The 144179-nt window shown below is 41.9% G+C and overlaps 3 long non-coding RNA genes across 5 annotated transcripts; 2 read left to right on the top strand and 1 right to left on the bottom strand.

Moving 5' to 3' along the window:
- The first annotated feature begins 28955 nt into the window (after positions 1 to 28955).
- On the top strand, positions 28956 to 40348 carry LOC128311069 (uncharacterized). Its single transcript, XR_008288991.1, has 4 exons — positions 28956 to 29535; positions 32011 to 32030; positions 36354 to 37059; positions 38280 to 40348. It is a non-coding gene; the product is annotated as an uncharacterized LOC128311069 (long non-coding RNA).
- Positions 40349 to 53726: 13378 nt separating this feature from the next.
- LOC113595704 (uncharacterized) lies at positions 53727 to 101916 on the top strand. 2 transcript variants are annotated; one of them, XR_008288988.1, is made up of 4 exons: positions 53727 to 58494; positions 66736 to 66892; positions 99486 to 99558; positions 101072 to 101916. It is a non-coding gene; the product is annotated as an uncharacterized LOC113595704 (long non-coding RNA). The 2 variants fall into 2 exon arrangements; XR_008288989.1 differs by lacking the exons at positions 99486 to 99558; positions 101072 to 101916 and adding an exon at positions 82529 to 83389 and having other exon boundaries at positions 53731 to 58494.
- On the bottom strand, positions 81328 to 94263 carry LOC106973710 (uncharacterized). Of its 2 annotated transcripts, XR_008288986.1 has the most exons (9): positions 93968 to 94255; positions 91668 to 91724; positions 90721 to 90781; positions 90211 to 90613; positions 89026 to 89108; positions 87445 to 87598; positions 86794 to 86876; positions 85114 to 85281; positions 81328 to 83704 (listed from the first exon to the last, which is right to left on the bottom strand). It is a non-coding gene; the product is annotated as an uncharacterized LOC106973710 (long non-coding RNA). The 2 variants fall into 2 exon arrangements; XR_008288987.1 differs by lacking the exon at positions 89026 to 89108 and having other exon boundaries at positions 83568 to 83704; positions 85114 to 86876; positions 93968 to 94263.
- Positions 101917 to 144179: the final 42263 nt, after the last annotated feature.

The raw sequence follows: 144179 nt of genomic DNA, 5'->3' as shown, positions 1-144179 counted from the left end.
TGGTTCAGATACCAACAATGTTGTCTGTTGGAATTGTCTTTTGCAAACCTGATATCCTTTCAGTTTTTGGTATGATTAATTTACTAAAAAGAAAAAAATGTTTCCCTCTTTCTGAACCATAATCCCATTTGTATTTAGAGTTATTAAAAATAGTATTTGTAAAAATGGTTCATAAAATGGAAGTCAACATAAATTTGCTTGTGAAGTTATCAAATGGAAAACTGTTCCCAAAGCAGTTATTTTACATTTTATAGGAAAACTAATCTTTTATGTCCTTACTGCATTTATGTTATATCCTCTTCACTTTTGTTTCATGCTATTTGTGTGTGTGTGTGTGTGTGTGTGTGTGTGTGTGTGTGTGTGTGACTAAGTGAAATGTGCAATATTTGGTCATTTAAAAAGTTTCACTAGTTTAGGCAAGGTCAGCCAGAAAGAAATGCAATACATCATGTCCAAAGTAATCATGCAGATTTTCCATCATGAGAAATATTTGGTTTATCTCAAATGAATTTTCTTTCCTCTTTTCTTTTCTTTTTAACAAGCCAAGTCATAGGAGAATATTTTCTTTCTGCTAACATTGAGGCAGGGCAAGAGCAGATTTGTGTCAGAGCACATTGTCCGTATTTATGAGAAACTAGGAAAATTAAGAAAGCCACTTAGTTACAAAGCTTAGTGGGGACTCATGACTGACTCAGAGTTTTCAAAAAATATTCTGTTGGGAAGTCTTTTATTTACTGGGTTAGTTTTTTTTTTTATTATTTTTACTTAATTTATTTTTTAAATTTACATCCAAGTTAGTTAGCATAATGTGCAACAATGATCTCAGGAGTAGATTCCTTAATGCCCCTTACCCATTTAGCACATCACCCCTCCCACAATCCCTCCAGTAACCCTCTGTTTGTTTTACACATGTAAGAGTTTCTTATGTTTTTCCCCCTCCCTGTTTTTATGTTATTTTTGCTTCCCTTCCCTTATGTTCATCTGTTTTGTATCTTAAAGTCCTCAGAAGAGTGAAGTCCTATGATATTTGTCTTTCTCTGACTAATTTCACTTAGCATAATACCCTCTAGTTCCATCTACGTAATTTCAAATGGCAAGATTTTATTCTTTTTGATTGCTGAGTAATACTCCATTGTGTATGTATATATACATACATATATATACATACATATATATGTACATATATATACATACATATATGTACATATATACATACATATATGTACATATATACATACATATATACATATACTTATATATACAATGTATATATGTATGTACATATACATATATATACACACACAATGTATATATGCATGTATATATATATATATGTATATATGTATGTATATGTACGTATGTATGTATATATACCACATCTTCTTTGTCCATTCACCCATCGATGGACATTTGGGCTTTTTCCATACTTTAGCTATTGTTGATAGTGCTACTATAAACTTTGGGGTTCACGTGTCCCTTCAAAATAGCATATCTGTATCCTGTGGATAAATACCTAGTAGTACAACTGCTGGGTTGTAGGGTAAGCCTCTTTTTCATTTTTTGAGGAACCTACCTACTGTTTTCCAGAGTGGCTGCACCAGTTTGTATTCCCACCAGCACTGCAAGAGTTCCTCTTTCTCCACCTCCTCGCCAACATCTGTTGTTGCCTGAGTTGTTAATGTTAGTCATTCTCACAGTGGTGAGGGGGTATCTCATTATGGTTTTGATTTGTATTTCCCTGATGATGAGTGATGTTGAGCATTTTTTTCATTTGCCTGTTGGCCATCTGGATGTCTTCCTTGGAGAAGGGTTTGCTTATGTCTTTGTCCATTTATTCACCGGATTACTTGTTTTTGGGTGTTGAGTTGGATAAGTTCTTTAGATTTTGGATAGTAATCCTTTATCTGATATGCTGTTTGCAAATATATTCTCCCATTCTGTTGGTTGTCTTTTAGTTTTGCTGATTGTTTCCTTCACTGTGCAGAAGCTTTTTATTTTGATGAGGACCTAATAGTTCATTTTTGCTTTTGTTTCCCTTGCTTCTGGAGATGTGTTGAGTAAGAAGTTGTGGAGGCCAACATTAAAGAGGTTTTTGCCTGCTTTCTCCTCAAGGATTTTGATGGCTTCCTATCTTACATTTATGTGTTTCATCCATTTTAGTTTATTTTCGTGTGAGAAAGTGTTACAGGCTCATTCTTCTGCATATCACTGTCCAGTTTTCCCAGCACACTTGCTGAGGAGACTGTTTTATTCCATTGGATATTCTTTCCTGCTTTGTCAAAGATTAGTTGGCCATACGTCTGTGGGTCCATTTCTGTTTTTGTATTCTCTTCCATTGATCTGAGTGTGTGTTCTTGTGCCAGTACCATACTGTCTTGGTGATTACAGCTTTGTAATACAGTTTGAAGTCCTGTATTGTGATGCCTCCTACTTTGGTTTTCTTTTTCAAGATTGCTTTGGATATTTGGGGTCTTTTCTGATTCCATACAAATTGTAGGATTGTTTGTTGTAGCTCTGTGAAGAATGCTGGTGTTATTTGGTAGGTATTGCACTCAATATGTAGATTGCTTTGGGTACTGTTGACATTTTAACAATATTTGTTCTTCCCATCCAGGAGCATGGAATATTTTTCTTTTTCTTTTTTTTTTTTTTGTTTGTCATCTTCAATTTCTTTCATAAGTTTTCTATAGGTTTCAGTATATAGATTTTTCACCTCTTTGGTTAGATTTATTCCTAGGTATTTTATGGTTTTTGGTGAATTTGTAAATGGGATCGATTCCGTGATTTCTCTTTCTGTTGCTTCATTGTTGGTGTATAAGAATGCAACTGATTTCTGTGCATTGATTTTATATCCTGCCACTTTGTTGAATTCATGGATCATTTCTAGCAGTTTTTTGGTGGAATCTTTTGGGTTTCCACATAGAGTTTCATGCCCTCTACGAAGAGAGAAAGTTTGACCTTCTCCTGGCTGATTTGGATGACTTTTATTTCTTTGTGTTGTCTGATTGCTGAGGCTAAGACTTCCAATATTATGTTGAATGACAGTGGCGAGAGTGGACATCCTTGTCTTGTGCCTGACCTTAGGAGGAAATCTCTCAGTTTTTCCCCATTGAGGACGATGTTAGCATCAGGTCTTTCATATATGGCTTTTTTGATCTTGAGGTATGATCCTTCTATCCCCACTTTCTTGAGGGTATTTATCAAGAAAGGACGATGTATTTTGTCAAATGCTTTCTCTGCATCTATTGAGAGGATCATGTGGTGCTTGTCCTTTCTGTTATTGATGTGATGAATCACATTGTTTTTTTGTGTGGATATGGAACCAGACTTGCATTCCAGGTATAAATCCTACTTGGTCGTGGTGAATAAAGTTTAAATGTATTGTTGGATCTGGTTGGCTAATATCCTGTGGAAGATTTTTGCGTCCATGTTCATCATGAAAATTGGTCTATACTTCTCCTTTTTAGTGGGATCTTTGGTTTTGGAATCAAGGTAATGCTGGCTTCATAGGAAGGGTTTGGAAGCTTCCCTTCTATTTCTATTTTGGGGACAACTTCAAGAGAATAGGTGTTAACTCTTCCTCAAATGTTTGGTAGAATTCCCGTAGAAAGCCATCTGGCCCTGGGCTCTTATTTTGGGGGAGATTTTTGATTACTAATTCAATTTCTTTACTGGTTATGGGTCTGTACAAATTTTCTATTTCTTCCCCTTTCAGTTTTGGTAGTTTATATAGTTCTAGCAATTTGTCCATTTCTCCCAGATTGCCCATTTTATTGGCATATATTTGCTGATAATATTCTCTTATTATTGTTTGTATTTCTGCTGTGTTGGTTGTGATCTCTCCCCTTTCATTCTTGATTTTATTTATTTGGGTCCTTTCCTTTTTCTTTTGATCCAACTGGCTAGTGGTTTATCAATTGTCTTAATTATTTCAAAGAACCAGCTTCTGGTTTCATCAATCTGTTCCACTGTTTTTTTTTGTTTTATGTTTTGTTTTTTGTTTTTTGTTTATGTTGTTTGTTTGTTTTTGTTTTCAGTTTTGTTAGCATTGTTTTTTGCTCTAATCTTTACCATTTCTTGTCTTCTGCTGGTTTTGGTTTTTATTTGTTGTTCTTTTTCCAGCTCTTTAAGGTATAAGTTTAGGTTGTGTATCTGAAACCTTTCTTCCCTCTTTAAGAAGGTCTGCATTGCTATAAACTTCCTCCTATGACTACCTTTGCTGCATCCCAGAGGTTTGGGGCTGTGGTGTTATCATTTTCATTGGCTTCCATGTACTTTTTAATTTCCTCTTTAACTTCTTGGTTTGCCCATTCATTCTTTTATTTTATTTTTTAATTTTTACAATTTATATCCAAATTAGCATATAGTGCAACAATGATTTCAGGAGTAGACTCCTTAGTGCCCGTTACCCGTTTAGCCCATCCCCCTCCCACAACCCCTCCAGTAATCCTCTGTTCTCCTTATTTATTTATTTATTTATTTATTTATTTATTTATTTATTTTTAATATATGAAATTTATTGTCAAATTGGTTTCCATACAACACCCAGTGCTCATCCCAAAAGATACCCTCTTCAATGCCCATCACCTACCCTTCCCTCCCTCCCACCCCTCCCCCGCCATCAACCCTCAGTTTTTTCTCAGTTTTTAAGAGTCTCTTATGCTTTGGCTCTCTTCCACTCTAACCTCATTTTTTTTCCCTTCCCCTCCCCCATGGGTTTCTGTTAAGTTTCTCAAGATCCACATAAGAGTGAAAACATATGGTATCTGTCTTTCTCTGTATGGCTTATTTCACTTAGCATCACACTCTCCAGTTCCATCCACGTTGCTACAAAAGGCCATATTTCATTCTTTCTCATTGCCACGTAGTACTCCATTGTGTATATAAACCACAATTTCTTTATCCATTCATCAGTTGATGGACATTTAGGCTTTTTCCACAATTTGGCTATTGTTGAGAGTGCTGCTATAAACATTGGGGTACAAATGACCCTATGCATCAGTACTCCTGTATCCCTTGGGTAAATTCCTAGCAGTGCTACTGCTGAGTCTTAGGGTAGGTCTATTTTTAATTTTTCGAGAAACCTCCACACTGTTTTCCAGAGTGGCCACACCAGTTTGCATTCCCACCAACAGTGCAAGAGGGTTCCCATTTCTCCACATCCTCTCCAGCATCTATAGTCTCCTGATTTGTTCATTTTGGCCACTCTGACTGGCATGAGGTGATATCTGGGTGTGGTTTTGATTTGTATTTCCCTGATGAGGAGCGATGTTGAGCATCTTTTCATGTGCCTGTTGGCCATCTGGATGTCTTCTTTAGAGAAGTGTCTATTCATGTTTTCTGCCCATTTCTTCACTGGATTATTTGTTTTTTGGGTGTGGAGTTTGGTGAGCTCTTTATAGATTTTGGATACTAGCCCTTTGTCCGATATGCCATTTGCAAATATCTTTTCCCATTCCGTTGGTTGCCTTTTAGTCTTGTTGATTGTTTCCTTTGCTGTGCAGAAGCTTTTTATCTTCATGAGGTCCCAATAGTTCATTTTTGCTTTTAATTCCCTTGTCTTTGGGGATGTGTCAAGTAATAAATTGCTGCGACTGAGGTCAGAGAGGTCTTTTCCTGCTTTCTCCTCTAGGGTTTTGATGGTTTCATGCCTCACATTCAGGTCCTTTATCCATTTTGAGTTTATTTTTGTGAATGGTGTGAGAAAGTGGTCTAGTTTCAACCTTCTGCATGTTGCTGTCCAGTTCTCCCAGCACCGTTTGTTAAAGAGACTGTCTTTTTTCCATTGGATATTCTTTCCTGCTTTGTCAAAGATGAGTTGGCCATACTTTTGTGGGTCTAGTTCTGGGGTTTCTATTCTATTCCATTGGTCTATGTGTCGTTTTTGTGCCAATACCATGCTGTCTTGATGATTACAGCTTTGTAGTAGAGGCTAAAGTCTGGGATTGTGATACCTCCTGCTTTGGTCTTCTTCTTCAAAATTACTTTGGCTATTCGGGGCCTTTTGTGGTTCCATATGAATTTTAGGATTGCTTGTTCTAGCTTCGAGAAGAATGCTGATGCAATTTTGATTGGGATTGCATTGAATGTGTAGATAGCTTTGGGTAGTATTGACATTTTGACAATATTTATTCTTCCAACCCATGAGCATGGAATGTTTTTCCATTTCTTTATGTCTTCTTCAATTTCCTTCATAAGCTTTCTATAGTTTTCAGCATACAGATCTTGTACATCTTTGGTTAGATTTTTTCCTAGGTATTTTATGCTTCTTGGTGCAATTGTGAATGGGATCAGTTTCTTTATTTGTGTTTCTGTTGCTTCATTGTTAGTGTATAAGAATGCAACTGATTTCTGTACATTGATTTTGTATCCTGCAACTTTGCTGAATTCATGTGTCAATTCCAGCAGACTTTTGGTGGAGTCTATCGGGTTCTCCATGTATATTATCATGTCATCTGCAAAAAGTGAAAGATTGACTTCATCTTTGCCAATTTTGATGCCTTTGATTTCCTTTTGTTGTCTGATTGCTGATGCTAGCACTTCCAACACTATGTTAAACAACAGCGGTGAAAGTGGACATCCCTGTCGTGTTCCTGATCTCAGGGGGAAAGCTCCCAGTTTTTCCCCATTGAGGATGATATTAGCTGTGGGCTTTTCGTAAATGGCTTTTATGATGTTTAAGTATGTTCCTTCTATCCCGACTTTCTCGAGGGTTTTATTAAGAAAGGATGCTGAATTTTGTCAAATGCTTTTTCTGCAACGATTGACAGGATCATATGGTTCTTTTCTTTTATTAGTGTGATGTATCACGTTGATTGATTTGCGAATGTTGAACCAGCCCTGCATCCCAGGAATGAATCCCACTTGATCATGATGAATCATTCTTTTTATAAGCTGTTGAATTCAATTTGCTAGTATCTTATTGAGAATTTTTCATCCATATTCATCAGGGATGTTGGCCTATAGTTCTCTTTTTTTACTGGGTCTCTGTCTGGTTTAGGAATCCAAATAATACTGCCTTCATAGAATGAGTCTGGAAGTTTTCCTTCCCTTTCTATTTTTTGGAATAGCTTGAGAAGGATAGGTATTATCTCTGCTTTAAATGTCTGGTAGAATTCCCCAGGGAAGCCATCCGGTCCTGGACTCTTATTTGTTGGGAGATTTTTGAAAACTGATTCAATTTCTTCGCTGGTTATGGGTCTGTTCAAGCTTTCTATTTGTTCCTGTTTGAGTTTTGGAAGTGTGTGGGTGCTTAGGAATTTGTCCATTTCTTCCAGGTTGTCCAGTTTGTTGGCATATAATTTTTCATAGTATTCCCTGATAATTGCTTGTATTTCTGAGGGATTGGTTGTAATAATTCCATTTTCATTCAGGATTTCATCTATTTGGGTCATTTCCCTTTTCTTTTTGAGAAGCCTGGCTAGAGGTTTATCAATTTTGTTTATTTTTTCAAAAAACCAACTCTTGGTTTCATTGCTCTGCTCTACAGTTTGTTTTAGATTCTATATTGTTTATTTATGCTCTGATCTTTATTGTTTCTCTTCTTCTGCTGGGTTTAGGGTGTCTTTGCTGCTCTACTTCTATTTCCTTTAGGTGTGCTGTTAGATTTTGTATTTGGGATTTTTCTTGTTTCTGGAGATAGGCCTGGGTTGCAATGTATTTTCCTCTCAGGACTGCCTTCGCTGCATTCCAAAGCGTTTGGATTGTTGTATTTTCATTTTTGTTTGTTTCCATATATTTTTAAATTTCTTCTCTAATTGCCTGGTTGACCCATTCATTCTTTAGCAGGGTGTTCTTTAACCTCCATGCTTTTGGAGGTTTTTCAGACTTTTTCCTGTGATTGATTTCAAGCTTCATCGCATTGTGGTCCGAAAGTATGCATGGTATGACCTCAATTTTTGTATACTTATGAAGGGCTGTTTTGTGACCCAGTATGTGATCTATCTTGGAGAATGTTCCATGTGCAGTCGAGAAGAAAGTATATTCTGTTGCTTTGGAATGCAGAGTCCTAAATATATCTGCCAAGTCCATCTGATCCAATGTATCATTCAGGGCCCTTGTTTCTTTATTGACCATGTGTCTAGATGATCTATCCATTGTTGTAAGTGGGGTATTAAAGTCCCCTGCAATTACCACATTCTTGTCAATAAGGTTGCTTATGTTTGTGAGTAATTGTTTTATATATTTGGGTGCTCCCATATTTGGCGCATAGACATTTATAATTGTTAGTTCTTCTTGATGGATAGACCCTGTAATTATTATATAATGCCCTTCTTTATCTCTTGTTATAGCCTTTAATTTAAAGTCTAGTTTGTCTGATATAAGTATGGCTACTCCAGCTCTCTTTTGACTTCCAGTAGCATGATAAATAGTTCTCCATCCCCTCACTTTCAATCTGAAAGTGTCTTCAGGTCTAAAATGAGTCTCTTGTAGACAGCAAATAGATGGGTCTTGTTTTTTTTATCCATTCTGATACCCTATGTCTGTTGGTTGGTGCATTTAGTCCATTTACGTTCAGTGTTATTATAGAAAGATATGGGTTTAGAGTCATTGTGATGTCTGTAGGTTTCATGCTTGTAGCGATGTCTCTGGTACTTTGTCTCACAGGATCCCCTTAGGATCTCTTGTAGGGCTGGTTTAGTGGTGATGAATTCCTTCAGTTTTTGTTTGTTTGGGAAGACCTTTATCTCTCCTTCTATTCTAAATTGTTCTCCATATTTATGAGTCTCTTCTGTTTTGTCCCCCTCCCTGTTTTTATATTATTTTTGTTTCTCTTCCCTTATGTTTATCTGTTTTGTCTCTTAAACTCCTCCTATGAGTGAAGTCATATGATTTTTGCCTTGCACTGACTGACTAATTTCACTTAGTGTAATACCCTCCAGTTCCATCCACGTAGTTGCAAATGGCAAGATTTCATTCTTTTTGATTGCCAAGTAATACTCCATTGTGTATGTGTGTGTATGTATACACACACACACACACACACACACACACACACACACACCACATCTTCTGTATCCATTCATCCATCGATGGTCATTTGGGCCCTTTCCATACCTTGGCTATTGTTGATAGTGCTGCTATAAACATGGGGGTGAATGTGTCCCTTTGAAACAGCACACCTGTATGAATGCCTAGTAGTGCAATTGCTGGGTCGTAGGGTAGTTCTCTTTGCAGTTTTTTGAGGAATCTTCACACTGTTTTCCAGAGTGGCTACACCAGCTTGCTTTCCACCATTCATCTTTAGTAGGATGTTCTTTAGTCTCCAAGTATTTGTTATCTTTCCAAATTTCTTTTTGTGGTTGATTTCAAGTTTCTTAGCGTTGTGGTCTGAAAATATGCAGGGTATGATCTCGATCATTGTGTACTTGGTGAAGGCTGATCTGTGTTCCAGTATGTGATCTATTCTGCAGAATGTTCCATGTGCCCTGGAGAAGAATGTATATTCTGCTGCTTTAGGATGAAATGTTCTGAATATATCTGTTAAGTCCATCTGGTCCAGTTTCTCACTCAAAGCCATTGTTTGTTTGTTGATTTTCTGTTTAGATGATCCTTACATTGCTATAAGTGGGGTGTTGGAGTCCCATACTATTATGGTATTATTATCAATGCATTTCTTTATATTCATGATTAGTTCATTTATATATTTGGGTGCTTTCACATTTGGAGCATAGATGTTTACAATTGTTAAGTCTTCTTGGTGGATAGACCCCCTCAATTATGATACAACACCCTTCTTCATCTCGTTACAGTCTTTATTTTAAAGTCTAGATTGTCTGATATGAGTAAGGCTACTCTGGCTTTCTTTGGCGACCGTTAGCATGATAGATGGTTCTCCATCCCCTTACTTTCAATCTGAATGTGTCTTTAGGTCTAATGTGGGTCTCTTGTAAATAGCATATAGATGGATCTTGTTTTTTTCCCATTCTGTTACCTGTGTCTTTTGATTGGAGCATTTAGTCCATTGACATGTAGAGCGAGTACTCAAAGATGTGAGCTTATTGCTATTATGTATCTTGTAGAGTTGGAGTTGTGGTGGTGTTTTCTTGTGCTTTCCAGTCTTTGGTGCTCTTGATCTTTTTTTTCTTTTTTTCATTTTTTCACCCCTCAGAGAGTCTTCCTGAAATTTCTTGAGGGCTTGTTCAGTGGTCACGAACTCCTTTAAGTTTTGTTTGTCTAGGAAACTTTTAATCTCTCCTTTTATTTTGAATGACATCCTTGCTGGATGAGGAATTCTTGGCTGCATGGTTTCTGATTTGGCACATTGAATATATCTTGCCATTCCTTTCTGGCCTGCCAAGTTTCTGTGGATAGGTCCGCTGCAAACCTGGTCTGTCTTTCCTTGTAGGTTAAGGACTTTTTTCCCTTGCTGCTTTCATGATTCTTTCCTTGCCTGAGTATTTTGTGAATTTGACCATGATATGCCTTTTGATGGTCGGTTTTTGTTGAATCTTATGGGAGTCCTCTGTGCTTCCTGGACTTTGATGTCTGTGCCTTTTCCCAGGTAGGGAAAATTATCTGCTATGATTTGCTGATGTAACCCTTCTACCCCTTTTTCTCTCTCTTCATCTTCTGGGAGCCCTATGATTCTGGTGTTGTTCCTTTTTAATGAGTCACTGATTTCTCTAATTCTTAAATCGTGCTTTTTTGCCTTAGTGTCTGTCTTTTTCTCTGCTTCAGTATTCTTCTTAAGTTTGTCCTCTCTATCGCTGATTTCCTGCTCTGCCTTATCCACCCTTGCCGCCATGGCATTCATTCGAGAATGCATCTCAGTTATACCATTTTTTATTTCATCCTGACTAGCTTTTACTTCTTTTTCTCCACAGAGAGGGATTCTAATCTATTTTCAGCCCCAGCTAGTATTCTTATTATCAGGATTCTAAATTCTGGGTCAGACGTCTTGCTTGTTCCAGTGTTGATTACGTCTCTGGCTGTCGTTTGTTCCTGCTGTTTCTTTTGGGGTGAATTCCTGTTTTGTCATTTTGAAGGAAGAAAAGGAATCAATGAGGTAATAAATTAAAATTAAAAAATTAAAAACAACATACACACACATACACACACACACATCAAATAAATGATGCTAGATCCTAGGTGTGTTTTGGTCTGGCTATTGAAAGGAGCTTGATAGATTAGATTAAAAATGGGGGGGGGGGGAGGAAAACATTTGAAAATTTGAGAAAATGAATACAATGAAATAGAATGAAATGAGGGATGTAAAACTGATTTGAAAAAAAGTACAAAAAATAAAATATATAGCAGAAAACATACAGAAAAAATATTTTTAATAAAAATTGATAATAAAAATAAAATTTTCTTTTTCTGTATTCAAGAAAAATAAAAGAAATTTAAAAAAAGAAAATTGAATAGATGGACCAGAGAACAGACTGAAATACGATTGAAATTACATTGCTTTTCCCTAGAAGTCAAACTATGAAGCACTTTGTAGTCCATAAACTAAGCAGGCGGAGAGATTTGTGGTGTTCCTGAACAGTGAGTTTGGCCCAGTCAGGTGTGGCTTAGTGTAACAGCTCTGTTCTCCACTAGATGGTGCTGCTTAGATTACTCTGGTGGAATGCTGTAGTGCTTGTTGGTGTGTATGCACATGCACCGGAATGGTGAAAATGGCGTCACTCAGCTACCTAGTCTCTAGTATCAGAACCCTGTTCTCTCCCCAGCCAGCAATCCCACACCCATCCTTTGTCTCTGGTTTCTGTCTACTCCCCGCCTTAACACTGGCCTTGACCAAGCCTTCAAGTTTCCAGGCACCACCTCCCTCTTGAGTTTTGCCTCAGATGCTGCTGTGTTTCCCAACCCCTCACTTCTGAGAGACTGTGGCTTTGACCTGCTCAGATCCTCTGGGGAAGGGTTTCACTGATCAATGCCTGGGTTCCAGCCTCACCCAGGACCATGCTACTGCCAATGCCAAGAACTGCGGCTGGGTGCCAGCCTGCTCCAGAAAAAGTTTACTCAATCCTGTAGCAGTGGCATTTCAGGGATTATGGCAAATCACAGCACACACCTGGCACCAGACTTCACCCTCAATGGCCTTGTTCCAGCACCAGCAAATGTAGTTGTTCACTGGGGTCTGCTGGTACCAGTTGGCTATACATCCTCTACCAAATGTCCTTCCAGCAGTGGAACCCCTTCTCTTTGGGTGGCCAGAGGACCTCCCGGACCCCACTCTGCTCCTGGGGATTTGCCCTTCCCACCAGAACACTGCGAGGTATTGAGCTGTGGAGTTTCAGACTCTGCACTCCCCCTGTTTATAGAGTCTTAATGGAATTTAAGCCTCTCCTTTCTCCCTTTATATTTCAGTCCCTGCGACTGTTTCCACCTTTCCACTTTCTCTCTGGCTGCTTTGAAGGGGCTGCTTTTCCTGTACTCTCCCCCCATCTCTGTCCTCTCTCCACAAGAAAAACAGCTCCCAGCCCTCTGTGGCTTCTCTCTCCTCCGTTCACCTATATGCGCTCGTGTACCTGCTGAGTTCTATTGCTTAGGTTATACAGATCATTGTGTTAATCTTCAAAGAAGTTTTCTAGGTGTGCAGGATGGTTCAGTGTTGAGGTGGCTGTATTTCATGGATGCGAGACACAAAAAATACTTCCATGCTGTTCCACCATCTTGGCACCTCCCCTACTGGGTTAGGTTTATAGAGCAAAATATATATATTTTTTGGTCGTAAGAATGAGTTTTTAGATACCACAGAGCCCATATCTCCACTAAAAACTTTTAGCCCATCATGTTCTTAATGACCAGAATTTTCTCTCTGGCAAGCCCAATTAAATTATGCCATTGCCCTGCTTGACAAGCAGGATTAGCTTCCCTTTATCTTGTAGGTTGGAGGATAAAATCCTTAATAGGGCTTTTATACTGTTCAACAAACCTTCCAACTCTTCACTCTCGCCTCCTCTGTACCCATCTTTTCCAGCTGCTTGGTCTCATTGAAATTCCTAACTGCTAATGTTAAACAGGTAGTGGTGACACCCTGCTTTCCTACTGCGTTTCTCTGGTCCACTCACCTACATGACTGCTCCATAGCCTTCATTCCCTCATCCAATCTCTAATACATCAATCTTTTTTAAAAATTTTTTAATGTGTATTGATTATTTCTGAAAGAAAGAGAGCAAGCAGAAGAGGGGCAGAAGAGGGTCAAAGAGAGAGGAAGACACAGGATTTGAAGCAGACTCCAGGCTCTGGGCTGTCAGCTCAGAGCCCGACACAGGGCTCGAAACTCTGGACCATGAGATCATGACCTGAGCCAAAGTCGGTTGCTTAACCAACTGAGCCACCCAGGTGTCCCTCTAATATATCAGTCTTGATCATTCGTCTCAGCTGATTCCTTTGTTCTCTATTCCACTGAAAAAGCAGAATTAGGTTGTAGGTATATCTTGCTGCTCCTAGAGAGGAATTGTCCATGCTCCTGGCCGAGGCCAGCCCCTCCAGCCTTACACTAGGTCCCATTAGATTCACGACCTTCAATTCTTTCCCCCTTCCTTAGGATGTTGGCAACTCTCACCTCCTTCGCATGGTCTAATTTTCCCCTCTTGACTGCATCATCCCCCAAGGCACATAAACATGTTATTGCTTTTCCCCTAGGAAAAATATTCCTCTCCTGATCCCATTGGTCATTTTTAGATGCCATTCCATGTTTCTGTTCCCCTTTCTCTGCCAAAACCAGAGATAGATTCATTTTTTCCAGTTTCTCTCATCCGTGACCTCTAGAAGCTAGTCAAATTAGGCTTCTTTTTTTCAACGTCACCAAAGACCTCCATATTGCTAAGTCCCTTGGGCAATACTAGACTTCTTTCTTTATTCTTAGTCTTCATGTTACTTGACCTATCAATAATATTTAGATCAATGCAGATGTTCACTGTTAGGGACTGAATGTTTATGTCCTACCTTAAATTTATATGTTAAGACTCTACTCCCCAATATGATGGTATTAGGAGGTGGGACGTTTGGGAAGTAATTAGGATTAGATGCGGTCATGAGAATGATGTCCTTAGAGATGGGATTAGTGCCCTTGTAATGAGTCATGAGAGAGCCTGCCTCCTTTCTCTGCTTCTGCCACATGAGGATACCCCAGAAGAGAGCTCTCACCAGAACCTGACCAAGATGCTCCTTGATCTTGGACTTCTAAATTCCAGAACTTTGAGAAATAAATTTGTATTGTTTATAAGCCACCCATGTGTGGTATTCTTTTATATTAATCAGAACTAAGACACTCTCCTTGAATCAGCTTCATCACTTAGCTTGCAATATACCACGTCAATCAAGTCTCTTCTTCCTCAGTGTTTTCTTTGCTGTTTCCTGTTGTCTCCCCAAACGCTAAATGTTGGAGGCTCCCCCTCTCAATCCTTACATCTCTTCTTTTCGCTGTTATCACTCTCCTAACCACCTTTCCCCTGATGATCCTCAAATTTAAATCACCAGCCCAGACCTCCCCGTGAACTCCCATCTCCTATTTCTCCACTTGATGCCCTTGCTTGTATGTCTAACAAACGTCTCAAACACATTATATTGGAAACAAAAATCATGATCCTCTTATAACCTTCTCATTCCACAGGCCTCTTCCCATAGTAAATATAAATTCTGGGGCACCTGGGTGGCTCAGTTGGTTAGGCGTCTGACTTCAGCTCAGGTCATGATCTCGTGGTCCATGAATTCAAGCCCCACATCGGTCACAGTGCTGACAGCTCAGAGCCTGGAACCTGCTTTGGAGTCTGTGTCTCCATCTCTCTGCATCTCCCCCACTCGCACTCTGTCTCTCTTTCTCTCTCTCTCTCAAAATAAATAAGGATTACAAAATTTTTTAAAAAATATATAACTTCTACTTTTCCAGGTGTTGGGTTTTAATATCTTGGAGTTTTTTTTTTTGACTCCCCACTTTGTTTTATACCCTACCCTCATATCCGGTCTGTCAGCAGGTACTGTTTGCCATACCTTTAAAATATATCTAAATCAGACTCCTTTTCATCCTCTGTGAAATTACCACCCTGGACCAAGCTACCATCATTCTTCATCTAGAGCATTGCAGCTGCCTTCTCATTGTTTCCTGCTTTATCCCTCTTTGACTCATAATTTTATTATTATTATTTTTTTAACAGAGAAGCCAAAAGGTCCTTTAAAAACTGAAGTATGACTATGTGACTCTCCCACTCACAATTCTGCATTGTCTTCCAGCTCTCTCAGAGTAAAACCTGAAGTCATTACCCTGTGGCTTACGAGATCTTATATTATCTGCCCCCATCCTTGCTAGTCTTTGACCTTAGATGCTTGACCCGAATTTTTCTTGCTTTATTGAGATATAATTGACAAATTACATTATGTGTGTTCAAGATGTACAATGTGATGATTTGGTACACATATATATTGTGAAATATATATTACCACAGTAAGGTTGGTCAACACATTCAACACCTCACATTGTTACCTGTTTGTGTATGTGGGGTTGGGGGTGGTAAAAATACTTACTCTATTAGCAACTCTAAAATACAGAGTACAGTATTGTTAACCGTTGTCTCCGTGCTGCACAATCCCCAGAACTTACTCATCTTATACTTGAAGGTTTGTGCACTTTGACCAACATCTTTCCATCCCTAGCCCTTGGCAATCACCAATTTGCTCTTGGTCTCTATGAGTGAATATGACTTTTTTAGATTCATAAATAAGTGGTATTATACAAGACTTGTCTTCCTCTGTCTGACTTATTTCACTTAGTATAATGCTCTCAAGGTCCATCCATGTTGTCACATATAGGAGGATTTCCTTTGTTATGGCTGAAGAATATTTCATTATATGTATGATATTCATATTACATATCATATATCCATATTATATATGATATATATCATATATGATATGTCATATCATATGATATATATAAAACACACATACACACACATATAGATGTATATAAAACAGACACACACACACACATCACACCTTCTTTATCCATTCATGTCTTGGCTATTTTGAGTAATGCTGCAGTGAACATGTAGGGGTGATATCTCTTTGAGGTACTGATTTTGTTTCCCAAGAGAATAAGCAGATTTGGTTGTACATCCAGAGTTGGTTTGCTGGATCATATGGTAGTTCTATTTTTTAAAGTTTGTTTGTTTGTTTGTTTATGCCATCTCTACACCTAGTGTGGGACTCAAACTCATGACCCTGAGGTCAAGAGTTGGATGCTCCACTGACCAAGTCAGCCAAGTGCCCTGGTAGTTCTTTTTTCAATATTTGGAGGATCCTCCATACTGTTTGCAATAGTGGGCATACTAATTTATATTCTTGCCAGCAGTGCACAAGGGTTCCCTTTTCTGTACATTCTCACCAACACTTGTTATTGCTTGTCTTTTATTATAATAAGAATCCTAACAGGTGTGAGGCAATATCTCATTATGATTTTGATTTGCACTTTCCTGATGTTAGGTGTGATGTGGAGCACCTTTCATATACCTGTAGGCCCTTGTGTGTCTTTGGGAACATCTTTGGGAAAACGTCTGTTTAAGTTCTTTGCCCATTTTTAATTTGGATTATTTGTGGGTTCTGCTACTGAGTGATAGGCGTTCTTTATATATTTTGGATATTAACTCCCAATTGGACATATGATTTGCAAATATTTCCTCTCATTCTGTAGGTTCACATTTGATTTTATTGACAATTTCCTTTGCTGTGAGATGCTTCTTAGTTTCATGTAGTGCCACTTGTTTATTTAATTTTTATTGCTTGTGCTTTTGGTGTCACATCCAAAAAATGTTGTCAAGACCAATATTAAGGGGCTTTTCCTGTTGGTTTTCTTCTAGGAGTTTTACAGTTTCATGTACAACATTTAAGTACTTTGAGTTAATTTTTGTGACTAGTATCAACGTGAGTTCGATTTCATCCTTCTGCATGTAGCTAGTCAGTATTTCCAGCACCATTTTGTAAGGTTTAAATTATAGTGTAGGGCTAACGTGTAGCTTGAGAGATAACAGCTTTGTGTTGACACTGTAGCTTGAAAAATAACAGCTTTGTTCTGACACTGAAGGTTAAGAGATAACAGCCTTGCTTTACTCTTGTAAATTACGCTTCATACCCTTGTAAATCAGGCTTCACCAATTAAGGAAACAAAAGTTCAAAGAAAAGAGCATCAGAGGCAGGATCAAGGAGATCCACTGGTTGCAACTTAATGGCAGAAAGTCTAAAATAATCACCTCATCTGGGAACTGTTTCTAACTCATCTGGGAACTGTTTCTCTGTTCTGTTCCCAGGTGATGACAAAACGATGTGATCAGCTATAAAAACTCTGTACCCCGGCTGTTCGAGGCCACACTCTGATCAAGAGTGTTGGTCCCCATCAGTCGGCCTTGCCTCTCATTGCAATAAACTTTGTTGTGACTGTCACTGGTGCCCATAGCATTCTGTTTCAGGAGTTGTGTGGATGCAACAATTTATGGGAGAGACTGTCCTTTACCCATTGTATATTCTTGCCTTCTTTGTTATAAATTAATTGACCACATATGCATGGGTTTATTTTGGGGCTCTTTATTCTGTTGGCCTATGTGTCTTTTTTTATGCCAGTACCATAATGTTTTGATTGCTCTAACTTTGTGACACAATTTCAATCAGGAAGCATGATGCCTCTAGCTTTATATACTTCCTCAAATTGATTTGGCTATTTGGAATCTTTTGTGGTTCCATACTGCTACAGAACAAGGCTGGAATGCTGGAGGAAAAACCAAGCGGCACTCGGAGATCTTTGTGGATCAGAGATTTATTTAACACCAGCGGGCTCAAAGGAGACTGTTTCTCCAAAAATCTGAGGGCCGAATGCAAGTGGGGAGGGTAATTTATAGTCATCACCTTCCACATCTGTGGAGGCTTGCCCATGAGCAGCAAACAAAGGAAGAAGAACACAGAGGAGGGGTCTCCAAGCCAGAGACCAGAGTCTGTTTTAGCCCCATCAGCCATCTTTGGCATCCTTTATTCACTTCTGCAACAATACAAATTTTAGAGCTGTTTTTTTCTACTTATGTGAAAATACCATTGGAACCTTGAATAGAGATTGCATTGATCTACAGATGGCTTTAGGTACTATGGACATTTCAATGATATTAATTCTTCTGATTCATGAACATAGGATATCTTTTCATTTGTTTCTGTCTTCATTAATTTTTCATCAAAGTTTTATAAGCTTCCGTGTACAGCCCACTGTCTCCAGAAATGTGGGTGCTACTGGGTCCTATAGAATATGTAGATCCTTCAAATGCCTCCGCTCTTATTTGTGTTGTGGCCCCTGTGGCCTATAGAGGAAGTGGGGGAAATTTCCTCTGATGCCTAATATACAGACAGGTATAGTTGGGGAAACCCACACAAAGGAACTCAAGTTGCTATGAACCCAATACTGACACCATCTAGATGGAAACAGGAACAAGCTAAGCAGTCCATGGGCTGAACTCAGAAGGGTTTCACTGGTGATCACTGATGAGCTCTAGTAATTAACCCTTTGCACTGACAGGTAGACTGTTCTAAAGAGATTAACCTAGAATTCAGACACTGGGAAGCCAAAGGGCAGATTATCATAACTAAGCCCTGTGGTATCAGGATATGGTATCAGGACATTTGGGCTCACCTGCAAGAGCCTGATGTGATCCTCACTGTTTTCCAAGTCCTGACTCATAAAGCACTGGTTGGTAGAAAGGGAAAATGGAATATTAAAGCAGCAGATTAAATTATTAACGGGGGAAACCACCTTGGCCCGGTGTACTAATGTGCTGTCACAGGCTTTAATGCATTTGAATGATCAAACATTATGGTCCGTGGCTCCATATGCCAGACTGGGGACCCCTGCTGAGCCACCCAATGCTATAAAGGTATAGAAGTCTAGGGAGATAGTTATGGCCCCCACTCTCACTGTGGACTAATATGCTATGCTGCTGAGAACACCAAAATGTGTTATCTACTGGAATTTGCCATGGGGTGTCCCATAAGATAGGTGAGTTACTTTGTACCCCCGGGTGAGGGGGATCTACTCAATCTCTACTGGGATCCTGTTGTTCTGCTGAAAAGTGAGACCTGTGGAAATTCACTATACTCGTAATGGAGCATACCCCAGCGAAAGAGGGGAGAACATGAGGGTCCTGGTCTGGCATATCCTGCCCCAGTCTATCTCCTCATGCCTGACAGTGCTCCTTCCCCCTGCCAACATGTATGGCATGCGCAACCAGGTTAAGTTCCTCAAGCTGCTGGTGTCCCTCTCCTTCAAAGCCATAATGCACTGACACCCGCTGGCAATCAGGAGGCTGATCCCTAGCCTGGGTATAAGCCCTAGCAACTGACTCTGCAGTACCTACAGCAGATTAAGCCCAGCTACTGTAGAGCCTTGGAGTGGATGGAATGGCATATTGCCAGGATTTGCCCTTAAAATACAGTGATTTGGTAATGTAGTAAGAGCATGTACTATGTTTCTTTCTTTCTTTCTTTCTTTCTTTCTTTCTTTCTTTCTTTCTTTCTTTCTTCCTTCCTTCCTTCCTTCCTTCCTTCCTTCCTTCCTTCCTTCCTTCCTTCCTTTTATCTTTTTCTTTCTTCTTCCTTCCTTCCTTTCTTCTTCCTTCCTTCCTTCCTACCTTCCTTCCTTCCTTTTATCTTTCTTCTTCCTTCCTTCCTTTCTTTTTTCTCTTTCTTTCTTTCTTTCTTTCTTTCTTTCTTTCTTTCTTTCTTTCTTTCTTTCTTTCTTTCTTTCTTTCTTTCTTTCTTTCTTTCTTTCTTTCTTTCTTTCTTTCTTTCTTTCTTTCCTGGTGGAGCCTTTGTGGTTTCTTTATATAATAAGATCATGTTATTTGCAAATGGGTGATTTTACTTCTTCCTTCCTGATTTGGAAGCTTTTTATTTCTTTTTCTTGCCTGATTGCTGTGGTAGGACTTCTAATACTATGTTGAATAAAAGTGGTGAGAGTGGACACCCTTGTCTTGCTCCTGATCTTATAGCAAAAGCTTTCAGCTTTGACTACTGAATGTGATATTCGCTGTGGGCTTGTCATAAATGGCCTTTATTATGTTGAAGTAAATTCCTTTTATACCAAATTTATTGAGAGTTTTGAATTTTAAGTTCTTTTGCATGTAAGTCCTCCAAGTCCCTGGGTAAGTGCTCAAATGTGGCCTGAGTAAGAAAACGCTGACATCGGCAGCCAAGGTGACCTTGTGTTTTGCTTTTATTCTGTGAATGAACTGGCACTAAATGCTGTCCCTCCATAATTCTTCCTAACCCCATTGGAGAAGACTCTGGGGCCAGATTCTCCTTCCTGGTTCCAAGGTCCCTGGGTGACTCCTTATGCCCGTACAAAAACTAGGACAAAGAGGTCAGGGGGGACACTCCTGTGGCCCAGGTGTCCGTCTCTGCCTGGCTTGCCCATGCCCTGATGGAGGATAAAGCCAGGGCTAGAGCTATTGAGGTGGATGGGGAAGCTGGAAAGAACCGAAGGAAGCCCAGATTGGTGATTCCACTTATTTGCAAGATCATGGCTCACTGCTCCATCCACTATCCCATGGATCTGCTGCCTCTTCTTCCCCTGGATGCTGCTACTGCTTCCAGGCCCCAGCCTGCACCAGCACAGGTGAGCAAGGGTTCTGCCCTTTGGGGACTCATGAGTCCTGCAGGACTCCTCCAGCTCTTTCCAGGGGTTCCAAGTCCTGCATTCCTTCCATAGTGCCTAGGAGCTCCATTCCTCAGCCCTTCATAGGGGCCCCACTCATGCACCCCTCTCAGGGCCCAGGAATCCCTCAGCCTTGCCAGGGGCCCAGAGCCTCCCCACCCCCGTACACATTCCAACCTCCTCCTGCCATCTGCAGCTCTCCCAGCTGCTGGCCTGTGATCCTGAGATGACCCTTCACTCCGTCCATCCTTGGGGACTGAGATGAAATCACGAGAGGGGATATGGGAGGATGAGAGCAAAATGGGTAGAGGGAGCTGAGCCTGAGGTTGGGGGAAGCACATATTGTCTCTTGCTCATCCACCCCAGGAGTCACTCTTGAAGGGTCCCCTCTGCAGCTGCTCATTTCTGAGGTGCACAGAAGGACACATGCACAGAGAAAGGAACAGACACCATAAGCACAGAGACACACAGGCATGGAACCTCACACTGCTCCTCTGGGGACTCAGGTATGGGGCTTGTGGACAGACTCACACACAGACCCACACTGCAGACATAGACACCCTGAGAGGAACTCTCTCTCTCTCTCTCTCTCTCTCTCTCTCTCTCTCTCTCTCTCACACACACACACACACACACACAAACACACACACACACAGTTGTGGATCAGAAACACCCAAAGTGAGAGCAAATTCACACATGCAACCAATACCCACACAGACACATAACACAGATACACACAGATACTCCCACAGGGACACATGTACCCAAAAGATACAGGTAGTACAGTCACAGATACAGAGATTTGCACAGTGGATATATGCTCATTCAGAGACACAGACACAGATACACATGCATACAGACAAACAACAGAGAAAAATGATGAGGGAGCATAAGGCAAGCTGCCAGGCCTTAAACCCCTGCCTCCACGCCCAGGTGGGATATGTGTGCTATCCCCTGGGCACTCCTGGCTGCCCAAGAACAAAGGAAAAGGGAAAAACAAATGGTTAACTGATGGAGATCATAGTCCTGCAGGGCCTGTCTCCAACTATTTACAAATATCTTAGTAAATCACGAGAAAAAAGGCAATCTTATTAGTAGACTAACCTCCAGAAATCTATGGACTTGGTTTCCTAGAACCCAAACATCATCCCTCTGTAGTGATGTAGGAAACAAAGGCAGAAGGAAATTGCAGAGAGAATGAAATTTCCTTATACCCTGCAGCCCATTGACAGATACTTGAGGCCTGCAGACTGAAACATTTCTCCAGGAACTCCCTTTGCCTTGATGCTAATGCTTTGGTAGAGGGCAAACAACCGTAGTTGGACAATAGATAGGCCTCCAGTATCCTGGGAGTCTTCTTCAGCATATGAAAGTCTTGTTGGAAACTTCCCTGGACTTGACCTCGCCCCAGCTCCATATATAACTAGTCTCTCCTCATGGTGCCTGGCCAGCTCTTTGGCCAAGAGTCCTGTCCCAGAGCTTTAATGAAATCACCTTTTTGCACCAAAGATGACTTCAAGAATTCTTTCTTGGTCATCAGCTCCAGATACTACGAACCCCACTGTCACCCAAAACCTCGTCAGAAAACATGAAAACAACCAAATAACAGGAAATTCATGTCCATAGTCAATATACCCACAGACACAGAACTCAGACTCACAGGTGCATAATGTAGATTTCTCTCTCTCTCTCTCTCTCTCTCTCTCTCTCTCTCTCTCTCTCTCTCCCCCCAGGACAGTTCTGGCACTCCAGTATAGGCCATTACAAGAAGAAGAGGTGCACAGACCCTGGCATGACCCGTCCCATCTAAGTTGTCATGGAAGGGGGTGTTTTCCTGGTTCCAACTCTGGGCTGGGCATCTGCCCCATGTCAGTGCTTTATGGAGGGTGGTGCCCAGGCCTGGATTCCAGAGAGTGGCCAGGGTAGGGTGGCCACAGGGACAGGGGCACAGGGTAGAGACAGGGTACACTTAGAGTGGGGGTGTTGCATGGGGCCAGGTCAAGTGAGGGAGACAGGTGAGCCTCTACAGAATCCTTGGGTGTGTCAAAGTGGGCTGTGCCCTCTCCCACAGCAATAATAGCACTAATGGCATCATCAGGACTCATATATGATAGCATTATCATCGCCACAGAGATGAATGACCATCAGCCTGAGGTGTAGGAGCCGGGCTGTGACCTTGCCCTCTGGTTTGGCCTCAGCTTCTGTACAGGCTGACCTGGAGCAAAGCTGGGCTATGGGTCCAAGCATCTTTTTGGCCCCTGCTCCCTCTGGAGTCTCCAGGCCTCAGCTTCCTACTCTCCCAACATCCCCTCCCAGACCCAAGTCAGCAGTGAGCCTTTTCTCAGCCTGGGTCCAGCCTTCCCCTTGAGCGCTCTGAGCCTGGTTCCCCATCTGTGCAAAGGGTTAGAGATGGTACTGCCACTGGGTCCTGAGCGGTGATGTCTGCAAAGGCAAAGGCTTGGCACAAGCCTGAAACTGGAGGGAACTGTGGTTTTCACCTTTGTTGCCATTAACAGCTGTGCTACTTTTAAGGCACCAGACTGGGAAGACACATGCCCCAGGGAGGTGATGACACTGATATCAACTAGTGCTCAGCACGTGGCTTCCTCTTGTCCTCATCACAGTTCTGGACACAGACATGGACACTCCCAATCCAGCCCAGGCTCACACAGCTGGTAAGCAGCATAGTGGATCTCCAACTCTAGGCTCCTGGCCTGCCCCCAGGGGCCACAAAAGGCTTCCCAGATGGGAGGCTGACATTGGCTTTGGGGACACCTCCATGAATGATTTCACTTGTTCAAGGCCGCCAAAACTCTGTTCAATGCCTCTTCTTTCCCTGGTCCCTGCTCCAGTTATAATCAGGGTGACCCCGGCCACCCTTCATGGAATTTCCTAGGCCCCCTTATAGTCAGGGCCTCTCTCCCATTCACTTTTGGGCCAGTCGGACTCCACCCCCTCTGTAGCTGGCATCTCCTTGTATAACCAGGACAGCCCAAAACTGATGCTCTTTAGGCAGGTAGCAGGATCTAAAGGGAATGTAACACTATTGGTTTTTCACTCCTGTTTTGTTTTTGTTTTTGTTTTTGTTTTTGTTTTCATTGTTTCTTTACACTTAGCTTGGAGACCTTGCTTTGCTATTTTAGCAGTGCCAGAGTGGTTCCTGTTACAACTAATTTACATAAAAATAAAAGTGAAGGGATTTAGAAAAATGATTTTCAGATGGGTAATCATTGAGTCAATCATGTAGAGAAACTGTTTAGGAAGCTCAGCTCAGGACAGAGCCCAGGAGAGATGATCACAGTAGGTTTGTCTAGGCCCCTGGGTCCCTGGACCCTGCCCACCTGCTTGGCCCTCCCCGCCCAGCACACCTGGCCTGCCAACAATCTGGGTGTTGTCCCGGGTCCCCCAGGAGAGACGCGGATGAACTATTTCTCTTAAAATTCTGTCATTCCTGGAGATCGCAGGAGATCCCTATTGAGTCAGCTGGATTTCTTCTCTGACGACCCCCCCCCCCCGTAAGTTCATAATGTACAACCCATGCCAATAGGTAGGAGGGTCACACAGATAAGTGACAGATCTACCACTGTTTGTGGTGTTAAAATATCTAGGTGAATTAGAGATGATTTGGGGACCAGACAATCTTCTCCCACCAATATTCCAGGATATTCCAGGCCAGGAGACAGTTTGGATTACAATTTTATCATGCTCCTATAATTGAGGTCAAATATAGCTCTGTTTCTTTGGGATTTCTTGACTCATATTCTACTTCTAGAGGAACGTCTCAATTTCTAAACATATGGGAATTTCTAGTTACCTATTTATTAGTGATTTCTAGCACATTCTATTACCAAAACATGCTTTGTGTGATTTCCTTCCTCTCAAATCATTTCATTCCTTTGAAATTTCCCTGATGGTCATAATAAATAGGGTGAATGTTTGTAACTGTATCCCCTGTGCCTAAAGTGAATGTGTCCTCTACAGTGTTATGTACATGTGGACACATGTATAGATATAGCTGTGGGATTCAGATGGTTTGCTATCCTGGTCTCTGTCTTATGGATGTTCTATCTGCTTTGACTTACTGAGAGAGGGTTAAACCTTCCTGTTTGCTTGTGTATTTGATTGTTCATGCAGTTCTGTCCCCCTTTGCTTGCTTTGTTGTTCAGCTATTGCCCATGGGATATTGGAGTTCAGAAAGGAAGGAGAGAGCACTCAGAAGAGGTGACAGGGAGCTGGGTTTCCTTCAGGAAGCCAGAAGGTCGGCCAAGTTTCCAGAGAGGAACTGTTGTTGGGATGGCACGTGGTGGTGCACCAGGTGGAAAGCAGGTTTTTAAAAATGAGGTCACATGAGGTGTCTGTATTGCTCTACCAGGGCTGAGGGCAGCTGGTTGGTCGACAAAGAGTATAAAGGTTCCGGGTTGCTAAGGCAACACCCAGACAGGTGAGGGCTTGGAAGAAGAAGGATCTTCCTCTCCTCTACCTGCTCCTGAGAGTCCACTTAGCCTGCTGTTTGTGTCCTGCTCACCTAGTCATTTACTGACCTGCTAACCTACTAACCTGTCTGAACCCTCCTCCCTCCCCTCTTGTAGTTGATCTGATCCTGGTACTGTCTCTGACCCCCTTCTTCTCCTGACACTCCCCGTCCCTAAACCCACCCCATTTTTATACTCCTCCCGCATCCCCAGTTACCACTCTCCCCCCTTTTCTACCCCTTCCCACTTCTCCCTTGCCCACCTACACCCCATCCCCCATGTCCACTTCCTGCCTGGAACCCTAGAGTCCCCGTAAAGGACCGGGACAGGAAGGTGCAGAGGCTGTTTTTCTGGCTCCTTGTGCTTTGGTGTCCCAGTTACCCAAACACAAATGTGAGTAAAAATGTGGATTCTTCCTTCCTATTGGGTTCTTTCACACTGTGGTTAAACAACAGATTTTCTATGGGGATTTTGATGGGAACTTCAGAAGAACTTCATTTCTTCCTGAAGACTGAGGACTTCTCCTCGGGTTTCTCCACCAGCCTGAAGTGGTTGTGGCCACAGCTGTCCACATCAAGTTGTGGGTCCTGTCTGTGCTGCTTGGTCCAAAAAGAGAAGTGTTGAGAGGATGTAAACCCGAACACAGTAGGTTTATAGTGTCAAGAAGGAAGGATTTGTGAAGATACTAAAAGCGATTGAGCTGATTGACTGAAATAGGTGTTTCTATGATGTGTGAATTATTTCATTAAAGTTGTTTTTTAAAATGTCAAAGACTCTTCTTTAATAGGAACTATGGGTATGGGACTGGCTCCTGGAAGCCCTGTTAAGACCCTGCTTCAACTTTGTAAGCTTAGGGTCCATCTTATATGTAGGTCATTTTCCTATCAGCACATTGTTCATATTTGTGAAGTTTGGTAGCCCTGGGAACAGTGATAACTGGATTGGTGTTAGTACTAGAGTGTTAAACACTGAAATGTCTTTGGGCTCTGTACTTTGTGGTTTGTTGACTTTTAGCAACTTCTGAGTCATCCCTTTGCCTCTGGTCTTGGAAGCTTCCCCCAGGGACTCTGTGTCCAACTGTGTCATTGGGAGCCTCATAAGCCCAGCAGAAACTAAGTGACTGCATCTTGCTTGGACACTTATGATAGGAAAATCACTTGGAGCAACATGATCAGGAAGTGAATAAATTGCTGTCCTTTCTTTAGCTAAGTATGTGCAGAGTGTTGATATACTCAAAACAAGAAGGGTTTTGAATGTCCTTAGGATTGTCCAAATAAAATGAAATACCTGGTTCCCAGTGTGACTAATCAAAATTCGTACCCCTAGGAGAGTGAGAGAGGCAGACAGACAGGGACACCATAGAGATAAGTAGACTTCTTTAGATTGGTATGTACCAGATCCTTAGAGCGGGACCTGAAAAGTCCCAGTAGTCAGGAATAACCCTAGCACTGAGGCAGAATCATTCCACACGAATGCCTCCAATCTAAATAGGATCAATTCTATTTCTTTTGAGACTGTGAAGGAGGAAAATTCTTGGTCGTCCTTATTAGAATCCCACCCCTCCCGTACCTAGGCTGCCTCTCACAGATTGGTTCAGCCCTCTCTCCCTACCTCATCTCTGAATTCTTCCACCAACTAACTTGTCTTGCATTTCCCACCTCCACCTACTCATGGCCATTGACTGTGAGAGCCTAGTGTTATTGGCCCCATTGGATCTAATCTAGTACAGTGTCAACTACCGATATCAGCAGCCAGAGAGCTGCCAGATGCACCAAGAGTGCCCACAGCTGAAGATGTTTTACCTTCGTGACAAGATGGCCTGTGTCTTTGGTGCATTTGAGCCCCATGACCAACCATTGTGCTGACAGCTACTGCTTTCTTTCAGACAGTGGCTAGACAAAGACAGTGTATATTTCCCACTGTTACACATTTTTGTGACCTCATCTCTGAGAGCTGAAGATAAAAATGTTATAGATTTCAGAGGCTACTTTCTAGACATGTTCATTTGCACAAAATTAAGCTTGGCATGTGAATTGGTATGAATTGCATTGTGAGTGTTTTGCTCCTAAAGTGCTTCTAAGTCCAGTTTTTGTAGAACGATATGTGTTCTGGTTTTTTTGGTGACCATATCCTGGAGTTTTGTATTCTTTTATTTACTTTTTTAACAAATTTTTTAATGTTAATTTATTTTGGAGAGAAAGAGACAGAGCATGAGCAGGGGAGTGGCAGAGAGAGAAGGAGATACACAATATGAAGCAGGCTCCAGGCTCTGAGCTGTCAACACACTGCTCGATGTGGGGCTCGAACTCATGGACTGGAGATCATGGCCTGAGCCAAAGTCAGTTGCTTAACCAACTGAGCCACCCAGGTGCCCCTGTATTCTTTTAGAGATCAATATTCAGAGTTGCTATTGATTGATTTTGGCACAATACCATGAAATAGAAACATGAATTCCTTTCACGGGCTATTTGGTGATGTGTGTTCCGGTAACTTAAAATCCCACAGATATTATCAAAATATACAAGATCACCTGATCATGCAAATCTTTTCGTACCTCAGAAATCTGACATTTTGAGCTGTGATTCAGAATCAAAGTGAACATTGAAAGAAAACATCAAAAAGTGAACCATAATGTGTAATTCCTCTTCTTGGAAAAACAATCCCATATTATTATAATAGCAGTTGCCCGTCTCTCTCAGATATATCCGTATCTGTAAACATCTTTCTCTAGAACAATCTCATTTGTATCTCTAGTACATTTTGTGTTTTTACTTTCTTCTATTCTTCCATGAATTTTGGGCATAGTTTGGAGATATTCCAAAGGATTTTATCCAGCTACTTCGTGAATGTACAATAGAAGTCATTGATTTCTTATCTACTATAAATTTGCATTTTCTTAATTTTTCTATTTTACATTGGCTTACAGATTCTTACTATTAAAACACGGTTGCAATATGTTTGTCAGCAAAATAAAACTTCTCAGTGTTGCCTATTACATCTTTCCTATAGCTTCAGTGTCGTATGCTTTGTATAGAATAACAACACATTTTTAAAGAATACAATTCGTTGATATTTGACATATGTAAGCAGCAATGAAACCATGACTACAGTAAGATAGCAAACACAGTCATCACCCCCGTAAGTTTGTTCCTGCTCCTTTGTAAGCCATCTGTCCTCTCGCTCTTCCATGAGGAGACATTTGAGAGGTGTGCTTATTATCCTCCCGGAGGCTGGTAGAGGGTTTATAAGGACGATTCTTTATGATAGATATATTGTAAACGTCTTTAAGATTCCTCACCATCTCCAATATTATTTCAGCCTGTCCATATTTTGCCTGACCATTTCCCTCTTGGCTCTGATGTGTTTGAAATTCTCTGGAAGCATGACATTATTACTGCCTCCATGGGAACTTGTGCTTGTCTATTTTACCTCCGGTGAACTGTTTTTGCTGTGAGTATACTAAAGTACTTTATACATAGACTTGTAACCATAAGTAAGCAGAAAATTTTATAATAGCTGGACCTTTTATATGCACTCAATATTACAAATTTCCCTCTAATACGTTCAATTTTCATTATCATTTAGACTCAATACGTTAAAATTTCTGTAGAAATGTCTTCTTTGACTTATATGCACTTTTTAAAAATGTTTTATTTATTTTTGAGACAGAGAGAGACAGAGCATGAATGGGGGAGGGTCAGAGAGAGGGAGACACAGAATCTGAAACAGGCTCCAGGCTCTGAGCTGTCAGCACAGAGCCCGACGTGGGGCTCGAACTCACGGACCGCGAGATCATGACCTGAGCCAAAGTCGGCCGCTTAACTGACTGAGCCATCCAGGCGCCCCGACCTATGTGCACTTTTTAAAAATTCAACTATAATTAACATTCAGTGTAATATCAGTTTCAGGTGTTCCATATGGTTCAGTGATTTCATGCATTTCTCATGCTCATCACAAGTGTACTCTTGATCTATTTCACCTCTTTCAGCCATCCCCCACCCAACTCCCCTCGAATCAGTGTGTTTTTAAAGAGAAGGTTGTTGTTTAATCTCATTTTTTTTTGTCATTGTCCAACTAAGAACTTTTTGTTTTTGACGTCTAGTTTGAGTCATTTGTGGTCTGAGAACATACTTCCTATGATTTCCTTTACTTTGTTCAGATCTCTCTGTGACGTCCCAAATACCTGCTGTAATTTTATAATGTCTTCAGGGAATGACTCTGGTCAAGGAAGCACTTTTTGCACTTTCTGGAAACGTTTGTTTTCATTTCTATTGTTGCTTGTGTGATTTCTCTAGCCATGTCCCACTTCTTTTCTGATTTGAAAATCTTCGTTGTTGGTGATGTGGGAAAAATCATAGGACCTGATTTGATAGAATTGTTTGTCAGTTCAGGAAATAGCCAACTGCAGGAGACATTTCTCCAGTGTTTCTGGTGAGTCAGAGGCATCTTTTAGTCCAAAGATTTTACCTTTAGTTTTGTTTTGTCTGAAACTCTGAAACAATTTGTGGTTCTGGACTTTATTATGGCTATTGGACTTGGCAAAAAAGAATTGCAAGTAAATGGTGCATTGGTTATTAATTGAAAATAAGTCTGCCATTTCCATTATTGAAGATGAGTAGTTTGGTATCTGTTTAATAGAATGGAAACAGAGCTTTTGGTCAAAAATAAGATGTCTACCTTAATTCTCTTCTGTAGAAATGGTTGTTGAAATATCAGCAAGTAGAAAGGAAATTCTTTCTATAGGTTATTCTACTTCTAAGTTTGTAGTATGCTAGGCCATGGCTACACTTTTCTAGAGTGTCTCCTGATGCAGAGGAAATAAAAACAAAATGAAAGTATTGGGGCTACATCAAAATAAATCGCTCCTGCTCAGTGATGGAAACAATCAACAAAACTGAAAAGCAACTTACTAAATGGGAGAAGATATTTGCAAATGACATAGCTGATAAAGGGTTAGTGCCCAAAATATACGAAAAAAAGGATACAACTCAACAGCCAAAAAACAAAGAATACAACTTACAAATGGGCCGAAGTCACAAACAGACATTTCCGCGAAGAAGACATTCAAATGGCCAACAGACACATGAAAAGATGCTCAACATCATTCATGGTCAGGGAAATGCAAATCAAAACTACCGTGTGATATCACCTTACACCTGTCAGAACGGCTAAAATCAATAAGACAAGAAAAAAACTAGTGTTGGCGAGGATGTGGAGAAAAAGGAACACTCATGCACTTTTGCTGGGGATGCAAATTGCTGCTGCCATTTTGAAAAACAGTATGGAATTTCCTCAGATAATTGACAATAGAACTAATTTGTGATGCAGTAATTGGACTACTGGGTATTTACCCAAAGAACACAAAAGAAAAAAAAAAACTATTTCTGAAGGATATAAGTACCCCTGTGCGGGATAAGCTTAGGAATCCCTTGGGCTTAGACCAATGGGTTAACAAGGCACAAAGAAATACAGAGTCAATATAATACTCACACCCGAGTTTGGGTAAACCAGATTGGCACTCCAAGAATAGGGGGGTGCAAAGACACCCTGAGAATAGGGAGGAACAAAGGTGCCAGGAATAGGGAGGTGCAAAAGTACCCCAAAATAGGGAGGGGGTGCTGAGCCCCCAAAATATATAGAGAGAGGCAAAGGACTGAAATAGAAATGGCGCAAAAGTGGCCAATACACAGAAATAACAAGATTAGATATTCAGGGTAAAAGCACCCCAAATTTAGTACTATAGCAGAAAGCTGCTTTCCTAGGAGAATAGGGCCAGGATAGGTACATTGGTGAATTGGACTTTGGACCACTGCGAAGCAGGCAAAGCAGCCCGGAGTGGAGATGGTTAACAAAAGAAAAGGTGGCTTATTAACCCTGAGGTTATTCTCCCTATCTCTCTCATACCCTAGGCTGGCAAAGATAAACAGGCACAGCACCTCCTGTCTGCTGTTAACAACCATCTACCCATCTTCCCGGTGTCTGGGTTTTGTTTTATGTTGACCCAAACCCCAAACACTGTATATCTTCAAAATCCCCTTTTCCCCCCCTCACATCCACAAGATAATGTTCCTAGTTTCTGTGTCTCTTCACGTTTGCAAGCCTTCTGATCTGAATAAATATGGGGCAAGGACCCTTATTCGGGGCTCTTGTCTTTTTCCTGGACATTAGCCATCTCTGGTTTGAATCCTGCATCTGCTCTTTTGCTGGCCAAAAGAGAACTTTAGACTTAGAGTCTACGACACAGCCCTGTATTTACTGCAGCATTATTTACAATAGCCAAATTGTGGAAGCAGCTCAAGTGTCCATCCATAGATAAGTGGATGAAGAAGAGGTGATCTATACATTAACACACACACACACACACACACACACACACACACACACACACAAATATTACTCAGCCAAAAAAGGAATGAAATCTTGCCATGTTCAACAACACGGATTGATAGAGAGGATATAATGCTAAGTGAAAGATAAATACCATATGATTTCACTTATATGTGGAATTTAAGAAACAGAACAAATGAGCAAGGGGGGAAAAAGAGAGACGAACCAAGAAACAGATTCCTAACTTTAGAGAGCAAAGTGATGGTTACCAGAAGGGAGGTGGATGGGGGGATGGGAGAAATAGGTGATGGGGATTAAAGAGTAAGTACACTTACCAGGATGAGCCCTGAGTGATGTACAGCATTGTTGAATCCCGATATGTGCACCCAAATCAAATATAACATTGTATGTTAACTATACTAGAATTGCAACACTTACAAAAATAATTTATTTTGCTGAACCACCCTTTATTATAATACCACATTGGATTATGATTTTGACATTGTTGTCACGAGCTATACTTTTATTAAAAAAGTATTGTTTCTACATCAAATTTAATTTTCTTTATCCCTCTTCTAGGTAGAGTCGAGTATATGAAGGTAACATTTCAAGCTTCTATTTTCCTTGTAATCTACTGTTTTTAAATCTCTTTTTAAAAGATTCGAAAGCCTGACGTGGAGCTCGATCTCACAAAGCATGAGATCATGACCTGAGCCACAATCAAGAGTTGGATGCTCAACCGACCGAACCACCCAGGTGCCCTTTAATCTTTTCTTAATACAGCTGTTCACTGTGGTTTCTCATTCAGCTAGAAGTAAAGGCATTGACTTATCAGGTCTAGTTAGCCCCTCAACTCTTTACAGTGACTTTTCCTTGTTTGCATCCTAAGTGACAACACAGATTGAGTTGCCACGAACTGAGACAGGTGACCAAGTAGAGGAAAAAATCAGACAATTAGAGAGAAGCGGATGAGTTTAACTCTTGTCAGAAATGTTTAAGAATCGAGTGGCAGGAGTATTTTGGCATGACCGGCCTACTGGGGGAAATGTACAAATTAAGGCTCCATCTGAGCCTGTAACGAAGCTCAAGGCTTAGAGAAGGGGTCAGATATTGCCAGGCCACGTGTGTGTCCCTAGAGTGGTTTAGACATGTGTTATGAGTCTTCGGTGGAGAGAGCCTCTAATGCCAGTGGAGAGTGAGTGGAAGTGAACGAGATGCAAAATTGGGCTAATGGATTGTGTATGGGCTTCACAGACTGGGCTGATTAAGTGACCCGGCATATAGTGGGTCCTCAAATGCTGGTGTTGCTATGGGGAATACAACACTGCTGGTATAGAGAAAGGTGGCCTCAGGGCAGCAGAGCTCTCACATTGTACAAATAGCAGGTAAGCTTGCAGTTTGGGACCGAACAATAGAATTCAATGCCTGTCAAAAGATTCTGGAGTACTGGGCCCTGTTCTAGGTGCTTTCCATGTGCTATCCACGTGTAAGGTGAGTGTTTCCTGCATGCATGGTGTTTACCAGTAATGCAGGTGGTAAGATTTGCATCTTGGGCTTTCACCCTCTTGTGATTTGGGGAGTTGAGGAATTATCCAGGGTTCTAGCTACTAAGTAGTAAAGCTGAGATTTTACCCAAGTGTGTTTGATTCCAAGGCCACATGCACCTGAGCATCCCACCCTGGTTCCCATGGATGGGACCCTGTGGAGCAGCAGAAAGACATTGGAGGCCTCTGAGTGCCAAACAAGTGACATTTAGAATAATTTCTCTCTCAGTATTTGTTTAAATGTTTATTTACTTATTTTGAGAGACAGTGTGTGTGCACGAGTGGTGGAGAGGCAGAGAGAGAAGGAAAGAGAGAATCACAAGCAGCCTCCATGCTTTCAGTATAGAGCTTCACATGGGGCTCATTCCCACCAACTGTGAGACCATGACCTGATCCAAAATCAACTGATCAGGAGCCCAGGAGCCCGACTCTCTTGTTATAGTTTTTGTTGTTGTTATTGTTGTTGTTGTTGTTGTTGTTATTGTTATGTATGTATGTATGTATGTATCCGTTTATTTAAAAGATTTATTTATTTTTGAGAGGGAATGTGGGTGCAAGTGAGGAGGGGGCAGCGGGAGAGGAGGACAGAAGATCCAAAGCAGGCTATGTGTTGACAGCAGTGAGCCTGATATGGGCTGGAACTGGTGAGCAGTAAGATGATGACCAGTACTGAAGTTGGATCTCAACTGACTGAGCCACCCAGGAGTCCCTTTCTTTATTTTTAAAGTGTGAGTGAAAGTGGGGGGAAACCTGGAAGAAATTAGGTAGGTTATTTTTTCTTTTTGACTTTTGTTTTTAAAGTAATTGCACTGATTTGTTTATTTGATCATGAAAGAGAATATAAGTATGTAGGATACTTGATTTTTCTCCATTTCTCCTCTGATGATGTCAAAGAAATTTGAACTGTTCATATATTCTAAGAATAATCTTGCTTAATGATGGCATATTATTAAGGACACCTGGGTGGCTCAGTCGGTTGTGTATCTGACTTTCAATTTTGGCTCAGGAAATGATTGCAGGGTCATGGGATTGAGCCCTCCCTTGGACTCTGCACTGAGTCTGGAATATGCTTAAGATTCTCTCTCTCCCTACCCTTCACCTACTCATGTGTTCTCTCTCTCTGAAAGAAAAAGAAAGAGAAGAGAAGAGAAGAGAAGAGAGAGGAGAGAGAGGAGAGAAAGAGAGAAAGAAAAATAAAATGCCACTAACTAAAACTTGCTTTCTTCAGGGACCACAGTAATGCCAAAATGTTATATGTGACCAAAGTGCCAGGTCATGTGCCTTTCTGTTGAACAATGGGTAATTTGATCTTACTGGTTTTGGTACTAATCTTAAGAGATGGCTTTTTATCTTTTTGGTTAATTGAGACCAAATTTCTGAGAAGATTAAGTACTACATGAAGGAAAATGCAAAACGTACAGAAAAAAAAAAATCCATTTGTGAACAGCAGGTATAACCACCCCCCGCCCTTTTTTTATTCATTTTCATGATTTCATCTGGAATTGTGTTCACTTATGGTTCACTGATGTTACCATCTCCTCTTTTATCCTGATGTCCCATTTCATTCCATTCTCTACCAGGCTAAATTCAAAGCAATGATCACATATGTAAAATACCACATCCTTTATTTCTGTAATGACTTACCCAGAAGAGATAGGTTTTTATGTCAGCATAATTAATATTTTTGAATTCTGAATCCTTTATTACATATTCGTGTAGATCAATGGAGCAAAGAAATGTGCTCAAGAAACCGTGTGGCAAAATAATCTTCCCTCTTATGAAGCACATAGATATAAAAATCCCTTCTTTGTCCTGGGGCACCTGGGTGGCTCAGTTGGTTAAACATCCAACTCTTGGTTTCAGCTCGGGTCATGATCTCATGGTTCATGAGTTTGAGCCCTGTATCAGGCTCCATGCTGATGGTGGGGAGCCTGCTTGGGATTCTCTCCCTCTGTCTCTGTCTGCCCTTCCCCTGCTTGCTCGCTCTGTCTCTCTCTCAAAATATAAATTTAAAAAAGTATTAAAATCCCTTCTTTGTCCTTTAAAAATGGATGGAACTGGAGGGTATTATGCTAAGTGAAATTAGTCAGAAAAAGACAAAAATCATACGACTTCACTCAGATGAGGACTTTAAGAGACAAAAACAGATGAACATAAGGGAAGGGAAACAAAAATAATATAAAAACAGGGAGGGGGACAAAACAAAAAGGACTCATAAATATGGAGAACAAACTGAGGGTTGCTGGAGGGGTTGTGGGAGGGGGGATGGGCTAAATGGGTAAGGGGCATTAAAGAATTTACTCCTGAAATCATTGCTTCACTATATACTAATTTGGATGTAAATCTTAAAAAATAAAAAAAATAAAGTTAAATTATAAAAAATAAAAATAAAAATGGAAGTAGAAGTAAGGAGTAAGTATTCCTGATGACTATGTGTTTTGTTGAAGAATAACCGTGAGACACTTGAGCGCACTAATGAATTTTTTAATGACATCATTCCAAGTGCTCATGCTTCATTGCAATCTGAGAGAAATCAGAATGTCAAGAATCAGGGCTTCCTGAGTTACCATAGTTTGATGTTTGAGCCCTTTTGGTCATTGGGTCAATTGAGCCCCTTAACCTTCCGTGCTGTTCACTGCTGTTTCAAGCAGTAACACCACAGTACCTCTTTTAGGTAGGAGTGAAGCAGAATTTGTTTTCATAACCCTGGCGTAATTTTTATATCATTCAGTGCTGCCAGGAGAGAGCACTAGAGGCCTCTCGCCATGTTGAACAGTTGTGTTCCTCTTAATTCAGAGAATTTTGAAAGTGAATCTTGTGACAATATTTCTCTTCTGTAAAGAAAAGTCATTCATTGGAGCTGTATGGCTTGAAAGATTTTACACTTTCTTCGCTTTTCCATTGTCATCCAGTCACAGTTCCATTGTCTCAAAACCAAGATAGTTGCTCTGAAACACTGACACCTTCCACCATTCTCTTCATCCTTTATTTCTTATGTGTCTGGCTTTTCTCTTTGGCCCAAATTGGACCGACTGTTTTTAATGATACAGGGACTGACTGTGGGGTATGTTCTATTGACAATGCTTCTTTGTGAAACATTGTCCAGTGTTTGTTTGGAAAGCCTAGTACACGTTTTGTTTCTATCTTACTTGCAAATCAGGGAAAGGAAAAATCTACAAAGAACTTGAAAGGTGCTATTTTAGTAAACACTTCAGAAGTTTCAGAAGTAAATTCCCTCTATTTCGTGCAGGATTTCCATTGTACACTTTAGCTTTGAAGAAAAACAAATCTTCATGTCTTAGAATATTTGATTTATATGTTATCTACTGAGTGATCTTCTTCTTGGGAAGAAGTCACGAGAGAGAATGTTTTGCTCAGGTTCACCTCTCCCTTAACGAAGTTGATACCAGCGAAGTGAAATTGAAGTCTGAAAAGCTGCCTCTGCAGAAAGAAAATACTCAACTTAAGATCCAAAAGAATAAGGTAACAAAATTTACTATCAAATGTTATATAAATCAGAGAACTGAACATCATTACTTTCTTTTTAAGTTTCTCTTCTTTAACTGGGGTAAAATACATGCATTAGAAAGTTTCCCATCATAAACATTTAAGTGTACATGTTAGTATTGGGAAGTACATTCTCTATACTGTACATTCTTCTATAGTCATTCCACCTTTCTCAAATCTGTCTTAAAGTCAGGAGATACTACTGCACGCATCAAGGATTCGATGCAGGGAGTCTTGACGTCTAATAATGTAACCTGGAATAGGTGTTGCTTTGGGGTGAGGGGGGGTAGAAAACTGCACTTGATAGAATGAGTTTGCTCTGGGAAGGTAAAAAGTGGCTCCCTGCCTTGGGAATCTTGTCCCTTCTCCTCTCCCCCCTCATGGCCACACTCGTGGGAACAGGTGTGCACACTCAGGTAAACTGTTTTATGCCTGACAGGCAGCGAAAGGGAACTGGGGACAACTGTGATGCACTTAGGAGTGTGAAAGGGGCGAAGAACGCCAAATGGGACACGCTGAAGAAGAATGTAGACATTCGTGATGGAATGTGTGGACAAAGACAGAAGCTCACAGAAGAGTAAGACTTTCAGGAGTTGTTACAAACACTGTTGTAGAACAAATGTGTCAGATAGTGGGGATAATTTGCTTTCTTTGAGCACATTTAACACCAACCATACTTTTACCCTAGTAATCAGTAAAGAATTGTGTTTCTCTCTTCTGCCTTGATTTCTGTGATCTGCATCTTCCTTCACTTTGTGGAAACCTCGGGTTTCATTTTCATTGTCCTTTACATTTCAGTCCCATTGTGGCGACATGACTGCCATATGTGTATATATTTGGTTAAACTCTAGACATTGGGTAGGAAATATTGGGAGGAGAATTCAGGTGTACTGTGATGGTATCTTGCTGTAGATGATATGGGAGTTTATATCTGGTAGGAGATCAGGGGTGCCAGCATTACTGAAACCTGTGAACTCAGTTTTCCTTCCTTTCCCTTCCCTTCCCTTCCCTTCCCTTCCCTTCCCTTCCCTTCCCTTCCCTTCCCTTCCCTTCCCTCCCCTCCCCTCCCCTCCCCTCCCCTTCCCTCCCCTTCCCTTCCCTTTCCTTCCCTTCCTATCCCTTCCCTGCATTCCTTTTCCAGGAGACAATATTCTGAAGGTGGGCAATTCACATCATTTTCTTTTCGTCAGTGTATTTTACATTCTTCTCAACTGGTGTCTTTGAGGCAGGTGGCAGGAGTTCCCTCGTGAACTGTAGAAATATCCAGGAGGTCATTTTACAGTGTTTAATGACATGTGACCAAGAAAGATGCCTCTATGGCAATGTCATGGCCCGAGCCTTGATTGAAAGTTCAGGGCTCTTGGGAGAAATCAGTCAAGTCAGAAACCCCTGTGCCATCCTTATGTGTTTAGTTGTGATGAGTTGGCCAGGCTTAGTTTTGTACACTGAAAAGAAATACACTTATGCTGTCCCAATCACAAGAGCCTGAGACTGGGAGGGCACTTAGTGCATCTCATGTGGGCTTTTTATATTTATGTGATGTGTTGATGAGTAGGAATAGAGAGCTGTGAAGAGAAGCTCAGAGTTGCCAAAGACTTTCCAGCACGCTGGAGTTTGAGTTTGTTTAGTCCCTTAATAGGGGGCGTCAATGCTTCCCCCTGGTTGTGTTTGTGGATCTGTGCATTTACGGGGAAGGGGAGAGGGGACATTTGAGTCCTGCCTTCAGATTTCAGGGAGGGAAGAAAAGCAGAATTTCACATGGGCTACCAGGTAATGTATGTTTCTTTCCACTCGTAGGGAGCTGGGACTGAAAGAATGGGAGCAGGTGGAAGGGGAGAAGCAGCTGTCAGTTACAGAGGGGAAAGTGAAATTAGCTGCAGAAGAGCTATGGAACTGCAAGTGAGTGCAGCTCCTACCAGCAGCTCATGCGACAGCCATTGAATTAGTTTGAAACTTTGTATAGTGTTTAGACCCAAATAGCACACAAATATACACAAACATTCAGGAGACATTCACTTCAAGAGAGATGTGACCTTTTCCAGATGTTAAGTTAAAAATATTAACCTGAGCAAGTTAAGTAACTAAAGATTTCCTGATCCCCAGCTGGCCAGACTATGTGGAAATGTGGTTCCTGAACATGTTTCTGGAGGTGCTGGAAATGATTACAAACCTCAGGAAGCAGTTTGGTCGAGGACAAATCACATCGACAAGCATGACCATCCCATTTTAGAGACCCACTTGTTGTAACCATGAGAAATATGATAAGGATACAAGGAAAAGAAGATTTGAACTTTACAATGAAAGATCTTCATTGCAGAATTAGGGAGCTGTCACCACAGGTAAGGAGACCGTGTCAACGTGGAGCCCCACAGGCATTAAATAATAAATCCAAGATGATGTAGCGATGGCTTTGAGCTTTCTGTACTCTCCTCCTCATGTGAAATGTGTTTTATATGATTGGGTCGTGTGTATGAGAATTCAGTTCTTATAATGGGAACCTGGGCCAATTAACATCATCCTCAACAGGGTGCTTCATCTGATGAAGCCATTGCATGCCCAGGAGAAGAGTAGAAGAAACACAAGAACAGCTGCAGCAGTCAGAGCTCACCTTCGGACACCAGGTAGCCTGCACTCTGCCTAGTAGTTCCTGAGTGCTTCAGCACCTAACGCAGATGATCATAACGGGACACTGAATCTCTCCACATGGGTTTTATTGATGTGCTGACTCTTTCAGATTGCTCTTTGTGAGAAGGCACTTCAGGACAACTGGGTAAGAATGTTTTACTCTCCTCCTCTTGTGCACACCCTGCCACAGCTGAACGTGGATGTGTTTCTCTCTTGAGCTCAGGGCTCATGATGTGGAGAGGGCAGTGGCGGAGCAGAGCAGGGGGGTCGCCTACTTGAAATGCAGGTACAGGGTTTTGACAGGCGCTGTGAGGTTTTTAAAAAGGCTAAACCGTTTGGTGTCCAATGGAGGCCTGGGTGTGGTAACTCTTAGTGAAACTGATTCATCTCGATCTTCAAGACTGGAAGTCATCCAAAGACAGAGGCTTCCCGAGGAATTCAGGAGGCACAAACCAATGGCAAGAGCACCTGACAGGGAGATCCTTCCATGGAGAGGTACGGAGCACATTGTGAAATGCAGTAGCTTAACTTCTGCGGCAACATCCACAAAATCGGCTTCTTGTTCCAGTGGGAGTAATTGCTTGGTCTCATACAAACAGTCCCAGGTGGTTACTAGAGGGCACAGGTTGTCCCACAGTGGTCACAAGCCACTGTTTCCCTCAGATGCCCGCAGCCAGCAGCGCTCTTTGGGTCTGTCCCTTGTGAGTGGTGGAGCTCACGCCTCTCCACTGACTGTGAGCCTCCCTGCAACCTCCCGGTTACACTTAACTGGAGAGTGGGTGCTAGAACGATCGTGGGTCAGCGCCCCTTCCACCTTGAGACAATGTTGAAGGCTGTTTCTTTTGTTTCACATGAATAACGTGAACAACAGCATGAACTGGAGGCTGTATGTCCTGATGAGCTTTCTTGATTTGGCTTTTGGATAAATGCCCCAGAGAAAATATGCTTTGTATAAAGAAACAGACATTTCTTCCTCTGTTTAGAGGTCCCTTTATTCTTTAATTTTTTTTTGTATTGTGAACTATAGTACTCCAGTAGTAAAGTAAATCCTTGTGAAATTTCACTCCTCCAATGTTATTTTATTAGTGTAACTCTGAAACTTTGCAGGTCATTCCACATAGAATTAACTTTTCCCTTCCTCATTACTATAGTATTAGTCTCTGCAAGGCAATTTCTTTTCGTGAATACTTACATAATCCCTTGTCAGATACATAAGGCAGATGATATATACAGTAAACCACTTGAAAAATCTCACCCATGTCTTGTAGTGTGCTATTCATGTTGATATGACAGTGTGCTATTCATGTTGATATTTACTGACATTATCCTAACTAAGCCATTCATATTTTAATTTTTAATCTGTGATAAATTGTCATTTCCCATGATGTGTATTAGGAAACCCTTCTTTTAGTGTTGATTTCCAACGAATTGAGCCCTGACCTGTCCACGGTTGGTTGATTATAAAATATCCAAACAAAGCCTTCTGGTGCCTTCCTCCAGGCTCCCCTGAGTCCCAAGGGGTCATCACCTGTGCCATGTGGAAAACCCTCTGTTTCTGGTAAGGGACCTGATTGTAGGAAGCAGTGCAAGATGGTGGAGGAAGGCACGGAGGGTTTTTTTGTTTTGTTTTGTTTTGTTTTGTTTTGTTTTTGTTTTTTTCCACCCAGTCTATGCAAGTCTGAATAAACCTCCATCCCTTCTTTGGCCTCTATCGAATGCAGAACCTGGTGCAGCTTCTGTGAGGAACAAGAATTCTGTCCCTACTATGGACACAGAGAAGGTCAAGGGAAATAATGTGACCATTTTCAGTTGTCGCTCTCTCTCTGGAATCTTTTGTCTCTTTAGACAGCATTCTCTCCTGGTCTTGTCTCCAGGTTGTGTGTTCTGAGATATATCTATGGTGTTATTTACTTTACAAACAGTAAAAGTCTTTCCCAAGAGCCTATGGGCCTCTCTGTTCTTAGCTTGTTTGTCATCTTTGGTGGTGCCTCCAGCAGCCATAAGTGTTTAGAGGCTGAGGACCACAGGGAAGTCACTGTGTGTTTGTGGAAATAACATGAGGAGGATGACATCTCACTCCACACTTATGTCTCCTGGCCTGGCTCACTTTTTCCAGACCTCCTTTCATGGGAATATTCCTGAAAACGGAAACAGTATTATTGTTGTTATTTTACTCCTTTTCTGTACAGAGTTAGTCATTAACCTGTTTAAAACATTGGTTGTGATCCTCACTAAGTGAAAAACACGAAAAGTCCTACTTTCTGAGATGTGCTTAACAATTTTGAATGCTCTTATTCAAAGGTTATTTTTTCCCCAAGTTTCATAATTCATCAGTTTTCCCATCTCTGGGAAATGTGCTTTTGCAGAGTCACTGCAGCTGTTCACATAGTAAAAATATTATAAATTCTCAGGGAAGACATATTTGCAGTAGAACAATGCAATGTTTGCAGTGAGGAAACCCTGCATTAATCCAGATGTTGTGGATGTTTCCCACCTACCAGCTACCTCACAGTAGTACCAATCCAGGTGGGAGCTGAGGTAGACTTGTAATAGTTTTTGGGGTGAGACTTATGATGTCCCGTATTCCTCCCAGTGTTTTCTTTTTCTTTTTCTTTTTCTTTTCTTTTCTTTTCTTTTTTTTTTCTTTTCTTTTTGCAATGGTTGTTTATTTTTTGAGCAGGAGAGAGAGAGAGAAAGAGAACACGAGAGAGAGAGAGAGAGAGAGAGAGAGAGAGAGAGAGAGAGAGAGAGAGAGAATCCAAAGCAGTCTCCAGGCTCTGAGCTGTCAGCTCAGAACCTGATGAGAGGCTCAAACTCACAACCTATGAGATCACGACCTGAGCCAAAGTCAGACACTTATTCGACTGAGCCACCCAGATGACTCTCCTCCCACTGTTTTCTTAGTGATGGATGGGCAGGGCAGAGGTCGAAGACATGATACCCTATCCTCCCTCACCATCGAGGCGGGGTTGGTTGTAAGCATCTGGCTCTTTCCAGGTCCTCAAAGCCCATGCATTCTTCCCCTGAGCCCCTGATGCCTGCAGGGCCCTCCTTCCTCCCAGGTTGTGGAGGCAACCAGCCCTCCAGCAACTTTGGGGTCATGGCTGGGCAACCAAGGGGTCAAGGTCTGGCTGTCCAGATGCTTCCCAGGAGTGGCTTGGAACAGCAATGCTGCAGTACAGGTCAGCATGAACAGCTTCTGTAAACAGGATTCTCATACACTGCGATCAGGGCCTGGGCTAAAACATGACAGGAGAGAGGGGGACACAGGACATGTGGTGCCATGCCTCATGGACAGGGCTGCATAGAGCAGAAGGACGAGACCCTGGGGAAAGGCAGAGAAAGAGACAGGCAGGGAGAGAGACACTGAGTCAGTGATGGGGGAATTGGGCACGTCTGAGAGAGTGAGAGGAAGAAACGGGGAGACAGAAGTAGAGAGAAGCAGAGACAAAGAGGAGGCAAGGAAGAAAGGATGGAGCTGGTCACAGTGTGTGGAGGGGGCGACGGGCCACGCAGGAGGGGCTCTGTGACGATGCTCTTAGTGTTGGAGGCAGAAAGGGTAGGAACTCTGGGCATGACAGTTCCCTGAGTACAAGTCTCCAACCTCCCTGGGGCAACCTCTGTACAGGCCATTGCCCCTGGGAAGATGGGTCCCCCTCATTTTGCCTGGCATGTTGGGGCCCAGTCTCAGGATCGGTCATGGAGAGAAACGGCTTGAGGCGGAGTGTGCAGCTCGTTAGAAGATAAAGTCCAGAGTGTGCCCCCATGGGGAGGTGATCATCTGTCTCCCCCACCACCCCCAGTCGCTGCTCCATTCCCCCGTGCTTGATCACGACCTTCCTTATGTTCCAAAATGAGGCATCAGGCATTGGGCTGCCCCCAGAGCCTGCAGCCTGGAACTTGCAAAGATGGATTATTGATCTCAATGAAAAGTATTTGAGAATAAGGTCCGTTTTCTCCTTCTGGAACTGTGATGGAACCAGGCTGGAATGCTGGCGGAAAAACCAAGTGGCACTTGGAGATCTTGGTGGGTTGGAGATTTATTTCACACCGGCAGGCTCAGAAGAGAACATTTCTCCAAAGATCTGAGCCCCGAATGCGAGCGGGAAGGGTAATTTATCATTATCAGCCTCCATATTTGTGTGTGTGTATGTGTGTGTGTGTGTGGGGAGGGTGGTATTCACGTGTGCAGCAAACAAGGAAGAAGACCCTGGAGGAGGGGTCTCTAAGCTAGAGACCAGAGTTTGTTTTAGTCCAATCAGCCATCTTTGTTGTACTTTATTCACTTCTCTAACATTCCCCACTTTGATGCCTTAAAAAAAAAAAAAACAAAACTTTTAGCAGGCATCACTTTTCAGTTTTACAGGTTTGTACTCTCAGAAGGCTAAGATACGTGCAGTAGTTTGGTAAGCAACAGTGTTTTCAATAAAACGTACCATGACATTCAGTATATAGGGGCTGATGGATACAAGTAAAATTATGGAGAGGAAGGCCCCGCCAGGGCAGGAAGCCAGGATGCCCAATCTGTGAGATCCCATCCTTTCCACTGATTGATATTCTCCTGTTGTCTATGTTGAATTCTTTCCTTGAGTTCCTTAAACATGGTTGTAACTATTCCTGACAGGTTTACAAAATAGCGACCTTCCTCCCCCATAAAGATGCAAGTCCCTCCTTTTTCTGAAGTGAGGAGGTTGAGGGCTTGCCTAGTTTGGAGGGTCACTGTCGCCAGAGAGTTTATTTGGCTTTGTAAGGTTACCAGAGAACCTGCCACCTGTTCCATGTCTTCATTTAGCTCTTGAGATAGTCTAGGGTATAGTCCTATGGATGAACCTATGCCCCCTATTCCAGTTCCTATTCCCATCCCAATTCCTTCGCCTATCAGAACAGGTAGCAGGATTGCCAGTTTAGCCTGGGACTTGGGGCTAAAGGCTGTTAGGAGCTGATCTTCAGTGTACACGGATATCTCTGGGGTTAGGAAGACAGAATAACATATCTGAGTCCAGTTGGCCTCTAAGCATCAGTAGGCCGAATTAGAACATAGATAGAACACCCCAGGGATTGAACACAGGGTTGTATTCCTCTTTAAGGTTATATTTCTTCCGTATAGAGAGGTACCATTCATACCTTCAGGGACCGTACAGGTTAGATTGTCAGCATTTGTGAGATGGATCCCAGTGGCCAGGGGTCCAATTAAGACAGAGGTGTTGGTTTTCAGATTTTCAGGAGCTTCCCAGGTCAAAGGGAGAGGAGTGGCTAAGTAAGCCTTCTGGCTGAGGGACAAGCACATCCATCAGGTTTGGGTGTGATTATTTTATGGAGGACTTCTAGAGTAGTGTTAGTCCAACGCTGGAGTGGGGAATTGGTAAGCATCTGATTGAGGGCTGAACGGCTCAAACCCTCGTAGGCTGCCAGAGGAGTGGTCGCCTTTATGGCTTATGTTACCCTGTCCTGAGTATCCTTTATAGCCTTTTGAAGGGCCCTGTCTTGCATCCCTTCCCTCTCTGAGATCCCTTATTGAGGAAGATAAGTGTAGCAAGCTTGCTTCCCTCTCTGGAGGCCCTTGTTGTGACATGGGCTCCTGACATTTTGGGTTATCTCTACGGTCCAATCCTTAGCCCTTGGGGCACTGGGTCACAGACAGACAGTGGGTGTTTTTCCCTTGTAGCAATCTTTGTGGAGGGAGGTAATGGCACTGAACGCCCTTGACCCACTTATTGTCATATAACAATCCTCGGGGCAAAGTGGGTAAGCAGCAGTTGTTAGGGTGAGAGGGGTTATCATAATATACAGGCAACACTTAATAATCCTCCCATCCTGAGGAGGTATGTGAGATCCAGCATGCATCTTTTGTCCCATGTCCAGCTTGTTGGTGCAGTCTCGATCAGCCCAACAGTAAGAAGATCAGGACTATGACACCAGTGAGGGGCAAAAGCTGGTAGAGTTGCATCCAAACCCCTGGGCTTAGTCTAAATATTGATTCCTCAAGTTTCTGCCATGCACAGGCCAGCCAGCTTCCGGGGTGTGGCTGGAGCAGGGCTGGAGGTCTCAGGGGCCAGTGTCTTTTTGAGGGTCAGTTTAAGCGGGTTGACTGGATCTGCATCATTTCGCCAGGTTGAGGGCTCCTCTGAGTTGGCCTTCTTAGCTCTGGAGTGATGGACCCATGGGGTGATACCTGAAACTGAATCCTCTATTTGGTTGTATGTCTGTAAAGTCCACCTCCAAGTCTTCAAAAGGGGCGGGTTTCTGGTAACTGTCAGATCAGGTTTAGGGAAGATATGGTTTGCATATTTAGAGATCCATCCCGTTTTCCAGTTGTTTGAATAATCATATACCCATGGGGTTATTATTATCCCCATAGTATAACAAGCACAAAAGATTGCCTATGTATGAAATACTGTGACAATTTTCTGAAGTTAATATCAAGTTGTCTAGTTTAGGCAAACAACAAACATTTAAAGTCAATCATAACTAGAACTTAACATCCATAATGGTGCATTGTTGAAACATAGTTTTCACTCTTACCCCCTCCCCCCCTTCCAGTGATAGCCAAATTGAGACCAATACATTTGTAGAAAAAAATCCAGTCTTAACAAATCTGCCTAATTATTTACATAAGCTCAGCAAGAATAGTGACTGATCATGAGGATATTTTAAAGTTTGCAACGTTGGAACATTTTATAAGGAATCTCTGGGTTGAACTTTTAGTAGCCTCTCCAGGCCAGAGGCCAAGCCAAATACTTGTCATCAGACAGGCCTGCAATACCTGTAGAATTGGGTGAATCCCTGTTCATGAGGTACCCAAGATATCCTGAGGTTCCTGCACCTGCCAGGAATTGACCTTCTTTACTTACCTGGTGAGGCTTCTGGGAACTCTGTAAGCAAGGCACCAGGCCAACATTTCCAAGGGGCTTTATGGCTCCATGTTGTATAAAGCCAACCCTAATTCCTTAAAGCTGTCTGGTCATATCTGAGTCTATGAATGTCATCCTCAAATATGGCATTCCAGTCAAAGCCTTGGTAAAATAACCAGTATTTCCAAATGGTGACCTGTTATGAGATGAACAGATTCTTATTGAACTTATGCAAACAATTGTAATTGCCATGAAAGAAAGAATACTCACTGAGAGTTTTGAATCTCAGGGGAATTATGTAGAGAGAAAAGATAAATGCTTCACTTTACAAATGCATACTTTATGATATTTTTGTATATCATAGATATCTTAAGAGAAAGTTTCCTTAATCTGGAAGAGGAAACATTAGGGAACCAGCAATATTTTCAACAAGAATCACAAAACTAAAATCTTCCTCAGTTCATTTAATCCCATGTTCCTAATTCTAGTTCAATTTGAATACAGCTTTTTACTTCTGGAAATTTTTACCCATTTTAGTATTAATCTTAAAGATGTTGAATACCTGTATTTATCCCCAAAGTCCTTTTTATAAATCTCCTTGAAGAAGAAACACGTTTTGTGAGAGAATAAGAACTATTATAAATGGCAAAATCTCAGAAATAGACATCGTTAAAGATCTGATGAGAGTTCATTGCGATGCAATTGACAAAGAAATTCGGTTATTTCTGTGACACACAACATCTCAAATTATCAGAATATTAAGTGATCACCTTATATCAAAACATTAAAATTTTAGGAATTGCATATACGCGGGCAGTTACAGCACTTACCCCTGCAATACAATCTATAAGGTTTACCATCGTATGACAGAGCTTTTCCAAGTAACTTAACATCCCAAATAAAAGGGCCTAATTGGTCAAGAAGACTTCATTTACCATTTAAATCCTGAGAGATTTGTTAAAACCCCAGCAGTCATAAGTGCATCCTAAATAGGATTACAGATCATTACAAATCTTACAATTTTATATATTCAACCAAAGTGGCAATAAAATATCCCAAAGGTGAATGTACAGCATTATATACTTGTTATCAAAACCTAGCTCCTTTAACATTCAGAAGTTTTAACTAACTAATCAAAGACCTGATACAGATGAGACCTAAAACGTTGATTTTCCCAGAGGATAAACCTTTGTTTGCATTGTCTTATCAAGAGCAGATCAACAGTTCAAGAAAACTTTGTCATTTGAGCAGAGAGAAAAGCAGGATTTCATACTAGTGTACTTTTAAAATTCCATTCATCTCAACCTTCTATAACATTCTTTTGCTTCTAAATTTTGTCCCAAAGCCATTTCTTTCCAAATAACCAGTCTCATTTAGGACAAAATTACTTTCTTCTACCCTCAACGAAACTGTATTTCCATTCCTTATATCTTTCTTATATATCTCCTATTTTCCTACATACAGAGTTGCTTTCTTTATTTTCATCAGTCTTAAGTACATTTAGCAGAATTTTAACTCTTAGGAAACTTTAGTCTCCAAGTGAGGACTTAGTAACCAAGTGAGAGATGTTTATATCAGAATTTTGTTAGATGGTAAGTTCATGAACAAATTAAGTACAAAGCATGTTTTCCAATAGGTCCGAATAGCCTTAATTTCTCAGCAATAGGAAGTTAAAAACACAAACCTATGTTCAATAATCAAAGCTTTAGCATTGGAAAGTTTCAGGTTACCAAGGACCTTGAAAGTTATCTTAACAATTACCCATGAAAACTTTGAGACAGACAAAATTAACTATCATTAACAAATTGCAACAGAGATAACATGAGCTTATTTGACCTTTGCCAATAACTTTAAAGACAGGTCCAATAAACTTAAATTAGTTTAAACATCGAATATGTTTCACCTGCATCCACCTAAAACCAATCGATTTTTCCCCATTGTCAATTTTCACTTGGGGCACCAGTGGAGGTATCTGAAATGGGTGGTCCAAGGAGGGTGCACTTTGTTCCTTGACTTGGAGGGTGGGAGGAGGAACCAATGGTGCCTGAGACACCGAGGATGGTATAGGGTCACACCCAAGTTGGTGCAGAAACATGAGGGGGAGGGGGAGGTAGAAGCAGCAACTGCTTGGGAATATTCCTTAAAGTCCCTGTCCCGAGGTAGGCTCCAATTATAGCTGTTAACCTGGGAAATGAGGGAGGATCTCTCACATCTATTAAGCAGAGGAACAGGGAGAGAGAGAGTCAGTGTCCCCTTTTAGTCTGGTTCTATCTCAGCTAGACCGATAAGTTCCCCTTCTCGAGGTTCCTCCTGATATTCGTTGGGTTTTGGGACTTTCCCTGGTTGGGACACTTATTCTTTCTAATGTCCTTTCCCCTTGCAGTAGGTTCATTGGCCCCTTGCTAAGGAGGTTCTGGGCCTCCCCCCTTGCTGCTGGACATATTTATGGCCTTCTCAGTCCCCTGCTGTGATCCCCTTGAGAGCATCTTGATATCAGCGGATGTAGACCGGCATCTGGAGAATGCCTGCGCCTGGCCAAGGGCACAATCTGGCTGCGGGGCCTTGTGGGGGAGGGTTCTCTGGCCTGGAAGGGGAGAAGATATGGGTGGCTGCTGAGGCAGCCCCCTGGCTGTGGTGGCCACAGCAGTGGCAGCAGTGGCAGCAGCGAGTCTGCTGGGGGAGGAGTTTCAAGCTCAGGGGAGGGGGAAGGGAACATAAAGAGCCATGAAGAGGGGGACATTAGGGGAGCGGTCTGTTGCCTCTTTGGCTCCCTGGGTGAGTCTCTGGATAACGCAGCTAAAACCTTTGCCTGGCTCTCCTTGCTCCATCCTGACCCCACAATGCTCCCATGAGGCAGAGTCACAAATACAGAGGGACAGGGGCGCCCCTTCCAATGAGGAGACCAGCCAGATGCCTGCCTGGATATGTCCTGAAGGAACCCAGGTGATGCTCAGCCCCACAAGTCCCAGCCCCGCGACACACGATCAGAAACCATTCTGATATCACCACAGACTGAGTGCCATGCATCATGGAATTGCAGACAGGCCCCCTCAGCCTCCATGGGCCCCTGGGGACCTCAAGGGTGCCTGTCTGTGGAGCCACAGAATCGAACTCGGCAGGCAAGCTAGACCAAATTGTACACTCACATTCACATACACACCAGAGGTTATTATATTCCCTACCATAGAATCCCCACCTGTGAGACTTCCGAAGTCTCGGGGAGTGATAAAATGCCCCTTCCACTCTTGCGAGTGGGCCTGACTAGATTGGGCCCCAGCCTTACCTGTTCCGACATTGGGTCCAGGTCCTCACCTGCCATGTCTCCTTGAGTCCGGCAGGAACGGCAGAGTGGGGCCAGCCCTAGGGGACAGAGAAGGAGACTGCTGAAATTCAGGCAGGGTGCGCACTCTCCCTTGTGATCCCTCATTCCGTCAGTGCCTCACTGTTCTCCCAAACCGGTGGCAACAATGGGCCAGCACAGTTGGGTTTCCTGGTCAGGGAACCAAATTTGTTACGGAACCAGGCTGGAACGCTGGCGGAAAAACCAAGAGTCACTCAGAGATCTTGGTGGATTGGAGATTTATTTAACACTGGCAGGCTCAGAGGAGACCGCGTTCTCCAAAGATCTGAGTCCCGAATGCGAGCAGGAAGGGTAATTTATAGTTATCAGCCTCCATATATTTGTGTGTGTGTGTGTGGGGGGGGGGGTGGTTGTGGAATGTGCAGCAAACAAAGGAAGGAGAACCCGGAGGAGGGGTCTCTAAGCTAGAGACCAGAGTTTGTTTTAGTCCAATCAGCCATCTTTAGTGTACTTTCTCCACTTCTCCAACAGAGCTAGTTATGTGCAAGATGATAGTGCATTGCTATTCTTACATCTACTGCTGATCTCTGGATTCTGGATTGTAAGTGAGCAGTTTAAAACACCACCGCCTTCTCTTACATGAAAAGAGAAACCTATGTCTTCACCCAGCCTTCCTCTGATAGTGAAGACATGGCAATTATTATTTGAAGGCACAATTATCTACCTCTGAGTCTGATGGAAATTATTTCACCCATCTTCATCCCTAAAGCACTTTTCATTGAAAATATTACCCATATAGAGGCAGGAAATTCATAACAGATGTGTAGCTCCCTCTAGGTATGCATTCTGACCTTGTCACATTTGTGTCATCAAACACATTACTGACAACGTGAAAAATAAGCTCTCAACATCAAGATGGTGACATTAGAGAATATGGTATAAAAGGAATTCCATATGTTCTCAATTAGAAATAATTTTTAATGGTGAAGGAGAAACTTAAAGTATTGTCAAATTTTATTGACATATAGTGGACACACCATGTTGTATTAGTTTCAGGCATATATCACAGTGATTCCGTGTGTATACATTATGCTCTCCATATACCTAGACAAGTGTAGCTATCATGCGAAAGCATGCAACACTTTCCTACAGGATTGACTATATTCCATAGTCTGTACCTTGTATCCCAATGACGTATTCATTCCGTAGCTGGAAGCCTGTATCTCTTTCTCAGGGGTGTCAATTTTTTATTCAACCCAAGTATTTTTGTGGAAACACCACTGCCTGTGGTTCATTCAGCATGTGTCAATTTGCAGTCTGTATTTCTGGGAATGCTGCTTAAAGCATTACAAGTTATATCGTTATATCAATAAATTCAGTTTCATTCATCATTCAGTAAAAAGGAGAAGGAAAAGACTTCTTTGTGTCCCAGGCCCTGTCACTAAGACCCTTCCCAATCTGGAGGACAGACTTAACTGGACCAGGCTTAACAGGCACCCTCAGTACCTCCAGCTGAGCGGCCATGGCCTTGAGCATTGCAGGAATTCCCAAGGCAGCCCCCAGAGGGCGTGCACACACCACGCCCAGGGAGAGGCTGGTCCTCTGCAGGTGCAGTGATGGTCTGAGAAGGCACCCATTAGGCTTTTCTGATCCAGGGTGCTTCAGAGCTGGAAAGGCTTCCTTGCTTCTGAGGACCTAGTGTCTCTGAGTATGGGCAAAGAGCCAGAGCTGGGTTTCCAGCAGGCTCCGCCCCAGGGCCTGGGGGAGACTCTGGAGACTTCACAGCCACATGATGTCTCTGCAGTGGTGGGGCTAAGTACTGAGGTGGGGTGCTGGGCAGCATCCAGGAAGCGCTGGATGGTCAGTGAGCGGCACAGTCCCTTGCATTTCTGGGATGTTCTGTGGTTTGTTTCTCATTTCCCCTGCCGGTATGTGAACAAGATGTATTTCACTCAAGATCTGTGGATTCACGGGATCCCGCGATGCCACATCAGAGAGGCTGGGGTTGGTTTGTTCCATGTTCAGGCTTGTTTTTGAGGACAAACCCTGTCACAAATTTGGAGGAACAGGAGCCGCATTCAGTCGGGAAGTGAAGACACCAAATGTTGACTCTCGGGACCTTCTAGAAGAATCAGCTGGGACCCACTCTCCGAGTCCTGCCAGAACCAGAGCCAGAGGTAAAAACACAATGTGCCCTCCACATCATACATGCTTTTATTAATTTTCAGTGGTATTTTTTTCCCAAAAATGTTGTAGTCGTTGAAAACAACTGAAAACCTGACAGGTACCTTGTGTCAGGCACTTCCCGTTATTTGAATGTTCAATATTATTCCTGCAACAGAATTTGTTACAGCTATCCTTTCTTGTCTTTGTTGGAAGAAATCTCATCAGTAATATCTTAAAAACATACTCGTTACCTTATCTCCTTTTCAGTTGAGAATTGGTATGTTTTCTAATTTCTCATGGACTCATGAAAAACTGGAATACTTTTAAATTGATTGCAGTTTTTACTAAAAGCTGATTCATGGCATCCCTCTGAGACTGCTGCTTGTCAAAGAACTTACCAAGACCACTTCTCAGTGTGGGCAAGATTGTCCTAAGCAAACACTGTGAATCAATTTTAGAAGAAAAAGCCTGATGATACTTTGTCTTTATGAAAATTGATGCTTAGATCCCCTGTCTGATACACTTCCGCTTTTTTCTATTTTTCTTTTTTTGTCCATTTTCTCATTCAGAGATTCGTAGACCTGCTTCAGTTTTACATTCACCACCCACTTTATGCTGGTGGACTATTTTTTGAATATGTTGTTGGATTCTGTTTGCTAAATCTTGGTTGAGGACATTTGCATCTGTGTGCATGAACGATATGGACCTGTAGTTTTGTTTTTTCATGGTGTCTTTATCTGGTTTTGGTATCAGGGTAATGCTGGTCTCATAGAATTAATTTGGGTATTTTCCTTCCTGTTCCGTTTTCTGGAACAGTTTGACAAATATAGGCACCAACTTTTCATCAGATGTTTGATAGAATGTGCTTGTGAAGTCGTCCGGTCCTGGACTGTTGTCTGTTAGGTGATTTTTGATTACTGAGTCTGTCTCCTTGCTAGTAAACCATCTGTTCAAATCATTCTGCTTCAGTTTTGGTAGGTTACATGTTTCTAGGAATTGATCCATATAATCCAGTTTGTCCAACTTGTTGGCATATAGTTTCTCATAATATTTTGTTACAATGGTTTGTATTTCTGTGGTGTTGGTTGTTCTACTCTGTCATTGTTGTTTATATGCGTCATTTGTGTTTTGTGATTAGTCTGGCTAGGGCTTATCAATTTTATTGTTCTTTTCATGGAAGCAGCTCCTAATTTCATTTCCTTGTTCTACTGTAGTTTCAATTTCTATATCGTTTATTTCTCTTCTGCTTTTAATTATTTTCTTCATTCTGCTGTTTGGGGGTTTTGTTTGTTGTCCTTTGTCTGGCTTTTATAGCTATAAGGTTATGGAGTTTACTTCAGGGTTTTTTTTTTTTTTCTTTCCTGAGGCAGACCTGTATTGCTATACGCTTCCCTGTTAGCACCAGTTTTCCTGCTTTACAAAAGTTTGGATTGTTGTGTTTTCATTTTCAATTGTTTCCATGTCGTTTTGGATTTCTTCTTTGATTTCTTGGTTGACCCATTGATTGTTTAGGAGCATGTTATTTAACTTCCATGTTTTTGTGCCTTTTCCAGATTGTTTTCTTGTTGTAGACTTCTACTTTCATAGCATTGTGGTCTGAAAAGACACATGGTATGATGTCGATCGGTTTGATTTTGTTTTGGCTTGTTTTATGACCTAATATTTTATCAAGTGTGGGGAAAGTTCCATGTGCACCTGAAAAGAAAAGAATGTTTATTGTGCTATTTTAGGATGGAATGTCCTAAATATATCAGTTTTAGGATGGGATGTCCTGATCTGCTCTGTCATTCAAAATCACTACTTCCTTGTTGATTTCCTGATGGAATGCTCTCTCCACTGATGTCATTGGGGTGTTAAAATGCCCTACTATGATTGTATGACTATGAATTCTTTACTTTAGTTTTTGACTGTTTTGTGTATTTGGATGCTCTCAGGTTGAGCACATATATGTTTACAATTGTTCTATCTTTTTGTTGGATTGTACCTTTATTATTATAGTGTCTTTCTTTGTCTCTTGTTACAGTTTTATTTTTAAATCTATTTTGTCTGATATAGGTATGGCCACTGCAGTTTTCTTTTGATACTTTAGTTCTATAATTAGTCTCCTGTAGGTAGAAGATAGATGGGTCCTATATTTTTATTCATTCTATCACCCAGTGCCTTTTACTATGAAGAGGGAGAGCACAGGCATGGGATGGTGGGGTGAGGGGAATGGGGGAGAGAGAGAGAGAGAGAGAGAGAGAGAGAGAGAAAGGAGATGAGAATATATCTTAAGCAAGTTCCATGCTCAGTGCAGAGCCCAATTGGGGCTCAATCCCATGATCCTGGGATCATGGCCTGAGCCAAAATCAAGAGTCGAAATCTCAAGCGATTGAGCCATCCAGATGCCCCTGTCTGTCACCCAGTGCCTTTGACTTGAGCATTTATTCTGTTTCCATTCAAAGTAATTGATAGACATGTACTTGTCCTTTTATTACTTGATGTTTCTGAATCTTTCTGATCCTTTCTTCTCTTTCTCTTTTTTATGGTTTTCTGGGTTTCTTTAGTAGCACAGTTGAAATTGCTTGTCTTTATATTCTGCATATGTATTAGTGGTGTTTGATTTGTGGTTATTATTAGGTTTGTACCTAGCCACTTCTGCATATAGAAGTCTATATTAAGCTGATAGTTGTTTAAGTTTGAACCAGTTCTTTACTCCTCTCCTCCCCGTGTTGTAGATATGTAGTGTTCATATGTCAAAACCTTTCATATTGTGAATACTTTGACTGGTGTTTTACAGATATACTCATTTTTATTGCTTTTGCGTTTCACCCTTTAATACTGTCAATTTAGGTATTTCTTTTCCACTTAAAGAGTCCCCTTTAACATTTCTTGCAGGGGTGGTTTGTTGGTTGTGAACTCGCTTAGTATTTATTTGGGAACCTCTTGATCTCTCCTTCTATCTGAATGATAGTGTGCTGGATAGACTCTCTTTGGCTGCAGATGTTTTACATTCAGCACCTTCACCATACCATGCTGCTTACTTACGGTTTCAAAGTTTCTTCTGAAAAACATCCAGTGATAATCTTATGGGGTATCCCTTGTAGGTAACTGTCATCTTTTGTTTTCCTGCTGTTAAAATTTTTCTTTATCATGACATTTTGTGTTTTAATTACTATATGACTTGGTGTGGATCTGCTTCTGTTGAATATATTGGGGGTTCTTTGTGCGTCCTGCTTCTGGATCTATTTCCTTCCCCGCATTAGGGAAGTTTTCATCTATTTTGTCTTCAAATAAAATTTCTGGTTCTATTTCTCAAGTTCTGAGAATGACAGATAGGACAGGAAAGACCTGTTGAAGGTTCTCTGATGAGTCACTGGATTTGCATGCGTGGAGGATAGATTTGGGACTCAAATGAACAAACTACTTTTAACTTCAAAGAACTAGAAAAAAACAACAGTCTACGTCCAATGTTCTCAGAAGGGAGACAGTAATACATATGGGAGTGGAAACCAATGAAATTGAGACCATGAAATCAATAGAAAATATGAAGAGGACCAACAGTGGGTTTTCTGAAGAGTGAAACAAAATTGACAAGACTGTACATAGACTATGCTAAGACAGAGAGAGGACCCAAATCAAAAGAATTGTAAATGAAAGAGAAGACATTACATCTGATACCACAGAAACATAAAGGAGACAAAGAGGCGACTATGGCCAAATTAGAGGCCAGCAAACCGACTACCTAGAAGAAATGAATAGGCTCTTAGAAACACGCAACCTACCAAGACTGTATCAGGAAGAAATAGAAGGTTTGCACAGACCCATTAAAGGAAGACTGTACCAGTACAAGAAGATAACCAATGCAAGTAAATTGAATCAGTAATTGAAATTCTCTCAGGGGAAAAAAGCCCAGGACCAGGTGGATTCACTGGTGAATTTGACCAAACGTTTGTAGAAGAAACTAACAGCAGTTCTCTCACTGATTCAAAAGGAATGAACACCACCAAACTCATTTCATGAGACTGGAATTACCCTGGTAGGAAGCCAGAAAAGGATACTACCTGAACAGAAAACTATAGGCCAGTATCCCCGTGATGAATATAGATGAAAAATTCCCAATAATGTACAGGCAAACCAAATTCAGCATCACATGAAAAGGATCATTGACCGTGATGAAGGGTTTTTTCCCTGTAAAGGAAGGATGTTTCAGAAATGCAAATCAATAAATGTGTCCCCTCACATAATTGAATGAAATAAAAATGAACCAGAAACAAGACTCTTAACTATAAATAGCAAATGGAGGGTTACTAGAAGGGAGGTGGGCAGGGGGATGGGTTAAATGGGTGATGGGCTAAGGAGGGCGCTAGTAGTGAGGAACACTGGGTGTTGTATGTAAGTGATGGATGACTACATTCTATTCCTGAAACTAATATTACACTGTATGTTAACCAACTGGCATTTAAATAGAAACTTGAAAAAATAAATACTAAAGAAATACATAAATAAATTTAAACTAAACTAAATAAATACATTTCAAAAATTAAACAGAAAACTCATGGGACGATGTCAATAGACACAGAAAAATGTTCTGAGAAAATTTGGTATCCATTTGTGCTAAAAAAAAAAAACTCTTAAAAAATTCAGTGTAGAAGGAACATATCTCAACATAAGAAAGGCCATGTATGTGAAGCCCACAGCTAACATCATGCTCAATAATGAAATTGTGAAAGATTTTCCTCTAAGATCAGGCACAAGACAAGGATGCCATAGGTATGTGAAAGGGGTTGGGTGATGCAGGCTTCTGGTTATGGAATGAATAAATCACAGATAGAAGATATAGTATAGGGAGCATAGAGAATGGTACCGGAATAGTGATGCATGGTGACAGATGATAGCTACACCTGGGTTAGCAGAATGTATACACTTGTCCAATCACTATGTTGTTCATCTGAAACTAATGTAACATAGTGTGTCAGCTATTCCCAAATAAAATGATTGTTTTAAATAAGGTAAAGGAATGAAATAAAAAGTTTAATGTAAAAGAATCTGTTAATATCTAATCAAGAAATGCAGTAAAGTTGCAAAATAGAAAGTCACCATATCAAATACTGTAGCATTCCTATACACTAACCAAATAATCTAAAAAGAAGTAGAGAAAAAACCCCATTTACAACAGCATCAAAAACAATAAAATATATAGGAATAAATTTAGCCAAGGAAGCGAAAGATCTTTCTACAGAAAACTATAAAACCTGTGTGGAGAAATGGATGATATTCAGTTTGGGTGAAAGAAATGGGAGAACACACAAGTCAGTAAAAAGCCATCCCATGTCCATCTTTTGGAGGAATTAATATGGATACAATGTCCATACTACCCAAAGCCATCTAGAGATTCAGTGCAATCTCTATCAAAACTCCAATGCAATTTTTATGCAATTAGAAAAACATATCCTAAAATGGATTTGGAACCACAAAAAGACCCCAAGTAGCCAATGCAAGAAAGAACAAAACAGGAGGCATCACACTTCTTGACTTCAAGCTGCATTCTAACACAAAGAAATCAGTTATGTCACTGGCATAAGCACACACACAAGACAATGGAACAGAAATTGAGAGCCCAAACTAAACCCATGCATGCACAGTCAACTACTATTTGACAAGGGAGTCAAGAATACACAGTGGAGAAGAGTAGTCTCTTGAATAACTGGTGCTGGGAAAATTGGATATTCACATATATGAGAATAAAGCTTAGCACCTTATGTTACACCACTCCAAGAATTAACTTGAAATGGATTCAAGATGTAAATGAATGATACGAAAACAAAATTCTTTCTCATCATTTCACCTCTTATTATGCCAAGACAGAGCTGTTGAGGTGGTGAAGGGCTGGGTAGAGAGTCGTCCTGGAAATAGAAGCCTGTGTGTGTGGAACAGACTTTCTTTAGTATTCTGGAATTATCCCTCTGATCCTTTAAGACTAGCCACTTCCTTCCCTACATTTGCAGACACGGCTAGTACCATGCATGCTGCCAGCAATGCACTGCTTTGTCTCCTCAAACTCCTAGAAACTCTAGGTGGCACCCAGTAGGAAGGGTGGAGTTTTGTGGCACTGATGCTGCCCTGTTGAAACCAGGGGAAGGGGAAGGAGACAGGTACCATTCCGGCTTCATTGGTGTTCAGCTATGTTAGTGTTGGTGTTGGTGTTGGATTTTTCACCTTTTACCCTAACACATCTCAAAACTTTAATTTCTGTCCTGCAGGTCAACGTGTCTTCCAGAACATTTCCTCCTTTCCCAGAAGTGCCCTCCATGTCACACCCCATGGGCTGCCCTTTATCACCATCCGTGGGCTTTGGGCTACCCCCACCTTCTCCAACCTGGTGGCCTCTGGGACCTCACCCTCCACCTCCACCATCTGGAAAGATGATCTGAACAGTATGAGTTGACTTATAAAACACGTTTTGTCTTTTTACTTGTTGAGTGTTTGGAGAAGATGCAGTGATGGCACCACAGGGCTTTCGGGTCAGCCTGAGTGAGGACGTTGCAATGTTCTTCAAGTTTCTCAGGGCATGCATGAAATGGGCAGTCATTTCCACATAGTGAGCTGGGCAACACGTGTCTCTGATAGAGAAGGAAAGAGGCCTTATACAGGCTGACAGACATAGTACTCCCTAGGATGTAGCTTGTACAGAGACCATGTGCTGGGCTCTCTGAGGGATGAGACACACCCCTGACTTTATTTCTAGCTAGTTGACACCTGAGCTGTTCACAGATGCTTGATTAGTTATAAAAACACCTGAACCAGGGCCCTGTAAACCTTCCTCAAGGGACAGGATCAGATCTCCCTCTTGTCCTCAAGGGTCATCCGAGGCACCAGAAAAACCCTCTGCCCCTGGTAAGGGACTTGAGAGTGTGAAAGAGTTGAATATAATGAAACATGTGGCGGACGGTTTGTTTTTCTTCCACACAGTCTATGAAAGTCAGAATCAGCCTCCATCCACCTCCAGCCTTTATGAGACCCAGGACGTGGTGCAGCTCCCATGGGGAATATCAGTTGTGTCTCTACCAAGGATGCAGAGAAAGACAAGGTAAATTCTGTTGCCCGTTTCAGTTGCAATGCTTTCTGGAAACTTTTATCTGGCCTTGCCTGGTTTTCTATGTCCTCTGGTGTCTTTACTGTTTGATTTGTGTCCTCACAAGCCTCCAGGCTTCTCCAGTTTAAGATCATCATGTTAGCTGGCGCCTCTGGAAGCCACAAGTGAGTGGAGGCTGAGGACCACGTGGGTCTCATTTTTGTGTTTGTGGAAATAACTTGAGGAGGATGACACTTCCCTGCACCCTCAAGTCTTCTGGAGTGTCTGACTCCTTCCACACCTTCTTTACATGGAATTATCTTATTATTTTCATTTTTTCCTATTTCAGTGTAGGCGATGAACTTGTTCCGAATGTCTGCGATGAGCCTCGTGACTGGAAAAGATGAAAACTCTTTCCAACTTTATATTGTGTGCTTTGTGCAGTGCTGAGTGTTCTTAGGTAAATTTCAGAATTCATTATTGATCTTTCTGTGTTGGTAAATTTGCGATAGAGAATTTTTCCAGTTGTTCTCTAGGTGGAAATACTCTGAATTTTCAGAAGCGGCACGTGTACTCGAAAATGTATGTGGAACTGCAGTCGTGAAGAGAGAGAATCAGTGATTACCTGCAGGGCCAGTACCTCACAGAGTTCTTCAGTTGTGTTTATATGTGCAGGTTCTCTTGTGTCCCGGGAGCAGTTGTAACTGGCACTTTGTCTCATGATACCTTATGGGAGTTTTACACCTGAAATCTAGACATGTTTCTGTTCATTCTTTTATGTGGAATTTCTACCTCCCTTTTACAATGAGACAAAATAGCTCTGCAACTCATATTGTATTTAAAAGCTGAATTACCTGTGAATTAAGATAAACATACCTGAGACCAATGAATGTGCACAGGTAACATGTTTCTCAGAAAACACATTTCCAGGCCCCCTGCAGGACTCCAGGAACCCCCATCTCCTCAGAGGTCTCTGTGGCCTTGCACAGAAGTTGTCTTTGTCAGGGAGGGAAGCAGAGTGAGGACAGGCATGGGATGGCAGGTTGAGCTTTGACCCTGGGGTGGCCCTGAATCTCTGTGTGGTGCTGGGGTTTTCTTTCATTCCTTCATGTTCTGTCTGTTCTCAATGTGCAAGTAAAAAGTCTTCAGATCTGGTGGAAGAGGACACCAGAGGGGTCTTGGACATAGATGCCTGCCTCTCTGGAATGCGTTCATTTATTAGACTGGCATTAGTGTCATCAGTCTTCTAGAATAGGACTCCTTGGCTTTCTTCATTTGTAAACATGGGCAGTGATGTGTGGCGACAGTAGTTTCTCCTTGTGGCATCTGGTACCTTCAGGTCATAGGTGGGACCTCGTGGGAGGGTAGAGTTTTCTGGCACTGATGCTCCATTCTACTAGAACCCATGAATGAACAAGGGGCCAGGTGCCGACACCTGCTTCATTGTGTTTCAGCTCCTGTGGGTGTTCTGCTTCTCTGTCATACCAACATACCTGTCACTTCTGTTCTGTAGGTCCCTATGGATGCAAGAGGACCTCCTCCTTTACCAGGTCCACCCTACAGGCCTTTCCCCACAGATCCCCTTTATCACTGTTCATGGGCTCTATGTACCACCTCCAGCTACTTGGTGTCCTCAGGGACAGGACCCACCACCTCCACCTCTACTATTTGTGAGATGACCTGAACAGTATGAGTTGATATGTTCAGCATGTTCAGCTTCTGTGTTGTTGAGTCTCTGAGAAGACGTAGAGATGGCTGCACAGGCTTTGCAATGAAGGGTGCTGCTGGCTGAGGACACTGTTAAGATTCTTCAGCTTTCTCAAGACATACATATGTTGGGGTGTGTCATTTTCCCTTACTGAGCTGGGCTGCAGGTGTCTCTTGTGGAAAAGGAAAGAGTCTCTTCATAGAAAAGCAGGCGTATCAGTTCTGTAGACGTGCCTTGTACAGAGTCCATGTTCCTGGCCCTGTGAGAGATGAGGCACACCCCCCTCAGGGGCTTCAAGTGTCCTAATGCAGAGAGAGTAACATGCATCAAATGGCACGGAGCTTCTGATCTACAATAGTGGAAGCTCCAGTAATGGCTCCTCAAGTACAAGAGACGGAGACATGAATCCCATGGGAATGAATTGGAGGCTGTGCATGAGAAGGGAGAGCTGAGATGGTGCAGAGGGGAGGGTGTTGGACTCAGTGACATGGAGTTGGAGGCCATTTCTGGCAGGGCCCACAACCTGGGCAGGGAGAGTGAGCGCAGCATGAAGTCCACAGAGAGTTGCTGCCTGGGTTCAAGGACAGTTCATGTAGGTATCATCTCTGAAATGTCATTGTGGCCAAAGTGTGGCCAAATTAGTTCATTATCTAAATAAAGACTGTTGTTTCCCTTGGTTTTCTGAAGGTTCTGGATCTGTGTGAAAGAATGCCCTGGAGATTTGTAGTTTAACTTGGCTCTTATGGGATGCTTGTCTGCCTAAGTTTGTGTGCCTCTGTGAGACTAAATGCGATGAAAGGTTGTAGATCAGCTTCCTTGGCCTTCAGCCTGATTCAGACTCTTAGCGGGGAATTCAGGGTTGGCCAGGAAACGCCCCTGCTGGACTCTTGTCACCGCACCCCTGCACCTGTTGTCACCACCCTGCCTGAGGGTTTGCATCTCTGAAACTTCCCTCACAATTTCCTGAGGCGTTGCCTGTGTTCCTGCTATCTCAGCCCTAATGCCAGCTCTCAGTGGGGCCATCTCAGAGCCTCAGCTTTGTAATCTGAGAAGCAGGGGCAATGCTGATCTCTGAGGTCAGTGCGATGAAGAGGTGGTTAAACACACAAGAAATTTGTAAAATGTATGGGATGAGTGGGCATTCACCCTTCTCAGGGTGGAAATGAATGTATCTGCACACAGAAGATCATCAACAGATGTTCATTCAATTTCCTGAAACTGAGGGTATAATGCCTGAGGCTGGGAGATTGGCAATTCCAGTTTCAAAAGATATAACGAGTGTGGAGTTTGGTGAGCTCTTTATAGATTTTGGATACTAGCCCTTTGTCCGATATGTCAGTTGCAAATATCTTTTCCCATTCCGTTGGTTGCCTTTTAGTTTTGTTGGTTGTTTCCTTTGCTGTGCAGAAGCTTTTTATCTTCATAAGGTCCCAGTAATTCATTTTTGCTTTTAATTCCCTTGCCTTTGGGGATGTGTCGAGTAAGAGATTGCTACAGCTGAGGTCAGAGAGGTCTTTTCCTGCTTTCTCCTCTAGGGTTTTGATGGTTTCCTATCTCACATTCAGGTCCTTTATTCATTTTGAATTTATTTTTGTGAATGGTGTGAGAAAGTGGTCTAGTTTCAACCTTCTGCATGTTGCTGTCCAGTTCTCCCAGCACCATTTGTTAAAGAGACTGTCTTTTTTCCATTGGATGAAAAACAAATAACCCAGTGAAGAAATGGGCAGAAAACATGAATAGACACTTCTCTAAAGAAGACATCCGGATGGCCAGCAGGCACATGAGAAGATGTTCAACGTCGCTCCTTATCAGGGAAATACAAATCAAAACCACACTCAGATATCACCTCACGCCAGTCAGAGTGGCCAAAATGAACAAATCAGGAGACTATAGATGCTGGCGAGGATGTGGAGAAACGGGAACCCTCTTGCACTGTTGGTGGGAATGCAAATTGGTGCAGCCGCTCTGGAAAGCAGTGTGGAGGTTCCTCAGAAAATTAAAAATAGACCTACCCTATCACCCAGCAATAGCACTGCTAGGAATTTACCCAAGGGATACAGGAGTACTGATGCATAGGGGCACTTGTACCCCAATGTTGATAGCAGCACTCTCAACAATAGCCAAATTGTGGAAAAAGCCTAAATGTCCATCAACTGATGAATGGATAAAGAAATTGTGGTTTATATACACAATGGAGTACTACGTGGCAATGAGAAAGAATGAAATATGGCCTTTTGTAGCAACGTGGATGGAACTGGAGAGTGTGATGCTAGGTGAAATAAGCCATACAGAGAAAGACAGATACCATATGTTTTCACTCTTATGTGGATCTTGAGAAACTTAACAGAAACCCATGGGGGAGGGGAAGGGAAAAAAAAAAGGGAGGTTAGAGTGGGAGAGAGCCAAAGCATAAGAGTCTGTTAGAAACTGAGAACAAACTGAGGGTTGATGGGGGGGTGGGAGGGAGGGGAGGGTGGGTGATGGGTATTGAGGAGGGCACCTTTTGGGATGAGCACTGGGTGTTGTATGGAAACCAATTTGACAATAAATTTCATATATTGAAAAAAAAAAAGATACAACGAAGACCCCTGTGTGTTTTCTATTAAAATTCAGGTCCTTCTTTACAAAGAAGGAAAAGATAAGTAGGAGAATGTGTACACTCAGGGATCTACCTCTAAGATCTGAAGATAATCGTCTTCCATTACAGGTATACACACAAATGCAGCCACACAAATATGTGCTCATCCAAGGCCACAGATGTATTGTAGAAGACCGAATGCATAGAGGAGAGCAGAAGATCCCTTTGCAATAACTCAAAATCACTTTGACATAGAGGGAAATCAGCTTGAAATTTGAAGAGGACACTGAACCATTACAAACCAGCTGTGGTTATTATATATTTAGGGATGGTGTCTAATCTGCCCCTTGGTCTGAATGCTTTCCCTGCCCACCCCGTCCCCTCCACTTTGTCCTTCCTAATGTCCCCGAATACACTTGTCACAGTTGTGTTTCTGTGTCAGCGTCTGCTTCCAGGAAAGTTGACACTCATTCCCCATCAAGTGTACACTTTGGGTTCCTGTATACGCAGTTAACCAACAGGTAGAATGTATAGTGTTGGTGGAAGAAGACAGATCATTCTTTGGGGTTGTATCGCCTGGAAGGGACCTATAGTTCCATCTGAGGAGTTGGATACATCCTTTAGGGAGCTCTGGTGGTGGTTGTTAATTCTGTACATAGATACTCATGAGCACACGGCGCACGTGCTAGTTGATGGGGTTTGTGCTGATGAGCAGGGCAGGTCTCCAGGAAAGGGTCTATTCTGATGGTGAGGAATGGATTCAGGAGACCAGTAAGGAGGCCCTGCATTAATTCAGCTCTTGTGCCCTTGTGCACCTTACTGGCTGCCCCTAGTAGCACCAATCCAGGTGGCCTCCAAGGGGGCAAACGGCACAATTTTTGTGGCGAGTCACATGATGTCCCATAAAGCTCCCCCTGTTGCCATATTGAGCCATGAAGAAGGCAGAGGTCCATGGTCTGAGATAGGTTCCTTTGACACCACCCAGGAGAGTTGGGTGTAAGCATATGGCTCCTTCTACATTGGCCAATCCAGTCCACTTTGCCCCAGGGACCCTGAACCCTGTGAGCCCCTTTTTCCTCCCAGCTTAGGGAAGCAGCCAGCCCTCCAGCAGCTTTTGGGTCATGGCTGGGCCACCAAGGGTAAATGTCTGGCTGTCCACATGCTGCCAGCATTGCTATAGCAAATGTCAATATGGGCGGCTGCTATACGGGGGATTCTCCTCCATTGTGATCAGGGTCTGGGACAAAACATGACAGGAAAGAGGGAGAGACAGGAGTGCCCTGTGCTCCTGGACAGGGATGCATGCACAGAGCAAATAGCCTGAAGCCTGGGGAGACGTGGAGAAAGAGACAGGTAAGGAGAGAGACACTGGATGAGTGATAGGGGAATTGGGCAAGTAGAGAGTGAAAGGAAGAAACACAGAGATGTGGCTAGAGGGAAACAGAGACAAAGAGGAAGTACAAGGAGGAAAGTAGAGACCTGGTCCAGGTATGTGGACGGGGTGAGATGGGTCAGGGGAGAGGGGATGTATGAAGTGGCTCTGAGTGCGGGGGCAGAGAGGGCTGGTATCATGGGCATCAGAGTTCCGTGACTCCAAGGCTCCAACATCCCTGGGGCCAAGCTTTGCAGAGGCCATTGCATTTGAAAAGATGTGTATCCTCATTTCTCCTGGGATTGTGGGACTCAGCCTCATGTTCTGTCATGGAGAGGGATGGCTTGAGGGAGAGTGTGCTGCTCTTTAGCAGGTAGACGCCAGAGCCTGCCCTATGGGGAGGTGGTCCAGAGCCATCTCCCTCACTTCCCCAGGCCCTGTTGGATTTCTCCCCTCCCCCCACCAGCTGGCCTTCCTCATGTTCTGAACCCAGGCATCAGTCATTGTGTTGCCCCCAGGTCCTGCAGTCTGGACCTGGCAGAGGTGGACTGCTGATACTGATAAAAGAAATATTTGACAATAAGGTCCATATTCTCCCTCTGGAACTAGCTGTGTGCATCAAAATAGTGGGTTGCTATCCTCCGGTCCACAACCAATCTGAGGATTCCAGAAGGTAGGTGAACCCTTTAAAACACCATAGTCTTCTCTTACATCAAATTCAAAGACATTTTCTTGTCCCAGCTTTCTTTTAATTCTGAAGAGATGGCAATTAGTAATTGAAGGCATAATGGTCCTATAGGAAATTGACCTATATGACTGATGGACATTATTTCATCCATCTGTATCCCTAAAGCACATTTCATTGGAAATATTAGCCAAGGATACATACCGTGAATTCATAACAGATGTGTAGCTACCTGTAAGTTGCATTCTGACCTTGTCACATATGTGTCATCAAAGATATTACTAGTGACTTTTCAGATAAGCTCTCAACATCAAGATGGTGATGTTAGAGAATCTGGTATAAATGGAATTTCACAGATTCTAAATTAGGAATGATTTTTCATTTTTAATGTTTCTTTTTTTCTTTTTTTGAGAGAGCCCGAGTTGGGGTGGGGGAAGAGAGCAGGAGACACCGAATCTGAGGCAGGCTCCAGGCTCTGAGCTGTCAGGACAGAGCCTGACGTGGAGCTCAAACTCAGGGACTGCAAGATCATGACCTGAGTGGAAGTAGGACGCTTAACCGACTAAGCCACCCAAGCGCCCCAGAAATGATAGTTTATTGGCAAAGGAGGAGAAATTAAAGATAGTGTAAAGGATGTCTATTTTTATTTATTTATTTATTTTTTAAATTTTTTTCAACGTTTTTTATTTATTTTTGGGACAGAGAGAGACAGAGCATGAACGGGGGAGGGGCAGAGAGAGAGGGAGACACAGAATCGGAAACAGGCTCCAGGCTCCGAGCCATCAGCCCAGAGCCTGACGCGGGGCTCGAACTCACGGACCGCGAGATCGTGACCTGGCTGAAGTCGGACGCTTAACCGACTGCGCCACCCAGGCGCCCCAAGGATGTCTATTTTTAATTGAAATATTGTTCACACATTTGTTGTATTAGTTTTAGGCATACATTGTAGTCATTCCATATGTCTATAAATTATGTTGTACTTAAGCACAAGTGTAGCTATCATGTGAAAGCATGCAACAGTATTATTACAGGATTGACTCCATTCCATTGGCTGTCCCTTGTATCCCTAGGACTCATTCATTCCATAGCTGGACGTCGGTATCTCTCTCTCAAAGGTGTCAACTCTTTATCTAACCTGGGTATTTTGGTGGTAAACACAATTACCTCTTATTCAGCATGTGTAAGTTGGCGGTCTATTTTTCTGTGAACATTGCTTAAAGCATGACAAATGATGTCATTACGTTAATAAATTCGGTTTCATTCTCCACTCACAAGAAAGGAGAAGGAAAAGATTTCTTTGTGTCTCAGGCCCTGTCACTAAGACCCTTCCCAATGTGGAGAACAGGCTTAGTTGCCCAGAGCACCTTCCATCTCTCAGCTGAGCGACCAGGGCCTTCATCATTGCAGGAATTCCCATGGTGGCCAGTAGAGAGAGCTCGAGCCCCACAGACCCGGAGGGGCGGGTTCCTCTGCCTAGGCAGTGATGGCCAGCAGAGGGCGCACCATCGGCTTTTCTGACCCAGGGCACCTGAGAGCAGGAAGGGCTTCTGTTGCTCCCAGAGGACTCAGGGCCTCTGCTGCTGCCTCAGGACAGAGAGCAGAGCTGCGTTTCCAGCGGGCTCTGCCGCCCGCCCCAGGGGAGACCTTGGGAGCTTTGCAGCAACTTGGCATCTCCTGAGTCGCCAGAGAGAAGCTGCCATGTTGTACTGAGTGCTGAGGAGGGGGCACTGGGTGGCTTCCCTGGGCTAGCTGGTTGCTGAGCAGCACAGGCCCTTGCATTTTCTGGGCTGTTCCCGTGTTTCATCCCTCCCCTTCCCGGACAGTATTTGAACAAGACATATTTTACTAAAGGACTCATGGGTTGCTGGGTCCCACGACATCACCTCATAGATGCAGTCGATGGTTTGTTCCAGATTCAGGCTTGTTTCCAGGAAGAAACCCTGACAGAAATTCAGAAGAACGGGAGCTGCATTCAGTTAGGATGTGGATATATGAAATGCTTGTCTCAGGACCTTCTAGAAGAATGAGCTGGGACCCACGTTCCAAGTCCTGCTGGAACCAGAGACTGAGGTAAGGGCACAAACTGTCTCCCACATCATACATGCTTTTTTAAAAAATTTCATGGTTATTTTTCCAAACTAGTGAAGTGATTGAAAACTACAGAAAACCTGGTAGGTAAGTCTCATTAACCTTATGTTATCTTTTAATTTAAACTCCAGTGAGTGAAGACACAGTGTAGTATTAGTTTCAGGTGTACATTATAGAGCAACACTTCCACACGTCACCCGGTGCTCATCCCAGGTGCACTTCTTAATCCCCAGCAGCTGTTTCACCCATTCCCCCACCTCGCTGTGGAAGCCCTCAGTTTGTTTCCTAGTTAACAGTCTGCTTGTTTGTCACTGTCTCCTTTCTCCCTCCCCTCCCCCCTCCCCCCACCTTGTTTTGTTTTATTTCCATGGGTTAGTGAAATCACCTGGTATTTGTCTTTCTCTGACAGGCTTATTTCACCCAGCATAACATTCTCTCGCTCCATCCACCTCGTGACAAATGACAAGATTTCATGTTTTTAGGGCTAAATAATATTACATTCCATATACTACATCTCAATTTATTCATCAGCTGATGGATGCTTGGGCAGTTTCCATAATTTGACTGTTGTAGAAAATGCTGCTGTAAACATCAGGGTGCATGTATCCCTTTGAAGAATTATTTTTGTATTCTTTGGGTAAATACCTCATAGTGAAATTGCTGGATGGTAAGGTAGTTCTATTTCCAGGTTGTTTTTTTTTTTGTTTTGTTTTGTTTTGTTTTGTTGACGGATCTCCATGATGTTTCCCAGAGTGGCGGCACCAGTTTGCATTCCTACCAACAGTGCAAGAGGGTTCCTTTTTCTCCACATCCTTGGCAACACCTGCTGTTTCATCCTTCATTGACTTTAGTCATTCTGACAGATGTGATGTGGTATCTCATTGTACTTTTGAATTGTATTTCCCTGAAGACCAGTATTGTTGAGCATCTTTTCATGTGTCTCTTGGCTATGTGTATGTCTTCCCTGGGAAAATGTCCATTCATGTCTTCTGCCCATTTTTAATCCGATTGCTCATTTTTTGGGTGCTGTATAACTTTATATATTTTGGACACGAACTCTTTATCAGATGTCGTTTGCAAATATCATTCTGTAGGTGTTCTGGTTTTGTTGATTATTTCCTTGGTGACGGAAGCTTTTTATTTTTACGAAGTCCCATTATTTTTGCTTGTGTTTCCCTTACCTCAGGAGATGTATCTACAAAGATGTTTGTACAGCCAATGTCAAATAAGATACTGCCTGTGTTATCCTCTGGGATTTTTATGGTTTCAGGTTTCCCACATAGATCTTTATCCATGTTGGGTTTATTTTTGTGTATGTTGTAAGAAAGTGGTCCGTTTTTGTTTTTGTTTTGTTTTGCAGGTTTCTGTCTAGTTTTTCCAAAATCATATGTTGAGGAGAATTTTTTAAAGTTCATGTATTTATTTTTGAGAGAGAGAGAGAGAGAGAGAGAATGCAGAAGAGGGGCAGAGAGAAATGGAGAGAGAGAATCCCACGCATGCTCTGCACTGCCCTGAGATCATGGCCTGAGCTGAATCCACAATCACACGCTTTGGTGACTGAGCCACCCATGTGTCCCAAGACTATCTTTTTTTTTCCCATTGGATATTCTTTCCTGCTTTGTTGAGAATTAATTGACCATAGAGGTATGAGTTCATTTCTGGGTTTCCATTCTATTGATCTATGCGTATGTGTTTGTTGTTGTTGTTATTGGTGTTTGTTGTTGTTGTTGTTTTGCCAGTGCCATACTGTTCTGATCAGTACAGCTTTGTAATATACTCTAAAGTCTGGAATTGTGATGTCTCCAGCTTTGCTTTTCTTCTTCAAGTTTGTTTTGACTGTTTGGGGTCTTTTGTGTGTTTCTATACAAATTTTGAGATTATTTGTTCTAGTTCTGTGACAAATGTTTTTGTTAGTGTGATAGGGATTTCATTACATGTGTAGATTGTTTTGAGGAGTGTAGACATTTTAACAGCATTTTGTTCTTCCCATCCGTGAACATGAAATGTATTTCCATTTCTTTGTGTCCTCTTCCATTTCTTTCATCAGTGTTTCATAGCCTTTAGAGTACAGGTCTTTCACCTCTTTGGTTAGGTTTATTCCTGGTATCTTGGGGGTATTTGTGCAGCTGTCAATGGGATTGATCCCTTACTTTCTCTCTCTGTTAATTCATGACTCATCTATAGAAATGCAATAGATTTATGTACATTGATTTCTGTATATTGTGACTTGTCGAATTCATATATCAATTCTAGCAATTTTTACGGGAGTCTTTCATGTTTTTTATAGAGCACATCATGTCAGTTCCAAATAGCGAAAGTTTTACTTCTTCCTTGCTGATTTGGATGCCTCTTATTTCTTCTTGTTGTCTGATTGCTGTAGCTAGGACTTCCCGTACTATGTGGAATAACAGTGGTGAGAGGGGTCATCCCTGTCTCGTCCCTGACCTTGGAGGAAAAACTTTCAATTTTTCCCCATTGAGGATGAGATTAGCTGTGGGTTTTTCATAGATGACCTTTATTATGTGCAGGTAGATTGAGTCTCAATGTACTTTGCTGAGGGTTTTTATCATGAATGGATATGACATTTTGTCAAATGCTTTTCCTGCATCTGCGGAAAGCATCATATTGTTCTTATCCTTTCTTCTATTACTGTGGTGCATCATGTTGATTGATCTGTGAACGTGGAACCACCCTTGCAGCCCAGGAATATATCCCACTTGATTATGGTAAATGATTCTATTAATGTATTGTTGACTTTAATTTGAAGGTATTTTAATGAGAATTTCTGCATGCATACTCATCGGGCTATTGGTCTGCAGTTTTATTTAAAAATTTTTTTAACATATTTTTAAATGTTTATTTATTTACTTAGAGTACATAAAAGTGAGGGAGGGGCAGAGAGACAGGGAGAGAGAGAATCCTGGCCATGCTCCACACTGTCATGGCAGGGTCCAACGTGGGACTCGAACCCACGCACTGCATGATAATGACCTAATCCGAAATTAAGAGTTGGACAGTAAACTGGCTGAGCCACGCAGGCGCCACTGCAGTTTTCAGTTTTAGTGGAGTCTTTCTCTCGTTCTGGTATCAGGGTAATGATGGCCTCATAAGATGAATTTGTAAGTTTTCCTTCTTTTTTTATTTTTTTAATAATTCGAGAAAAAATAGATATTACCTCTTCCTTAAATGTTTGGTAGAATTCATCAGTGAAGCCATCTGGCCCTGAACTCTTGTGTTGGGGGGAGAGGTTTTTTGGCTACTGTTTTGATTTCTTTCTGTTTTCAGATTTTATGTATCTTCCTTTTTCAGTTTTGGTAGTTTGTGTGTTTCTAGGAATTTGTCCATTTTTCTCAGAGTGTCCAATTTTTTGCATATAGTTTTTCATAATATTATCTTCTAACTGTATTTTTGTGGTGTTGACTGTTATTTCTCCTTTCTTATTTGTGATTTTATTTATTTGAGTCCTTTTTCTCTTCTTTGTGAAAAGTCCGGCTAGGAGGTTTTCAAGTTGATTACTGTTTTCAAAGAACCAGCCCCTGGTTTCATTGATTTGGTTTAGTGTCTTTTTTGGTTTCTATATCCCTTATTTCTGCCTTAATGTCTATTATTTCCTTCCTTCTGCTGTTCTTTTTCTCATTCCTTTAGTTGTAAGTTAGGATTGTTTGAGATTTTTCTTGCTCTTTAAGGTAGGCTTGTATTGCTATATACTTCCATCGTAGACTGCTTTTGCTGCATTCCAAAGGTTTTTGCCAGTGTGTTTTCATTTTCATTTGGTTCAGTGTATTTTCTCATTGATTTCCTGTTTGACCCATTCATTTAGTAGCATGTTATTTAACCTCCCTTTATTTGTGGACTTTCCCTTTTTCTTCCTTCCTTCCTTCCTTCCTTCCTTCCTTCCTTCCTTCCTTCCTTCCTTCCTTCCCTTCGTGCTTGACTTCCAGTTTCCTTGTTTTGTGGTCAGAAAAGATGCTTGGTCTGATCTCTTTGGGTACCTGTTGAGGTCTGATTTGTGACCTAGAATGTGATCAATTCTGGAGAATGACCCATGTGCACTTGAAAATAATGTGTACTCTGCCATTTTAGTATGGAGTGTTCTGAATATATCTGTTAAACCCGTCTGGTCCAGTGTGTCATTCAAAGTCATTGTTTCCTTGTTGATTTTCTGTTTACGGGTTCTGTCCATTGATGTGAGTGATGTGTTAAAGTCCTCTACTATCGTTATATTATTATCAGTTCTAGCAGACTTTTGGTGGAGTCTATCGGATTTGTCCATGTATAATATCATTTCATCTGCAAAAAGTGAAAGCTTAACTTCATCTTTGCCAATTTTGATGCCTTTGATTTCCTTTTGTTGTCTGGTTACTGATGCTAGAACTTCCAACACTGTGTTAAACAACAGCGGTGAGAGTGGACATCCGTGTCGTGTTCCTGATCTCAGGGAGAAAGCTCTCAGTTTTTCCCCGCTGAGGATGATATTAGCTGTGGGCTTTTCATAAATGGCTTTTATGAATGAACAAATCAGGAGACTATAGATGCTGGCGAGGATGTGGAGAAACGGGAACCCTCTTGCACTGTTGGTGGGAATGCAAACTGGTGCAGCCACTCTGGAAAAACGGTGTGGAGGTTCCTCAAAAAATTAAAAATAGACCTACCCTATGACCCAGCAGTAGCACTGTTAGGAATTTACCCAAGGCATACAGGAGTACTGATGCATAGGGACACTTGTACCCCAATGTTTATAGCAGCACTCTCAACAATAGCCAAATTGTGGAAAAAGCCTAAATGTCCATCAACTGTTGAATGGATAAAGAAATTGTGGTTTATATACACAATGGAGTACTACGTGGCAATGAGAAAGAATGAAATATGGCCCTTTGTAGCAACGTGGATGGAACTGGAGAGTGTGATGCTAAGTGAAATAAGCCATACAGAGAAAGACAGATACCATATGTTTTCACTCTTATGTGGATCTTGAGAAACTTAACAGAAACCCATGGGGGAGGGGAAGGAAAAAAAAATGAGGTTAGAGTGGGAGAGAGCCAAAGCATGAGACTCTTAAAAACTGAGAACAAACTGAGGGTTGATGGGGGGTGGGAGGGAGGGGAGGCTAGGTGATGGGCATTGAAGAGGGCATCTTTTGGGATGAGCACTGGGTGTTGTATGGAAACCAATTTGACAATAAATTTCATATATTAAATAAAATAAATTAAAAAAATAAAATGTGTAAAAAAAAAATAAATGGCTTTTATGATGTTTAAGTGTGTTCCTTCTATCCCGACTTTCTTGAGGGTTTTTATTAAGAAACGATGCTGAATTTTGTCAAATGCTTTTTCTGCATCGATTGACAGGATCATATGGTCCTTATCTTTTCTTTTATTAATGTGGTGTATCACATTGATTGATTTGCAAATGTTGAAACAGCCCTGCAGCCCAGGAATGAATCCCACTTGATCATGGTGTATAATTCTTTGTATATGCTGTTGAATTCAATTTGCTAGTATCTTATTGAGAATTTTTGCATCCATATTCATCAGGGATATTGACCTGTAGTTCTCTTTTTTTTTACTGGGTCTCTGTCTGGTTTAGGAATCAAAGTAATGCTGGCTTCATAGAATGAGTCTGGAAGTTTTCCTTCCCTTTCTATTTTTTGGAGTAGCTTGAGAAGGATAGGTATTATCTCTGCCTTAAATGTCTGATAGAATTCCCCTGGGAAGCCATCCGGTCCTGGACTCTCATTTGTTGGGAGGTTTTTGAAAACTGATTCAATTTCTTCACTGGTTATGGGTCTGTTCAAGTTTTCTATTTCTTCCTGTTTGAGTTTTGGAAGCGTGTGGGTGCTTAGGAATTTGTCCATTTCTTCCAGGTTGTCCAGTTTGTTGGCATATAATTTTTCATAGTATTCCCTGATAGTTGCTTGTGTTTCTGAGGGATTGGTTGTAATAATTCCATTTTCATTCATGATTTCATCTATTTGGACCAACTCTTGGTTTCATTGATCTGCTCTACAGTTTGTTTTAGATTCTGTATTGTTTATTTCTGCTCTGATATTTATTATTTCCCTTCTTCTGCTGGGTTTGGGGTGTCTTTGCTGTTCTGCTTCTATTTCCTTTAGGTGTGCTGTTAGATTTTGTATTTGGGATTTTTCTTGTTTCTTGAGATAGGCCTGGGTTGCAATGTATTTTCCTCTCAGGACTGCCTTCGCTGCATCCCAAAGCGTTTGGATTGTTGTATTTTCATTTTTGTTTGTTTCCATATATTTTTAAATTTCTTCTCTAATTGCCTGGTTGACCCACTCATTCTTTAGTAGGGTGTTCTTTAACCTCCATGCTTTTGGAGGTTTTCCAGACTTTTTCCTGTGGTTGATTTCAAGCTTCATAGCATTGTGGTCTGAAAGTATGCATGGTATGATCTCAATTCTTTTATGCTTATGAAGGGCTGTTTTGTGACCCAGTATGTGATCTATCTTGGAGAATGTTCCATGTGCACTCGAGAAGAAAGTATATTCTGTTGCTTTGGGATGCAGAGTTCTAAATATATCTGTCAAGTCCATCTGATCCAATGTATCATTCAGGGCCCTTGTTTCTTTATTGATCCTGTGTCTAGATGATCTATCCATTGTTGTAAGTGGGGTATTAAAGTCCCCTGCAATTACCACATTCTTATCGATAAGGTTGCTTATGTTTGTGATTAATTGTTTTATATATTTGGGGGTTCCCGTATTCGGCACATAGACACTTATAATTGTTAGCTCTTCCTGATGGATAGACCCTGTAATTATTATAAAATGCCCTTCTTTATCTCTTGTTACAACCTTTAATTTAAAGTCTAGTTTGTCTGATATAAGTATGGCTACTCCAGCTCTCTTTTGACTTCCAGTAGCATGATAGGTAGTTCTCCATCCCCTCACTTTCAATCTGAAGGTGTCCTCAGGTCTATAATGAGTCTCTTGTAGACAGCAAATAGATGGGTCTTGTTTTTTATCCATTCTGATACCCTATGTCTTTTGGTTGGTGCATTTAGTCCATTTACGTTCAGTGTTATTATAGAAAGATATGGGTTTAGAGTCATTGTGATGTCTGTAGGTTTCATGCTTGTAGTGATGTCTCTGGTACTTTGTGGTCCTTGCAACATTTCACTCACTGAATCCCCCTTAGGATCTCTTGTAGGGCTGGTTTAGTGGTGATGAATTTCTTCAGTTTTTGTTTGTTTGGGAAGACCTTTATGTCTCCTTCTATTCTGAATGGCAGACTTGCTGGATAAAGGATTCTCGGCTGCATATTTTTTCTGTTCATCACATTGAAGATTTCCTGCCATTCCTTTCTGGCCTGCCAGGTTTCAGTAGATAGGTCTGTCGCTAGTCTTATGGGTCTCCCTTTGTAAGTTAGAGCCTGTTTATCCCTAGCTGCTTTCAGAATTGTCTCTTTATCCTTGTATTTTGCCAGTTTCACTATGATATGTTGTGCAGAAGATCAATTCAAGTTACGTCTGAAGGGAGTTCTCTGTGCCTCTTGGATTTCAATGCTTTTTTCCTTCCCCAGATCAAGGAAGTTCTCCGCTATGATTTGTTCAAGTACACCTTCAGCCCCTTTCTCTCTCTCTTCTTCCTCTGGAATCCCTATTATGCGGATATTATTGTGTTTCATCGCATCACTTAGTCCTCTAATTCTCCCCTCATATTCCTGGATTTTTTTAATCTCTCCTTTTCTCAGCTTCCTCTTTTTCCATAACTTTATCTTCTAATTCACCTATTCTCTCCTCTGCCTCTTCAATCCGAGCTGTGGTCACCTCCATTTTATTTTGCACCTCATTTATAGCATTTTTTAGCTCCTCCTTACTGTTTCTTAGTCCCTTGATCTCTGTAGGAATAGATTCTCTGCTGTCCTCTATACTTTTTTCAAGCCCAGCGATTAATTTTATGACTATTATTTAAAATTCATGTTCTGTTATATTGCTTAAATCGTTTTTTCCTCAATTCGTTAGCTGTCGCTACTTCCTGGAGTTTCTTTTGAGGAGAATTCTTCCATTTAGTCATTTTGGGTAGTCCCTGGAGTGGCACAGAACTGCAGGGCACCTCCCCTGTGCTGTCTGGAGTAACTTGTGTTGGTGGGCGGGGCCACAGTCAGACCTGATGTCTGCTCCAAGCCCACCACTGGGGCCACAGTCAGACTGGTGTGTACTTTATCTTCCCCTCTCCCAGGAGCAGGACTCACTGTGGAGTGGTGTGGCCCCTGTCTGGGCTACTTGCACACTACCAGGCTTGTGGTGCTGCTTCTATGGGATCTGGCATATTAACGGGGTGGATCCGCAAGGTGCACAGGGGTGGGAGGGGCAGGCTCAGCTCGCTTTGCCCTCGGTGGTCTGCTGTGGGAGGGGCCCTGCAGCACCGGGAGGGAGGCCGGCCCGTCGGAGGGATGGATCCACAGAAGCAGAGCACTGGGTGTTTGCGTGGTGCAAGCAAGCTCGGTGTCGGGAACCGGTTCCCTTTGGGGTTTCGGCTGGGGGATGAGCGAGGGAGATGGCGCTGGCCAGCGCCTTTGTTCCCCGCTGAGTTGAGCTCTATCTTCCGGGGCTCAACAGCTCTCCCTCCCGTTGTCCTCTAGCCCTCCTGCTCTCCGAGCAGAGCTGTTGACTTATAACATTCCAGATGTTAAGTCCCGCTGGCTGTCAGAACTCACAGAGTCCAGCCCCTCCACTTTTGCAAGTCAGACTCTGGGGCTCTGACTTGCCGGGCGGGCTGCCCCTCCACTGCCCCGGCTCCCTCCCGCCAGTCCGTGTAGCGCGCAACGCCTCTCCGCCCTTCCTACCCTCTTCCATGGGCCTCTTGTCTATGCTTGGCTCTGGAGAGTCCATTCTGCTAGTCTTCTGGTGGTTTTCTGGGTTATTTAGGCAGATGTGGGTGGAATCTAAGTGATCAGCAGGACGAGGTGAGCCCAGCGTCCTCCTACACCATCTTCTTCTCCTATAGGATTTTGATGGTTCCTGTCTTACATTTAGATCTTTCATCCATTTTGAGGTGTGTGTGTGTGTGTGTGTGTGTGTGTGTGTGTGTGTGTATGGTTTCAGAACATGGTCCAGGTTCATTCTTCTCACTGTCCAGTTTTCCCAGTACCATTTTCTGAAGAGACTCTTTTTTTCCATTGGGTATTCTTTCCTGTGGTGTCAAAGATTACTCAGCCATATGTTTGAAGATCCATTTCTGGGTTCCCTATTGTGTTCCTTTGATCTGTGTGTCCGTTTTTGTGCCCGTACCATACTGTCTTGATGATCGTGGCTTTCGAATACACCATAAAGTCCAGAATTGTAATGTCTCCAGCTTTTTTTTTTCCTTTTCAACATTATTTTGGCTATTTGGGGTCTTTTCTGGTTCCATACAAATTTTAGGATTGTTTGTTCTAGCTCTGTGAAGAATGCTGATGTTATTTTTATAGGAATTGCTTTGAATGTGTCGATTGCTTTGGGTAGTATTGACGTCTTAACAATATTTGTTCTTCTAATCCATGAGCATGGAATGTTTTTCCATTTCTTTTTGTCTTCTTGAGTTTCTTTCATAGACTTTGTATGGTTCTTTTAATTTTTTAAAAGTTTATTTATTTTTGAGAGAGGGAGAGAGAGAGAGAGAGCATGAGCAGGGGAGGGGCAGAGAGGGAGAGGGAGAGGGAGACACAGACTCTGAAGCCGGCTCCAGGCTCCAAGCTGTCAGCACAGAGCCCATCACAGAACTCGAACCCACAAATGCGGGATCATGACCTGAGCCGAAGTCGGCGCTTAACCGACTGAGCCACCCAGGCGCCCCTCTATTGTTTTAAGTGTACTGATCTTTTACCTCTTTGGTTGGGTTTATCCCTGGGTATTTTATGGTTTTCAGTGCAGTTGTAAATGAGATCAATTCCTTGATTTCTCTTTCTGCTGATTCATTATTGGTGTATAGAAATGCAATCAACTTCTGTATATTGATTTTGTATCCTGAGACTTTCATGAATTCCTGTATCAGTCCTAGCAGCTTTTCAGCGGAGTCTTGGATTTTCTATGGAGAGTATCATGTACACAAAGAGGAAAAGTTTGACTCCTCCTTGCCAATTTGGACACCTTGTATTTCTTTTTGTTCTCTGATTGCTGAGGCCAGCCCTCCCAATGGTATGTTGAATAACAGTGCTGAGAGTGGACATCCCAGTCGTGTTCCTGACCTTAGGGGGAAAGCTCTCAGTTTTTCCCCATTAAAGATGATATTAGCTGTGGGACTTTCGTATCTGGACATTCTGATGTTGAGGCATGATCCTTCTATCCCTCCTTTCATGAGTGTTTTTTTTTTTTCATCAAGAAAGGATGCTGCATTTTGTCAAATGTTTTTTCTGTAACTATTGAGAGGATCATGTGGTTGTTATCCTCTCTTTTATCAATGTGATGTATCGCATCAGTTGATTTGCAGATATTGAATGAGTTGTGCATCCCAGGAATAAGCCCCACTTCATTGTGGTGAATAATTCTTTTTATGTGTTGTTGGATCCGGTTTGCAAAATTTTGTTGAGAATTTTTGCATCCAGGTTCATCAGGGAAATTGGTCTGTAGTTTTCCTTTATAGTGAGGTCTTTGTCCAGTTTGGACTCAAGGCCATGCTGGCCTCATAGAATGAGTTTGGAAGTGTTCCTTCCATTTTTCTGGCCATGACCTTATCTTGTTGTTGTTGTTGTTGTTGTTTCACTTGGGATGCATTCCTCTTGTCTTGGCATTTTGGCTGAGTATTTGCCTTCTCTGTGTTACAAAAGCTCATTATGTTACCTGCCTGTGAGATGAATGGCTTTATGAAGAGGAGGTCATCTAGTGTCCAGGGCCTGGCATATCAGGGAGTGTCTGCGGTGTGTGTTTCATGCACTGTTTTGTGTTCTGGCTGCACTATCCTTCAGGCCCATTGTATGGGCAATGTATGGTCCTTGGCCAGAATGTGGTGAGTTTTATCTAGGTCTGATCCGATCTGCTTGTTAAACGAGACTTGAAACGACGGCCACTGGAAGTGAAGCCCTGCACAACTCTGTTCAAGAGAGGTGGTGTGTTCAGTGGTTTCTGCTGGTCTTCTAGGGAAGGGGCCAGTTCCATTGGGACTGAGGCAAGCTTGACAGGGAGGTGGGGCTTGGTCTAAGAGGGTTAGGCAGCCAGTGTGGGAATTGCCTTGTTTCCAGCGGGTGGCTCTGTGTTTATGCTGGGGGGGGGGGGACAGAGCAGGGAAATGGCGTCACACAGCCCCTCTGTACCAGCTCCTTTGTCTCCTCATTGTGAACACTGACCCACAGGGATGCTCTCCAAGATGAGTGTATAATCTCCCCACTGTGTGCACCTGGTGTTGTACAGATCACTGTTTCCATGCCATCTGCCTGCAAGTAGTTTGCTCCCTTCTCTTCAGGAGTATGCCAATGCCCTCAGGGCTGTATCCCAGCCATGCCTGCTAACCTTTGAAACTCCACATTCTCGGGTGCCAGCATGGCTTGGTGAAGTGTCTGACTCTTGATCCTGGCTCAGATCGTGACCTCGTGGTTGTGGGATTCTCTCTCTCCCCCTCTTCCTGCCCCTCCTTGCATGTGCTCTCTTTCTCTCTCTCTCTCTCTCAAAATAAATAAACTTAAAAAAATTAGTGGCATGGAATACCTTATTTAGGCAAGATTTCCTCCCTGAGGGGAATGGCAGGGGTCTATCAGTTAAATTTCCAGTACTGACTAGGAAATTGTTTGTTGACTGGTTAAAGGTTACATTCCTGCAGGAATGAAACTAGGTTTGGTGACATGGGGCCTTAACGTAAGTAACTCCATGATGGGCCTGTAATTTTTCTTAACATTCCAACCCCAAATTTCTACACATCCATTTTTTATTAGAAATACAGCCCTAAATAATATTTTAGCCATCTACTGCTGGCCCTTCTTTTCAGATCCTGTGAAACTATGACCATCTCCTAATCATAGACGAAGATCAACTCTGTGGCTCTAAGATCTTTGTGGCTCTCAGTTACTTTGATCTATGTTACTAAGATCTTTGTGAGTCTAAGTTACTGATGGACTTTTGAAATCTTTGACCCAAAGGCCCCCAGCCAGGTTGCTGAGCCATCACTTAGGCACAGAAGCACTCTTTCCAAGTCACCTCTTCCTAAAGCGTTGTCTTTCCCTCTTGTACTTCTGGGTCTTACCCTTTGGCAAGTCACTTATCCTCGTGCAAACGTGTCAAAGTGGCTCAGAGAAAGCTGCTTGCCTGTGACTGCCACTTCATGGTCACATCTTTTCCTTCTGAAACCCCTTGAACTCCCTATCATTCTTCCAGTCTTTGAATATCTCTTTGATTTGGAAATATTTGATTCTCTTGTATTCCTGCTAAAAATATGCATGAAAATATCAAAGCAAGGATTCTTTACCATAAGTGAGCCAGTCACAATGATCCATCTGGCCGTGTGTACATTTTTTTTTGACAATGTTCAGGCATGATGTGAAGTACATCCTGTAAAATCTGAGTATCATTCATTATCCAGGATAACCACCTTTATGGAAAGCCATTCAATGACATGCTCGTTCAAGATCAGAAAATCACTTAATTTACATACCACATAATACAGTGGTATGTACATACGGTATTATCTTAAATATGTAAAGTAGATGTTGCTATGAATTGTATGTCATTGTGCATTTGGTTTTCTGTACCATGAATGCTATTATTTGAATTAAACAATAGTAAGTACAAGAATAGGTACATGTCAATCACTAGTAACTAATACTAGCACTAGTTATATATGTTGAAAAAATGAAACCATGATTACTAATAATCTTTTCTTTCATGAGGGTTTCTAGTTACAAAAGAATATTGAGAAGAAAGTACTGAATCTCCACATACATCAGAGTGTTTTCTATTGATGTCATATGAGTTGGTACATGATCACAATCAATATCCCAAAGAGATATGGTAGTGTTAACTAAAGTATATGTTTCCTCAGATTTCTTCGGTTTTAACCTCTCCTGCTCCAGACTCATCTAAGCTGGCACATTACATTCAGTCATCCTGTCTCCTTAGGCTCCACCTGGTCATGACGATTTTTAGATTTTCCATGTTTTTCATAATCTGCAAAGTTTTGAGGGTACATTTGTAGCATGTATTTTGTAGAATGATCCTTGGTTGGGATATGTCTAATGTTTGTTCATATGCTTAGGCCAGAGTTAATGTGTTTTGGTGTAGATCCAGAGGCATAGTGCCATCCGTAATTACCACTTCACATAAAGGATGTTTACTCTGAGGATTGGGGTCTTTTGTGGTTCCATACACATTTTAGGACTGTTCTAGTTCTGTGAAAAATGCTGTTGGGTATTTTGATGGAGATTGCATTAATTTTGTCAATTGCTTTGGGAAGTATAGACATTTTCACGATATTTGTACTTCTGATCCATGAGCATGGAATGTCCTTCCATTTCTTTGTGTCATCCTGAATTTTTTCATCATTGTTTTATAGTTTTCAGAGTATAGGTCGCTCACCACTTTGATTAGATTTATTCATAGATATTATTTGGTGTGCAACTATAAACGGGACTGTTTTCTTAATTTCTCTTTCTACTGCTTCAGTATTGTTTAGAAATGCAACAGATTTCTGACAATGATTTTGTATCCTGTGACATTGCTGAATTCATTTATCTGTTCTAGCAGTTATTGACTGGACTCTTTGGGGTTTTCTATATATAGTGTCATGTAATATGCAAAGTGTGAAAGTTTCACTTCTTCCAGATTTGGATTTGTTTTGTTTTGTCTGATTGCTGTGGCTTGGACTTCCAGTACTATGTTTATGAAAAATGGGAAGAGTAAACATCCTTGTCTTCTTCCTGACCTTACAGGAAAAGCTCTCAGATTTTCCCCACTAAGGATGATGTTAACTATGGGGTTTTCATAGATAACCTTTATTACATTGATGTATGTTCTCTGTATACCTACTTTAGGGGGTTATAATCATGAATGGATGTTGTACTTTGTCCAATGCTTTTTTCTGCATGTATTTATATGACTGTATTTCTTTTGAAATGTTTATTCATTTTTGAAAGAGACAGAATGTGAGAGGGGTAGGGGCAGAGAGAGAGGGAGACACAGAATTTGAAGCAGGCTCCAGGTTCTGAGCTGTCAGCAGAGAGCCCAACGCAGGGCTTGAATCATGAACCATATGGTCATGACTTGAACCAATGTCGGACGCTTCAAGGAATGAGCCACCCAGTAGCCCTGATCATATAGTTCTTATCCTTTCTCCCAGTGATGTAATGCATCACAGTGATTGATTTGTGAATATGGAACCACCTTGCAGCTTAGTATTTTTTGCTGGACTGAGTTAGTGGTACAAACTCCTTTAGTTTTTGTTTGGGAAACTATATGTCTCCTTCTATTCTGAATGATAGCCTTGCTGGATAGAGTATTCTTGGCTGGTGATTTTTCCATTCGGCACTTTGAATACGTCATGTCACTTCCTTCTGGCTTGCCAAGATTCTGTTGACAAATCTGTTGCTGTGCTTTGGTGTTTGGGGACATGTGGCTGTGTGAGACAGATAAGGGTAGCTGGAGGTGCACAGCTGGGTACGGTGCAGATGTGTGCAGTGGCAGCTTTGCCTACAGCTGGCCAGACAGGGTGCCCATGTGGTTTTAAAAAAGTTTGCCACAAGGCCAGCAGGCTTTGAGTGGGCGATTCCCCTAGAGAACTCTTGGGACTGGCACACAGCTAGCACGTTAGTTAGCAAGTGTCTTTGCAGGTCCAATTCCTGGTAGGTGCCTCTGTGCTTAATCTGGGGGTGGGGGTTGGGGTTAAAAATGGTGACTGTGAGCTCCCTCATTTTTGGAAAAGTCCCCCAACCACTCAGAAGTCAGCATGAACAGATCTGCCTCCTGTTGCCTTGGCATTGTGTAAAATGCCATGTGTACATTGCCTCTCTACACAGGTAGGGACCTGGTTACACTCATCCTCCTAGATCACCCAGTGCTGGGTCAGCTGATCTCCAAAGCTCCAGGAACCAAACTCAAGGGAATTCAGTCCCTCTGGGTTTTACAGCCAAATGTTCTGGGGATTAGTCTTCCCTGTGTCAGCTCCCTGTTGTGAGGGCTCACTTTCTCTGTCTTCTCTGCAGGCAGCCAGCCTCCACCTTTCTGACCTTCCTAACCTTTCTGATGAAGCTTCTCTCTATTTAGGTGGGGGGTTTGTTCTGCCAGTCTTTGGATAGCTCTCTGGTTCATGGACTTGGATGTGGATGTTATGTAGTTGAACACATGGGACAGGGTGAGCTCAGGGTCCTCTTACTCTATTATTAATTTTTTTAAATGTCTTATTATTTTGGAGTTTTGAGACATGGGCAGACAGACTCATATCACCCATGCACTTCAGGATTAGAAAGGAACGTTCCCACATTTTCTTCTAGTATTTTATGTTTTGAAACTCTCTTTAATGAGGTATAATTTACATATAACAAATAGCCCCAAGTTAAAGGGTATAATCTGATGAGACTTGATCTCATGGATACAGCACCATGAAATCATATGGTTTCTCTCTAAACCTTAAATCATGATCCCTTTGTGTCTAGCGCTTATGTTGCTTTTGAAGGACTAAATTTTTTTTTTTTACGCTTTCAGATATTGCCCAGGTGTCTGAATGCCTGCACTGGGGTACCTACCTCCTTTTCTGATAGACTGTATTCCTGTAAGTATTGGGGTCAGTCTACCCTTGGACTTTATCCTGTGTTGTATTTTTCAGTCTGTTCACTTAATTTTGTTGCAGTACTTTAATGTTGAGGGATTCATAATTGGATTGATTTTCACTAAATGGTACGAGCCGCAGTTCCAATCATGACAAAAAGTATGCACTTCCTGTGTTAGGTACTCAAGAGCAAGGCAGACATCCTGGACTCTTGAGCTGAGAATGTCACTCTTTTTGCTGGCCCTCTTCCCTACCCTTGGAGACAAGAGTCTCCTTTTGGTCACACAGAAATGTAGGTGAAGTCAACAGACAAGAGTCCCTTCTCTTTTCTTCCCTTTGTCTCTCAAACCCCCTGTCGCTACCTTCTGCCTGTTCCTTTCTCAGACTCAATCCCCCAGGCCCACTGCTCCAATCCAGCCGTGATCAGGGTGTCCTCCAGCTGCTGGTCTCTGCCCTGTCCATCCCTCAGTGAGGAAACTGCAAGAGGATTAGGTAGTTCACGGGTCAGATCAAGAAATATCTGCTCCTCAGAGCCCTCCTACACGTGGTGTAGTCTGTGGAGACCTGGCATTCTGGGCGAGGGTCTGACTCCATGTGTGGCCTCCTCACTCCTCTCCCAAAGTCACTGCTGGTCCCTCATCCTTCCCCACCATTAGAACTCAGCCATTTCCTAGGACAGATACCTGTCTATCTGACCCCGAGGCACCAGGGAGTCAGTGAATATTTCTAAAATAAATTAGCATAAGCACCTCAACAATCTAGATGTAGGAAGTTCCCATCACCCTGGAAAACTCCCTCAGGCTCCCCTGCATAAAGGGTGATCTTGCTTCTATCCTCTATCATCACCATTTCTGCCAGTTTGTTACCTGTGTGTACAGGAACCCCACTGTGTGCACTCGATGGGGAGTGAGAGTAGATGGTCCTAGAAGCAGACGCTGACACAGAGACAGAATGGTGAAAGGTGGATTAGGGGACAGTAGGAAGGACAAAGTGGAGGTGACATGATGGGCAGGGAAAGCATTCAGGTAGATCTGATACGTTCTTAAAATGTATATATAATCACCATAGTCTGTCACCGTGCACAGTCCTCTTCAAATTTCAAAGTGGTTGTCCTATAAGGCAAAGAGATTTTGGTTTATTTCCCTCTGATCTTATATTTTTCTGCATGCATTCTGTCTTCTAGATTATATGTAATGGAAAATGATTGTCTTCAGATCTAGATCTCTGAAGGTACACATTCTCATAATTATCTTTTCTTTCTTTGTGTGGCAGGGCCTGAATTTTAATAGAAAAATGAGGGACCATGTCTTATTGTTTAAAATAGTGATTCCCACTCCCTGGGCTGAGGTGTTAACAGTCCTAGTTTAATGAACTTCCATGACCATCTTTTTTGGAGGATCACTGTGTGGAGATATCTTAATTGAAACTGTAAGAAGCGTGAGGGGACACTTCCCAGAGATTTTGCAGATGCTTTATGCACTGAATGTCTTCTTTTTCTCTTGTTCTTAGGAACAAATATTACCCCTGTTTTCACAGATAACACAGCTGAGGCTCTGTGTAGGTCCTAGGGCTGAGACAGCAGGAGCACAGGCAAAGCCTCAGGATATTGTGAGAGAAGTTTGAGGAGATGCAAAGCTGTAGTCATGGTGATGACAGGGGTCCAGCGGGGATGGCTTCTGGCCAACCCTGAATTGTAGGTTGACCCGTGCTGAAGGCCAATGCAGGCACTCAGCTGATCTAGATCTTGTCTCCACTTTTAGTCTCATGGAGGGATATGAACTTGGGCATACAAAAATTTTCATAAGGCCAAGTTAAATTCCCCATATCTTTTTCCCCCGCAAATATCCAGAACCTTCAGGAAAATCCAGGGAGACAACAATCTTTTTAGATGATTACCTGCGTGCACTTTGGCAACACACTGACATTTTGGAGATGAACACTGCATTGTGCACTGAGAGTGATCCCACATAGCAGCTCTGTGTGGACCTCACACTCCCTGCTCAGGCTGTGGCCAGGAATGACCTCCAACTGCATCTCACTGACCCCAACACCCTCCCCTCTGCACCTCCTCAAACTCTTACTGTCCTCAACTTCCCTTCTATTCCTATATGATTCAAGGTTTCCCCGTTTTTGCACTGGATCCTTCAGTGGTGCTTCCATTATGGTGATCACACGGTTTGCATCATTTAATGCATGTCCCTCTTTCACACAGGACACTTGATGCTCTAAAAGTTAGGGGTGCGCCTCATTCTTTACAGAACCCAAAACATTGTGTCTCCAAAATAAGCACCAGTACTGCTGATACGTCTGCTTTTGCATAAAAAAATCCTCTTTCATTTTGACAAGAAAAACATATAGCTCACCGTATTACAGGGAAATGACACTGCCTATTGTATGTATGTCCTGAGAAACTTGAGATATGCTACAGTGTCCTCAGGCAGATTATAGTTGGATTTCCAAGACTCACAACCATCTCTACATCATTGCCACAAAGTCAATCGTGAAGATGAATATACTTTACCAGCCACTCATCCAATTCAGGTCATCTTGACAAATAGAATAGGTGGAGGAGCTGGTGGAGGAGGGGAATGTGGCCTATAGCCCATGACTGGTGGTGAAGGGTGGTGCTGGGGTACAGCCTGCAAGGCGATCCTGGGAAAGGACCAGGCCCTCTTGCATACATAATAGCCTGTGGAAAAGAAATGAGAGGTATGATCATAGGACAGAACAGAGCACCAACACCAGCAAAAAGCGGAAGCCCAAAGAAGTAGTGCTCATATCCTACTAGCTTCCCCACCACCAGGTTCCAAGATGGCAACATCAGCGCCAAAATGTCTACCCATACTTTGGGTTCCACTTACAGCTTTGGAGTGGGGAATGGATGTTATTGGGATAAACTAGTGTCTCCACATGTCTGGAAATGTAGAAACATCAAGGGCTCTTTTCCTAGAAGATTTATAGACTGAATACAAAATTAACAAAGTAGCATATTCCAGATAGGAAGGCATCTATGTCCAGGATCACCCTCCACCCTTCGTCCCCCTCCACCACAGAGGCTGCTTATTGTGTATGTGAAGAACTACAGAATGAGAAGGAATGACAATCCCAGTCTCCACACATGGAATCATAGCCATCGTGGCTCAAAGCTCTGACTCTAAGCCCCTGCCTGTGCCCAACCTACTTCTGTCCTGACAATGGGGTCTCCTCCTCTCTGGAAGTGCTATCCATGGGCACAGAGACCCATGGGGAGATGGGGATCCTGAGGTCATGCAGAGGACCTGGGAAAGCATGCTCTTAGAGAAACAGGTAACCTATATATGTTAGTTGGGTTCAGCTAATTTATTTTAATTCAGAGGTACTTCTCAGCTTAAGTACAGTATATTTTGCGGGGTAACTATGTCCTCTGGAAAAGTGAGCTGAAATTCTAAAAGACAAAATTAACACAAATGCACTTTGATGTCTGGTGTAAGTTTCCATGTTTTAGCTGTACCTGTGACACAGGACATGAGAGAACATGCTCATGTGAACACAAGTGAAGGACATGGTGGGGACTTGCCATACAGGTAATTTTTTTCTCTTCACAACTTAAGTTTCAGTGCATGTTTTCTATGACAAGTATGCCACCTCTTATAGGTCAGAGTATTTATGCCCAGGGCACACTTGAAGGGATTCTGGACAGCATGTTTACCAAAATGCTGATGGGTATAAAATTTATTTTGTCTACGACCATTCTAAATGACACATACAAAAATATAAGTTGGAGTGAAAGCAGTTTGCATTTTCAAATTGTAAGGATACCCACAGATTTTTCTGAACACGTTAAAACCCTCGAGAGGAAGAAAGAGCAAGAGCAATGATTCCACATTGAGGAGATCCAGAATGAATGAGGCAAGGTAGGAGACTTCCAAGTGGAGTGTGGTGTCATCCTCCTTGATTTATTCCAGGAACACATTGGAAAATCCCTATGGTCCTCACCCTTAAGGACGCTTTGCTTCTAAAGTTACCACAAAGAGATGCCACGTAGAAAACAGGGAAGCCTGTAGACTCAGGGGTAAAGGTTTTGCATTTGGAAAAAAACAAAACAAAAACAGCAGACATACCATACAACACACAAACCAGAGACAATGGCAGGAGAGTGTGCTGTACAGAAAGATGTGGCTGTCCGTAAAGACTTAGAACTGAAAATGGCCACAGCATTTACCTTGTGCTTCTTGGCAGTTTTGGCAGAGCCAGTGTTGATGTCACTCTTGAGTGTGACACCTGCTTCTGGACCTACAAAAAGCCCTAGAAGGGATGGAGGTTTATTCTGATTTGAGCAGACTGTTTGGAGATCAAAAACAAAAAACCCTCCCCTCATTCTTCTGACAACTTAAACTCTTTGCCCCAGTCAGATCGCAAATCACATGCAGAGGGTGTCCCATATGCCTCAGTTGATCCCCAAGAAGAACTTGAAGAATGATCCCTTATAACTTGATGAAGAATACATCTGAATCAGGGCTTTTAGGAGTCATCACTCATCGAACAACTATGGATGGCTAGGGGCACAACTAGATGGACATACGTTACATTGTGCCTCATGCCTCACAGACCCCAGCACGTGGACTGTGTACAGGGCATTTCTGCTGAAGCACTATGTCTGCTTTTCTGCATACGGCCCCATTCCTTCTCCACAAGAGACGCCTGTACCAACACATGGAGATGAGATCCTGAGAAACTTGAGGAATGCGGTAATGTCAGCAGATGCATTCCCCTTGCATCACAATGGTCTGCGGTACCGCCTCTGCACCTAACAGCAACAAAGATAAGGTGAGTGTGTTTTACAAGTCAACTCCTAATGCTCAGATCATCTTACCAAGTGTTGCAGGTGGAGGGGTTCGGGGTGGCCCCAGGGCCACCAAGGTTCAGGAGGTGGATGTGCCTAATAGTCCATGGGGGCGGAGCACATCTAGGGTAGGGCATGCAGAATCTTCCAGTTAATGGAGGAGGTCCTCAGGATCCAGACCGCCCTGCAGAACAGAAGTGACAGCTACATTCATATGCCAGACAAAAGAACCAATACCAAAAGCAGCTGTAACCCACAGAAGAAGGTGTCAGCACCTGCTACCTTCTCTGCCACCAGGATCCAAGAGAGTAGCATCAGTACCTGAAAACTCTGTCCCTGCCACTGGATACCACCTACAGCTTGGGGTAGTAGATGCAAGAAGTTAACCTACTGTCACCACACATCACTGCCCATGTCTGCAGAAGTAAAATGGCAAGGGGCCTGTCCTAGAGGGTTAACAGAAGTAATTACAGACTAATGAAGTAGCATTCTCCAGACAGGCAGCCATCGATGTCCAGGTTCATCCTGCATCCCTCCTCTATGGTGACTCCAGATGCTCTGCTTTTGGTATATTAAGAACACACACACAAAAAATGAGTGGGAATAAATGGCTCATATTCTGCTCATGGAATCACAGCCACTCCTGGCAAAAAGTTCTGCAGCTGGACCCTCACTTTGCCTCCTCTGCTCCTCTCCCTGAGAAAGGAGCCTTCCTTCTTGAAGTGCTGTCAAAGGCTTCTGAGACCTCTGGGGAGTGGAGGATGCCTGGAATCTTGCAGGGGAATCAGTCTTCTGTGAGGAACAAGTTACTTGTAGTTTATGTCTACAAAGCTCAGATGTGTTCATCTTAATGCATAGGGAATTCTGACTGTAAGCATACTACAGGACATAGAGTAATTATGTGCAACAGAAAAAAAGAGGTACAAATCCACATAATAGATTTAATGCAAGTGTTTTGGTATAAAACTCCTGGTATGTGTCATGAGACTGTATCAGCTCTAACAGTGATTGGGGACACAACCAGAAACTGCTCATATAAACACAATTGAAGGACACAGTGTTCAAACTATTTTTACCTAAGATATAGCTGGAAGGATTCCAGACAACTCATTTACCAACAAAGACGGGAAGGTGATGAGTGAGGACATTGACTTTATCTAAGACCACTCTAAATGGCACAGGGCACAAAATATAAAGTTGGAGTCACGATGTCGTTTTTAACAGGTTCATCTCCTAGCCAGAATCAAGAAAGGAAGACACAGCAGCCACACTGTCCCCACAGAGGTGAGGTCTGGAAGGGGTCACCCAGCCCAGGAGACTTTTGTTTGGAGTGTTGGGTCATCCCCCTCTCGTAATTTCTTGAAACTCACGGAAAAACCTTAAGGTACTCCGTCTCTAAGCACTTTTGGCTTCTACACTTACCACAGAAAGCTGACAGACTAAAAATTGAGAAGCCTGTGGGCTCCTGGGTTATGGGTGTGCGTTTGGAAAACAAAGAACAAACAGACATATCACACAACACGCAAAGCGAGACAAGGCTGGGAGAGCGTGCTGTACATAAGATGAGGGTTTCCCCAAAGAGTTACAACTGAGAACGGCCCCAGCATTTACCTTGTCCTTGTCTGCATTCTTGGTACAGTCAGAGCTGCTGTAACTCACAGAGGTTTCAGCAGTTTCTCGATCTACTAAAGACCCTAGAAGGGACAGAGGTTTATTCTGCTTTCAGAGGACTGGGTGGAGTGAAAACAATTCCTCATCTCATTCCTCAAATATCTTAAACTTCTCCCTACACTCAGGTCCCTGACCAGAGGCAGAGGGTATCCCACATGCCTCAGGTGACCCCCAAGGATAAGGGGGAGAACCATCCCCTCACGGTGCCCTAGTTCATGTTGTTTCGTAATTAATCAAATAACTGTGGACAGGTCAGGCACAACTAGCAATTTAGAATTCATCAGTAAAACAGAGGTTTCTCAGTATACGTCATGGGAAATCACGATTTCATTACAGATCAAGAATGAACATGAGGTTGCTTGGATTCAGCATCCGACTCTTGATTTTGGCTCAGGTCACTGACAGTGTGGAGCCTGCTTGGCATTCTGTCTCTGCCTCTCTCAAAAGAAATAAACTTAAAAAAAAAGAATAAAATTGAGAATACTGGTTTGGTGTATATCCTCAATGAATCCTCAAGAAGGGTGCATTTCTTCAGACTTCAGGCAAATTGTTCAATCTCTCAGCTTATCTACAAGCTGCCTTCCACATGAGAGCAGTTATTATATAACAAAAGACTAATTTTACACTATTGAGAAAAGGAAAACTATGAGAATTTAGCAGTGAAGCTGCAGAGTTGCACTGATAACATCAGAGGACTAAGCTAAGCTCTATGGAACTTGAATTGAGGGATGTAGGGCTACAGTTCCCAAAAACAAACAAAAATAAAGACTGTTAAAAATAGTGAATAAATGACCTTGTCCTCAAATAAACTAAAGTCTTCACATTGAGTCTGGGTGGGAAGAAGGATGAGGACCATGTCCTGTCATCCTTTCCAGGCTCTTCAGACAGGGGGATGCTAGAGGAGGTGGGAGGGTCACAGTCAGAGGAGGGGCATGAGCTCCACCAGTCACAGGGACAAGTGCCTCACTGCCTGCGGCACCAGAGGAGAACACCGTTCTGTCACCCCTTCAGACCACCTGCTGTCCTTAGTGCTTGTGATTCTTTCCAGACCACACGATGATCATCCACAGGAAACAGGCTGCACAGCAGAAATTAGACTGCGGCACATCACAACGTGCTCCTTACCTCTCCTTGGAGGATTCTGCGTCTCTGGTCTTGCAGCCATTGGTTTCTGCCTCGTGTATCCCTCAGGCAGCCTCTTTGCTTCCATCCCTTCCAGTCCTGGATACAGAAAAATAATGGACTTCTATAAGAGTTGCAACACCATGTCGTCTACTAGACAACAAACAGTGCGGGCGTCATCCCTGGAAACACCCATAAAAACGCAAGTCAAATGACCACACCTATATTTCAAGTAAGCGACCTCCCTGCCCTGCTCCGCCATCTCCCTGTCCCAGATGTGAGTCTTGAGCTGGGGGAGAAAAGACACATCCACCTCCAGTCGTGCCAGACTGTGCACCAAAGAAAGAGGAGGAAACAAGAAAACACTTACCTAGTTGTCCTGAGCATTCTTCTTATGAACTGCGATCTGAAAAAGCCAACAATGAAAAGTCTGTGCTTAGGGATTCCAAGGGTCACTACACTCACCCGCATGAGGTGCTAAGGGTTCAGTATGTCAGTAAGAACTCAGGTTACCTGGTGTCTAAAGGTGAGCTCTGCCTGCTGCAGCCGTTCCCGTGTTTGTTCAATTTGTTGCCTATGAGTTATAATTGCTTTTGTCAGGTAAGGCCCAATATTGGGTATGATTTTAAATAATCTGCCCACGTTCCCATCAACCTCATATCTGTCCCCTGACACAATTTATTCTTACACATGAAACACTTCACATGATTATAAATGTACAGTAGGATCAAAGCTATTGTTACATCCTTTCCTTCCTCATTATTCCATGCCCATAGGGTTCAGAGTTCATAGAATTCCTTCCCATTTTCAATCTTTCCCTAACTCATCATGTGACAAGTGTCTTTTATCATAAAGCTCTATTCTTCTTTAACTTATATCCTCACCATGTTTCCCAGGGTTGCAAAGATGAGGACCATGAAATGGCACTACCATGTTGATGGGTATGATTCATCATATGACACACTACTCTCCTATAGATTATGACAATTGACACCACCCCCGAGGAATGTTGGCATGGACAAAGTTTCCACACAGTCTGGCCATTACTTGAGATCCACAAATGTTTAGAAAATTAATTGTTTTGTTCTTTCTAAAACTTACCTTTTTTTATCTGTTAATACTCTATGCATATGTTGACTTTAAACATTGCAAAAAGATTAAAAACAAAAAAATGAACAGAGGTTTCATGAGCTGAACTCACTTGTACTTATTTTTTCTGTAGTTATTTTCTTTTTTTTAATGTTTATTTTTGAGACAGAGTGAGCACACGCATGAGCGGGGGAGGGACAGAGAGAGAGGTAACAGAATCCGAAGCAGGCTCCAGGCTCTGACCTGTCAGCACAGAGTCTGATGCGGGGTTCAAACTCATGGACTGTGAAATTATGACCTGAGCTGAAGTTGGGACGCTTAAATGACTGAGCCACCCAGGCACCCCTTCTGTGGCTATTTTCAAATTTTACTTGCAGCTGCCAACTGATTCTTCTTTGCCGCCAGTTCACAGTGTCATTTTCAGCTTCCTAAGATGGGAAAGATATATACACAGTCAGGACCAAGATCCAGAAGTTCCCCCTTTTTACCTCGCAGCACTCTTGAAAGCCTATGCAAATATCCCTTCCCCCACCTCTCCCATAAATGCACAGACTGACAACACAATCAGAGAAATGAAGTGAACACCCCATTTAAGTTAAAGAAAATTCAACTTCTGTCTGCTGCCACGTCTCTGCTATCAGAACTGTCTTTCTAGTTCTGTTTCCTCTCCTTTATCATAAAGTCATCAAATTACATTGCACTTTGTGCCTTCCCAGAGTTGGTCTTTTGTTTGAGATGGTGAAGACTCATTTCATCAGTGAGTGAAAAACCATGTCTGTCCAACTGTACCCATTAGGACGAAGCAGGGGATCATCACTAGTCTTACACCTGCATGGAGAGCCCTGATTCTCAGTCCAAAAGTTGTACCATGACACAGGCAATCGCCCTGAAAGACGACCTTCCAGGATATGGCTTCCCTAACATTGCAGCTCACTCCCAGACATCGCTAGAGTTCAGGACTGCAACCCCTGCCTCCACCTTGACCTATCCTGGTGGAAGAAAAGGCCAATTTTAGAGCAACAACATCTCCTAAAGTACAACCTGATATGAACTGTCACACAGTCTGGGTTTACTTCCAGGAAACAGATTTCAGATGGAAAACTCTCAACTTCATGGAGCCAAATCTACTTTAACAAGACTGATTCCATTGATAGTGAAGGAAGCAAAAGACAATGCTTGGCAAGGCTGGGTGGCTGTGTTGCCTTCAGACTATTTTCTTTGTGGTGTTGAGATTGTTTCAACTTGACACTTGATGTACTCAAGAATCACATGCAAAATTGAAAAATCTCTTAGAAAATGACACAAAAGCACTAGACAGAGAAAGTCATATGATTTTCCTTCTGGCATCTCAGGCAGTTCCTCAGCAAATGCTTTCTGGAGTGGTTGTAATGTAGTGGCTCTGTTGTAAGGGGTTGAAGATAGAGAGGTGGTCAGGGTGCTATACTCACTCACAGAAAGAGCTTACAAATTAACAAAAACAAGATGCCAGTGAGACAGAGCAGGCCCTAACCCCAGCTGTGGGAAGGACTAACATAAAGGTGAGTGTCCAGGGAAGAGAAGGAAGACTTCACTTTCCAACATGAGTGAGGGACTGATCTCCTCCTGAGAACAAAAGGAAATACTGTACAAAGGAGGAAGCATGTGACTAAATGCACCAAATATCTAACAACCCCACAAAGACACACAAGACCAAGATGGAGAAGAAGGAAGCCCAGGACAAAGCCAGCCTGGCAGTTGGACCCAAACTCCCTAGGACTCATCATTGATGTGGGGGGCATACATTTGAATGGCAAAGAAGCTGAAAAACTTTATGGGCACAGACTTAGAAGTAAATAAGTGTAGTTCAGGGGTGGCCAGCAAACATGAGCCCTAGTGAAGCTGCGGGCTTTGGTCAAGACTCAGAAGAGTTACACTTAAAAAATCAGGGGACAGGAAACAACTTGACTTTCTGAGGGATTGGGCCTGCAGTGAACAATCTCACTGGCAGAATGGATGCAGGAATCCAGTACTGCTGGCACCCCTACCCACTTTCCAAAAAGCAACTTCTATTGTTTCTGCAACAAGATAATTCAATTTTTTCCCCACACATTTTTGACCCATGTCTGGTCCTGAACAAAAATGATATAATTGCTGGATGACAAAACAGTGTGATGCAATTGAAACCTATAGGACAGTGTAGGTGGATCCAGAGTGGATCCAGGTATCAACGTTATTAATGATGGTACCTTCCCTCTTCTGCCCCAAATACATGACACAATATGTGGCAAGCACTTAGGACAGAAAGGAAAATGCAGGTTATGTTACAGAAAGCAAGGTAGGAAGGGAAGGCACAATTCTACTGAATGCATTTGGCAAAAATACTCTGGACCCAGTTCCAAAAGAAATATAATTATTTCTACTGGCTGCCACGTTCTCCCATACAATGCAGTCCTTGTGAGAGTTCTCACATGAACATCTTACTTTTCTAAATTTTTTTAACATTTATTTTTTGATAGCGTGAGTTGGGGAGGGGCAGAGAGAGAGAGGGAGATATAGAATCCAAATCAAGCTCCAGGCTTGAACTGTCAGCACAGAGCCTGACGCGGGGCTCGAACTCACGGACCATGAGATCATAACCTGAGCCGAAGTTGGACATTCAACCAACTGAGCCACCCAGGCACCCCCATCTTACTTTTATGTAGGCACTTTTCTTTGTTCATAGAATTCTTCCAGGTTATGTGCTTTCTCCTTCAGCTGTTTGACTTTTGCTTCTTTTGTGGCTTTCATAGACCTCAATGCATTACACTTGTCTTCCAGGGCCTTTTTATTTTATGGAAAAAAAAAGGTGTTTTCTTGACAAACGTGCACATGACCTGAGTCTTGATTTTGGTGAGACAGAAAAAGGGCAAGAACCATGAAGGCATGAAGGTATTCTTTTCCTTACCAGTGCAAAGTCATTGCCATCATATGAGGATTTCTCCCCAACAGAAAATATACCTCCTAGTTGACAGTTATTGGACCTCAAGGCTCTTAGCTCTACATCCTCAAATTCAACATTTGCATCTTGTGGTTAAGACAAATATGAGGAAAGACTTTCACGGAAAACTGATCGCACAACAATTTCAGTGTACCTCACACAGCAAGATCGTGCATTGCAATGAACAAAGACCTTGAGGCATGAATATAACTAGAAGACAAAGATGGTGGAAAATAGTTCATGTCTAACAACTCATAAATGGCTTTCTTAGTGGTATACATATGTATGTATGTGTGTGTGTGTGTATCCCCCCATTCACGTTGAAAATTCACTGTTCAGCATTCAGAGAGAAAGAGACTATGGAGCACCTGGGTGGCTCAGTCAGTTGAGCATCAGACTCTTGATTTTGTGTCAGGTCATGATTGTAAGATCATGCAATCCAGACATGTGTTGGGCTCCACCTTGAGCGTGAATCCTGCTTAAGATTCTCTCTCTTTCCCTCTGCCCCTCTCCCTCACTCGCATGCCCCCTTCACTAAAATTAAAAAAAAATCATAAAGAATAATTTAAAAATATTTTTTAAAAGGGAAAGGATTATACACTTTGGCTATCACCCTTTCTCTCTCAACTATATTTGGGTATTTTCTACATATCTTGGAGGGCAGAGTTGAATGATAATTACCTAGTTGTGAAAATAAAAGATAACTCCTAGTCCTTGAAATAGCAAAACTCATCATGGTGGTTCCAGTAAAATTCCAGCTCATTGCTCAGAAAGAGGTTTGGCTCCCAGAGGCCTCTACTGTGGTAAACAGCAAGCAAATATGCTGTGCTCACTTCACCCAATGAACAAAAAGCCTCCAAAGCCAAATTATAGTAAAACTCAGCAGCCAACTCTTACCACTTCGTGATTCTTCACATTCCTTTCTCTCTCTCTGAGTTTGCAAGGTAGCAAGTGCACTTTTAAGGGTGTCATTTAAAACTTCATTAAAGTGGGTGCCTGGGTGGCTCAGTCAATTAAGCATCCGACTTCAGCTCAGGTCGTCATCTCCTGGTTTGTGAGTTTGAGCCCTGTGTCGGACTCTGTGCTGACAGCTCAGAGCCTGAGGTCTGCTTTGGATTCTGTGTCTCCCTCTCTCATGCTCTCTCTCTCTCAAAAATAAACAAACATAAAAAATTAAAAAAAAGAAAGAAAGAAAACCGTGGTACATACAGACAATGGAATATTATTTAGGGCTATAAAGAAATAAGGTATCAAGTTATGAAAAGGCATGGAGGAAAACCTAAACATATGTTATTAGGTGGAAGAAGCCAATCTGAAAAGGCTACATACACTATGAGTCCAACTATATGACATTCTAGAAAAGGAATGATGATGGAGATAGTAAAAAGTTCAGTGACTGTCAGGGCTTAGTGCAGAGGGAGGGGGAGGGATGAATAGGTGCAGCACAGAGAATGTTTAGGGAAGTGAAACTAGTGGGTATGAGACTATAGTGGTGGATACATGTCATCAAAAATTGTCCAATCCAACAGAATGCACAATCCAAGAGTGAACCCAAATGAAAACTATGGTATGTCATACATAGGTTCCTAGTGTCAAAGACATATCCTCTGTGGGATTCCACCCAGGAGTTGTGGGGGGAGGGGGGTGGCAGGAGCGGGGGCACGGATGGTGTGGATTTTTGGTAATGGACCTTCTCTAGGCTGCTTCGTTGGTTCCCAAGGACTCTCCTTTGGCCTATCTTTCAACCCACAGGAACCAGTTAGGATTGCAAGGTTTAAAAAAGGACTGGTCTTCTGTAACACTGCAAGGCCTCATTATTCCTTAGAATATGAGCAAAAATGGCCCATTAATGGGACATTAAGCTTCAGCATAATCTTTCCCTTAGATCTCTTCTGCAGGAAACAGGGCACATGGACTGAGGTACCATATGTCCAGGCCTGAATGGCCATAAATCAGGACCCTGATCTAAGGACCTCTTGCAGAATGTGTTTGGACAGTAAGCAGGCTGATGATTGTCTAAACAGGCCTCCTCTGAATAAACCCAGCTTGCTGGAGGAAACACAGGCCATCCCTAACAAAGAGGATGCTGACATTCTTTGTTCCTCCTTACAGTCTTAGGTTCCTCTAGCTGTAAGTGGGAGCATCTCCTTCATTCATTTCCCAGGTTAATGGCTATGATAATTGGACCCAATTGTCTCTGGTGAGTCTACCTTGGGACAGGGAGTTTAAGGAATATTCTCAAGCAGCTGCCAAAACTCTTCTGTTTCAGGAAAATTCCCTGTCTGGCCAGATATGGACTGCCTGTTTCCCCTTGTTGGTGGGGGAAAACATCTGCATCTGGTCATCTGTGTGAGATGACAGGCTTTAGGACCAGAAAAGCTCTTTCTCTGCCCTCTGGGCTTTGACTTGCCTCCAGCCTTCCTGGAAGCAGGAAGATGGTCTCCCATCCCTGCCTTCCCCTCCCCCTCCTCCTGTTTCTGCACCACCTTGGGTACTGCCTACATAACTGGTTCCTATACCATCCTGGGTGACTCTGGTACCATTGGCTCCTCCTGATCCCTTCACTGTCAAAGAGCAAAGAGCACCCCTTTGGACTTTAAATGTTCACTTCAGATTCCTCACCAGTGTCCCAGGTACAAATTGACAATGCGGAACAAATTGGTTGACTTTTAAGTGGACACAGGTGGAACATACTGAATATTTAAACTAATTTGTTTGTTGGTTTAATTAAGATAGACATATCTCTGGAGTTGTCAGCATGAAATGTGAAACTTTACCAACATTTGCTAAAGGTCAAATAAGCTCCTGTTATCTCTGTGGCCATTTGTTAGCAAAGGGATGACTTGAAATGATGGTTAATTTCGCCTGTCTCAAAGTTTTCATGAGTAATTATTAAGATAGCTATCAAGAGCTTTGGTAACCTGAAACTTTGAAGTTTTGCTAAGTTAAATGATAAATTGGGTTGAATTCATTGGTATCTAAGTATTTTCCAAATCAGATAAAATACTAAAGCAGTGTTTACTGAACGTAGTTTTGTGCTTTCAGCTTCTTATTGCACAGAACCTAAGGATACTTGGGTTTGTTGGTAAATATGCTGTGTGCTTTATTGAAAGATTGTACTAGGGAAAAACCTCTGTTTTAAAATTCAGATCTAGAAAAATTCTGATGTAACAGTTCACAATTGGTCACTACTTAGTTTTCACTGGAGACTAAGGTTTCTAAGAGTTAAAATTCTTCTGCTAAATGTAATTAAGTTTGATGGAAATAAGGAAAGCAAATCTGAATTTTAAAAAAATGTTTGTAAAAGTTTTATGAAGGGAAATCTTTGGAAAGGAATTTTATGTGCTGTTGGGACAAGGTTGAGATAAATGGATTTTAACAAGTACACTGGTATAAGATTGAAATTCTGCTTTTCTCTCTGTTAAAAAAGACAAAGGTTTCTTGGATTATTGGTCGGCTCTTGATGAAAAAAAAATGCAAACAAAGTTGTTTTTTTTCTTCTCTTGTCTCCCTAGATAACCAAAATTTCTATGTTTTGTCTTTATTAGGTCTTTGGTTACTTCAAAAAGGTTAAAACTTCTCAATATTAAAGGAGCTAAGTTTTACTGACAGCTATATAACCCTACATATTTGCCTTTAAAATCTTATTGTCACCTTGGTTAAATAAATAATTAAGTTTTAAGTTTTATAATCCATAATCCTATTTAGACATGTACTTTAAAACTTTATGAGGGTTGGGGTGCCTGGGTGACTCAGTCAGTTAAGCATCCACCTTCACCTTAGTTCATGATCTCATGGTTTGTGAGTTTGAGCTCTGCGTCAGGCTCTGTGCTGACAGCTCAGAGCCTGGAGCCTGCTTTGGATTCTCTGTCTCCTTCTCTTCCTTCCCCTTCCCCACTTGTGCTCTGTCTCTCTCTCTCAAAAATAAATAAATGTAAAACTCTCTGAGGGTTTTAACAAACTTCCTCAAGATGTGAATTGTAAATAAAGTCTTTTTGACTAATTAGGCTTTTTTATTTGGTATGTTAAATTACTTGGAAAGAACTCTCAAACAAATAATGATAAACCTTAGGTTGTATTGCTTGGGCAAATGCTGTAAGTGTTCAAATATATATATTTGAATATATATGTGTTCATATATATATATATATATATATATATATATATATATATATATATATATAGTGAAATTCCGGAAGTTTTAATATGATTTGATAATAAGGTCATCACTTGATATTCTGATTATTGAAGTGTTCTGTGTCACAGAAGTAACTGAATTTTCTTGTCAAGTGCATTATAGTCATTTGTAATTTGCAAAATGAGTTTCATCTTCAAGGAGATTCATTAAAAGAACTTAAAAAAAAACAAATACAGCTTTTTGATATCTTCAAAATCATAAAAGTGAAATGGGCAAGAACTTCTAGAACTAAAAGCTACATTCAAACTGAACAAAATATTAGCAACATGACACTAAATGAACTGAAAAATAATGATTTTTATGACTTGTGTTTGAAACATTATTTGTTCTCTAATGTTTGCTCTTCCAGATTAGGAAGAGCTCAATCAGGCTCCAGGCTGAGCATGGAGTCTCCTTGGGGTTCTCTCTCTCCCCCTCTCTCCCCTCTCCCTCTGCCTCTGCCCCCTTTCCACAACTTGTGATCACTCTCTTTAAAATAAAATTTAAAAATCCCAGTGCAGCAAAGACACTCAAGAATTCTTTCTTAGCCGTTCGCTCTCTCAAACCCAAACCTTAAAAATTTTTTTCATGTTTCATCAAAAACATGTATGAACTTATGAAAATTAGTAATGGGAAACCTGACAAAACGGACACAGGATGTTTTGTTAGGGGCAGCTCTCCCATTCTACCATGGCAAATTAATTGTAGACACAACAGGAAGAGAAGGACTTGACCTTAGAAAGACCTGACCTTGCTTGTGGATACTAATCTACTACTCCAGCCAGAGGGAAGAAACTCTTTCCTCACTACCACCATCTCTGCAACAGCTCAGACAATGAGAAGCCACCACATTTCAAACCCCCATTTTACTCCAATGGACTTTTAATCAGCCTTCCCTACTTACCCCTTTTCTCCTTAAAAAAGCATTCCCCTCCTTTGTTTCCTGTACTTGCTTACAGTTTTGCCCAGCTTATATGTCCCAGATTACAATTCTCTTTCATTCCTCAATAAAACCAACTTCTTCTGGTAAAAAAACTGGTGTTTTCTATTTTTAAGGTTGACAATTCTTTGTGATCAGAAGTGGGATCCAGAGAAGACCACAACTGCTCCAGAGCTGGCTAGCAAACGGGTACAGTACCCATGGACCTTTTTGAGCTGCTTTCATGCCTACCCTGGAGTTTTAAGGACAAGTTTTATCCTGGATTTCAAGCTCCACACCTCATGTCTCAGTTCTTCAGGATTTATTTGGGATCTATTTGTGATTTTTTTTTTTTAATCATCTTGAAGGGTACTCATTTGGCCTTCAGTCTAAATGCACTGTGCTAGCTTTTGGTCTAATTCCTGTTTTGAATGAGACTGCTCCTAATGGAACCGGGCTAGCCCTCAGTATGAGTCCTTTTCACAATCAGACCTTTCCAGTTGGAACTGTGCCAGTCAGAATTGTGAAGGCCTTTGTTCCTATTTCCCTTTGCAACAGGACTGTTCCCATTGGAACTCTGCCGGTTGGAACTGTGTTAGCTTTCAGTCTATGATCTGCTTGGGGCTCGACTGTTCTCTCTGGAACTGTGCTGGCCTTGGGCCTGATTCCTTTTGGAAACAGCTTGTCCCTGAAAATTTTCTAAGGAATGGGATCCCAGACATCAAAATGCTCTGAAGGCATCCTGCCTACTGGGACTCTGGATGGTTTTATGTTTAAAAACGATGGTCCCTCTCTGTATGCACATTTATAAATGAAAAGACTGACTCAACCAGAAATAATTTAGAGCTTCAATGGCCATTATGGGGAACTTTCGGTCATCTCAAACTTAATTTTCTCAAAGCTAAATTGAACAACTATGGTTCTAAAATTGACAAAACTGAATGAGATGCCTATTTCAATAGGTATTTTGAAGCTTCCAAATACTATCAAGAATCAAAAATTACATCTCTCCAAATACAACTTACAAAATAAATGATGCAAGCATAGATTAAAAAGACAAAATGGGGCTTCTGAGTCCTCTTCTTCCCTTCCTCCACCTTCTCTGTCTACAGACAGGAGGCAACCACCTTGTGCTGAGGCCACAGCTCAGGCCCTGCCCCTGGTGCCCATCTTCTTCTGTCTGACATAGTGTGTAAGGCCATTACTAAGGCCTCAGGTTTGTCTTAAGGCTCCTTTCCTGTTGTTGTTTTTTTTATTTGTTTTTATCTCGGTTGTAATGTTCCCAATTGGCAGCTCATAAGACCTCCTCCAGCATCCTTTCCAGGCCAATAGCCAATTTTTGCAGCTTCCTCTGAATATCTGGGGGCAATTGAGGCACAAATTTGTCCTTTAAAATCACCTCAGCCTCAGGGGTGTCAGGAGAGATAGCCATATATTTAACGAGAGCCTCCCTCGACCTCTCTAGAAAGGCCATCGGACTCCCATTTTGTGTTTGTAAAATAGTGGCTAATTTAACAATTTAAGGGCTTAACCTTAGACCTCCTTAATGTCTCTAAAGCACAAGCTTGGAAGTGGTGGCAATACCATTTCTTAATGGGAGGGTCATAGTCCCAATTAGGATCTTGGGATGTAATTACCTGGGCCCCAGTAGGAAATTGGAAGTTCCCTATAGGGCCTCCAACCCCATGATAATTAATGAATTGTCTTTATCTTTTTCTTTCAGAATTTATGGATCAAAATCATCCCATCTTTTCAGAATGCATCCCACAGGAGTATTGGCCTTGGTTGGGGAATTACCCATCTATAGGAAAAGGAAGAAGAGGCATCCCTTATCTTAATTTTCCATAGCTGGCCAGGAGAAGCCTCATGTCCTGACCCTGCTAGTTGGACAGGAGAAGAAGCCTCATTTCCTGGCCCTGCATTTTGTCTGGCTATTCGACTGGCAGCCAAAAGCTTTGTCCATCTCATGAGATGCTGGGAGCAGTCACTCTTATCCAAGCTTGACCCTACCTCCGAGAATTGACCTTCTCTTCCCTGATTTCTCTTATCCCTCTGTTTTTCCCCTGCAGGACTTTGGGGGTATCGACTACGACCAAGCAAGACTTCCCTTGTTGTAGAAGGATGCACTAATTTTATTTTGGCCCAACAGTAATTGTCCTTACAAATATATTTTAAAAGGCTTGCGAAAACTATTTTTTGTAAGGATAAAATTGGCTGCCAAGAGGGCTAAGAGGGACAAAGTAGAAGTCTATTTCCTTGCCTTTTCAGCAATGCCCACAGAAATATGTTCCAGCCATTTAGAGTATCTAGGTTGTTACAAATTGGCAGACACTGGGCTAAGTATAGCAAAATGGCTCCTATGTATTCTAGTACAAGCCCTTTATATATTATAGTGATCTATCCCTTAAATGGCACAGGCATCCATTCCTGTTCCAAACAGAAACAACCAAAATGTGGAGCATTTGGAGTCTGGCAGCGAGGACACTGTCACCACCTCCCCAGCCTTTGGATCAAAGGAGGGGAAATTTCAACCAAGGCTTGAATAAAACAAATCAAAAGGGCATGCTGTCCCGCCCTTTTGGTTAAAATCACATTTTTCCCCATATTTTTGGGCAGACAAAAGTGGGGGGGGGAACTTTGTTTATTTACCTTTTTTCTTTTTCTTTTTATCAAAAGCATACCGACAATCCAAAAAACCTTTGCTTTTTTAACAGAGACTAGGGCAGAATTTTAATCTTATACCACTGTACTTTTAAAATCCATTTACTTGAACCTTAGTCCATCCTGAACACATATAAAATTTATTTCCAAAGATTTCCCTTTGCAAACCTTCTACAACTTTCTTTTGCTTTCAGATTGTGACCCAAGCCCCTTTTTCTCCAAACAACCAGTCTCATTTGGGACAAAATTACTTTCTTTTACCTTCAACAAAAACGTATTCCCATTCCTTATATCTTTCTTACATATCTCCTACTTTTCTACATAATAACTTTCTTATTTTTATCCGTCTTAATTACATTAAGCAGAATTTTAACTCTTAGAAACCTTAGGCTCCATTGAAAACTAAGTAGTAACCAATTGTAAACTGTTATAGCAGAATTCTGCAGATGGCAAATTTATCAATTAAGCAAAAGCATGTTTTCCAAAAGACCCAAATATCCTTTGTTTCTGTGCAATAAGAAGTCAAAAGCACAAATCTATGTTTAGCAATCAATGCTTTAGCATTTTATCTCATTTGGAAAAGACCTAGATGTCCAATGAATTCAATTCCAATTATTCATCCTAACAAAACTTATACGTTTCAGGTTACCAAAGACTTTGAAAGCTATCTTCACAATTACCCATGAAAACTTTGAGAAAGAATTAACCATCATTTTAAGTTACCTTTTTGCTAACAAATTGCAACACAGATAACATGAGCTTATTTGACCTTTAGTAAACCTAGATAGAATAAAATTTTCTACTTAATGCTGATAACTATACTTTTAATTAAACCAACAAACTTAAATTCACTTACACACCTAGTTAAGTTTCTCTTGCATCCACTTAAAAGACACTCAATTTGTTCCCTATTGTCAGTTTTTACCTGGGACACTAGTGGGGAGATCCGAAGTGGGTGGCCCAAGGGAATGCTCTTCACTCCCTGACATTAGAGGGTGGGAGGGGAAACCAATGGTGCCTGAGTCACTGAGGATGGTATAGGAGCCAGTTATGCAGGCCTCACACAAGGTGGTGCAGAAAGAGGAGGAGGGGGGAAGGTAGAAGAGGCAAGATCCTGCCTAAAAGCATGAGGCAGATAAAAGCCTAGAGGGCAGAGAGAGAGAGAGAGAGAGGTCTCCTGGTCCTAAAGTCTGTCAACTTGAACAGATGAGCAGACACCAGGTTTTTTCCCACCAACAAGTGGAATTAGGCAGTCCATGTCGGGCTAGAGAAGACAGAGAACTTCCACCGATTAAAAGGAGTTTTGGCAGCGGCTTGGGGATATTCCTGAAAGCCTCCATTCCGAGGTAGACTAAGTAAAGACAGTTGGCTCTAATCACCATAGTCATTGACCCAGGAAATGAATGTGGGAGAAGCCCCCACATACAGTTACAGTAACCGGAATGTATTAGGAAAAACAGTGAAGGAGTGTTAGAGTCCTCTTTGCTAGGGATGGCCTGTGTCTTTTTCTTTCCCCAGCACCTTGGGTTAGGTTTTGGAACACTTCTATATATTGTTCAGGGTTGTCTTCAAATTGCTCAGGTTTTGCCTTTTTATTTGCTTAGAATCTTGCAACAAAAATGGAACCTTCATGGCACCAAATTCACCACGAGGCATTTTAGTCAACAGATACATTGAATGTACTTTCCTTTCGAAGGAAACATTTTTTACTTCTGACAATCCTGGATAAGGAGGGCATGAGGGTCTAACAGGTGGCTTTTCCTGAGAAGAGCCCTCAGAGGGCAAGTCTGCAAGAACTTGCTTTTCTCAGCCCCTTTAAGGTCCAGAAGGTTGGCATCTAACTTACAACTCTTACATAAGGAAATTTTGACCGCTTACCCTCTCTTTTACAATATAGATCTAACTTTAAGATAGTACTGACTGAATGCTTCCCTCAGACCAGGCATCTCCATTCTCCAGGAGGTATTTCAGGGACCTCTTAGCATTGGCAGGTCCAGTATCAAGTCCTGACCCAGATAAGACTCCTGAGGAATTCTCATACCATCTTAAGCAATATTGGTCACCAAAGAACCACGGAATGGGTATTAGCACTTGCTTTAGCTGCCTTTTCAGGTCAGAACCTTTCCACTCTTCATCTCATTCACACACAGTCATAGAGTGACTCCAACCTGTTTCCCAGTGCCCACCCAGCGCTTTAGAGTTGCAGCTTCATTCCTTATTCCTTATGGAACTACTCAGGCATCTCTGGGAGGTAATCAGGCTCCCCTTCTTCCTCTTCGGGGCAGGTCTACCAAAACAAACCTGGGTTTTTACCAGTCTGACCACGGTGCTCTCTAAGCTGGTTCCTGGGCCTCACCAGGTTCTGTTGTGCATCTGGGGCCCTTGCCCCAGTGCGTCGTGAGGGGCTAGTCTCCTAAGAATCAAGTGGTCTGCTAGCACCAGGCGAGATCACTTCTCCTGGTGCTCCAAGGTTCATACCCCAGTGATAAAGGAGGTGGAAACGCACCATCCCCGAGTCCAGCAAGCAAGCCCCCAAGAAATATAGCAGGATTCTCGCACAGAGAGACAGGACACCGAGGTTTTCTTTGTCCTGGAAGCAACTTTTCCCGTCGTGCTTTTCCAGGCTGAGTGGGTTCATACTCGAAAAACTGAACCGAGTGCAGCGGGGTGTAGCCTTTTATGCAATTTCTACTTCTTTGTCTCCCATATGTGCTGACTCATATAGTCTGATTGGACCCAGTCCAAGTTACAGAGTCATGTCAGAGCTATGCATATGTTTGTGGGGGTTCATGGGGCCATATTGCCTTCCTTTGTTCTGAAAAGGCCTCTACCACATTCCTTAGGGAGGGACTCTACCACATAGCTACCACCTATCCCATTACATCACGATTACAGTATCATATTATTATATATTTTTTTACATATTATGTTAATATCATAATAAGTATTCCTTATGCTCTGCTTTTTATTCCTATGACTTACTCCATTCACAACTGGAGGCCTGTATCTCCCTCTCCCCTTCTTCCATTTTGTACCCCCCAGCTGTCTGGCAACCATCATTTTATTCTTTGTATTTATAGTTCTGATTCTGCTTGTTTTCTTATTCATTATTTTAGATTCCATGTATGAGTGGAATCATATGGTATTTGTGCTTCTTAGCATGACTTATTTCACTCAGTATAATGCCCTGTGGGTCCTTCTATGTTGTCTCAGATGGCATGATCTCATGCTTTTTAAAGCTGTATATTACTCCATCAAGTACATATGACATTTTCCCTTATCCTTTTGTCTACTAATGGGAACTAAGGTTGCTTCCATATTTTGGCTATTGTAAATAGTGCTGCAATAAACATAACGGTGTGTGTATCTTTTCTAGTTAGTGTTTTCCTTTTCCCTGAGTAAAGATCAATAGGGGTACTATTGGGTCATGTGGTATTTCTGTTATTAATTTTGCGTGTAAATACCATACTGTTTTCCCCAGTGGCTGTACCAATTTACATTCCCAACAACAGTGCACAAGGTTCTTCTTTCTCCACATCCTTACCAACGCTTGTTTTTTGTGTTCTTGATTTTAGCCATTCTAACAGGCATGAGGTGGTATCACATTGCAGTTTTGATTTGCATTTCCCTGTTGATGAATTATGTTCAGCATCTGATCTTTTCATGTGTCTGTTGGCCATCAGTATGACTTCTTTGGAAAAATGTCTTTTCAGGTCCCCTGTCCATTTCTTTATTGGATTGTTTTTTGGTGTTGAATTGTATGAGTTCTTTTTATATTTTAGATATTAACTCCTGTCACATATATCATTTGCAAATACCTTCTCCCATTCAGTAGGTTGTGTTTTGTTTTGATGATGGTATCCTTTGCAGTGCAAAAGTTCTTTATGAGAGGTGAAAGACATGCTTTCTGAAAACTATAAAACACTGATGAAATCGAAGATAACACAAATGGAATGATATTCCATGCTCATGGGTTGGAATAATGAGCATTGTTGGGAAGTCCATATTACCCAAAGCAATCTACAGATTCAATGTAACCCCTATCAAAATAACAAAAGAATTTTTGTGCAAAACTAGAATAATCCTAAAATATGTATGGAACCACAGAAAACCCCAATTAGCCAAAGCAATAATGAGAAAGAAGAACAAAGCTGGATATAGCACAATCCAGATTTGAAGATATACTATAAAGCTGTAGTAGTCAAAGCAGCATGGTACTAGATCAAAAACAGACACATAGATCAATGGAACAGAATAGAGAACCCAGAATTAAACCCACAGGTAGATGGCCAATCTATGACTAAGGAGACAAGGATATACAATAGGGAAAAGACAGGCTTTTCAATAACTTCTGCTGGGGAAACTAGACAGCTACATATAAAGTAATTAAACTGGACTACTTTCTGATACCATACACAAAAATAAACTCAACATTGATTAAAGACCTAAATCCATACAAATCCTAGAAGAAAACACAGGCAGTCATTTCTCTGACATCAGTTACAGCAACACTTTTCTAGATACATCTCCTAAGGCAAAGGAATCAAAAGCAAAAATAAACTATTGGATATTCATCAAAATAAACAGACCCTTAGTATTTTATGTGCATAAGACTAAAGCTGAATTTCAAGCCAGAGTTAAAGCATTTCCTAAAGTGACTAAAGACCGCGATATGTTTACTGAAGAATTTAACATATTTATTCCAACTCACCAACCTGGTTTCTCAGATTTTTATCAGTTTTCTCACATGCTTGTTGCTGAGGGCCGGGCCAAATATTGCATAAAACTCACCCACTGGGAACATCCTGAACTAGATATAGAGAAACAGAGAAACTTCTTGGGGTGGGGCCAAGATGGCAGAGCAGCATGGAAGTTCTCAGCTTCTCTCATCCTTGAAATGCAGCTAGATCAGCACCAAACCATTTTGCACACTTAGGAAACTGATATGAGGATTAACACAACAATGTGCATAATTTGAACCACAGGACTTGGCAGGTATGTGATGCAGAGAGGTGAAGTGGGGGTGAGAGAAGCCGTGGGTGGTAAGGAGCTGTTTTGGGGGAGAGAGGACAGAGAAACTGGGAGAGAGTGTGGTGCACAAGGAGAGAACAGGAAAAACACTCCCCTGCTGGAGAGAAAGAGAAAGAGTGGAAACACCTATAAGGGACTGAACAAGAAATCCGTTCCCCAAAACCACTGATGGGGAGAAAGGAGAGGGTTTCAATACCATCAGGACTCTATAAACAGGGGAGCACAGAGTTGGAAATTCCAGAGCTCAATACCTGGTGGTGCTCTGGTGGGACAGGTGAATCCCCAATAGCAGACAGTGAGGCCTGAGGGGTCTGTGGGCCACATGTGGAAAAATGGTTCCCCTGCTTGGAGGGCATTTGGTAGAGGCCATACAGCCTCTCCCCAGGCAAAGGTCCCAGCGGACCCTGGAGAGCAGCCATGTTTGCTGGTATTAGAACAAAGATGCCAGAGTGGAGTGAAACCTGATGCCAGCTATGTTTTGTAATTTGCCATAATCTCTGAACCTTTGCCACTGCAAGGATCGCATGAACATTTTCTGGAGCAAGCTAGCATCCAGCCATGGCTCAGTGAGACCCTTACCCAGATGGTCAGAGTGGGTCCAAGCAGCAGAGTTCTCAGAAGTGAGGGGTTTGAAAACACAGCCCCATCTGACATAAAATTCGAGAGAGAGGTGCCACCTGGCAGGCTGACAGCTTGGACATGCAGTGCAGAAGCAGGGAGTGGATGGAAGCCAGAGACAAAGGAGGAGTACTTGACTGTGGGTGGGTGAGAACACAGGGTTCCTGTGACAGACACTAGGAAGCTGTGTCTTCTCCCATGCATGTGCATACACGTGCTCACATGCCACAACAATCCAGCCCAGTAAGCTAAGCAGCACCACCTAGTGGATAATGGAGCCATTATATCAAGCCCTGCCCAACTGTGCCCTCTAGGCACATGCCCTAGAGGATGACCACAAAGCTCTCTGCCTGCTTAGAGTATGGACTATAGAGTGCTTCATAGTTTGAGTTCTAGGGGAAACTGGATGTAACTTAATTCAGATTTCATTCTATCTGCTGGTTCATGTGTTCGATTTTTTTTTCCTTTTCCACCTTTCTTTTCTTTTTCTTGCATACAGAAAGGGAAAAATTATTTTCCTTTTAAAAAAATATTTTTATGTTTTTAAATTTTTTTGTAAATATTTTTATTCTATTTAATTTCTTCATTTCATTCTATTTTGTTGTATATATTTGCTTTTAATTTTTAAACTTTTTCTTACTTTTTAATTTTTTTTCTTTTTTTCACTTACTTCCTTTATTCCTCTATTCTATCAAGCTTCTTTCAACCACCAGACTGAAACACACCTAGGATCTAGCTATCTTTACTTGATTTTTTTGTTTTTAATTTTTTAATTTAATTTTTATTTTATTAATGTTTTTTCTTCCTCAAAAATGACAAAGTGAAGGAATTCAAACTAAAAGAAGTAACAGGAAGAAATGGCAGCCAGGCGCTTATTCAACACAGATAATGGCAAGGTGTCTGACCTAGAATTTAGAACTACAATAATAAGAATACTAGCACAGGTTGAGAAAAGCATAGAATCCATTTCCCTTCCTGTGGAGATAAAGGAAGTAAAATCTAGTCAGGATGAAATTAAAACTACTATAAGCAAGATGCAATCTTGAATGGATGCCACGGTGGAAAAAGTGGACAAAGCAGAGTAGCGAATCAGCAATATAGAAGGCAAAATTATGGAGAATAACTAAGCAGGAAAAAAATAGGGAAACAAAGGCAAAAGAACATAATACAAGAAGTAGAGAACTCAGTCTTAAAAAAAAGGGGGGGGGGGATAACAACTGAATCATAGGAGTCCCAGAAGATGAAAAGAGAGGAAAAGGGACAGAAGGTTTATGTGAGCAAATTGTAGTGGAAAACTTTTCTAATCTGGGATGGACACAGATATCACCATCCAAGGAGCACAGAGAACTCCCATTAGAGTAAAAAAAAAAAAAAAAACCGACCATCAAAAAGGGATATCATAGTCAAATTCAGGAAAGGAAAGAAATATGAAAGCAGCAAGGGAAAAAAAGTCCTTAACCTACAAGGGAAGACAGGTCAGGTTGGCAGCAGACCTGTAAACAGAAACTTGGCAGGCCAGAAAAGAGTGGCAGAATATATTCACTGTGCTGAATCAGAAAAATATGCAGCCAAGAATTCTTTCTCCAGCAAGGCTGTCATTCAAGATAAAGGAGAAATAAAGGGTTTCCCAGACAAACAAAAACTAAAGGAGTTTGTGACCACTAAACCAGCCTTGCAAGAAATGTTAAGGGGGACACTCTGAGGGGAGAAACGATGAAACAATAAAAAAAAAAGACCAAAAGCAACAAAGACTAGAAAGGACCAGAGACCACACCAGAACCTCCAACTCTACAGGCCACACAATGGCAATAAATTTATATCTTTCAATTTTTTTTCAACGTTTATTTATTTTTGGGACAGAGAGAGACAGAGCATGAACGGGGGAGGGGCAGAGAGAGAGGGAGACACAGAATCGGAAACAGGCTCCAGGCTCTGAGCCATCAGCCCAGAGCCCGATGCAGGGCTCGAACTCACGGACCGCGAGATCGTGACCTGGCTGAAGTCAGACGCTTAACCGACTGCGCCACCCAGGCGCCCCAAAATTTATATCTTTCAGTACTCACTCTACATGTCAATGGACTAAACGCTCCAATCAAAAGATGCAGGGTATCAGAACAGATACGAAAACAAGATCCATCTATATGCTGTTTACAAGAGACTCATTTTAGACCTAAAGACACCTTCAGATTGAAAGTAAGGGGATGGAGAACACCTTCAGATTAAAAGTAAGGGGATCTATCATGCTGATGGTCGCTAAGAAAAAGACAGAGTAGCCATACTGATATCAAACTAGATTTTAAAATAAAGACTGTACAAAGAGATGAAGAAGGACATTATATCATAATTAAGAGGTCTACCCACCAAGAAGAGCTAACAAATGTAAACATGCCCCCAATGTGAGAACACCCAAATATATAAAATCAATTAATCACAAATACAAAGACACTTTTTGATAATAATACCATAATCATGGGGACTTCAACTCCCCACTTACAGCAATGGACAGATCATCTAAGTAGAAAATCAACAACGAAACAATGGCTTTGAATGACACACTGGACCAGATGGACTTAACAGACATATTCAGAACATTTATTCCTAAAGCAGAAGAATACACATTCTTCTTGAGTGTACATGGAACATTCTCCAGAATGTATTACTTTACTGGGTCACAAATGAGCCCTCAACAAGTATAAAAGGATCAAGATCATACCGTGCATAATTTCAGATCACAATGCTATGAATCTCAAAATCAACCATCAGATAAAATTTGGAAACTCCACAAAAACTTTGAGATTAAAGAACATCCTACTAAAGAATGAATGGGCTAACCAAGAAATTAAGGAGGAAATTAAAACATACACGGAAGCCAATGAAAATGATAACACGACAGCCCCAAACCTCTGGGGTGCAGCAAAGACCGTCATAAGAGGGAAGTATATAGCAATCCAGGCCTTCCTAAAGAAGGAAGGTCTCAAATACACAATCTAACCTTACACCTTAAAGAGCTGGAGAAAGAACAGAAAATAAAGCTCAAAACAGGTAAAAGAAGGGAAAAAATAAAGATCTGAGCAGAAACCAATGATACCAAAGTCAAGAAAACAGTAGAACTGGCCAGTAAAGCCAGGAGCTGGTTCCTTGAAAGAAGTAATAAAATTGATAAACCCCTAGCCAGATTGATCACAACAAAAAAGGAAAAGACCCCCCAAAATACAATAAAGAATGAAAGAGGAGAGATCACAACCAACACTGCAGAAGTAAAAAACAATCTTAAGAGAATATGATGCGTAATTATATGCCATTTAATTGAGAAATCTGGAAGAAATGGAGAAATTCCTAGAAACATATAAGCTACCAAAAGTGAAACAGGAAGAAATAGAAAATTTGAACAGACCCATCACCAGTAAAGAAAGTAGATTATTAATCAAAAATCTCCCAAAAATCAAGAGTGCAGGGCCGGATGGCTTTCCAGGGGGACTCTACCAAATATTTAAAGAAGAGTTAACACCTATTCTTTTGAAGCTTTCCCAAAAAAATAGAAATGGAAGACAAGCTACGAAACTCATTCTACAGGGCCAGCATTACCTTGATTCCAAAACCAGACAAAGACCCCACTTAAAAGGAGAACTACAGACGAATATCCCTGATTAACATGGATGCAAAAATTCTCAACAAGATACTACCCAAGCAGATCCAACAATACGTTAAAAGAAGTATTCACAACGACCAAGTTGGGTTTATACCTGGGATGCAGGGCTGATTCAATATCTGCAAATCAAACTATATGATACATCACATTAATAAAAGAATAAGAACCACATGATCCTCTCAATAGATGCAGAGAATGCATCTGACAAAATACAGCATCCTCTCTTGATAAAAACCCTCAAGAAAGGAGTAATACAAGGATCATACCTCAAGATCATAAAAGCTAGATCCAAAGACCCACTTCTAATATCATCCTCAATGGGGAAAAAATGACACCTTTCCCCTTAAGGTCAGGAACGTGATAAGGATGTCCATGCTGACCACTGTTATTCAGCAGAGTGTTGGAAATCCTAGCCTCAGCAATCAGACAACACAAAGAAATAAAAGGCAGCCAAATCGGCAAGGAGGAAGTCAAAATTTCAGTCTTCACAGTCAATATGATATTCTATGTGGAAAATCCAAAAGACCCCACCAAAAAAATGGCTAGAACTGATCCATGAATTCAGCAAAGTCCCAGGATATAAAATCAATGCACAGAAATCGGTTGGATTCCTATATACCAATAATGAAGCAGCAGAAAGGAAATCAAGAAATCAATTCCATTTACAATTGCACCAAAAAACATAAAATATCTAGGGATAAACCTAACCACAGGGGTGAAAAATTGATACACTGAAAACTATAGAAAGCTTATGAAAGAAATTGGAGAAGACACTAAATAGTGGAAAAATATTCCATGCTCATGGATTGGAAGAACAAATATTGTTAAAGTGTTGATACTACCCAAAGAAATCTACATATTCAATGTAATCCCTATCAAAATAACTCCAGCATTCTTCACAGAGCTACAACAAAAAAATGCTAAAATTTATATGGAACCAGAAAAGAGCCCAAATAGCCAAAGCAATCCTGACAAAGAAAAGAGAGTAGAGGTACCACAAATCCGGACCTCAAGATGTATCACAAAGCTGTAATCATCAAGACAGTATGGTACTGGCACAAAAGCAGACACATAGATCAACAGAACAGAATAGAGAACCCAGAAACAGAGGCACAAACGTATGGCCAACTAATTTTTGACAAAGCAGGAAAGAATATCCAATGGAAAAAAGACAGTCTCTCCAGTAAATGGTGTTGGGAAAACTGGAGAGCGACATGCAAAAGATGAAATGACCACTTTCTTACACCATACACAAAAGCAAACTCAGAACGGATGAAAGACCTAAACGTAACGTGGGAAGCCATCAAAAATCTAGAGGAGAAAGCAGGCAAAAACCTCTTTGACCTTGTGCACAGCAACTTCTAACTTGACATGTCTCTGGAGGCAAGAGAAATAAAAGCAAATATGAACTATTGGGACCTTAACAAGATAAAGAACTTAACTGACTGCCACCCAGATGCCCCTTCACTGAGCGATTTTAATGGCTTTTCCTAAGCCTGAAGGTTGAAACAAAGTTCAGTCTTATACCAAAAAAGCTGATGAATCTGTTCACGATTGTCACCTTTGACTCTAAATTGTCTTTAATGAAAACTCTGCTCCTCCTTTAGATCTATGTTTATTAATGTGCTAGTCTGGGACCTTTCCCTTTTAGTTAAAAGGACCAAGAATGGAATGGGAAACTATGTCCACTTCAGGTTTAATTAACGTGGAAAACCACTTTGCTCAGACCCTAGATGACTCATCTAGTGAAAAGACTGGTAAATTTTCAATGCTCAACTCCAACAAATAAAGGTCCCCCAAAACTAGAAGACTAGTTCCTGCTGTGACTGCAAGAACTAGGACATTGAAAAAAGATGTTTATAAATTTAAGATCTTCAAGGCCCTGCATCCCTCTTTCCAAACTTTTCTTTTTTTTCTATTAGGAAATTTATTATCAAATTGGTTTCTATACAACACTCAGTGCTCATCCCAACAGGTGCCCTCCTCAATACCCATCACCAACCCACCTCTCCCTCCCACCCCCCATAAACCCTCAGTTTTCACTCCTATGTGGATCCTGAGAAACTTAACAGAAGACCATGGGGGAGGGGAAGAAAAAAATGGTTCGAGAGGGAGGGAGCCAAAACATGAGAGACTCCTAAAAATTTCCAACATTTTCAATGTCCTCCCAATTCCCACTGATGGGATTCCAAGGAACCACGGAGCCCTTCCCAAGCCTCCCTCTTAATCTGTTCAGAGAAACTACTCTCCAGATTGGGAATGAATGTATCTCTGTCTTTACTGAAGCTGGAACTAACCCCAGTGCTATAAAGCAGCCCTAGCCTCGGAGTACAAAAACAGCTCAATTAGTGGGGATATATTAGATCTCAACATGTTCCTATCTCTGAACCTATTCCCTTTGATCAAGGCCCTTTGAGAGATATACACCTATTCTCCTTAGTTCTTCGACCCCTATTGATTACCTGGACTTAGATTTCTTAGAAAAATACCATGCTGGAATTGCTTTTGCCCAAAAGGGAAAAATAATTCTAGAATTTGACAACAGTAACCAAAGTAGCAAAAAGGGGAAACAAATGATCCTTTGGCACCTTTTCTGTGCCGTGTCTGTGCTGGTACTATAGCTGAGTCTGGAGGTACTGATCATTTATCCCTATTGGATCAGCTACCATCCTCATTATGGGCAAAATCTTCAACTGATCTTGGCAGAATCCACAGTGTACCTCCCATCAAGATTCAAATCGATCCTGCAAAGCTTCTCCCTAGAATTAATCAATATTCTATAATTTAAGAAGGCCTTCAACGCATCAACACCATAATAGAATGTTACAAGGCTCATGGCCTCATGATCCCCTGCAGTAGTCCATATAACACCTCTATTATACCTGTGAGAAAACCCAACTGCTGAGGATATTACTTTGTCCAGGACCTCCGAGAAATAAATAGCACTGTAATCCCTCGATATCCCCTTCTTCCAAAACCTCACACTCTACCAACATCCACTCCCACTGAAAGCAAAGTTTTCACTGTACTTGACCTATGTGGTGTAGTTTTTAGCATTCCAGTTGATAAGGATAGCCAGTATCTTTTTGCCTTCACTTGCAGGGAATGACAATACATCTGGACTGCAACCTCCCTGGGTTTCACAGAGTGCTTCATGTTTCACACAAACCTTAAAGGCTGATTTGGATGATGGAAAGTGTTCTGCTCTACTTTGTTACAATGTGTAGATGATTTTCTTCTCTGCTCCCCTGCTCATGCCTCTTCACACGAAGACAGCACCCCCCCCGGGAAAACTTTTGGTTTTAAAAGGCCCATAAAGTCTCCAAAGAAAAACTGCAGTTTGCTCAAACTCAGGTTAGGTATTTAGCTCACCTGTTCTCAGAACAAGGCCCACATCTAGATCCAGGCAGACTCAAGGCATCCACAATCTCTCACAATCTAAAACTAAGAGCCAATTACAAGGCTTTCTTGGACTAGCTGTCTACTCTCAAAACTGAATTCCAAACTTCTCTCTTAAGGCTCAGCCCCTAAATGCTCTACTAAAAAAATGAGAATCATAATCCTACTATTTGGAAAGAGGGGGATGACACAGCCTCAGAAACGTTATACCTTTAATTTATGTTCTGTGGGCCATTATGTATACAAGAAAGCCTGGTCCTTACCCACGACCGCCTTGCATGTCCTACCCCATGGACTGTCCTTCATCACCAGTCATGGGCTATGACGCACCCCCCCCCACCTCCTCCTCCATTTGGTAAGATGACCTGAACTGGATGAGGGACTTGTAAAGCATATTCATCTTCGTGAAAGACTTGGTGGGAATGATGTAGAGATGGTTGTGAGGGCTTGGCAATTCAACTGCAAAACTACCTGAGGACTTTGTAACATATCTCAAGTTTCTCAGGACATATGTACAATGGACTGTGTCATTCCCCTGTAATGAGGTCATCTGTAGGTTTCTGTTGTCAAAAAGAAAGAGGATTTTTACACAAAGGCAGATGTATCGGGAGTACTGGTGCATATTTTATAGACACAATGTTTTGAGTTCTGTGAAGGATGAGATGCACCCCTAAGTGTAGGTACCTCAGGTGTCCTGTGTGACATGGGGCACATGCATTAGATGACAAAGACCTTGTGGTCACCATAATGGAAGCACCAGTGATGGAGTGGGGGAAACTTGAATCACACAGGAATAGAAGGGAATTTGAGGAAAGTAAGCAGAGTTTGAGGAGGTGCAGAGGGGAGGGTGCTGGGGTCAGTGAGATGCAGTTGCAGGTCATTCCTGACCACAGCCTGAGCAGGGAGCATGAGTTCCACATGGAGCTGCTATGTGGGATCACTCTCAGTGCACAATGCAGGGTTCCTCTCCGAAATGTCATATTTGTCAAAGTGCCCCTAGGTGATCATCTAAAAAGTTTGTTGTCTCCCTGCATTGTCTGAAGGTTCTGGATATTTATGGGTGAAAAAATGCCCTGGATATATAGGAAATTTAACTTGGTCTTAAGGAAATGCTTGTCTGCCTAAGTTCATATCCCTCAGTGAGACTAAAAGTGAAGATGGGATGTAGATCAGCTGAGTGCCTGCATTGGCCTTCAGCCTTGGTCAACCTACAATTCATGGCTGGCCAGATGCCACCCCTACTGGACCCCTGACATCACCCTGACTGCAGATTTTCATCTATCTCCTTAAACTTCTTTCACAATATCCCGAGGTTTTGCCTGTGTTCCTGCTGTCTCAGCCAGAATACCAATTCTCAGTGGGACCTACACAGAGCCTGAGCTGTGTTATCTGTGAAACAGGGGTAATATTTGTTTCTAAGGACATAACAAAAAGAACACATTGAATACAGAATGCATCTGCAAAATGTATGGGAAATGTCCATTCACCCTTCTCACAGTTTCAATTAAGATACCTCCACACAAACGATCATCAAAAAAAGATGGTCACGGAAGTTCATTAAACTAAGACTGTTAACACCTCAGCCCAGGGATTGGGAATCACCATTTTAAACAATAAGACAAAGACATGCTTTTTCTATTAAAATTGAGGCCCTACCAGACAAAGAAAGAAAAAGATAATTACGAGAATGTGCATATCAGAGTTCTAAATCTGAGATCTGAATACAATCATATTCCATTACATATAGACTTGCAGATGCATCCACACACTAAAGTGTTCATCTGAGGCCACAGATTAACTACCGAAGAGGGAATGCATGTAGGAAAACATAAGGCCATAGGGAAATAACCCCAAATCTCGTAAATCTCATTGCCTTATATGACAACTATTTTGAAATTTGAGGAGGACTGTGTGAGGTGACAGAATATGGTGATTATATATCTTAAAAATGTGTCAGATCTGCCTGCATGCTTTCTCTGCCCACCCTGCGCCCTCCACTTTGTCCTTCTTAGTATCCCTTAATACTACTTTCACTGTTCGGTCTCTGTTTCAGTGTCTGCTTCTAGGAGGACCTACTCTTGCTCCCCATCGAATGCACACAGTGCAGTTCCTATACACACAGGTAACAAACTAGCAGAAATTGTGGTGATGGAAGATAGTAGCAAGATCACCCTTTGTGCAGAGGAGCCTGAGAGAGTTTTCTGGGGTGATGGTAACTTCCTATATCTAGATGCATGGGGTGCTTGTGCTCATGTATTTTAGGAATATTCACTGACTCCTGGTGCTTGGGGTCAGATAGACAGGTACCTGATCCTAGCATATGGCTGATTTCTAATGGTGGGTAAGGATCAGGGACCAGCAGTGACTGTGGGAGATGAATGAGGAGGCCACACATGGAGTCAGATCCTCACCCAGGATGCCATGTCTCCACAGACAGCAACCTTGTGCGGGAGGGCTCTGAGGATCACAGATTTGTTGATCAGTCCTGTGAACTCCATAATCCTACTCCAGATTTCTCACTGAGGGATGGACAGGGCAGAGGCCAGCAGCTGGAGGAGGAGCAGTGGGCCTGGGGGATTGAGTCAGAGAAAGGGAAAGGTAGAAGGTAGCGACAGGGAGTTTGAGAGATAAAGGGAAGAGGAGAGAAGGGAATGTTTTCTACTGACTTCACTCACATTTCTGTGTGAACAAAAGGAGATTCTTGTCTCCAAGGGAAGGGAAGAGGGCTGGCAAAAAGACAGAGTGACATTCTCAGCTCAAGTGCTCAGGATATCTGCCTTGCTCTTGAATACCTAAAACAGGAAGCCTGTGCTTTCTGTCATAAGTGGAACTGCAGCTCATACCATTTAGTGAAAATTAAAGCGATGATGAAGGCCTCATCATTAAAGTATTGCAACAAAAATATGTGAACAGAGAGATACAATAGAAGAAAAAGTACAAAGGTAGACCGACTGCAATACTTATGTGAATATAGACTATCGGAAAAGGAGGTACCCCAATGCAGGCTTTCAGACACCTGGGCATTATCTGAAAATGTGAAAAAAAAAAGTAGTCCTTACTTCAAAAGCAACATTAGCGTTAGACACAAAGGGATCATGATTTAAGGTTTAGAGAGAAACCATATGATTTCATGGTGTTGTACTCATGGTCCTGTACCCTCAAGTCTCATCAAATTATACCCTTTAACTTAAGGCTATTTGTTATATGTAAATTATACCTCATTAAAGAGTTTCAATTAAAATACTAGAAGAAAATGTGGGAAAGTTCCTTTCTAATCCTGAAGTGCATGGGTGATATGAGTCTGTCCGCCCATGTCTCAAAACTCCAAAATAATAAGACATTTTAAAAAATTAATAATAGCAGAGTAAGAGGACCCTGAGCTCACCCTGTCCCATGTGTTCAACTACATAACATCCACATCCAAGTCCATGAACCAGAGAGCAATCCAAAGACTGGAAGAACAAACCCCACACCTAAATAGAGAGAAGCTTCATCAGAAAGTTTAGGAAGATCAGAAAGGTGGAGGCTGGCTCCCTGCAGAGAGGGCAGAAAAAGTGAGCCCTCACACCAGGGAGCTCACACAGGGAAGACTAATCTCCATAACATTTCGCTTTAAAACCCAGAGGGGCTGAATTCCCTTGAGTTTAGATCTTGGAGTTTGGAGGTCAGCTGACGCAGCACTGGGTGATCCAGGAGGATGAGTGATAGCCAGGTCCTTGCCTGTGTAGAAAGGCAAGGTAAACACAGCATTTTACACAATGCCGAGGCAACAGGATACAGATGTATTCATGTTGATTCCTGAGTGTGTTGGAGGACTTCTCCAACAATGAGGGAGCTCACAGGCACCATTCTTCTCCCCCAGCCTTACAGAATAAGCATAGAAGCACCCACCAGAGGGTGAGGCTGCACAGACGCTTGCTACCTAACCCATTAGCAGTGCGCCAGTCCCAAGGGTTCACTGGGGGGCTCACCACACCAAGCCTGCTGGTCTCAGGGCAAACATTCTTAAAACCACGAGGGTACCCTTTCCAACAAGCTGCATGCATAGCTGCTACAGCACACTATGCACCTCTGTACCTCACCCAGCTGTGCATATCCAGGCACTGTCATCTGTCTCACTAAGCCACATGTCCCCAGGCACAGACATGCTCTGTGAATATCCTCAAGCCCCTAGCTTCCACCGCTGGTCCACAGCCCCCAGCCACCAAAGGACATCAGGAAATCTGGCATAGGAATAGTAGCCCTGTGAAATTTTGCTAACACTCCTGCCCTACTCCCAAGTTACCCAACGGGAATATCACCCCACAGCTGGCCTTGCTGGGTCCCACTAACACCAGTGAGAGCAAGCACAGCCCAGAACAGTCATGCAATCAGTGCAGACACCTGCATCGAAAGGAAAAGCAACACAACAGCAGGGAGTGAGCAATACCCATATGATATTCTCCTGAAGGTCCAGGTCCTATAAATGGAGACATGAATTACTGAGTTCTGCAGGACCTCTTCTTCATAACGTCATTAGTTTCAAGAGCAGAAGGCACAGCTGACTTTCTTAACACAGAGAAATAGAGCCACGGAGTCAGACAAAATGGAGACACAGAGACATTTATCCACAATGAAAGACCTAGCCAAAGACACAGCCAGAGATCTAAGCCAAAGAGATATAAGTAACATACCTGATACAGAATTTGAAGCAATGATCATAAGGATACTCATTGGAGTTGCAAAATGAGTAGAAGAGTGAGACCCCTGACATAGAGGTAAGAAATAACATGTAGACATTGAGGACATAATAAAGGAGAAACACGCTTGCTGGAATGAACAGAGGGATGGAAGAAGCAGAGGAACAAACCAGTGACCTCGAATCCTGAGTAACGGAAATTAATCACACTGAACCAAAGAGAGAGAACAGAATTGTGCAACGTGAGACAAGACTCAGGGAACTCAGTGACCATAACAAACATAATAATATTCATATTGTAGGAGTCCCAGAAGAAAGAGAAAAGGGGACAGAAAATTTATTTGAGGAAATGATAGCTGAAAACTTCCCTAATTGGGGGAGGGAAACAAACATCCACATCCGGGAGACGAGAGAATTCCCATCAAAATCAACAAAATCAGGCCAACACCTAGACATATTGTAAATAAACTTGCAAATTGCAGTGACAATAAACAAAAACTCTTAAAAGCATCAAGACAAAAGAGACCTTAACTTAGAAGGGAAGACCCATAAGGCTAGCTACAGATTTCTGAACAGAAACTTAGCAAGCCAGAAGCGAGTGACATCACATATTCAAAGTACTGAATGGAAAAATCAACAGCCAAGAATACTCTATCCAGCAAGGCTATCATTCAGAATGGAAGGAGACACAGAGTTTCCCAAACAAAAACTAAAGGTGTTTGTACCACTAAACCAGTCCTGCAAGAAATATTAAGAGGGACTCTTTGAGTGGAAAGGAGAGACCAAAAGTGACAGTATAGAAGTAGAAGACACATATCAAGTAAAAAATGAATATTTCTGTAAAAAATCAGTTAAGGAACTCAGAAAAATGGATTTGAAATATAATAACATCTACCAAAAACCTAGGGAGGAGAAAATAATGGGTTCAAAGGTAAATGACCATTAACTTAACACAAACTGCTAAGTGCAGAAGAGGTTTCATAAACACCTAACAGTAGCCATATACTAAAACCAGTCATAAATATGCTATGAATAAAGATAAAGAAATCAAAATATATCACTAAAGAAAATAAGCAAAACATGAAAGACAAGAAAGGATTGGAGAAAATCATTAGAATCCACAAGAAAACAGGTAACAAAATGGCAATACATAATACATATCAATCATTTCTTTAAAGGTAAATGGAATGAATGCTCCAATCTAGAGACGTAGGGTGTAAGAATGGATGAAAAAAAAGCTGGAGTAGCAATACTTGTATCAAAAAAATACACTTAAAAAAAGGTACATAACAAGAGACAGAGGAGAACACTATATAACAGTAAAGGGTACAATCCAGAAAAAAGATATAACAACTGTAAATATATCCCACTATTAAGTGGGATTTATTCCCAAGCTGCAAGGGTGGTTCAATATTCACAAACCAATCAATGTGATAAAATATATCAACAGGAGAAAGGATAAGAACCATAGGATCGGGGTACCTGGGTGGCTCACTCCTTTAACAGTCCGACATCAGCTCAGCTCATGACTTCATGATTCGTGAGTTCAAGTCCCGCATTGGACTCTGTGCTGAAAGCTCAGAGCCAAGAGCCTCCTTCAAATTCTGTGTCTCCCGCTTTCTCTCTGCCCCTCCCCTGTTCACGCTTTGTCTCTCTCAAAATAAACATTAAAAGAAAAGAACCATATGGTCATTTCAATACATGCTGAAAAAGCATTTGACACAGTACAACATCCATTCATGATTATAACCCCCTAAAGTAGGTATACAGGGAACATACATCAACGTAGTAAGTGTTACCTATGAAAACCCCGAAGATATAATCAATCTTAGTGGAGAAAATCTGAGAGCTTTTCCTGTAAGGTCAGGAAGAACAAGGATGTTTACTCTTACCACTTGTGATAAATATAGTACTGGAAGTCCAAGCCACAGCCAGCAGATAAATGAAACGAAATAAAATAATAAAATATAAAATAAATAAAATAAAATAAAATAAAACAAATAAAATAACATAAAATAAAAACAAATCCAAATCTGGAAGAGGTGAAAACTTCACACTTTGCAGATTACATGACACTATATATAGAAAACTCTAAAAAGTCCACCCAATAACTGCTAGAAGTGATAAATGAATTCAGCAAAGTCACAGGGTACAAAATCGTTGTACAGAAATCTGTTGCATTTGCAGACAACAAAAATGAAGCAGTAGAAAGAGAAATTAAGAAAACAGCCCAATTTACAGTTGCACAACAAATAATAAAATATCTATGAATAAATCTAACCAACGTGGTGAGTGACATATACTCTGAAAACTATAAAACAGTGATGAAAGAAATACAAGATGACACAAAGATTGTTTAATACCATAATTGTTTAATTCAAATAATAGCATTCATGGTACAGAAAACCAAATGCACAATGACATACAATTCATAGCAACATCTACTTTACATATTTAAGATAATACCGTATGTACATACCACTGTATTATGTGGTATGTAAATTAAGTGATTTTCTGATCTTGAACGAGCATGTCATTGAATGGCTTTCCATAAAGGTGGTTATCCTGGATAATGAATGATACTCAGATTTTACAGGATGTACTTCACATCATGCCTGAACATTGTCAAAAAAAAATGTACACACGGCCAGATGGATCATTGTGACTGGCTCACTTATGGTAAAGAATCCTTGCTTTGATATTTTCATGCATATTTTTAGCAGGAATACAAGAGAATCAAATATTTCCAAATCAAAGAGATATTCAAAGACTGGAAGAATGATAGGGAGTTCAAGGGGTTTCAGAAGGAAAAGATGTGACCATGAAGTGGCAGTCACAGGCAAGCAGCTTTCTCTGAGCCACTTTGACACGTTTGCACGAGGATAAGTGACTTGCCAAAGGGTAAGACCCAGAAGTACAAGAGGGAAAGACAACGCTTTAGGAAGAGGTGACTTGGAAAGAGTGCTTCTGTGCCTAAGTGATGGCTCAGCAACCTGGCTGGGGGCCTTTGGGTCAAAGATTTCAAAAGTCCATCAGTAACTTAGACTCACAAAGATCTTAGTAACATAGATCAAAGTAACTGAGAGCCACAAAGATCTTAGAGCCACAGAGTTGATCTTCGTCTATGATTAGGAGATGGTCATAGTTTCACAGGATCTGAAAAGAAGGGCCAGCAGTAGATGGCTAAAATATTATTTAGGGCTGTATTTCTAATAAAAAATGGATGTGTAGAAATTTGGGGTTGGAATGTTAAGAAAAATTACAGGCCCATCATGGAGTTACTTACGTTAAGGCCCCATGTCACCAAACCTAGTTTCATTCCTGCAGGAATGTAACCTTTAACCAGTCAACAAACAATTTCCTAGTCAGTACTGGAAATTTAACTGATAGACCCCTGCCATTCCCCTCAGGGAGGAAATCTTGCCTAAATAAGGTATTCCATGCCACTAATTTTTTTAAGTTTATTTATTTTGAGAGAGAGAGAGAGAAAGAGAGCACATGCAAGGAGGGGCAGGAAGAGGGGGAGAGAGAGAATCCCACAACCACGAGGTCACGATCTGAGCCAGGATCAAGAGTCAGACACTTCACCAAGCCATGCTGGCACCCGAGAATGTGGAGTTTCAAAGGTTAGCAGGCATGGCTGGGATACAGCCCTGAGGGCATTGGCATACTCCTGAAGAGAAGGGAGCAAACTACTTGCAGGCAGATGGCATGGAAACAGTGATCTGTACAACACCAGGTGCACACAGTGGGGAGATTATACACTCATCTTGGAGAGCATCCCTGTGGGTCAGTGTTCACAATGAGGAGACAAAGGAGCTGGTACAGAGGGGCTGTGTGACGCCATTTCCCTGCTCTGTCCCCCCCCCCCCCCAGCATAAACACAGAGCCACCCGCTGGAAACAAGGCAATTCCCACACTGGCTGCCTAACCCTCTTAGACCAAGCCCCACCTCCCTGTCAAGCTTGCCTCAGTCCCAATGGAACTGGCCCCTTCCCTAGAAGACCAGCAGAAACCACTGAACACACCACCTCTCTTGAACAGAGTTGTGCAGGGCTTCACTTCCAGTGGCCGTCGTTTCAAGTCTCGTTTAACAAGCAGATCGGATCAGACCTAGATAAAACTCACCACATTCTGGCCAAGGACCATACATTGCCCATACAATGGGCCTGAAGGATAGTGCAGCCAGAACACAAAACAGTGCATGAAACACACACCGCAGACACTCCCTGATATGCCAGGCCCTGGACACTAGATGACCTCCTCTTCATAAAGCCATTCATCTCACAGGCAGGTAACATAATGAGCTTTTGTAACACAGAGAAGGCAAATACTCAGCCAAAATGCCAAGACAAGAGGAATGCATCCCAAGTGAAACAACAACAACAACAACAACAACAAGATAAGGTCATGGCCAGAAAAATGGAAGGAACACTTCCAAACTCATTCTATGAGGCCAGCATGGCCTTGAGTCCAAACTGGACAAAGACCTCACTATAAAGGAAAACTACAGACCAATTTCCCTGATGAACCTGGATGCAAAAATTCTCAACAAAATTTTGCAAACCGGATCCAACAACACATAAAAAGAATTATTCACCACAATGAAGTGGGGCTTATTCCTGGGATGCACAACTCATTCAATATCTGCAAATCAACTGATGCGATACATCACATTGATAAAAGAGAGGATAACAACCACATGATCCTCTCAATAGTTACAGAAAAAACATTTGACAAAATGCAGCATCCTTTCTTGATGAAAAAAAAAAACACTCATGAAAGGAGGGATAGAAGGATCATGCCTCAACATCAGAATGTCCAGATACGAAAGTCCCACAGCTAATATCATCTTTAATGGGGAAAAACTGAGAGCTTTCCCCCTAAGGTCAGGAACACGACTGGGATGTCCACTCTCAGCACTGTTATTCAACATACCATTGGGAGGGCTGGCCTCAGCAATCAGAGAACAAAAAGAAATACAAGGTGTCCAAATTGGCAAGGAGGAGTCAAACTTTTCCTCTTTGTGTACATGATACTCTCCATAGAAAATCCAAGACTCCGCTGAAAAACTGCTAGGACTGATACAGGAATTCATGAAAGTCTCAGGATACAAAATCAATATACAGAAGTTGATTGCATTTCTATACACCAATAATGAATCAGCAGAAAGAGAAATCAAGGAATTGATCTCATTTACAACTGCACTGAAAACCATAAAATACCCAGGGATAAACCCAACCAAAGAGGTAAAAGATCAGTACACTTAAAACAATAGAGGGGCGCCTGGGTGGCTCAGTCGGTTAAGCGCCGACTTCGGCTCAGGTCATGATCCCGCATTTGTGGGTTCGAGTTCTGTGATGGGCTCTGTGCTGACAGCTTGGAGCCTGGAGCCGGCTTCAGAGTCTGTGTCTCCCTCTCCCTCTCCCTCTCTGCCCCTCCCCTGCTCATGCTCTCTCTCTCTCTCTCCCTCTCTCAAAAATAAATAAACTTTTAAAAAATTAAAAGAACCATACAAAGTCTATGAAAGAAACTCAAGAAGACAAAAAGAAATGGAAAAACATTCCATGCTCATGGATTAGAAGAACAAATATTGTTAAGACGTCAATACTACCCAAAGCAATCGACACATTCAAAGCAATTCCTATAAAAATAACATCAGCATTCTTCACAGAGCTAGAACAAACAATCCTAAAATTTGTATGGAACCAGAAAAGACCCCAAATAGCCAAAATAATGTTGAAAAGGAAAAAAAAAAGCTGGAGACATTACAATTCTGGACTTTATGGTGTATTCGAAAGCCACGATCATCAAGACAGTATGGTACGGGCACAAAAACGGACACACAGATCAAAGGAACACAATAGGGAACCCAGAAATGGATCTTCAAACATATGGCTGAGTAATCTTTGACACCACAGGAAAGAATACCCAATGGAAAAAAAGAGTCTCTTCAGAAAATGGTACTGGGAAAACTGGACAGTGAGAAGAATGAACCTGGACCATGTTCTGAAACCATACACACACACACACACACACACACACACACACACACACACACACACACACCTCAAAATGGATGAAAGATCTAAATGTAAGACAGGAACCATCAAAATCCTATAGGAGAAGAAGATGGTGTAGGAGGACGCTGGGCTCACCTCGTCCTGCTGATCACTTAGATTCCACCCACATCTGCCTAAATAACCCAGAAAACCACCAGAAGACTAGCAGAATGGACTCTCCAGAGCCAAGCATAGACAAGAGGCCCATGGAAGAGGGTAGGAAGGGCGGAGAGGCGTTGCGCGCTACACGGACTGGCGGGAGGGAGCCGGGGCAGTGGAGGGGCAGCCCGCCCGGCAAGTCAGAGCCCCAGAGTCTGACTTGCAAAAGTGGAGGGGCTGGACTCTGTGAGTTCTGACAGCCAGCGGGACTTAACATCTGGAATGTTATAAGTCAACAGCTCTGCTCGGAGAGCAGGAGGGCTAGAGGACAACGGGAGGGAGAGCTGTTGAGCCCCGGAAGATAGAGCTCAACTCAGCGGGGAACAAAGGCGCTGGCCAGCGCCATCTCCCTCGCTCATCCCCCAGCCGAAACCCCAAAGGGAACCGGTTCCCGACACCGAGCTTGCTTGCACCACGCAAACACCCAGTGCTCTGCTTCTGTGGATCCATCCCTCCGACGGGCCGGCCTCCCTCCCGGTGCTGCAGGGCCCCTCCCACAGCAGACCACCGAGGGCAAAGCGAGCTGAGCCTGCCCCTCCCACCCCTGTGCACCTTGCGGATCCACCCCGTTAATATGCCAGATCCCATAGAAGCAGCACCACAAGCCTGGTAGTGTGCAAGTAGCCCAGACAGGGGCCACACCACTCCACAGTGAGTCCTGCTCCTGGGAGAGGGGAAGATAAAGTACACACCAGTCTGACTGTGGCCCCAGTGGTGGGCTTGGAGCAGACATCAGGTCTGACTGTGGCCCCGCCCACCAACACAAGTTACTCCAGACAGCACAGGGGAGGTGCCCTGCAGTTCTGTGCCACTCCAGGGACTACCCAAAATGACTAAATGGAAGAATTCTCCTCAAAAGAAACTCCAGGAAGTAGCGACAGCTAACGAATTGAGGAAAAAACGATTTAAGCAATATAACAGAACATGAATTTTAAATAATAGTCATAAAATTAATCGCTGGGCTTGAAAAAAGTATAGAGGACAGCAGAGAATCTATTCCTACAGAGATCAAGGGACTAAGAAACAGTAAGGAGGAGCTAAAAAATGCTATAAATGAGGTGCAAAATAAAATGGAGGTGACCACAGCTCGGATTGAAGAGGCAGAGGAGAGAATAGGTGAATTAGAAGATAAAGTTATGGAAAAAGAGGAAGCTGAGAAAAGGAGAGATTAAAAAAATCCAGGAATATGAGGGGAGAATTAGAGGACTAAGTGATGCGATGAAACACAATAATATCCGCATAATAGGGATTCCAGAGGAAGAAGAGAGAGAGAAAGGGGCTGAAGGTGTACTTGAACAAATCATAGCGGAGAACTTCCTTGATCTGGGGAAGGAAAAAAGCATTGAAATCCAAGAGGCACAGAGAACTCCCTTCAGACGTAACTTGAATTGATCTTCTGCACAACATATCATAGTGAAACTGGCAAAATACAAGGATAAAGAGACAATTCTGAAAGCAGCTAGGGATAAACAGGCTCTAACTTACAAAGGGAGACCCATAAGACTAGCGACAGACCTATCTACTGAAACCTGGCAGGCCAGAAAGGAATGGCAGGAAATCTTCAATGTGATGAACAGAAAAAATATGCAGCCGAGAATCCTTTATCCAGCAAGTCTGCCATTCAGAATAGAAGGAGACATAAAGGTCTTCCCAAACAAACAAAAACTGAAGAAATTCATCACCACTAAACCAGCCCTACAAGAGATCCTAAGGGGGATTCAGTGAGTGAAATGTTGCAAGGACCACAAAGTACCAGAGACATCACTACAAGCATGAAACCTACAGACATCACAATGACTCTAAACCCATATCTTTCTATAATAACACTGAACGTAAATGGACTAAATGCACCAACCAAAAGACATAGGGTATCAGAATGGATAAAAAACAAGACCCATCTATTTGCTGTCTACAAGAGACTCATTATAGACCTGAGGACACCTTCAGATTGAAAGTGAGGGGATGGAGAACTACCTATCATGCTACTGGAAGTCAAAAGAGAGCTGGAGTAGCCATACTTATATCAGACAAACTAGACTTTAAATTAAAGGTTGTAACAAGAGATAAAGAAGGGCATTTTATAATAATTACAGGGTCTATCCATCAGGAAGAGCTAACAATTATAAGTGTCTATGTGCCGAATACGGGAACCCCCAAATATATAAAACAATTAATCACAAACATAAGCAACCTTATCGATAAGAATGTGGTAATTGCAGGGGACTTTAATACCCCACTTACAACAATGGATAGATCATCTAGACACAGGATCAATAAAGAAACAAGGGCCCTGAATGATACATTGGATCAGATGGACTTGACAGATATATTTAGAACTCTGCATCCCAAAGCAACAGAATATACTTTCTTCTCGAGTGCACATGGAACATTCTCCAAGATAGATCACATACTGGGTCACAAAACAGCCCTTCATAAGCATAAAAGAATTGAGATCATACCATGCATACTTTCAGACCACAATGCTATGAAGCTTGAAATCAACCACAGGAAAAAGTCTGGAAAACCTCCAAAAGCATGGAGGTTAAAGAACACCCTACTAAAGAATGAGTGGGTCAACCAGGCAATTAGAGAAGAAATTTAAAAATATATGGAAACAAACAAAAATGAAAATACAACAATCCAAACGCTTTGGGATGCAGCGAAGGCAGTCCTGAGAGGAAAATACATTGCAACCCAGGCCTATCTCAAGAAACAAGAAAAATCCCAAATACAAAATCTAACAGCACACCTAAAGGAAATAGAAGCAGAACAGCAAAGACACCCCAAACCCAGCAGAAGAAGGGAAATAATAAATATCAGAGCAGAAATAAACAATACAGAATCTAAAACAAACTGTAGAGCAGATCAATGAAACCAAGAGTTGGTCCAAATAGATGAAATCATGAATGAAAATGGAATTATTACAACCAATCCCTCAGAAACACAAGCAACTATCAGGGAATACTATGAAAAATTATATGCCAACAAACTGGACAACCTGGAAGAAATGGACAAATTCCTAAGCACCCACACGCTTCCAAAACTCAAACAGGAAGAAATAGAAAACTTGAACAGACCCATAACCAGTGAAGAAATTGAATCAGTTTTCAAAAACCTCCCAACAAATGAGAGTCCAGGACCGGATGGCTTCCCAGGGGAATTCTATCAGACATTTAAGGCAGAGATAATACCTATCCTTCTCAAGCTACTCCAAAAAATAGAAAGGGAAGGAAAACTTCCAGACTCATTCTATGAAGCCAGCATTACTTTGATTCCTAAACCAGACAGAGACCCAGTAAAAAAAAAGAGAACTACAGGTCAATATCCCTGATGAATATGGATGCAAAAATTCTCAATAAGATACTAGCAAATTGAATTCAACAGCATATACAAAGAATTATACACCATGATCAAGTGGGATTCATTCCTGGGCTGCAGGGCTGTTTCAACATTTGCAAATCAATCAATGTGATACACCACATTAATAAAAGAAAAGATAAGGACCATATGATCCTGTCAATCGATGCAGAAAAAGCATTTGACAAAATTCAGCATCGTTTCTTAATAAAAACCCTCAAGAAAGTCGGGATAGAAGGAACACACTTAAACATCATAAAAGCCATTTATTTTTTTTTTACACATTTTATTTTTTTAATTTATTTTATTTAATATATGAAATTTATTGTCAAATTGGTTTCCATACAACACCCAGTGCTCATCCCAAAAGATGCCCTCTTCAATGCCCATCACCTAGCCTCCCCTCCCTCCCACCCCCCATCAACCCTCAGTTTGTTCTCAGTTTTTAAGAGTCTCATGCTTTGGCTCTCTCCCACTCTAACCTCATTTTTTTTTCCTTCCCCTCCCCCATGGGTTTCTGTTAAGTTTCTCAAGATCCACATAAGAGTGAAAACATATGGTATCTGTCTTTCTCTGTATGGCTTATTTCACTTAGCATCACACTCTCCAGTTCCATCCACGTTGCTACAAAGGGCCATATTTCATTCTTTCTCATTGCCACGTAGTACTCCATTGTGTATATAAACCACAATTTCTTTATCCATTCAACAGTTGATGGACATTTAGGCTTTTTCCACAATTTGGCTATTGTTGAGAGTGCTGCTATAAACATTGGGGTACAAGTGTCCCTATGCATCAGTACTCCTGTATGCCTTGGGTAAATTCCTAACAGTGCTACTGCTGGGTCATAGGGTAGGTCTATTTTTAATTTTTTGAGGAACCTCCACACCGTTTTTCCAGAGTGGCTGCACCAGTTTGCATTCCCACCAACAGTGCAAGAGGGTTCCCGTTTCTCCACATCCTCGCCAGCATCTATAGTCTCCTGATTTGTTCATTCATAAAAGCCATTTATGAAAAGCCCACAGCTAATATCATCCTCAGCGGGGAAAAACTGAGAGCTTTCTCCCTGAGATCAGGAACACGACACGGATGTCCACTCTCACCGCTGTTGTTTAACACAGTGTTGGAAGTTCTAGCATCAGTAACCAGACAACAAAAGGAAATCAAAGGCATCAAAATTGGCAAAGATGAAGTTAAGCTTTCACTTTTTGCAGATGAAATGATATTATACATGGACAAATCCGATAGACTCCACCAAAAGTCTGCTAGAACTGATAATAATATAACGATAGTAGAGGACTTTAACACATCACTCACATCAATGGACAGAACCCGTAAACAGAAAATCAACAAGGAAACAATGACTTTGAATGACACACTGGACCAGACGGGTTTAACAGATATATTCAGAACACTCCATACTAAAATGGCAGAGTACACATTATTTTCAAGTGCACATGGGTCATTCTCCAGAATTGATCACATTCTAGGTCACAAATCAGACCTCAACAGGTACCCAAAGAGATCAGACCAAGCATCTTTTCTGACCACAAAACAAGGAAACTGGAAGTCAAGCACGAAGGGAAGGAAGGAAGGAAGGAAGGAAGGAAGGAAGGAAGGAAGGAAGAAAAAGGGAAAGTCCACAAATAAAGGGAGGTTAAATAACATGCTACTAAATGAATGGGTCAAACAGGAAATCAATGAGAAAATACACTGAACCAAATGAAAATGAAAACACACTGGCAAAAACCTTTGGAATGCAGCAAAAGCAGTCTACGATGGAAGTATATAGCAATACAAGCCTACCTTAAAGAGCAAGAAAAATCTCAAACAATCCTAACTTACAACTAAAGGAATGAGAAAAAGAACAGCAGAAGGAAGGAAATAATAGACATTAAGGCAGAAATAAGGGATATAGAAACCAAAAAAGACACTAAACCAAATCAATGAAACCAGGGGCTGGTTCTTTGAAAACAGTAATCAACTTGAAAACCTCCTAGCCGGACTTTTCACAAAGAAGAGAAAAAGGACTCAAATAAATAAAATCACAAATAAGAAAGGAGAAATAACAGTCAACACCACAAAAATACAGTTAGAAGATAATATTATGAAAAACTATATGCAAAAAATTGGACACTCTGAGAAAAATGGACAAATTCCTAGAAACACACAAACTACCAAAACTGAAAAAGGAAGATACATAAAATCTGAAAACAGAAAGAAATCAAAACAGTAGCCAAAAAACCTCTCCCCCCAACACAAGAGTTCAGGGCCAGATGGCTTCACTGATGAATTCTACCAAACATTTAAGGAAGAGGTAATATCTATTTTTTCTCGAATTATTAAAAAAATAAAAAAAGAAGGAAAACTTACAAATTCATCTTATGAGGCCATCATTACCCTGATACCAGAACGAGAGAAAGACTCCACTAAAACTGAAAACTGCAGTGGCGCCTGCGTGGCTCAGCCAGTTTACTGTCCAACTCTTAATTTCGGATTAGGTCATTATCATGCAGTGCGTGGGTTCGAGTCCCACGTTGGACCCTGCCATGACAGTGTGGAGCATGGCCAGGATTCTCTCTCTCCCTGTCTCTCTGCCCCTCCCTCACTTTTATGTACTCTAAGTAAATAAATAAACATTTAAAAATATGTTAAAAAAATTTTTAAATAAAACTGCAGACCAATAGCCCGATGAGTATGCATGCAGAAATTCTCATTAAAATACCTTCAAATTAAAGTCAACAATACATTAATAGAATCATTTACCATAATCAAGTGGGATATATTCCTGGGCTGCAAGGGTGGTTCCACGTTCACAGATCAATCAACATGATGCACCACAGTAATAGAAGAAAGGATAAGAACAATATGATGCTTTCCGCAGATGCAGGAAAAGCATTTGACAAAATGTCATATCCATTCATGATAAAAACCCTCAGCAAAGTACATTGAGACTCAATCTACCTGCACATAATAAAGGTCATCTATGAAAAACCCACAGCTAATCTCATCCTCAATGGGGAAAAATTGAAAGTTTTTCCTCCAAGGTCAGGGACGAGACAGGGATGACCCCTCTCACCACTGTTATTCCACATAGTACGGGAAGTCCTAGCTACAGCAATCAGACAACAAGAAGAAATAAGAGGCATCCAAATCAGCAAGGAAGAAGTAAAACTTTCGCTATTTGGAACTGACATGATGTGCTCTATAAAAAACATGAAAGACTCCCGTAAAAATTGCTAGAATTGATATATGAATTCGACAAGTCACAATATACAGAAATCAATGTACATAAATCTATTGCATTTCTATAGATGAGTCATGAATTAACAGAGAGAGAAAGTAAGGGATCAATCCCATTGACAGCTGCACAAATACCCCCAAGATACCAGGAATAAACCTAACCAAAGAGGTGAAAGACCTGTACTCTAAAGGCTATGAAACACTGATGAAAGAAATGGAAGAGGACACAAAGAAATGGAAATACATTTCATGTTCACGGATGGGAAGAACAAAATGCTGTTAAAATGTCTACACTCCTCAAAACAATCTACACATGTAATGAAATCCCTATCACACTAACAAAAACATTTGTCACAGAACTAGAACAAATAATCTCAAAATTTGTATAGAAACACACAAAAGACCCCAAACAGTCAAAACAAACTTGAAGAAGAAAAGCAAAGCTGGAGACATCACAATTCCAGACTTTAGAGTATATTACAAAGCTGTACTGATCAGAACAGTATGGCACTGGCAAAACAACAACAACAACAAACACCAATAACAACAACAACAAACACATACGCATAGATCAATAGAATGGAAACCCAGAAATGAACTCATACCTCTATGGTCAATTAATTCTCAACAAAGCAGGAAAGAATATCCAATGGGAAAAAAAAAGATAGTCTTGGGACACATGGGTGGCTCAGTCACCAAAGCGTGTGATTGTGGATTCAGCTCAGGCCATGATCTCAGGGCAGTGCAGAGCATGCGTGGGATTCTCTCTCTCCATTTCTCTCTGCCCCTCTTCTGCATTCTCTCTCTCTCTCTCTCTCTCTCAAAAATAAATACATGAACTTTAAAAAATTCTCCTCAACATATGATTTTGGAAAAACTAGACAGAAACCTGCAAAACAAAACAAAAACAAAAACGGACCACTTTCTTACAACATACACAAAAATAAACCCAACATGGATAAAGATCTATGTGGGAAACCTGAAACCATAAAAATCCCAGAGGATAACACAGGCAGTATCTTATTTGACATTGGCTGTACAAACATCTTTGTAGATACATCTCCTGAGGTAAGGGAAACACAAGCAAAAATAATGGGACTTCGTAAAAATAAAAAGCTTCCGTCACCAAGGAAATAATCAACAAAACCAGAACACCTACAGAATGATATTTGCAAACGACATCTGATAAAGAGTTCGTGTCCAAAATATATAAAGTTATACAGCACCCAAAAAATGAGCAATCGGATTAAAAATGGGCAGAAGACATGAATGGACATTTTCCCAGGGAAGACATACACATAGCCAAGAGACACATGAAAAGATGCTCAACAATACTGGTCTTCAGGGAAATACAATTCAAAAGTACAATGAGATACCACATCACATCTGTCAGAATGACTAAAGTCAATGAAGGATGAAACAGCAGGTGTTGCCAAGGATGTGGAGAAAAAGGAACCCTCTTGCACTGTTGGTAGGAATGCAAACTGGTGCCGCCACTCTGGGAAACATCATGGAGATCCGTCAACAAAACAAAACAAAACAAAACAAAAAAAAAAACAACCTGGAAATAGAACTACCTTACCATCCAGCAATTTCACTATGAGGTATTTACCCAAAGAATACAAAAATAATTCTTCAAAGGGATACATGCACCCTGATGTTTACAGCAGCATTTTCTACAACAGTCAAATTATGGAAACTGCCCAAGCATCCATCAGCTGATGAATAAATTGAGATGTAGTATATGGAATGTAATATTATTTAGCCCTAAAAACATGAAATCTTGTCATTTGTCACGAGGTGGATGGAGCGAGAGAATGTTATGCTGGGTGAAATAAGCCTGTCAGAGAAAGACAAATACCAGGTGATTTCACTAACCCATGGAAATAAAACAAAACAAGGTGGGGGGAGGGGGGAGGGGAGGGAGAAAGGAGACAGTGACAAACAAGCAGACTGTTAACTAGGAAACAAACTGAGGGCTTCCACAGCGAGGTGGGGGAATGGGTGAAACAGCTGCTGGGGATTAAGAAGTGCACCTGGGATGAGCACCGGGTGACGTGTGGAAGTGTTGCTCTATAATGTACACCTGAAACTAATACTACACTGTGTCTTCACTCACTGGAGTTTAAATTAAAAGATAACATAAGGTTAATGAGACTTACCTACCAGGTTTTCTGTAGTTTTCAATCACTTCACTAGTTTGGAAAAATAACCATGAAATTTTTTAAAAAAGCATGTATGATGTGGGAGACAGTTTGTGCCCTTACCTCAGTCTCTGGTTCCAGCAGGACTTGGAACGTGGGTCCCAGCTCATTCTTCTAGAAGGTCCTGAGACAAGCATTTCATATATCCACATCCTAACTGAATGCAGCTCCCGTTCTTCTGAATTTCTGTCAGGGTTTCTTCCTGGAAACAAGCCTGAATCTGGAACAAACCATCGACTGCATCTATGAGGTGATGTCGTGGGACCCAGCAACCCATGAGTCCTTTAGTAAAATATGTCTTGTTCAAATACTGTCCGGGAAGGGGAGGGATGAAACACGGGAACAGCCCAGAAAATGCAAGGGCCTGTGCTGCTCAGCAACCAGCTAGCCCAGGGAAGCCACCCAGTGCCCCCTCCTCAGCACTCAGTACAACATGGCAGCTTCTCTCTGGCGACTCAGGAGATGCCAAGTTGCTGCAAAGCTCCCAAGGTCTCCCCTGGGGCGGGCGGCAGAGCCCGCTGGAAACGCAGCTCTGCTCTCTGTCCTGAGGCAGCAGCAGAGGCCCTGAGTCCTCTGGGAGCAACAGAAGCCCTTCCTGCTCTCAGGTGCCCTGGGTCAGAAAAGCCGATGGTGCGCCCTCTGCTGGCCATCACTGCCTAGGCAGAGGAACCCGCCCCTCCGGGTCTGTGGGGCTCGAGCTCTCTCTACTGGCCACCATGGGAATTCCTGCAATGATGAAGGCCCTGGTCGCTCAGCTGAGAGATGGAAGGTGCTCTGGGCAACTAAGCCTGTTCTCCACATTGGGAAGGGTCTTAGTGACAGGGCCTGAGACACAAAGAAATCTTTTCCTTCTCCTTTCTTGTGAGTGGAGAATGAAACCGAATTTATTAACGTAATGACATCATTTGTCATGCTTTAAGCAATGTTCACAGAAAAATAGACCGCCAACTTACACATGCTGAATAAGAGGTAATTGTGTTTACCACCAAAATACCCAGGTTAGATAAAGAGTTGACACCTTTGAGAGAGAGATACCGACGTCCAGCTATGGAATGAATGAGTCCTAGGGATACAAGGGACAGCCAATGGAATGGAGTCAATCCTGTAATAATACTGTTGCATGCTTTCACATGATAGCTACACTTGTGCTTAAGTACAACATAATTTATAGACATATGGAATGACTACAATGTATGCCTAAAACTAATACAACAAATGTGTGAACAATATTTCAATTAAAAATAGACATCCTTGGGGCGCCTGGGTGGCGCAGTCGGTTAAGCGTCCGACTTCAGCCAGGTCACGATCTCGCGGTCCGTGAGTTCGAGCCCCGCGTCAGGCTCTGGGCTGATGGCTCGGAGCCTGGAGCCTGTTTCCGATTCTGTGTCTCCCTCTCTCTCTGCCCCTCCCCCGTTCATGCTCTGTCTCTCTCTGTCCCAAAAATAAATAAAAAACGTTGAAAAAAATTTAAAAAATAAATAAATAAATAAAAATAGACATCCTTTACACTATCTTTAATTTCTCCTCCTTTGCCAATAAACTATCATTTCTGGGGCGCTTGGGTGGCTTAGTCGGTTAAGCGTCCTACTTCCACTCAGGTCATGATCTTGCAGTCCCTGAGTTTGAGCTCCACGTCAGGCTCTGTCCTGACAGCTCAGAGCCTGGAGCCTGCCTCAGATTCGGTGTCTCCTGCTCTCTTCCCCCACCCCAACTCGGGCTCTCTCAAAAAAAGAAAAAAAGAAACATTAAAAATGAAAAATCATTCCTAATTTAGAATCTGTGAAATTCCATTTATACCAGATTCTCTAACATCACCATCTTGATGTTGAGAGCTTATCTGAAAAGTCACTAGTAATATCTTTGATGACACATATGTGACAAGGTCAGAATGCAACTTACAGGTAGCTACACATCTGTTATGAATTCACGGTATGTATCCTTGGCTAATATTTCCAATGAAATGTGCTTTAGGGATACAGATGGATGAAATAATGTCCATCAGTCATATAGGTCAATTTCCTATAGGACCATTATGCCTTCAATTACTAATTGCCATCTCTTCAGAATTAAAAGAAAGCTGGGACAAGAAAATGTCTTTGAATTTGATGTAAGAGAAGACTATGGTGTTTTAAAGGGTTCACCTACCTTCTGGAATCCTCAGATTGGTTGTGGACCGGAGGATAGCAACCCACTATTTTGATGCACACAGCTAGTTCCAGAGGGAGAATATGGACCTTATTGTCAAATATTTCTTTTATCAGTATCAGCAGTCCACCTCTGCCAGGTCCAGACTGCAGGACCTGGGGGCAACACAATGACTGATGCCTGGGTTCAGAACATGAGGAAGGCCAGCTGGTGGGGGGAGGGGAGAAATCCAACAGGGCCTGGGGAAGTGAGGGAGATGGCTCTGGACCACCTCCCCATAGGGCAGGCTCTGGCGTCTACCTGCTAAAGAGCAGCACACTCTCCCTCAAGCCATCCCTCTCCATGACAGAACATGAGGCTGAGTCCCACAATCCCAGGAGAAATGAGGATACACATCTTTTCAAATGCAATGGCCTCTGCAAAGCTTGGCCCCAGGGATGTTGGAGCCTTGGAGTCACGGAACTCTGATGCCCATGATACCAGCCCTCTCTGCCCCCGCACTCAGAGCCACTTCATACATCCCCTCTCCCCTGACCCATCTCACCCCGTCCACATACCTGGACCAGGTCTCTACTTTCCTCCTTGTACTTCCTCTTTGTCTCTGTTTCCCTCTAGCCACATCTCTGTGTTTCTTCCTTTCACTCTCTACTTGCCCAATTCCCCTATCACTCATCCAGTGTCTCTCTCCTTACCTGTCTCTTTCTCCACGTCTCCCCAGGCTTCAGGCTATTTGCTCTGTGCATGCATCCCTGTCCAGGAGCACAGGGCACTCCTGTCTCTCCCTCTTTCCTGTCATGTTTTGTCCCAGACCCTGATCACAATGGAGGAGAATCCCCCGTATAGCAGCCGCCCATATTGACATTTGCTATAGCAATGCTGGCAGCATGTGGACAGCCAGACATTTACCCTTGGTGGCCCAGCCATGACCCAAAAGCTGCTGGAGGGCTGGCTGCTTCCCTAAGCTGGGAGGAAAAAGGGGCTCACAGGGTTCAGGGTCCCTGGGGCAAAGTGGACTGGATTGGCCAATGTAGAAGGAGCCATATGCTTACACCCAACTCTCCTGGGTGGTGTCAAAGGAACCTATCTCAGACCATGGACCTCTGCCTTCTTCATGGCTCAATATGGCAACAGGGGGAGCTTTATGGGACATCATGTGACTCGCCACAAAAATTGTGCCGTTTGCCCCCTTGGAGGCCACCTGGATTGGTGCTACTAGGGGCAGCCAGTAAGGTGCACAAGGGCACAAGAGCTGAATTAATGCAGGGCCTCCTTACTGGTCTCCTGAATCCATTCCTCACCATCAGAATAGACCCTTTCCTGGAGACCTGCCCTGCTCATCAGCACAAACCCCATCAACTAGCACGTGCGCCGTGTGCTCATGAGTATCTATGTACAGAATTAACAACCACCACCAGAGCTCCCTAAAGGATGTATCCAACTCCTCAGATGGAACTATAGGTCCCTTCCAGGCGATACAACCCCAAAGAATGATCTGTCTTCTTCCACCAACACTATACATTCTACCTGTTGGTTAACTGCGTATACAGGAACCCAAAGTGTACACTTGATGGGGAATGAGTGTCAACTTTCCTGGAAGCAGACGCTGACACAGAAACACAACTGTGACAAGTGTATTCGGGGACATTAGGAAGGACAAAGTGGAGGGGACGGGGTGGGCAGGGAAAGCATTCAGACCAAGGGGCAGATTAGACACCATCCCTAAATATATAATAACCACAGCTGGTTTGTAATGGTTCAGTGTCCTCTTCAAATTTCAAGCTGATTTCCCTCTATGTCAAAGTGATTTTGAGTTATTGCAAAGGGATCTTCTGCTCTCCTCTATGCATTCGGTCTTCTACAATACATCTGTGGCCTTGGATGAGCACATATTTGTGTGGCTGCATTTGTGTGTATACCTGTAATGGAAGACGATTATCTTCAGATCTTAGAGGTAGATCCCTGAGTGTACACATTCTCCTACTTATCTTTTCCTTCTTTGTAAAGAAGGACCTGAATTTTAATAGAAAACACACAGGGGTCTTCGTTGTATCTTTTTTTTTTTTCAATATATGAAATTTATTGTCAAATTGGTTTCCATACAACACCCAGTGCTCATCCCAAAAGGTGCCCTCCTCAATACCCATCACCCACCCTCCCCTCCCTCCCACCCCCCCATCAACCCTCAGTTTGTTCTCAGTTTCTAACAGACTCTTATGCTTTGGCTCTCTCCCACTCTAACCTCCCTTTTTTTTTTCCCTTCCCCTCCCCCATGGGTTTCTGTTAAGTTTCTCAAGATCCACATAAGAGTGAAAACATATGGTATCTGTCTTTCTCTGTATGGCTTATTTCACCTAGCATCACACTCTCCAGTTCCATCCACGTTGCTACAAAAGGCCATATTTCATTCTTTCTCATTGCCACGTAGTACTCCATTGTGTATATAAACCACAATTTCTTTATCCATTCATCAGTTGATGGACATTTAGGCTTTTTCCACAATTTGGCTATTGTTGAGAGTGCTGCTATCAACATTGGGGTACAAGTGCCCCTATGCATCAGTACTCCTGTATCCCTTGGGTAAATTCCTAGCAGTGCTATTGCTGGGTGATAGGGTAGGTCTATTTTTAATTTTCTGAGGAACCTCCACACTGCTTTCCAGAGTGGCTGCACCAATTTGCATTCCCACCAACAGTGCAAGAGGGTTCCCGTTTCTCCACATCCTCGCCAGCATCTAAAGTCTCCTGATTTGTTCATTTTGGCCACTCTGACTGGCGTGAGGTGATATCTGAGTGTGGTTTTGATTTGTATTTCCCTGATAAGGAGCGACGTTGAACATCTTCTCATGTGCCTGCTGGCCATCCGGATGTCTTCTTTAGAGAAGTGTCTATTCATGTTTTCTGTCCATTTCTTCACTGGGTTATTTGTTTTTCGGGTGTGGAGTTTGGTGAGCTCTTTATAGATTTTGGATACTAGCCCTTTGTCCTATATGTCATTTGCAAATATCTTTTCCCATTCCGTTGGTTGCCTTTTAGTTTTGTTGGTTGTTTCCTTTGCTGTGCAGAAGCTTTTTATCTTGATAAGGTCCCAGTAATTCATTTTTGCTTTTAATTCCCTTGCCTTTGGGGATGTGTTGAGCAAGAGATTGCTACGGCTGAGGTCAGAGTGGTCTTTTCCTGCTTTCTCCTCTAGGGTTTTGATGGTTTCCTGTTTCACATTAAAGTCCTTTATCCATTTTGAGTTTATTTTTGTGAATGGTGTCAGAAAGTGTTCTAGTTTCAACCTTCTGCATGTTGCTGTCCAGTTCTCCCAGCACCATTTGTTAAAGAGACTGTCTTTTTTCCATTGGATGTTCTGTACTGCTTTGTCAAAGATGAGTTGGCCATACGTTTGTGGGTCTAGTTCTGGGGTTTCTATTCTATTCCATTGGTCTATGTGTCTGTTTTTGTGCCAATACCATGCTGTCTTGATGGTTACAGCTTTGTAGTAGAGGCTAAAGTCTGGGATTGTGATGCCTCCTGCTTTGGTCTTCTTCAAAATTACTTTGGCTATTTGGGGCCTTTTGTGGTTCCATATGAATTTTAGGATTGCTTGTTCTAGTTTCGAGAAGAATGCTGGTGCAATTTTGATTGGGATTGCATTGAATGTGTAGATAGCTTTGGGTAGTATTGACATTTTGACAATATTTATTCTTCCAATCCATGAGCAGGGAATGTCTTTCCATTTCTTTATATCTTCTTCAATTACCTTCATAAGCTTTCTATAGTTTTCAGCATACAGATCTTTTACATCTTTGGTTAGATTTATTCCTAGGTATTTTATGCTTCTTGGTGCAATTGTGAATGGGATCAGTTTCTTTGTCTTTCTGTTGCTTCATTGTTAGTGTATAAGAATGCAACTGATTTCTGTACATTGATTTTGTATCCTGCAACTTTGCTGAATTCATGTGTCAGTTCTAGCAGCCTTTTGGTGGAGTCTACTGGATTTTCCATGTATAATATCATGTCATCTGCAAAAAGCGAAAGCTTGACTTCATCTTTGCCAATTTTGATGCCTTTGATTTCCTTTTGTTGTCTGATTGCTGATGCTAGAACTTCCAACACTATGTTAAACAACAGCGGTGAGAGTGGGCTTCCCTGTCGTGTTCCTGATCTCAGGCAAAAAGCTCTCAGTTTTTCCCCATTGAGGATGATGTCAGCTGTGGGCTTTTCATAAATGGCTTTTATGATGTTTAAGTATGTTCCTTCTATCCCGACTTTCTCAAGGGTTTTTATTAAGAAAGCGTGCTGGATTTTGTCAAAGGCCTTTTCTGCATCGATTGACAGGATCATATGGTTCTTCTCTTTTTTTTTATTAATGTGATGTATCACGTTGATTGATTTGCGAATGTTGAACCAGCCCTGCATCCCAGGAATGAATCCCACTTGATCATGATGAATAATTCTTTTTATATGCTGTTGAATTCGATTTGCTAGTATCTTATTGAGAATTTTTGCATCCATATTCATCAGGGATATTGGCCTGTAGTTCTCTTTTTTTACTGGGTCTCTGTCTGGTTTAGGAATCAAAGTAATACTGGCTTCATAGAATGAGTCTGGAAGTTTTCCTTCCCTTTGTATTTCTTGGAATAGCTTGAGAAGGATAGGTATTATCTTTGCTTTAAACGTCTGGTAGAACTCCCCTGGGAAGCCATCTGGTCCTGGACTCCTATTTGTTGGGAGATTTTTGATAACCAATTCAATTTCTTCGCTGGTTATGGGTCTGTTCAAGTTTTCTATTTCTTCCTGATTGAGTTTTGGAAGAGTGTGGGTGTTTAGGAATTTGTCCATTTCTTCCAGGTTGTCCAATTTGTTGGCATATAATTTTTCATAGTATTCCCTGATAATTGTTTGTATCTCTGAGGGATTGGTTGTAATAATTCCATTTTGATTCATGATTTTATCTATTTGGGTCATCTCCCTTTTCTTTTTGAGAAGCCTGGCTAGAGGTTTGTCAATTTTGTTTATTTTTTCAAAAAACCAACTCTTGGTTTCGTTGATCCGGTCTACAGTTTTTTTAGATTCTATATTGTTTATTTCTGCTCTGATCTTTATTATTTCTCTTCTTCTGCTGGGTTTAGGCTGCCTTTGCTGTTCTGCTTCTATTTCCTTTAGGTGTGCTGTTAGATTTTGTATTTGGGATTTTTCTTGTTTCTTGAGATAGGCCTGGATTGCAATGTATTTTCCTCTCAGGACTGCCTTCGCTGCATCCCAAAGTGTTTGGATTGTTGTATTTTCATTTTCATTTGTTTCCATATATTTTTTAATTTCTTCTCTAATTGCCTGGTTGACCCACTCATTCTTTAGTAGGGTGTTCTTTAACCTCCACGCTTTTGGAGGTTTTCCAGACTTTTTCCTGTGGTTGATTTCAAGCATCATAGCATTGTGGTCTGAAAGTATGCATGGTATAATTTCAATTTTTGTATACTTATGAAGGGCTGTTTTGTGACCCAGTATATGATCTATCTTGGAGAATGTTCCATGTGCACTCGAGAAGAAAGTATATTCTGTTGCTTTGGGATGCAGAGTTCTAAATATATCTGTCAAGTCCATCTGATCCAATGTATCATTCAGGGCCCTTGTTTCTTTATTGATCCTGTGTCTAGATGATCTATCCATTTCTGTAAGTGGAGTGTTAAAGTCCCCTGCAATTACCACATTCTTATCAATAAGGTTGCTTATGTTTATGATAATCATTTTATATATTTGGGGGCTCCGGTATTTGGCACATAGACATTTATAATTGTTAGCTCTTCCTGATGGATAGACCCTGTAATTATTATATAATGCCCTTCTTCATCTCTTGTTACAGCCTTTAATTTAAAGTCTAGTTTGTCTGATATAAGTATGGCTACTCCAGTTTCTTTTGGCTTCCAGTAGCATGATAAATATCTCTCCATCCCATCACTCTCAATGTAAAGGTGTCCTCAGGTCTAAAATGAGTCTCTTGTAGACAGCAAATAGATGGGTCTTGTTTTTTTATCCATTCTGATACCCTATGTCTTTTGGTTGGCGCATTTAATCCATTTACATTCAGTGGTATTATAGAAAGATACGAGTTTAGAGTCATTGTGATGTCTGTATGTTTTATGCTTGTAGTGATGTCTCTGGTACTTTGTCTCACAGGATCCCCCTTAGGATCTCTTGTAGGGCTGGTTTAGTGGTGACAAATTCATTCAGTTTTTGTTTGTTTGGGAAGAACTTTATCTCTCCTTCTATTCTAAATGACAGACTTGCTGGATAAAGGATTCTCGGCTGCATATTTTTTCTGTTTAGCACACTGAAGATATCGTGCCAATCCTTTCTGGCCTGCCAAGTTTCAAAAGAGAGATCAGTCACGAGTCTTATAGGTTTCCCTTTATATGTGAGGGCACGTTTATCCCTTGCTGCTTTCAGAATTTTCTCTTTATCCTGGTTTTTTGCCAGTTTCACTATGATATGTCGTGCAGAAGATCGATTCAAGTTACGTCTGAAGGGAGTTCTCTGTGCCTCTTGGATTTCAATGCCTTTTTCCTTCCCCAGTTCAGGGAAGTTCTCAGCTATTATTTCTTCAAGTATCCCTTCAGCATCTTTCCCTCTCTCTTCCTCCTCTGGGATACCAATTATGCGTATATTATTTCTTTTTAGTGTATCACTTAGTTCTCTAATTTCCCCCTCATACTCCTGGATTTTTTTATCGCTCTTTCTCTCAGCTTCCTCTTTTTCCATAACTTTATCTTCTAGTTCACCTATTCTCTCCTCTGCCTCTTCAATCAGAGCTGTCATTGTTTCCATTTTGTTTTGCATTTCGTTTAAAACGTTTTTCAGCTCCTCGTGACTGTTCCTTAGTCCCTTGATCTCTGTAGCAAGAGATTCTCTGCTGTCCTCTATACTGTTTTCAAGCCCAGCGATTAATTTTATGACTATTATTCTAAATTCACTTTCTGTTATATTATTTAAATCCTTTTTGATCAGTTCATTAGCTCTTGTTATTTCCTGGAGATTCTTCTGAGGGGAATTCTTCCGTTTGGTCATTTTGGATAGTCCCTGGAGTGGTGAGGACCTGCAGGGCACTTCCCCTGTGCTGTGGTGTATAACTGGAGTTGGTGGGCGGGGCCATAGTCAGACCTGATGTCTGCCCCCAGCCCACCGCTGGGGCCACAGTCAGACTGGTGTGTGCCTTCTCTTTCCCTCTCCTAGGGGCGGGATTCACTGTGGGGTGGCGTGGCCTGTGTGGGCTACTTGCACACTGCCAGGCTTGTGGTGCTGGGGATCTGGCATATTAGCTGGGGTGGGTAGGCAAGGTGCACAGCGGCAGGAGGGGCAGGCTTAGCTCGCTTCTCCTTAGGTGATCCACTTCAGGAGGGGCCCTGTGGCAGTGGGAGGGAGTCAGATCCGCTGCCGGAGGTTTGGCTCCGCAGAAGCACAGAGTTGCGTGTTTGCGCCGGAGCGAGCAAGTTCCCTGGCAGGAACTGATTCCCTTTGGGATTTTGGCTGGGGGATGGGCGAGGGAGATGGCTCTGGCGAGCGCCTTTGTTCCCCACCAAACTGAGCTCTGTCGTCCGGGGGCTCAGCAGCTCTCCCTCCCTTTGTCCTCCAGCCTTCCCGGTT

Source organism: Acinonyx jubatus, chromosome A3 (assembly GCF_027475565.1).
Source record: "Acinonyx jubatus isolate Ajub_Pintada_27869175 chromosome A3, VMU_Ajub_asm_v1.0, whole genome shotgun sequence".
In the NCBI taxonomy this organism is placed as follows: domain Eukaryota; kingdom Metazoa; phylum Chordata; class Mammalia; order Carnivora; family Felidae; genus Acinonyx; species Acinonyx jubatus.
Note: the sequence above shows the minus strand (reverse complement) of the source record. Positions and strands in the feature narration are given on the sequence as shown.